A 139,722-nucleotide genomic window follows, 5' to 3' on the forward strand; every position below is an offset into this window, starting at 1 on the left:
GCCTAATCAAGCAGTTCCATGCCTCTCATCCCAGCAAGCTGAGACCCTCAAGAGAGGGGCCTAGAGGAGGGGGTACTGCTGTTCAGCTTGGAGAAGAGACGGCTGAGGGGGGATATGATAGAGGTCTTTAAGATCATGAGAGGTCTTGAACGAGTAGATGTGACTCGATTATTTTCACTTTCGAATAATAGCAGGACTAGGGGGCATTCCATGAAGTTAGCAAGTAGCACATTTAAGACTAATCGGAGAAAATTCTTTTTCACTCAACGCACAATAAAGCTCTGGAATTTGTTGCCAGAGGATGTGGTTAGTGCAGTTAGTGTAGCTGGGTTCAAAAAAGGTTTGGATAAGATCTTGGAGGAGAAGTCCATTAATGGTTATTAATCAAGTTTACTTAGGGAATAGCCACTGCTATTAATTGCATCAGTAGCATGGGATCTTCTTAGTGTTTGGGTAATTGCCAGGTTCTTGTGGCCTGGTTTTGGCCTCTGTTGGAAACAGGATGCTGGGCTGGAGGGACCCTTGGTCTGACCCAGCATGGCAATTTCTTATGTTCTTATGTTCTTATGCTTGCTGACACCCTGGGCCTCCTGGTGACAGCAGGAAGCCACCGCCACCTTCCGTTACATCCCTGAGCTGCCGTTCACAGTCCCATGCCACCGGCTCCTCTTCCTCTTTGTGGTCGAATGCTGCTGCTGCCACCACACTGCCTCACAGCCAGGATGCCACTGAGCCTCCCACACCCCAGCTTCCTATAGGCACGCACGCGCCCTTCTCTGCTCTATTCAAAGGGCTCACGGCGGGAAAAAGACCCGCGGTCCTTCTGGATGACATCACTGCCCAGGGGCTATTTAGAGCAAGCCCCTGCATGCAGGCAGCGCCTTGGCAATAGTTCTCCTCACTCCAGCGAAGTGCATTGCCTTTGAGATCCTGAGTTCATCCTGCCTCTTCATTTCTCCTGTCTTCAGCTTTGACCTTGGATTGCTTACCGACCTCGAGACATGCCGTCTGCCAAGACCCCTGCTTGGATACCGACTACACCACCTGCCACGCCCTCTGCCTGGATACTGACTATGAGATATGCCGTCTGCCACGACCCTTGCCTGGATACTGACCTGATCTCCTTATTGTTAACCAACCTGATCTCCAGTGAGGAAGGCCGGTATACAAAAATGATTAAATAAATAAATAAATAAATAAATAACTAAATAAAGACTATGAGATACGCCGCCTGCCATGGCCCTTGCCTGGACATTGTCAGTGAGTCCGCTGCCATTTCGATCCTTGCGTGGATCACTGCAGGCTTCCTTCCCAACTTCAGACTTGGCTTGTGCTGCTGCTTCGTGTCCTCTTCTGGATGCCCATCTTCTCAGAGGCACCCAAGGGCTCAACCTAAGGGGAATACGGGCTGGTAGTGGTGAAGCCCCAGAGGGGTCTCTGCTCCTCGTCCTCCTTGCTTACCGACGGTTGGGACCTATGGGGCACCTCCCCACAGGCAGTGCCAACTCCCCCCTCAGTCCAAGGGTCCACCTCCATAACACCCAAAGGCAGACCATCTTGATGAAACATGAGAATGTTCTTTCTTCTCTGCGGACCCCTTCTGAAAAAGCTCAGATTACTCCGTGAAAAAGTTCTTCAAAAAAGCCTTAAAAACATACCTCTTTCAGACAGCGTATTCGATATAGTCCAACAATAAAACATAGCCCCAGTATACCTCTGTTATTTGTCTGCCATTGATTGATTGATTGATGTTATATTCATTTGCTTTTATGGTATGTAATATTGTTCTGTTATGCTTTTATTACTATGTATGGTCTTTATACCCTGCCGTGAACTTAGGAAGGGCGAGTAACAAATATTTTAAAATAAATAAACTGTATGTTTGGCCTAACCTTTCTTGCAGTAGGTCTACCTCTTACTAGTTGCAACTTCTGAGTGATTGATTATTTTAATCAATCTTGGTGGAACTCCAAACATACAAGCCTCCCCCTCTTGCCCCAAAATCTACTTTTTATTTGCACCTGTACACCATCTTAGGACCTATTATTTAATAAGGACCTGCTTACAGTAGTGCACACAACAATCACCTCAATAATTGATTATTGCAATGCCTTAGGGGCGGATTTTCAGAGCCCTGCTCGCGTAAATCCGCCCAAAACCGGGCGGATTTACGCGAGCAGGGCCTTGCGCGCCGGGAAGCCTATTTTACATAGGCCTCCCGGCGCGCGCAGAGCCCCGGGACTCGCGTACGTCCCGGGGTTCTCGGAGGGGGGCATGTCGGGGGGCGGGGCCGGAGCGCGCGGCGTTGCGGGGGCGTGTCGGCAGCGTTTTGGGGGCGGGTACGGGGCGTGGCTACGGCCCGGGGGCGTGGCCGCGCCCTCCGTACCCGCCCCCAGGTCGCGGCCCGGCGCGCAGCAGGCCCGCTGGCGCGCGGGGATTTACGTCTCCCTCCGGGAGGCGTAAATCCCCCGACAAAGGTAAGGGGGGGGTGTAGACAGGGCCGGGTGGGTGGGTTAGGTAGGGGAAGGGAGGGTAAGGTGAGGGGAGGGCAAAGGAAAGTTCCCTCCGAGGCCGCTCCGATTTCGGAGCGGCCTTGGAGGGAACGGGGGGAGGCAGCGCGGCTCGGCGCGCGCAGGCTATACAAAATCGATAGCCTTGCGCGCGCCGATCCAGGATTTTAGTGGATACGCGCGGCTCCGCGCGTATCTACTAAAATCCAGCGTACTTTTGCTTGAGTCTGATGCGCAAGCAAAAGTAGGCTGATCGCGCTTCTTTTAAAATCTACCCCTTAATGTTTTTAGGACTACAAAGAACAGCTGTAAAGAAACTCCAAATGATTCAAAATAATGCTGTTTGATTAATTGCTGAGCTTTCAGTGAGAGATTATATCTCATTGACATTGAACACCTTACATTGGTTACCAGTTACTGGCCATATCAAGTATAAAGCCTTATCCTTGATTCATAAATATCTTCATGACCTGGGTTCAGAATATGTAAAAGACACAGGGACGGCATGCACCACATATGCGTGCATATCATAAAATAGCCTGAGCGTTTTAAGTGGGTGTATGCCTAGGCGCATAAATCCTGTTTCTACCATGTTAAGTCAGGGTATTTTAAAACTGGCATGCATCCACGCCATGACCAGTTTCATCCACATGTTTGCCCAGTATTGAGCTAGGTCCTCCAAATCTACTGGTTTACTAGCCTGCACTCCCCCCAGTTATCCTAGACCCTTTAAACCCCTCCAAAACAGTTGTTTTTTTTTCTTTACAACTTAAACCTCCTCCTCCATAGCAGAAGTAAACTTATGCGGCAGTGGACCTGGATGTCTGCCAGGGTGCATAAGTATTTACGCACACATCTCTTGGCCATACCCCGAAACACCCATGCCCCTTTTTTGAGTGAGATGTACGTACAGTGGGTGATACACATGCATCTGAATGGCTTTTAAAATTCGGTGGGTGCACGTGAGCCAGACTTGTGCGCACATCTCCTGAGTTTGGCGCACGCTGGGCTTTTACAATTCACCTTTTATTCTTTATTAGATGCAACAGATCATTGAGATCTGCCCGTGAAGTTTGTCCCCACCTTTCTTCTTTTAAAGAGATTACTCTTCAAATTATTTGAAATAAGTTTTTGTCATATGCATGCCCAGTTCTCTGGAATTTTCTGCCAAAAGCCATTCGATTGTGCACTCTAGGAAATCTGTGAAGACCTGGATTTTCAACTTCTCTTGGGTTTGTTTGTGAGTGGTTTTGTCATGTATTCGTGCCCCTTGTTGCTGTGTTATTGTGATGTGCTCTTGCTTGTGGATTGTTTTAAATATTTTCTTGTATATTTAGTTAGTGGCTTGTTATGTCTTTGCAATATTGTGTAATATTTTCTTTTAATTTGTATTTTGTGTTTAGGAGTGATATGTGCTGTGTTAAATAAAAAGGAGGGGAGGAAAAGATGGAAAGAAATGAGAATGTTCTTTTTTCTCTTCCTTTGATGTCTTTTAGGATTGTTAGTTAATGTTTACTTTTGAACATCTGCTCAGGGCGCTTCCATTAGGCAAACTAGGTAGTTGTCTAGAGTGCCAAAATTATGGGCGTGGTAAAAACCCACCAGGGTGCTGTGCCAGAGCCAATACCTCCAACGAAGGGAACTCTGTGTTAGAGCCACTGCTGCCAGTAGGAGGAAGGGCTGTGCTGGAGCTACAGGCAGGCAGAGGGATGCTTGACCAAAAGTTCGTGTTGTGGTCCTGGCCGCGAGCACCGCAGTCAGGCCCTTACCTCTTGATTCCCGGACCTGCTCCCGCCTCCGGAGTCCTGGCTTGCGACCTGTTTGGCGGCGTCCCTGCTGGGGCAGCGCCACCGTGAAGGTTCCGGTGGATGCCCTGTTCCTAGGCGCTCGCGCGCGCAACTTGGGCGCCTTTGTAGCCCGTTTCCCGCCAGTACTGACTCCGCCCAATTCCTGATGTTAGACGCCGCGGCCTTGATAAGCCAGCCGCGGCCATCCAGCCTTTGCCTTGCAACGGGTTAGCATTCTGGTTTCCTGTTGCGTTGCGCCCCAGAGTGACCCGCTTGGCTACGTCGCTCCGTTCCTGCTACAGTACCTGCTCGGTTCCTGCCTGGTTCCAGTACCCGAGTCTTGCTACAGTTCCTGCCTGGTTCCAGAACCCGAACCCAGTTACAGTATCACTACTGTCCTAGTCTGGTTCCAGTTACCTGTCCTGATCCACAACCCGCCTAAGTCCCAGCGGCCGGGCCCCAACAGGCTCCTCCCGGGGGGGCTTCGGCCTCCAAGGGTGAAGCCACCTAAGTCCCAGCAGTTGGGCTCCTGCGGGCTCCTCCCGGGGTGAAGAGCATCTACGTCCCGCCTGAACATCTGCCTCCCGGCCCGCTGTTCATCAGAGACATTGTCCATCTCTTCCTAGTCTCCAGCAGGTCGGCCCAAGGGTCCACTAAACTGAGACTCTCACAACAGATTGCAAGGCCATGGACTCGGCGGATCCACCCACTCCCTCGGATCTGTCCGGGATGGCCGGGCAGATGCTACAGCACCAGAGCTGCATTGATAATTTGGCAGCCACGGTGGAACGGCTATCCTCGCGCCTGGAGTCCTTGCCTTCCGCTGGCAGGGGCCCCAACGGTCAAGGCTCTTCTGTGACTCAGTTACCAGCACCCTCCCGTACGGAAAAATGATTCGCGGCCGTACGGCAACATGATTCAACTGCAGGAGGTCGTTCCGGACCCCCGCTGGACTTTTGGCAAGTCTTGTGGGGGTCAGGAGGCCCCCCCAAGCTGGCCAAAAGTCCCTGGGGGTCCAGCGGGGGTCCAGGAGCGATCTCCTACGCTCCTGCCATGAATCGTTTTTCCATATGGAAAAACGATTCGCGTGCAGGAAGTCGTTCCCGGACCCCCGCTGGACTTTTGGCAAGTCTTGTGGGGGTCAGGAGGCCCCCCCAAGCTGGCCAAAAGTCCCTGGGGGTTCAGCGGGGGTCCGGGAGCGATCTCCTACGCTCCTGCCGTCGGGGGACAAAAAAACAAAATGGCGCCGGCGCTACCTTTGCCTGTCATATGACAGGTCAAACGTAGCGCCGGCGCCATTTCTACAATGCACCGGAGGTCCGAGAGTAAAAGATCACACCGGGACCCTTCCTCTGGACCCCAGGTAATTTAAGGCATTTTGGGGGGGTTCGGGAGGGTGGGGGATTTATTTCAAAGGGTCGGGGTGGGTTTTAGGGATGTTTTAGTGTGCCGGTTTTCCATTTACACGATTTACACGATATTTAAAAAACCCAAACTGCGACGATCCGATTCCCTCCCCCTCCCAGCCGAAATCGATCGTTAAGACGATCGATCACACGATTCACATCTCTAGAATACATCACGATGGTTATACTCAGAGAACACAAAAAAACCCTTACCAAACACAGAATAAGTAACCATAAATTATAAATAGAAAAATGTAGACAAAACTGAACTCTTTTCCATTCCAGCCTCCCCCTCCTTGTATTCTCTGCAGGACAGGAGGGAAGGGGGAAACAATAAGAGTGGAAGGACTGTGAGGGAGCAGAATGGCACTTCTTTGCTTTGCTCTATCAATTCTAACCTCACCCCCTCCATCTTCCTGATCCTTGAAAGGAAGGGACTAAATTAGGGAGCAGAATAGCTGTTCTTTGTTCTGCTATGTGTTCTGCCTGCTCCAGGCTCATCCCTCTCCTCCTGTTCCCTGTACTCTGGCTGGGAGGGGAGAGGCTGGAGCAGGAAGTAGAGAGCTTTTCTAGACTGACTGAGATTGGAGCATTGTCCAGTAGAGTCACTACAACAGATCCTTGTATGTTTATGCACAACAAAGCCCCTGGTGCTGCTCCCCAAATTACTGCGCTCTAGGTGATCACCTAAGTCTGCCTAATGGAAGGGCCAGCCCTACAGATATGACTTTGCTATGCTGTCTACTCTTAAGTCATGACATTTATAGAATTAGGATGACTCATAAGTGAACATGGACTCACACCTTACATTGCAGACCAAAGATGGCCAACTCCAGTCTTCCGGTAATGGCAAAAAATCTGGTTTTCAGGATACACACAACAAATATTTTTATGAAACATTTAGATATACATTTAACCCCTGCTAAAGGCACATAAAATAAAAACCATCCTTGCACTAATCTATAGGGTTTAAAAGTTTGGCTGGGTAAATTGTTGGATTAATCTGGGCTCAGAGGTTTAAAAGTGGGGATATCTGGATGGATGGAGAAAAAGAGAAAAAATAATTTCCCCCTCTTTGACCATCTAACTGTCTCTCTAGTGGAAGTTATGCCCTACTCCTTCAGTTGCCTCTGCTTCATCAAACTCAAAATTGGGGATTCAAGAAAGGGAGTAAATGGCTTTCTGGTTCCAAGTTAACAAACTATATTTACTCTTCTGGGGTACCAGTAGTAATCCACATACAAGTGAGTCACAGGATCCTAACAGTGGGGATACTAAGAGATAGTACTTGGATACACAGATGCCAATTGTTTATAACAGCATAGCAATTAGAACTGCCTTAGCTCTAGGAAAAACAGAAAAACCCTCCAGTTTGACTCACTAATTAGATAAGTAATACTTACTTGTGAGTTCTGAGTCCAACAGCATAGGATTATTCCTGGCAAGAAACTGTTTCTGCAGCAAGCTGTGAAGCCACTTGTTGCGACCGTTGCTGCCTGACGTCTCCACTAAGCTCATCTTACCTCTTTGGCGACTCCCTCTTTGCCTGTTGGAAGTTTGGCTGCCGCGGCGTCATCTTGCCGTTCCCCTCCGGCGTCCCCGGACCGCTAGACGCTGCACTCCGCCATGTTTCCCAGCAGCCTAAGGGCATGCGCATGGCACGGCCCCGACTCAAGTACCAGCAGTGGCGTGAACCTCAGGGGCGTCCCCCTGAGGTGACGTCATCTTCACCGGATATTTAAGGTCTCTGAATTCGCTAACGAATCCAGTTAGCAAGGGCTTTCCTCCAGGTATCGGCGGATGGGATTCGCTCTCCGCATACCTTGCTACTCTGCCTCCTCGGACTTACCAGGGGTACCCGTTCCTCGGGGGCCTCGCTTTCTCTTTTGCTTTTCAGATCACAGTCTGGAACTGGTACTCGCTCCTCAAGGGCACGTTCCCTTACTTGCTACTGAATATTACTTCTGCCAGGAAGTCATCGCTGCCTACAACACCAGTGAGTCAAACTGGAGGGTTTTTCTGTTTTTCCTAGAGCTAAGGCAGTTCTAATTGCTATGCTGTTATAAACAATTGGCATCTGTGTATCCAAGTACTATCTCTTAGTATCCCCACTGTTAGGATCCTGTGACTCACTTGTATGTGGATTACTACTGGTACCCCAGAAGAGTAAATATAGTTTGTTAACTTGAAACCAGAAAGCCATTTACTCCCTTTCTTGAATCCCCAATTTTTACCATCTCTCTCTCTCAGAGCGTTCCCTGGAACCAGATACTCACTCCTCGAGGGCCTACTTCATTCCAGCTCCTGGGCTGCTCCTAAGAGACTATTGTGTGAGTGTTACCATCAAGGTTCTATTCCTGAACTCTGCATACCCTGCCTACTCACTATATTTAGTTTCTCTACAGCTCATTTATCCAGGTTCGCTGTTCCAGTATCTGAGGGACTACAGCCCAGCGGGCACTTCCAGCTCACTACTGCCACCTCTGGTGGTTTGATATACTGTTTAATAAAAGAACTAGTGTGTATCGGTCTCCATACTCTGAGCCTGACCGGTGGTCCCTCTCGGGATCTTCCCCCTGGGGCGTGGTCATCTGCCACCGGCCCAAGGATCCACCCACAACTACCATGAACACTAACAGATTGCTAACTCCATGGATCCGGCACAACTCAATGCCTTGCAGGCCATACCGGACCTGGCCCAGCGCATTGTGGATCAGCAAGATGTCTTGGAGAAACTTACTGAAGAAACAGCAAGGAAGGCTGCCTAACAAAGCAGTGAAGGCGACAGTACAGAATAAGCAGCCAAATGTCCGAACTGGATTTCTTTATTGAATAGAGACATTCTTGTCTCTATTCATTAAAGAAATCCAGATCGGACATTTGGCTGCTTATTCTGTACTGGAGAAACTTACTTCAGCATTTCATCAGCTACACACACAGAAGGTTCAAGGCACAGCTTCCAACCATGAAGGTCAGTTACAGGAGGTAACTTTAAAAACTGTTGTACCACTGGCAGCTCCAATCCGTTTTTCCAGTGAAATCCAGAAACCCGGGGCTTCTTAAACCAGTGTTGCATGCACTTTGCCTTACAGCCATCTTTATTTCCTACGGCTCTTTCCAAGACTACCTACAGCCTTTCATACCTGGATGGTAGGGCCTTGTCTTGGGCATCTACCTTGTGGGAGCACAAGGACCCCATTTTGCAGGACATAGAAGGATTTATGGACTTGTTTAAATCCGTTTTCAATGACCCTGCTCGAACTGCTGTAGCCGGTTCTGCTTTGGTGGAATTGAAGCAAGGCAGCAGATCATTGGCTGAATTTGCCATCGAGTTCAAAACTCTTGTGGCAGAACTCTGCTGGGACCCTAAATGTCTCAAGACACTCTTTTGCAGAGGCCTGGATACCCGTTTAAAGGACGAGCTGGCTGCTCACGTAACACCTGACTCACTGGACGAATTAGTAGCCTTGGCCACTCGGATTGATCACCGGCTCCGGGACAAGGTGAAGGAGCCTAAGGTGTTAACTGGGTTGAAACAGGCTAGTTCTATATCCACACCTCGGATGGTTCCAGTAATTCTTGCTGCTGATAAAGATGAACCGATGCAACTTGGTCATGGATGTTTAACTTTCAAAGAAAGAAGACTTCGGAAAAAGCACGGCCTTTGCATGTATTGTGGTCAGCCTGGCCATAATGTTGCTACATGCTCCATTCATCCGGAAAACGAACGGGCCTAAGTCCTGCAGGAGGACTGTTCTTAGGCCATACCGCGCCCTCTCCTCTGCTTTCTCTTCCAGTCTCTTTGACTTACGGACCAGTCAAGTTTCAGACTCTTGCCCTGGTGGATTCAGGGGCAGGAGGCAACTTCATTCTTAGACGTCTAGTGGAATACTTGAGGATTCCCCTCATCAAGTTGAAAGATCCACTACTGTTATCCTCCATTCATGGAGAGCCCTTACCGGGCGACGTGACTTGCCAAACCGTACCAGTTACTCTCTGCACCGGAGCTCTCCATACGGAATTGCTCTCCTTCTTTGTACTGGAAAAGGCCATGCACCCCCTTCCTGGGGTTACCCTGATTACAAGTGCACCAACCCCAATTTGACTGGGCATCCTTGGATCTCTCCTGCTAGGGCCCAGAATGTCATGGGAGGTGTCTTCAGGAGATCTCGCCTTTCATGTGCATGCCTACGACTCAGTGATGCCAGGGCTGCTGCCCCAATACACATCCTTCGGGGATGTATTCTCCAAAGAAGCGGCTGATATTCTTCCTCCACATAAGCCCTATGACTGTGCCATAAGACTGAAGCCCAACACTGAGCCACCCAAGGGAAGAGTGTACCCTCTCTCAGCTCTCGAGAATAAAGCAATGTCGAAATACATTGAAGGAAATCTTTATCCAACCATCAAAGTCACCAGCCGGCGCAGGCTTTTTCTTTGTGGGGAAGAAGGACAGTACCCTACGTCCATGTATCGATTACCGAGGTCTAAATGAAATCACAATCAAAGACCGTTACCCCTTGCTGTTAATCTCAGAGCTGTTTGACCGGCTGCAAGGGGCCAAGATATTTTCAAAGCTTGACCTGAAGGGGGCCTACAACCTCATTCGCATTCGGAGCGGCGATGAATGGAAAACAGCCTTCAATACGCGAGACGGCCACTTCGAGTACCTTGTAATGCCGTTTGGGTTGTGCAATGCATCTGCCATTTTCCAAAATATGATGAATGACATCTTGCGGGATCTGCTGTACAAGAACATTGTGGTCTACCTGGACGATATACTCATCTTCTCCCAGGATTTGGACACCCACATTGCAGACTTCAACCAAGTACTCTACCGTCTTCGTGAGCACCGGCTGTACGCCAAACTCTCTAAGTGTGAATTTCACAAAGACTCAGTGCCTTTTCTAGGCTACATCGTGTCAAAAGAAGTATTCCAAATGGACTTTCACAAACTTGAAAGTATCAAGAATTGGTCTCAACCTACCAGCTTGAAGACTTTAAGGAGATTCCTGGGGTTCACCAACTATTACTGAAGCTTCATAAAGAACTACTCTTCTTTAACTGTGCCCTTAACTGCAATGACCTGCAAGAGTGCCAACGCTTCAAAATGGTCAGCAGAGGCCATTTCCGCATTCGAGAAATTGAAGACTTCCTTCTCCACAGAACCATGCTTGCAGCATCCAGACCCCAACAAGCCCTTTATCGTCGAAGTTGATGCTTCAGATGTGGGTGTAGGGGCTGTATTAAGCCAAACAGGAGACTCAAAAGCCTTACATCCCTGTTCGTTCTTCTCACAAAGATTTTCTCCTGCTGAGAAAAACTATGGGATCGGTGATAAAGAGCTCTTGGCTATAAAGCTTGCATTCAAGGAATGGCGGCCTTGGCTTGAAGGCGCTCAACATCAAATAACCGTATTCACGGATCATAAAAATCTAGAGTATCTCCGCCATGCACAACGCCTGAATTACAGACAGGCCAGATGGTCCCTATTTTTTAATAGGTTCGACTTCGTGCTCAAGTTTCGCCCTGGAGATAGAAACACCCGCGCAGACGCTCTGTCACGCTCTTTTCACTCGGAGGATGTGCCTGATGAGCCACAACACATTATTGACCCGAAGAAAATCCTCTTGGCATCTACCCAGTCTGTGCCTGCTGGTAAAACCATCATTCCAAAAAGACTCAGGAAGAAAGTGCTCTTTTGGGTGCACAATTCCAAGCTGGCTGGCCATCCTGGCCAACGCTGTACCCTGCTCAAGATTCAGGAGCTATATTGGTGGCCTACTATCAAAAAGGATACCTATTCCTATGTGGCATCCTGCACCAATTGTGCTAAGAACAAACCTGCTTCTGGACAACCGTGGGGTCAGATGCAACCACTTCCAGTTCCAGATCGGCCCTGGTCGCACATCGCTACTGACTTTGTAGTTGATTTACCTACTTCCAGAGGAATGAATACCATCTGGGTGATAGTGGATCGATTTAGCAAGATGGCACACTTCATGGTGCTCCCTGGCATACCTTCAGCCTTGGAACTCGCAAAGCTCTTCATAAAGCACATATTCCACCTCCACGGACTACCTTCTCACATCATATCTGACTGTGGGTCCCAATTCATGGCACGATTCTGGAAGGCCTTGTGCAAGTTGTTCAACATCAGTCTAGACTATACTTCAGCCTACCATCCGCAGTCGAATGGCCAAATGGAACGGATGAATTGTACCATGAAGTAGTTCATTCGAGCCTATGTCACGTCATGACTGAACAACTGGGCCGAATTGCTTCCATGGGCTGAATTCACCATCAACTCTCATCCAGCAACATCTACTGGATTGTCACCATTTGAAGTGGTTTATGGACGTTCTCCAACACTGCCACTTCCACTGAAACTCTCAGTGATGTCCCCAGCAGCTCAATCCACTGATGATGATATCCATAATCTGTGGATTCAGACAAAGGACATGCTGATCAAAGTGAGTGACCGTGCTAAAAAATACTACAATGCGCACCGTTCGCAAGCCCCAGTCTTCAAACCAGGAGACAAGGTCTGGTTGCCAACCAAGCACCTCAGACTTAAACTAATCTCGGTTTGCTCCTCGCTACGTGGGACCAATCCCAGTCCTTCAACGTATTGGCAATGTCACCTACCGTCTGAAGCTACCACCTGGGTTCAACATTCATAACGCTTTCCAAGTTTCACTTCGGAAACCACTCATACTCAGCAAATTTTATTCCAAACCTCAAGAACCACCTATCATCAATGCAGAAGACGACTTAAAATTCAAAGTCGAAGAGGTCCTGGATGTTCGTAAAAGAGGCAATACTTTTGAATACCTTCTAAAGTGGGAAGGTTTCAGCCCGGAAGAAAACTCTTGGGAGCCTCAGACCAATATTCTGGACAAAGAGATGCTTCGTCAGTGCCACCTCACGCATCCTTCAAAACCCAAGCCTGGTACCCGAAGAGGAAATCACCCTTTGAAAGGGGGTACTGTTGCGACTGTCGCTGCCTGACGTCTTCACTATGCCCACCTTACCTCTTTGGCGACTCCCTCTTTGCCTGTTGGAAGTTTGGCTGCCGTGGCGTCATCTTGCTGTTCCCCCCGGCATCCCTGGACCGGCTAGACGCTGCACTCTGCCATGTTTCCCAGCAGCCTAAGGGCGTGCGTGTGGTGTGGCCCGACTCAAGTACCAGCAGTGACGCGAACCTCAGGGGCGTCCCTCTGAGGTGACATCATCTTCACCGATATTTGAGGTCTCTGAATTCGCTGACGAATCGAGTTAGCAAGGGCTTTCCTCCAGGTATCGGCGGATGGGATTCGCTCTCCACATACCTTGTTACTCTGCCTCCTCGGACTTACCAGGGGTACCTGCTCCTCGGGGGCCTCGCTTTCTCTTTTGCTTTTCAGATCACAGTCTGGAACCGGTTCTCGCTCCTCAAGGGCCCACGTTCCCTGACTTGCTACTGAATACCACTTCTGCCAGGAAGTCATCGCTGCCTACAACACCAGTGAGTTACCATCTCTCTCTCAGAGCGATCCCTGGAACCAGGTACTCGCTCCTCAAGGGCCTACTTCATTCCAGCTCCTGGGCTGCTTCTAAGAGACTATTGTGTGAGTGTTACCATCAAGGTTCTATTCCTGAATTTTGCATACCCTACCTACTCACTATATTTAGTTTCTCTACAGCTCAGTTATCCAGGGTCGCTGTTCCAGTATCTGAGGGACTACAGCCCAGCCGGGCACTTCCAGCTCACTACTGCTACCTCTGATGGTTTGATATACTGTTTAATAAAAGAACTAGTGTGTGTCTGTCTCCATACTCTAGCCTGACTGGTGGTCCCTCTCGGGATCTTCCCCCGGGGTCGTGGTCATCTGCCACTGGCCCAAGGATCCACCCACAACTACCACGAACACTAACACCACTTCTGGAATGGAAGAAACAGAAGGCCTTAAAATATATACCCTCAACCAAAGGCCAGGCCCCGCTCCCTTGGACTCAAACTCTAGACTTTCAAATCCTCTCCATAGACTTTTTTGACACACCTCACCCTCAAACTCACATTTATACAGTACATTCAATTCTATACCCCTTCTAGAGGTTCTCTTGTGGGATGATGAGGAGATTATTTCTTTGATTTCCTTATTTGAATTAATATTGTATTGGATACAGTGGATTTAACTAGTAAGCCAGCTAACACTTACTAGTGACAGGCTGAAGCTTTGCTGACTTCGCATTTTTCTCAGAGATGCTGGACATTGGAAGAGTGACAACAACATCTGGAGTGTGTTAAATTAGTCTACATTTGGGTCTGTCTATCAACCAGAGCTGAAGTCCTGGATACAGTCATTGCTATAGTCATTGATTGGTTGGGGTCAGAAATAACTCCCAAAAGAACAACTGTTTCTATAGGGAAGAGCCATGCTAATAAGTGATTCTTAGTTGGCTGGAGCTATTCTGGCACAAAACCATATATGACAAGAGAACTTGGTTATTCTGGTACAAAACCATATTTGAGGAAAAGAGCTTCAATTTGTGACCAATCAGAAAAGAACATTTGTCTTGGATTTCACTTGGGACATTATAAAACAGAGTAAAACTTTATCATCGCTTTGGAGGCAGAGAGAGAGAGAAACACATGCCCAGAAGATATCCTGTATCACAGTGCTACATTCCCTCCCCACTGTGAGTATCAATAGCCTGGCCAGCTACAACTTACATCGTAAGTATTTGATACAATATTGATCAAGTATAGATATCAATGGGAAAGTCTCTGCGTTTATTTCATTATCTCTGAAAAGATCCCTAGAGATAACTGGATAAGGAATTATATACTTTACTGTATATTCTGTAGGGATGTGAATCGTTTTAGGACGATTAAAATTATCGTCCGATAATTTTAATATCGTCTTAAACCGTTATGGAACACAATACAATACAGATTCTAACGATTTATCGTTATAAATCATTAGAATCGTGAGCCGGCACACTAAAACCCCCTAAAACCCACCCCCGACCCTTTAAATTAAATCCCCCACCCTCCCGAACCCCCCCCCAATAACTTAAATAACCTGCGGGTCCAGCGGCGGTCCGGAACGGCAGCGGTCCGGAACGGGCTCCTGCTCCTGAATCTTGTCGTCTTCAGCCGGCGCCATTTTCCAAAATGGCGCCGAAAAATGGCGGCGGCCATAGACGAAAAAGATTGGACGGCAGGAGGTCCTTCCGGACCCCCGCTGGACTTTTGGCAAGTCTCGTGGGGGTCAGGAGGCCCTCCACAAGCTGGCCAAAAGTTCCTGGAGGTCCAGCGGGGGTCAGGGAGCGATTTCCCGCCGCGAATCGTTTTCGTACAGAAAATGGCGCCGGCAGGAGATCGACTGCAGGAGGTCGTTCAGCGAGGGTTCCGGCGCCTCGCTGAACGACCTCCTGCAGTCGATCTCCTGCCGGCGCCATTTTCCGTACGAAAACGATTCGCGGCGGGAAATCGCTCCCTGGCCCCCGCTGGACCTCCAGGAACTTTTGGCCAGCTTGTGGGGGGCCTCCTGACCCCCACGAGACTTGCCAAAAGTCCAGCGGGGGTCCGGAAGGACCTCCTGCCGTCCAATCTTTTTTGTCTATGGCCGCCGCCATTTTTCGGCGCCATTTTGGAAAATGGCGCCGGCTGAAGACGACAAGATTCAGGAGCAGGAGCCCGTTCCGGACCGCCGCTGGACCCGCAGGTTATTTAAGTTATTTGGGTGGGGGATTTAATTTAAAGGGTCGGGGGTGGGTTTTAGGGGGTTTTAATGTGCCGGTTTTTCGATTTTTCGATTTTTCGATTTTTCGATTTTTAACGATTTTTAACGATTTTTCACGATATTTTACCCCCCCAAATGGCAACAATACGATTCCCTCCCCCTCCCAGCCGAAATCGATCGTTAAGACGATCGAGGACACGATTCACATCCCTAATATTCTGTGGGGTAGATTTTCAGACGAGCGCGAACAGCCTACTTTTGTTTGCGCTCCAGGCGCAAACAAAAGTACGCTGGATTTTAGTAGATACGCGCGTAGTCGCGCGTATCGGCTAAAATCCTGGATCGGCGTGCGCAAGGCTATCGATTTCGTATAGCCTGTGCGCGCCGAGCCGCGCAGCCTACCCCCGTTCCCTCCTAGGCCGCTCCGAAATCGGAGCGGCCTAGAAGGGAACTTTCCTTTGCCCTCCCCTCACCTTCCCCTCCCTTCCCCTACCTAACCCACCCGCCCGGCCCTGTCTAAACCCCCATCCTACCTTTGTTGGGGGATTTACCCGCGACCTGGGGGCGGGTACGGAGGGCGCGGCCACGCAGAACCCCGGGACTTACGCGAGTCCCGGGGTTCTGCGCGCGCCTGTGAGCCTATGTAAAATAGGCTCACCGGCGCGCAGGGCCCTGCTCGCGTAAATCCGCCCGGTTTTGGGCGGATTTACGCGAGCAGGGCTCTGAAAATCCGCCCCTAAGTGTATACTAAAGAAACATTAAAAAGGATATAGCAAATCAACTTTTACCAATTTGCTTATTAAAAATTATTATTAAATTGGTGTCTGTGAATTATTCCTTATCAAACTAAAACAGTTACACTCTCTCCCAACAAACTCACTTAAAGGCACAGACAACCAAGTGCTATCCTGTGCTGCGGAACTACCTACCCATAAAGAATAATAGAAGTTAAGCCAGGGCTTAATTTGTGGGGGAATGGCCCGGAATTTAGTTCTGGCTCTTTTTTTCAGGCTTAAGAGGCAGAACAGCAGGAGTGTTCTATTCCATCTCTTCCTCTACCCTTCAGGCAGCCTGCCAGGAATAGAAGAAGAGGAGCCCAGAGCATACAGAGAAGAAAACAGCCATGCTGTTCCCTAATCCAGTTCCTCTCCTCTTGTTCTCCCTCCCTCCCCCACTTCTCCTGCATTGCAGGCAACAGAAGGGGAAGGGGTGATACTGAAGCAGACACTATAGAGCAAACAATAGACACAAAAAGTAGTTGAATTAGCACAAGTTTGAAACTTGTGAGCAGGAGTGCCACTTGTCAAGGCTTCTACCCTGGTCTTGATGAATGGCACTACTGCCCACAAGTTTCAAACTTGTGCTAATTTAACCTCTTTCTAGGTCCATTATTAATTTCTGGCAGAGCAACCCAGAATGGTGTTCTGCCACCTTTCTTCTGGGACCCATGAAAGTGAAGCAGACTCGGAAGTGTATTTATTTTTGGCTCCCCTGAAGAAACAGAACAAAGTCAGTAAGTAGTTGCATGTATTATTTATGCCCCCGCCCCCCCCCCCCCCCCCCAGCCCTTGGAGGAAGCAGAAATCAGAGACTTTTGGATCTGCTTACCCTGAAACAAGGGCAGCTACATGACTTTCATTCAGTTTAAGCGTGCGAGAGAGAAAGCTCACATCTGATGCTGGCCCTGCCCATCTCACCCCTCTCCACAGTTCCACTTCCTTTTTTGTCTATAAATAAAGCTCTGTGTTAAGCAGTAAAGTTTAAATGAAATACATATATTTATAGATACATACATAAATAAACTGGCCTCTGCTATTACTGGCATCAGTAACATGGGATCTTCTTAGTGTTTGGGTACTTGCCAGGTTCTTGTAGCCTGGTTTGGCCTCTGTCGGAAACAGGATGCTGGGCTTGATGGACCATTGGTCTGACCCAGCATGGCAATTTCTTACGTTCTTATTACAATAAACATTAATAATAATGTGACCCAACTAAAACAATCCAAGTCATTTTCTTCTCTTTATTCCCCCACCATACATCACCCAAAAGACCAACACACATCCATCATTCACTCCACATTCATCTGGCAGGCATTCACCTTATCTATCTACACAAGCTGTGAGCTCTGAACAGTAAGTACATTTTACAATAGAGGCAACATTTCACTCCATATTTTTCATTCTTTTCTTATTGTTCTATATATATATATATATAGGCTATCTGCTCTGCTCTTAATCTCATTTTGTCCATTACAGCACAATGTTTCATTTGCATTTTCCAGGTCAAAAAGGTAGGTAATTCATCCCCTGTCCAGGATAATAAGAAAGCTCTGGTTTATATTGAAAATCCAAAAATACATCAATTTATTGAACCATGTTATAGAACTATTCAGTATTCTCTTCACACAATTACATATCCTCCTCCAAAATGAACTCAGTTTATGAAAACCTGTAAGCATATGACAGTGTCCCTTTTTGTTAGTTATATTTTATATATAGGATTTTCAGAAGGCGTTTGACAAAGTTCCTCATGAGAGGCTTCTAGGAAAAGTAAAAAGTCATGGGATAGGTGGCGATGTCCTTTCGTGGATTACAAACTGGCTAAAAGACAGGAAACAGTGAGTAGGATTAAATGGACAATTTTCTCAGTGGAAGGGAGTGGGCAGTGGACTGGAGTGTCTCAGGGATCCGTATTGGGACCCTTACGTTTCAATATATTTATAAATGATCTGGAAAGAAATACGACGAGTGAGGTAATCAAATTTGCAGATGATACAAAATTGTTCAGAGTAGTTAAATCACAAGCAGATTGTGATAAATTGCAGGAAGACCTTGTGAGACTGGAAAATTGGGCATCAAAATGGCAGATGAAATTTAATGCGGGTAAGTGCAAAGTGATGCATATAGGGAAAAATAACCCATGCCATAGTTACACAATGTTAGGTTCCATATTGCTACTACCCAAGAAAGAGATCTAGGCGTCATAGTGGATAAAACATTGAAATCATCGGTTCAGTGTGCTGTGGCAGTCAAAAAAGCAAACAGAATGTTGGGAATTATTAGAAAGGGAATGGTGAATAAAACGGAAAATGTCATAATGCCTCTCTATCGCTCCATGGTGAGACCGCACCTTGAATTCTTTGTACAATTCTGGTCGCCGCATCTCAAAAAAGATATAATTGCAATGGAGAAGGTACAGAGAAGGGCTACCAAAATGATAAGGGGAATGGAACAGTTCACCTATGAGGAAAGACTAAAGAGGTTAGGACTTTTCAGCTTGGAGAAGAGACGGCTGAGGGGGGATATGATAGAGGTGTTTAAAATCATGAGAGGTCTAGAACGGGTAGATGTGAATCGGTTATTTATGCTTTCAGATAATAGAAAGACTAGGGGGCACTCCATGAAGTTAGCATGTGGCACATTTAAAACTAATCGGAGAAAGTTCTTTTTCACTCAACGCTCAATTAAACTCTGGAATTTGTTGCCAGAGGATGTGGTTAGTGCAGTTAGTGTAGCTGGGTTTAAAAAAGGATTGGATAAGTTCTTGGAGAAGTCCATTACCTGCTATTAATTAAGTTGACTTAGAAATTAGCCAGTGCAATTCCTAGCAACAGTAACATGGAATAGACTTAGTTTTTGGGTATTTGCCAGGTTCTTATGGCCTGGATTGGCCACTGTTGGAAACAGGATGCTGGGCTTGATGGACCCTTGGTCTGACCAGTATGGCATGTTCTTATGTTCTTAAATTCCAAAGATTTATTTTAATGCCTAAAACTCTGGTGTTTTAAATTCTATGTATACGTTTAAATTGCATTTCTCTCATACTGATATTAATGTTTTAGAGCTCAACATAAATACTTGCTGAATTTTATATCATCTCTCCTTAGAGATGTGGCAGGGGCAGTGAATTTGCAGCCCCAGGTGTTTAAGGCAAGGCATCCACAAGGCAAAGAAGCCACAAGGACTCTAGCTAGGCAGAAATCCTGTAAAAACCATGAAGCTAAAACAGCATTAGGGAGACCTGCCCCAGAAGCTCCATATTGGACCAGCATTGAGTGAGTCCCAAATAGAGGGCTGTATCTAATAGGGATGTGAATCATGTGCCCGATCGTTTTAACGATCTGGATCGGCTGGGGGGAGTAAAAAATCTGATCGGCATGATTTTTTTGCAAAAAAATCGTTTTTCTGAATAGTGCGCACTATCAAAAAATTGTTACTTAATGGTTTAAAAGTAACATTTGAGGAATTGTTCCTTAGCTAGACGTGCACACTAAGCCGCGCATGCTTGTTGCTGTCCCCTGTGGCCATTTTGCTACCAGATATAGCACTCACTAGCCAGAAAGAGAAAAAAAGTGCCAGCAGGCTGCAGCAGTCACAGTGCCAGCAGTAGCCACTAGTCAGTAGCCAGTCTAGCCTCAGCCTGCTCTTTAAATTTAACCACTGTAAATAAAATAAATTAATAATAAAGTTTTTGTTTAGTTTTTCTATAGTATGTTAATGTTTTGAAGCTCAGGTTGCAAGTTTCTTTATTAAATGTTTTGTTTCACTTAAGTAGCATATTAAATGAAGAGAAGTACTTAATTTCATTTTATGTAAAGTTTCTTTAGTTTAATACACAAAGTACTTCATTATATTTTATGCTACTCTAGTGAAAAAAAAGAAGTTTAACACAGAAACTGCAAACTTGAGCACAGTTTTCTCACCAATTTTATCTGCATGGCCCATCTGAACTTCTGAACAGACAGCTGTCCTTCAGAGACTGCCTGGCCCTTCACCTCCCCGCCCCCTCCTCTCTCCCACATACCAGCCCTTCACCTCCCCCTCCACTTCTCTCTCCCATATACCAGCAGTGAATGGGGGGGGGGAGGGATGTGAAGGGGGAGACAGCCCCTGCATTCAGCAGCTCTGATTTTCTGAAGAGAGCTGTCCTTCAGAGGCCAGGGAGTCCTGTTTGGCCCTTCACCTCCCCCTCCCTTTCTCTCTCCCATATACCAGCAGTGAATGGGGGGGGGGGGGGGGTAGGGAGAGGGATGTGAAGGGGGAGACAGCCCCTGCATTCAGGTCTGATTTTCTGAAGAGAGCTGTCCTTCAGAGACCAGGGAGTCCTGCTTGGCCCTTCACCTCCCCCTCCCCTTCTCGATCCCATATACCAGCAGTGAATGGGGGGGGGGGGGGGATGTGAAGGGGGAGACAGCAGCTCTGATTTTCTAAAGAGAGCTATCCTTCAGAGACCAGGGAGTCCTGCTTGGCCCTTCACCTCCCCCTCCCCTTCTCTCTCCCATATACCAGCAGTGAATGGGGGGGGGGGGGGAAGAGGGATGTGAAGGGGGAGACAGCCCCTGCATTCAGCAGCTCTGATTTTCTGTCCTTCAGAGACCAGGGAGTCCTGCTTGGCCCTTCACCTCCCCCTCCCCTTCTCTCTCCCATATACCAGCAGTGAATGGGGGGGGGGGGGGGGAAGAGGGATGTGAAGGGGGAGACAGCCCCTGCATTCAGCAGCTCTGAATTTCTGAAGAGAGCTGTCCTTCAGAGACCAGGGAGTCCTGCTTGGCCCTTCACCTCCCCCTCCCCTTCTCTCTCCCATATACCAGCAGTGAATGGGGTGGGGGGGGGGAGAGGAATGTGAAGGGGGAGACAGCCCCTGCATTCAGCAGCTCTGATTTTCTGTCCTTCAGAGACCAGGGAGTCCTGCTTGGCCCTTCACCTCCCCCTTCCCTTCCCTTTGTCAAGCTACCAACCGTTTCCATTTCCCATACCCCATATATTAAACCATCACCTCAGTGGGAACCTTGGTAACATCAATAGATAAGAGGGCAGCCAATAGGAATACATATTCCTTCCTAACTGACCTTAACTGACCTGAAAATTGTCAAAATGTTTCATTTTCTGTTAGTGCGCACTAACAATGGGTAGTGCGCACTAACTCCCGTTAATGCGCACTAAGCCAATTAACGATTTTTTTTTTTATGATAAATCGGGGGAATTTCTATTGTATCGTACTCTTTAACGATTAATGACGATATTAAAAATATTGGACGATAATTTAAATCGTTAAAAAACGATTCACATCCCTAGTATCTAAGCAGTTCTAGCCTGCCACACATTTGCTAGTCCAGCAGTCCTCATAGAGTTTACTTTGTGATAGCCTGTTGCCTTGCCCTTTTCCCCTGCATGTTCCTGGTGCTTGGCTTTGATTCTGGTCTTTACCTCCGCTCCTGGGTTCTGCTCTGTCTCTGGTTTCCACCCCGCCTAATTAGTCCTGGCAGCTTCCTGCACCCAAGGATCCAATCTGCAGGGAACGATGGTTACTTCAGGCAGAAGACATTGGCATTGGACTAAGATATGCCCCTGCCCAGGCACAGTACCAAGTTCTTCCTGTCCTTAGTGGAATGGGCCATGACAATCTGCCAGTATCTGAAGGTATTATCTATATTCTCTTCAATCATACCTACCAAAAAGCGATGTTATATTTTTAAGAGTATTTTCCTCTGTTTCATTCTATCTAATATACCCCAAGTTATCACCACATGTTGGACTAGCAAAAAAAAAAATAAATTACTAATTAGTATGCCCCACTGGTCTTTGAATTCCTGAAAGGACAAAAGGCAATCAACTGCTTTGTGAACCAGCTGTCCTATAATACTAAGATCCTTCCCAGCTCTGAAAAGGAATCTTATTCAAACCCATTGGAAGGTCTAAATTGCCTTGAAAAGACAAAAAAAGGAGAGACTTGCTGATTCTTTCCCCATCTTAATTCTCTTCCACCTTCATGTTTTCCTAATAGAGATTAACAAAAAATGATTCCAACTGACCAGTGATGTTTTATATTGCTTCATATGAATCATTTCTAAAGGCAAAAAAGGTTGGACCAACTCTTTCAAAAAAGTATTCCCCTCATATTTACTAGTTCCTTTTGCCCAACCACAAACAAATCTCAATGAGCCACATTGTACAGTCTCATGTTAGGTAATGCCAAACCCCCAATCTCTCTATTCCTTCTCAAAGTATTAAAGCTAATGCTTACTCCTTTATTCTGCCATATGCAGATTATTATATCCAATCTAAGATGCTCTATATCCATTCTATTTACCCACAAAGGTAGGATTTGAAGAGGGTATACAATTTTGGGTAAAATCACCATTTTCACTAGGGCACACCTACCTATAAGTGAAAGGAGCAAAGCTTTCTATTTCTCCAATAACATCTTAATACTCTCTAGTGATTGTTGAATATTTAAATGTAACCCCATCCCTGGTACAGGTTGCTACCTGATGAGACCATAAAACTATTTGCTGTTACTTTTCAGGGCTGGTACCTTCCCAAGCTAGCTTTGCAGAGTCTCTTTTTTTCAGGGCCTGGATTCTTTATTGAGTGGTGGTGGTGGTGGTGGTGGTGAGATTACTCCCAAAGCCCCGAGTGCGAAAGGTGGCTCCCTTGTCCTTATCCATGGGGAAAGGTGTACTTGTATGTCCCAGTGTGTGCTAGAGGTGCCAAATAAAGTCACTGAAATCACTGTGTTAGTGTCCAAATAAATATTTACTGTTGCAAATAAGTGAAAATGGCATAACACCGACCCACAGCATGACAGAATTGTTGCGCGTCCCATCTGTGCTCGGCCCGCGCCCGGGCCTGCTCACCTCACTAACTCCTCCACGGGTCCCGGGTCATCCTCCCCAGCTACAGCGGCAAGCACAGCCAGGCCTTGGCGTCCCGCGGCGGCGGTTGCCGGGCCTTCCACCTCCAGCCAGGCCTCACGGCGGGGCTCAGCGTCCTCCATGGCGTCTTCCCCGCCCCTAGGCGCATGTGCGCGGACCGCCCCGGCCCTTAAAGGGCCAGGGGACAGATCCCAGCTCCGCGGCGCATCCTGATTGATCACCGTATAAGAGGAAGTGCTTGCCTTCATTTCCTCGCCTTGGCAATTGGGTCGATCACGTTGTGATATCAAGTTTGCCTCTGCATTTCCGGTCTTTGTTCCAGTCCTGTTCCAGTCTCATTCTAGTCCTGTTCCAGCGTCCTTCTGTTTTCAGCTTCCTCCTGTTCCAGCGTCCTTTTGTTCCTGCTTGTATATACTTGTATATAGAGCAGTAACATCTATGGTGACCAAGAATGTGGAATCTGGATTTGGGTGATGGTCTTGTATATACAAGTATCCCACAGCATGAAGCCATAGAAGTCATTACAAACATTTTAACAACAGTACAGACACGTCAGAGGACTCCGAATGCCTTCATTCAAGAATTGGCTAGTATAGCCTTACAAGAGAATTATTTTATGTTTTTGGGGGATTATTACAAACAGAACAAGGAACAGCGATGGGGGCCACCATGGCCCCCTATCTGGCAAATTTATACATGTCGGCCTTTGAAGAAAAGTGGGTATATCAAAGTCCATATTACACTCATATCCAGTTATGGAAGAGGTTTATTTGTCATATGGCAAGGTGGGGAAGAGGAACTTGAGCAGTTTATTCAATGGCTTAATAGATGCAATCCACATTTACAGTTCACTAGTCAACATCATAGTCAAAGTATAGCATTTCTAGACATCCAGATCATATTAACACTTGAAGGGTTTAATTTCGTAAACCTACAGATAGGAACACATTATTGCATTACTCTTCAGTTCATCCTAATTATCTAAGAGACAATTTACCAGTGGGCCAGTTCCTCCGACTAAGAAGATTGTGCTCCTCAATATCAGAGTTCAAGATCCAAGCGGAAGATATGACAAACAGGTTCTTACAGCGGGGCTATCCAGCCCCTATAGTGAAAAAAGCATATAAAAGGGCTAGATGGGCCAACAGAGACTTGCTATTAAAACCTAAAGTTGGCCAAAAAAATGAGAGGTTGGTATGTGTGTTACCATATACACCGCAAACACAGATGTTGAAAAAGAGTATTTTAAAACATTGGTCCATTTTACAAATACATCCTAGTTTCCAAGAGAAACCAATGTTTGCTCTCACAAAAGCCAAAAATTTAAAAGACCTGGTAGTCCATTCAAATTTGTTACCTCTCAACACGAGAGTGAACAAACAACAAGGAAGTCAAAGAACATGTGGGAAGTGTAGCGCATGTCATTACTTGTATGAAGGCACAGAATTAGATATACCGGGACGAAGGACATTTCGTTTCAGGGACCAATATACATGTGAATCAACAAGGGTGGTATACGCCTTATGGTGTCCCTGTCTCAAAGTATACATAGGCGAAACCATGCGGAAGATCAAAAACAGGATACAGGAACATGTGTGTCGCCTGAGGCATCAGGTGGAGGGAGCACCATTGACCGACCATTGGCAAGAGATGGGACATCTACCAGAAGAATTTAAAGTGGCAGTGATTTTTCAATTGGAAGACCATCCACGAGGAGGGGATGTGAATTTGAAATTGATACAAATGGAGCAGAGATTCATCTATACCTGGGACACCATAGCACCAAATGGATTAAATCGAGAAATTGACTGGACAGTGTATCTATAGGAGGGATGGCCCTGGGGACAAGTGGAAGCTAGAAATATGATTTTGAGAAGCTAAGTCATATATCTGTAGAAACACTGATAAAGCATAATTAGTGGGGCATTGGGGGTCCAGTGAAGTAAAATCAGCGGGATATAATAAGATGTACATGTACAATATATAGAAAGTTCATAGTACCATACAATATTAGTGATCACTGAGACAGGTAACCGAGCAAGGGCAGAAACATATAATGGTGGATGAGTGTCATTTAGATCTGGATTAAAGAAGAAGAGAAATAAAAGAAAAAAGAAAAAAAGAAAAAAATGCACCTAGCAGGCGTGGTTTATCGAGGAGAAGGGAGGAGTCTCGAAAAACAGGACCGGGCAGATTTGTGATTAGAAGTTCATCAGTGATCACATAGTCCAAGGGAAGAAGAATGCATAAAAAACCCACATCTAGAGAACGCCAACATACGCACAGAACGCATTAGAATCTTGAAATATATATTCATCTAATTTAAGGAGGGGCCGCATCAATTAGAATTAATGTCATAAGCTGTGGGCGGATGTGGAGACATTCAGTTCTCCACCAGGTCCGCAGTGAAATGAAATAGAAACAGGTGATTGCAAGCACGGGTCTCCCTCAGGTCCATACCCATAAGAAATTACTGCGGCCTCCCCCTAGTCCGATTACAGTGATGGCGGGTCCTCATTGAACGCCAAAAATCAAATTGTAAATTAATACAGCAATAAAACAACTGGGTACAAATAATAGGAACTTAAATAGGGGGTAGGACAATCGGACGAAAACATGGAAACAAGATGACGGGAAGTAGAGGAGGCAGCGGGTCCTTTATTGAACGCCAAAAAACCGCGCTTAGCAGGCGTGGTCTATCGAGGAGAAGGGAGGAGTATCGAAAAACAGGATTGGGTAGATTTGTGATTAGAAATCCACCAGTGATCACACAGTCTAAGGGAAGATGAATGCATCAAAAACTACACTTAGGGGCGGATTTTCAGAGCCCTGCTCGCGTAAATCCGCCCAAAACCGGGCGGATTTACGCGAGCAGGGCCCTGCGCGCCGGTGAGCCTATTTTACATAGGCTCACCGGCGCGCGCAGAACCCCGGGACTCGCGTAAGTCCCGGGGTTTTCGGAGTGGGCGTGTCGGGAGGCGTGTAGGGGGGCGGGGCCGGAGCGCGCGGCGTTGCAGGGGCGTGTCGGCAGCGTTTTGGGGGCGGGTACGGGGCGTGGCTACGGCCCGGGGGCGTGGCCGCGCCCTCCGTACCCGCCTCCAGGTCGCGGCCCGGTGCGCAGGAGGCCCGCTGGCGCGCGGGGATTTACGCCTCCCTCCGGGAGGCGTAAATCCCCCAACAAAGGTAGGATGGGGGTTTAGACAGGGCCGGGCGGGTGGGTTAGGTAGGGGAAGGGAGGGGAAGGTGAGGGGAGGGCAAAGGAAAGTTCCCTTCTAGGCCGCTCCGATTTCGGAGCGGCCTAGGAGGGAACGGGGGTAGGCAGCGCGGCTCGGCGCGCGCAGGCTATACGAAATCGATAGCCTTGCGCGCGCTGATCCAGGATTTTAGCCGATACGCGCGACTACGCGCGTATCTACTAAAATCCAGCGTACTTTTGTTTGCGCCTGGAGCGCAAACAAAAGTAGGCTGTTCGCGCTCGTCTGAAAATCTACCCCTAAGTAAACTTGACCAATAGCACCTAATGGACTTCTCCTCCAAGAACTTATCCAAACCTTTTTTGAACACAGCTACACAAACTGCACTAACCACTATTATGGTTTTGAGGTGTTGGAGTGGATTCTTGAGTACTGCGGTGATGACCACTCCCATGGGAAGGAGCCCCGTGAGGAACCGCAGTACTAGGCTAGACTCGAAACACGCAAACACAGAAGATTTGTCTTTATTATACAGCTGAATGATACCACCAGAGGTGGCAGTAGTGAGGTGATCCAGTAGTAGCAGTCCAGGGGCCCTCGGCAGAGGAGACCCGTCCCACAAAGGTAGATGTTAGCAGCCACGGTAGTATAGGGAGCTCCAGATGCAGGTTCCCAGTGCTGAGCTGTAGATGAGACAGACTGACAGAGGTTAGATTACTGTATAGATGGAGATCCCAACAGGCAGAAGTAGTTGGATTGCAGGCACCAAGGCAGGGAGAGCAGGCCCTTGAGGAGCGAGTACCTGGTATCCTAGATAGGATCCTGAAAGAAAGCAAAGGGCCCCCGAAGAGCGGGTACCCAGGTTAGATGAATAACCCCGAAGGGCAGAGAGAGCTTCCAGCGGCAGCACGGAAGCAGCAGAGTAGCTTACTGGAGGCATTCCAATCCTTGCTAACTCGAATTGTTAGCAAATGAAGGGCAGGCTAAATACCCGGATGGTGTGACGTCACTCGAGGGGGACGCCCCCGAGGTTCCCGCCATGACGTGGATAAAGACAGGGGTGGCGTGCGCTCGCGCACCCTAGGAGGCCCTCAGGCCATTGCCGTTCCAGGGACGCCAGAGAGAGCGGCAAGAAGATGCAGCGGTAGCCATCTTCCCAAGGCTAGAGGAGAGAGCAGGAAGAAAGGTGAGGCACAGAGGTCAAAGCCGTCTTAGACCGATGGATGCAACAACCACATCCTCTGGCAACAAATTCCAGAGCTTTATTGTGTGTTGTGAAAAATAATTTTCTCCGATTAGTCTTAAATATGCTACTTGCTAACTTCATGGAATGCCCCCTAGTCCTTCTGTTATTTGAAAGTGTAAATAACCGATTCACATCTACTCGTTCAAGACCTCTCATAATCTGAAAGACCTCTATCATATCCCCCTCAGCCGTCTCTTCTCCAAGCTGAATAGCCCTAACCTCTCCAGCCTTTCCTCATAGGGGAGCTGTTCCATCCCCTTTATCATTTTGGTTGCCCTTCTCTGTACCTTCTCCATCACAACTATATCTTTTCTGAGATGCAGCGACCAGAACTGTACACAGAATTCAAAGTGTGGTCTCACCATGGAGCGATATAGAGGCATTATGACATTTTCCGTTTTATTAACCATTCTCTTCCTAATAATTCCTAACATTCTGTTTGCTTTTTCGACTGCTGCAGCACACTGAGCCGATGATTTTAAAGTATTATCACTATGATGCCTAGATCTTTTTCCTGGGTGGTAGCTCCTAATATGGAACCTAACATCATGTAACTATAGCAAGGGTTATTTTCCCTATAAGCAACACCTTGCACTTGTCCACATTAAATTTCATCTGCCATTTGGATGCCCAATCTTCCAGTCTTGCAAGGTCCTCCTGTAATGTATCACAATCCGCTTGTGCTTTAACTACTCTGAATAATTTTGTATCATCCGCAAATTTGATAACCTCACTCGTAGTATTCCTTTCCAGATCATTTATAGATATACTGAAAAGTACCGGTCCAAGTACAGATCCCTGAGGCACTCCACTGTTTACCCTTTTCCACTGAGAAAATTGACCATTTAATCCTACTCTCTGTTTCCTGTCTTTTAACCAGTTTGTAATCCACGAAAGGACATCGCCTCATATCCCATGACTTTTTAGTTTTCTTAAAAACCTCTCATCAGGGACTTTGTCAAACGCCTTCTGAAAATCCAAATACACTACATCTACTGGTTCACCTTTATCCACATGTTTATTAACCATTTCAAAAAAATGAAGCAGATTTGTTAGGCAAAACTTCCCTTGGGTAAATCCATGTTGACTGTGTTCCATTAAACCATGTCTTTCTATATGCTCTACGATTTTGATCTTGAGAATAGTTTCCACTATTTTTCCTGGCACTGAAGTCAGGCTCACTGGTCTATAGTTACCTGGATCGCCCCTGGATCATAAGAATCTGGAACACTTGAGTCAAGCACAACATCTCAATGCCCGTCAAGCTCAATGGGCCTTGTTTTTCTCCAGATTCGATTTTGAACTCCGCTACCGCCCAGCCGACAAAAATCTCCGGGCAGATGCCCTATCATGATCCTTCGAGGCGAAGACACTCCGGAAGAACCTACTCATATAACAGACCCAGCCTGTATTTGCTTATCTGCCACTCATCCAGTTCCTGCTGGAAAGACAGTAATGCCCCGATGACTCCGAGAAAGAGTTCTCCACTGGGCACACGATTCCAAATTCGCTGGTTACCCAGGATGAGCAGGAACCTTGGCCCTGCTCCCCAGCGGTTCTTCTGGTGGCCCACCATGGTCTCCGACGTGAAAGCATGTGTCGAATCCTGTAACATCTGTGCACAGCAAAAAACCCCAGTCGGTCGACCTTGGGGTCTTTTACAACCACTTCCAGCACCCGAAGAACCGTGTGTTCACTTGTCTATGGATTTCATTGTGGATTTGCCGCCTTCAAAGGGTCACACCATAATATGGGTCACCATAAACCGTTTTTCAAAAATGGTCCGTTTTGTCCCTCTGCCGGCCTACCATCTGCTCCAGAGCTAGCACGTTTATTCTTCCATCATATTTTTAGACTGCATGGCTTACCCAAGGATATTGTTTCAGACCGTGGTCCTCAATTTGTTGCCATGTACTGGCGCTCCCTCTGCCAAACATTCGGTATTAACATCAGCTTAATGACCGCCTATCATCCCCAAGCCAATGGACGATTTGAACGAATGAATCGCTCCTTAAAGGCCTTCCTGCGCGCTTACATCATTGGCCGACAAGATATTAAGTTCACTTAGAGAATAGCCACTGCCATTAGCAATGGTTACATGGAATAGACTTAGTTTTTGGGTACTTGCCAGGTTCTTATGGCCTGGATTGGCCACTGTTGGAAACAGGATGCTGGGCTTGATGGACCCTTGGTCTGACCCAATATGGCATTTTCTTATGTTCTTATAATTGGTCAGTCCTCCTATCCTGGGCAGAGTTTTCTCACAACTCTCACATTGACACCACTACTGGAACATCAAAATTCTTAGTTGCCTATGGGAAACAACCACGACCACCATTACCCATACCTCTATCAGTGCCATACCCTGCGGCACAGGCTACTGCAGATGCCCTTGAGACGTTATTGTTACATACCAACTATGGCTGCCTCCTTCGCAGGGGATACATAACACATTCCATGTATTGCTCCTAAAACCCGTGATTCTGTCTTGGCCTGCCTGGAAAGTTCCTGACCCACCTCCATTGGTGGCAGAAACCGACACGACGTACAAGGTCCATGAAGTCCTAGACGTCCACCATAGGGGCCGCCAGTGGGAATACCTCCTTTCCTGGGAGGGTTACAGACCAGAAGAGAATTTGTGAGAATCAGCTCAGAACATCCTGGACAAAACTCTCCTCCTGAATTACCATCGTGCCCATCTGGGCAAACCCCGACCTCCAAAAGGGGAGCGTAAAGGGGGGGTACTGTTACGCGTGCCGTCTGCGGCAGACCCGCGACATGGCCCCCCTCACCTTCTTACATGGGCTCCAGCTCCTAGTTCCTCCTCGCTGGTGGCGGTGGGCCACCAGCTCCATCCTCGGGCTGCCCCTGGTGCCTCCGGCTCTGCCATGGTTCCCAGTGTTGCCAGTCAAGATGCCATTGCTTGTTGGGCCTCTCCGCATGGTCCGTGGAGAGACGCCGCCACTCGTGCCGTGCCCCTCCCTAGGCGCGCGCACACGCATCGCTAATTCTTTTAAAGGGCCCGTGGCGGGAACCTGACTGCAGCCCCGGATGTTGACGTCAGACTCTCCAGTGTATATAAGCTCAGGCCTCGCTCCATAGCGTTGCCTTTGCAACAGATCTCTTCGTACTCAGAGTACTCGTTGTAGATAGAGAATCCTCTCTATTCCTTGTTCCTGACCTTCGTTGTTCCCAGTTCCTGTCTTCATTGTTCCTGCCCCGTCTATGTTTTGGACTGACTCTACGGATATCGACTTTGCTTTGTTGTATTACGCTATTGCCTATCTCCAGACCCGGACCTCCGCTACGCCTGACTACTCTACTGCCTATCTCCAGACCCGGACCTCTGCGACGCCTGACCACGCCAGACTTCTCCGTGATCAGACCATCGCCTTGATTCATTATGCTACAGATTTTTCCGTGTTCAGAATTCTACATTACTTGTTACGACCTCCGCTTGCCACCGGTCCAGATCCAAGCTTGTCCTTGACGCCTCTCCTAACCTATTCCCTGGACATGGACTTACCAGGCGCCAGCCTATTTTTGCTCGAGCGCCCCCAGTTACTCTTCATTCCATTGGCGCCCGAGTTCCAGTACCGTACCCAGTCCAGGGTAGGACTACCCCACCTATTGACTGCTGTCTCTGGGCTGAACCAACTACTCTCACAAACCAACCTCGAGGCCCACCTAAGTCCTGCCGGCCCCAGCACCCAAAGGCTCAACCCACGGGGAACGAGGGCTGGTATAGGTGAAGTTCCACCTGCCGATGGTGAGGACCTCACCTACGGGTTGCGTCAACCCCACCTCGGCCCAAGGGTCCACCTCTGACGCAACGATATGTGTGTGTGAATGAGCATATATGTGAACCTGAAGAAGAATTGTGAGTCAGTGAGCATGTATGTGAGCCTGAGAGAGTACCCAGGAATGGAGAGCAGAGGAATTTTCTAATCCTTATTAGTTTTAATTATTGGATGTTATTTGGTGTGTGCTGTTTTGAAATATATTGGTGCTTAGGAAAATTTTAACAATTCATGAGTTTTAAATTATTGGATGTTCTATTTGTCAGTGGTTTTGAAAATTTTATTTTTTTTATTAGTATTAGAATTTAAAGAAAGAAGTAATGATATCCTGTTGGGAGTTGAAGAGATATATGCTAAATTATAAATCTTTTGTTATAACTACAAGTAAAGTTGCTGAATATTTTAAAACAGCGATTCTCAACCGATGTGTCGTGACACACCAGTGTATAGCCATGCACTGGCAGGTGTGTCGCGTGCTACTGGCAGCTGGCGGGGCTTAATACTGGAGCTGCTGGCTGGTGCCAGAGACCAGGCCGGCAAGGCCGAAGAAACAAAGACCGGCGCTGCTGGCCGCCACCGGAGACCAGACCGGTGGGGCCGAAGAAACAAAGACTGGTGCTGCTGGCTGCTGCGGAGACCAGGCTAGTGGGGTCAAAGATGAGCTGTTCAGCTGGGAGCCGGTGTGTGTGTATTTGAGATCAGAAGGGTGCTTCTGTGTGCGTAGGATTTGAATGTGAGACAGGGAGGGTGCTTGTGTGTGTCAATGTGAGTGAGGGAGAGTTCTGTGTGTGTGGGGTGTGTATGTGTGAGAAAGGAAGAGTGCTTCTGTGTGTGTGTGGGTTGTGTATGTGAGACAGGAAGGGTGCTTCTGTATGTGTGGGGGGGTGTGAAACAGGGAGGGTGCTTCTGTGTGTGTGGGGGTTATGTGAGACAGGGAGGGTGCTTCTCTGTTCGTGGGGTATGTGAGACAGGGAGGGTGCTTCTGTGTATGTGGGGGTGTGTGTATGTGAGTCAGGGAGAGTGCCTCTGTGTGTGTGTGGGTGCGTGTGTGTATGTGAGACAGGGAGGGTGCCTGTGTGTGGGTGTGTATGAGACAGGGAGGGTGCTTCTGTGTGTGTAGTGTATATGTGAGACAGGAAGGGTGCTTCTGTGTGTGTGGAGTGTGTATGTGAGACAGGGAGAGTGCTTCTGTGTGTGTGGGGTGTTAACATGAGACGGAGGGTGCTTCTGTGTGTGTGTGGGTTGTGTATGTGAGACAGGGAGGGTGCTTCTGTATGTATGTGTGGAGTGTATATGTGAGACAGGGAGGGTGCTTCTGTGTGCATGGGGTATGCATGTGAGACAGGAAGGGTGCTTTTGTATGGGTAGAGGGTGTGTTTATGAGACAGGGAGGGTGCTTCTGTGTGTGTGGGGGGGTTGTGTATGTGAGACAGGGAGGGTGCTTCTCTGTCCGTGGGGTGAGACAGGGGGAGTGCTTCTGTGTGTGTGTGTGGAGTGTATATGTGAGACAGGGAGGGTGCTTCTGTGTGCCTGGGGTGTGCATGTGATACAGGGAGGGTGCTTGTGTGTGTGGGGGTTGTGTATGACAGACAGGGAGGGTGCTTGTGTGTGTGCGTGCGCGAGAGAGAGAGAGAGATGGAGCATGTTTCTGGCAGGCTATGGCTGTGGGGGGACATGTGTGTGATTAAGTTTGTTTGTGAGATAGACAGAACGTGTGTGTGATTGAGAGCTTGTGTGTAAGTGAAATACAGAGAGCATGTATGTGATTGAAAGCCTGTGTGTAAGTAAGAGAGAGAGAGCATTGTGTGATTGAGAGAGACTGGACAGAGAGGTGACATGTGTATGTGTGAGAAAGTCTGATCAGGGAAATTTATTTATTTATTTATTTTTTATTTATTTCGGGGCTTTTTTATACCGAAGTTTAGCGTGCTGCCTTCACTCCGGTTTACAAGATAACAACTTATACAAATTGGTAACGAATTAGTAACTTATACAAATTATAGAACTTATACAACTTATTGTAATTATTGAAATGATTGGTATGTGTTTGTGTGTGTGTGTGTGTGAGAGAGACTGGTCGGGGAGATGACTGGTGTGTGAGACAGAACCTGGTGCTGAGGGTGTGACTTGTGTGTGTGTATGTGTGTGTGTGTTTGAGAGAGAGGAGACTGGTTGTGGTCCCTAAGGAAGAAGAAATTGGACAGCTTCAGCAACTACTGCTGCTTCTGGTGTGGCCTCCAAGGGAAAGGAATAGGAGAACTGTTGGAGAGGGTAAGTAAAGGTGGCTTTTTAAGTTCATTTTTCTGGATTTACTGCCATTTTAATTATTGGGTATTATGTGATCTGTCTGCTGTTTTGAAATATTTTATTGGTGTTTGAATAATTTTTAAGAGTTTTTAATTGTTAGATGTTGTTCTATTCATCAGCTGTCTTGAAACATTTATTCATATAGTTTTACAATTATTTCTGTGTGGGAATCTATAACAGCTCGGCTTTTTCTATTTTCCTAATTGAAGGTTTATTGGTGTTTAGGGCCTGGTTTAACCTTTTAGATCCTGCTCATTGAAGGAACTATTTCCTGATGCCCCTTTTTACATATCCAACAGGCCGATACAGTAAGGAGCAGAAGGGAGAGCTGCGTTAGTGCCGGGCACACCCGCGGTTGCCGCACTCACAGTCCAGCTCACCTACCGCTCGATACTGTATTTAAATAGCTTGCAAATGCAAGCTGCGTCTAAGACGCGTCCGTGAAGCATTAGGCCCGCGCAACCCATTTTACTGTATAGAGCGCTATACAGTATCCTGGGTGTGCTGGCCTAATGCTTCATGGACACGCTGGTATCTGTCATTTCAAATGACATTTGAAATGACAGGTACCAGGAAGTGGACGGTTCTCCTACGCTCGGGATTGCCAGTCCTCTCTTCCCTCCTCCCGAAGCAAGGCGCGTAAAGCAGCCTTGCTTCGGGAGGAGGGGAGAGAGGACTGGCAGTGTAAAGCAACGAAGCGACTTACTCTTCTTGCAGCCCCCCTCCAGAGACGGACATCGGCGGACTGCGGCTCCCCTGCCTCCCGGAGCTGCTGGCGAAGATGGATGCCTGCACGGGCGAAAGCGGCCCCTGTGCGTGCAATTGGGCCGCTCAAGACGTGACGTCACATGCCGTGACGCCAAACGTCGTGACATCACGCCTTGAGCGGCCCAATTGCACGCACAGGGGCCGCTTTTGCCCGTGCAGGCATCCATCTTCGCCGGCAGCTCCAGGAGGCGGGGGGTCGCGGTCCGTCTCCGCCGATGTCCATCTCCGGAGGGGGGCTGCAAGAAGAGTAAGTCGCTTCGTTGCTTTACACTGCCAGTCCTCTCTCCCCTCCTCCCGAAGCAAGCCTTGCTTCGGGAGGAGGGGAGAGAGGTATTTAACTAGCACTAGTAAAATACCTCATCTTATTTGGTTTTTTTCTCAATAGGACATGCATTGGTGGTGAACTGCTGTCTTTTTAGAAGTAGGGCTACTGCGCCTGGTAATAGAGCGAGTTTGTGTTGCTATTATTAATATCTTTTTTGTACGGTGAGTTGTACGGTGAATGTTCTAGTTCTGCTTTATACCCATTAGTGAGGGTCAGGGGTGGGGTTAGCCTTGTGACTATCATGTGTTCAGTGTGTCACACATATGAGATCTAACAGATGTGTCCCAACAGAAAAATGGTTGAGAACCACTGCTTTAAAAGATATCATGATGTGTGTTGAGAGATTGTCTTTTTCATATACTTGTGTCTGGTCAACTTTAAATTAAGTTGTGGCATATTGTTTCCTGAGACACCTTTAAATATAACTGAATTGTTTCCATAATTGTGTATACGGCTTAGTATTGGTAAGTACTTGAAATAATTGAATTAAAATATTTTAAAGCATCACTCATGATGTATGACATATTGCAGGCTATTTTGACATCCAATATCAGGTACACTCTAAGGCATTATTTATTGATGAGTTCAACTAGTAGGTTCAGACTTATATGGTTAATGCCTATCCATGTTAACCTTGGGCCCCTCCGAATCACATTCCCCATCCCGCTCCTGATCCCGTGAGTGGTACCTGTACTCAGAACATCACTTTTCCTATATGAAGAGTTGAGAACATATTACCAAATTACCAAGCTTCTTGTGTACATCAATATCCAATAATTCAAATGTTTTTTTCCCAGGCAGCTATATAAATGACATGCATTTTACGCTTAGTAAATATCTTATCCTTCTTTCCAGCTGCATGAGTTCATTTTCTGTTTCCACAGAACAGAAGGAGGACCATCTCCTAGCCATATCAACAGCGTAACATTTGCACAGTCTACAAAACTAAGACTACAAACGTATCCACCCCAACTATTTAATTATTCTTCCAAAATTAATATGGCCGCCACACATGTCACATCCGGTCATAAGGCTTTTGTTGTTGGTTTTTTTTTTTTTAACGACATGGAACCTTTTTCCGGACTTCCGGTGGCACGAGGCTTCCTGTTTAGGTTCACGGCGATAGCGCTATAGGCGTGGGTGGAAGTAAAGCGAGCTGGAGCTGTTGGAAGCGAAATAAGCCATTCTGTGCAGCTAGTTGTCGTGTGGGTGTGGAGTGGCAGTAGTCTCGGTGTAAGGCTCGGGGCCGGCGCGCCATGGACAAGCTTCGGAGGGTGCTGAGTGGTCACGAGGACGAGGAGCAGGGGCTGACATCTCAGGTACCGCCGCCGCGAGCCGCTGCTTGTGTGTGTGCGCGCGCAATGATTTGCTCCCCGTGAGCCGGCAGCGGGTGCATCTCGCCTCTGCGCTTAACTGTAGCAGCAGCAGCTGCGAGATCCCAGCCCAGCGAATTCCCCCCTCCCCCTACCGCCAGCGCTGCTGCTGGTGACAGATAAGGGCAAGGCTTTCTCTCTCATTTGGAAACATTGTTTTTCAATTTCTTGACGTGCACGTGTGTATCAATATATTTTGTTAACTGTTTTATTTAAACCATTTTATAATTTACCTTGGCATGCTAATAAAATGTCTTGAATCAGCTCCTGGAAACCAGTACAAGATAACTGTGCGAGATGTCCAAGCATTCCTGTGACGCGTACAGTGGTTAACCAGATTGTCAGAAGAATCCTTCCAAATGGTTTCTGATAGAGATACTGAGGAATTGGAAAATGACTTTGGAAAACCCCCTGAAAAAAAAAAGTGTGCATTTTAACATAACAGTGGGCAGGTGTCCGATAGTGTACGGGATGTAAAGGTACTACAACAGGGTTCTGAGTTACCGTTGCAAGATCATTTATGATTGAATTCCAGGTAACATGGTGAAAGGCTAAAGTTTTGCTGTATACATGGAAGTATTATGCTGATCTTCAGCACAAGGAAAGGGTTGAATTGATTTTATTTGTAAAGTTGCCTTTCAATAAAAAATTGCTGAAGGTTGTGTACAATCACCAGGATGGTTCCAAAAGTGAGGTTCTGCTTAAAGGCAACTTCAGTCTCCCAGATGTGGACTAGAGCCTACCTGTTGCAACATCAGATAGGAGTGGGGAAGTTCTTGATATCTTACAAGGGCCATTCCTTAGGCAACCAGTGGAGGATTCCACTGGAGAGGAAACCTAGGCTGAATCTGGTACTGACAAATGGAGGCAGTGTCTCTGGCCTCCTAGGGAAAATTACATATTTATAGACAGATCTTTAAGTGCTGGACATGTTCATACTAAGTGGTTCTACTTTCCTAGTGGAGAAAATCAAGTAAAATTCAAATGCCTGTCTCTAGTAGAGGAGGCAATATTTTGTCCTAGTATCAGAACCTTAACGATTCAATACATGTCTTGCAAGGCTTAAAATTGGGAAAACTAAGTGATGCTATCTGTCAAAATTCCAATAACTCCTTTGGTCCCAAAATAACACCCCAAGGGATAAGTTTGGTTAAAAATAAAAGCATATATCTGTTACTAGTACAGGTCTGTTTTGTTCTTGACAAGCACAGTAGGTGTTTTGGGTTGATATATAGAGCTGGTGTGGTTAAGAGCAGGCAATTGGGTGCCCACCAAATCATATTGACTCTTCTCCATTAAACCAGGTTTGTCTATATGGCCAGTAATTTTGTTTTTAAGAAGAGTTTCTACCATGTTGACCAACACTGACATCAGGCTCACTGGTCTTCTCCATGGCCCAGACTTTCTTGAATTCGCTCACTGGTTTTGCCTTCATTACTTCCTCTAGGAGGTTGTTCCATGCAGTTATTACAGGAGCTCTTGAAGAAGAGCTATGAAAAAATATGTGAGCATTTATTTGTATTAAAACATGGTTCCCTGCGATTTGCTCCTATAGCAAGGATGCTTAAACTGGTCTTTGGGAGGCATGGGGGTGAGCCATCCAGCCAGTTCGATTTTCAGGATATCGCTAATGAATATGCATGATATTTATTTGCATGTACTGCCTCCAATGTATGCGCATGTTTCTTATGCACATTCATTAGGGAATATCCAGAAAACCCAGATGGATGACTGGTATGAGCACTCCTGCCCTTATTGGAATGGTGTATTTATGCCCATCATGCTAAAAGACATTCATTCTAATCATAACAAAGTAGCTTAGGCTTAGGCAGAATGATGAATCCTGTGAAAATGGGGGGCAGGCCTGCGAAGCCAGCAGCCTTCGCACCACGGCGGTGCGCCGGCTGCTGGCTTTCGCACCGAATAGTGCCACTGCCGGCGATAATGTTAGTAATATTATCGCCGGCAGCAAAGACACCGCCAACTCCTCCCCTCCCCCTAATTTGTATTCTATCGCGTGCGAAAAGGCCCTTTTCGCACGCGATAAGCCTTTGATAAATGACTCCCCTTAGTTTGATAGTTTTACTCATGGTAATATTTATTTTAGTTTTTAGTGTCAGTTTCAATTACTTTGTATAATATGGTACACACTGTTTTGAAAAAAGGAGAAATATCAAATATTTATAAACAAATAAATAAATACTCAGGGTGATATCTGCTTCCCAAACAAGCACTGGCTTGGTTGTTTATAAAAGTGTTATTTTGGCTTTATAGCCAGTTGCATACCTTGATCCGTAGAATTGCATGTTCCTCAGCTAGTGAATCATGCTGAGAATTTGTAAAAGGCTTCTTAGTGGTCATGCTTTCAGAGCATCTAATGATCCAACAGTGAATATTTGTGTTACTTTCATGTATGGCTGGGGAAGGGGTAGTTCTTGATAAACTTGGCTGGGATCCTTGGATTCTTGGAATACTTTGTCTCTCTTTGCTTCTCTTTCTGAACTGAGAGTGTGGGGTTGTACAGAGGGAGGTCCTCGGGCCTCTGAAAATTACAGATGGGACCAATGACCACAGTCTGTGGCAAACTTATCCTGGTCTGGTAAAAGATTTGCTTCCTTATGAGAGAATTGTCTCCCCTCTCTCTCAACTGTTTCTCCATACAAATGATAGTTCTTTATTTCTACAAGCAGCAGCTGCAGTGACAAATGAAGACAGAAATGGGCTTTATGGTGACATGTCACATGAGTGCTGTACCAACCAAATTGTAGAATCACTGGATGACATAATAACTGAAACAACAGCCTGCTTGTATATAAATGTGTTTGCTGGCTCATGGTAGTGATTGAAGTTCTCCTTCTGGTATAAGTCTTTTGTATACACTGCAAGTATTCTTGTCGGCTTATGCCTAACTTTTATCTGAGTAAATACATAATATAAATACCACAGAACACCTCAATAATCCTTTAAAAGGTTACTAAAGCAACTGTACTATAATAAAAAGGGATTTTGTTTTCTTTTAATTAACATTTAAAAAATATTATTAACCCAAGAGAGGGAGGCTCAAAAGGAATATGAGAGGATGTGGACCCCTGGAACAGACCTCCAGTGTGGGTTACAGGAGCCAAAGCAATGGCAGAATTCAAGCATGCATGGGACAGACACAAAGGGAAGTAGGCAGAAGGCCACAGATGGATTAAGATCTGTAATAATAAGCAGGCAGACTGGGTGGACCGAGTGGTCCTTTTTCCTCTTTCATCTCTGAGGAGAGATTAGATTTTTGAAAATGACTCCTGCTTAATTATGCCCTCCATTTTGGTAACCAGCAAATCTCTGTGCCACTGTGCTGATGCCTATGGATATCCCCTTCAAGTATCACAGTGATACATGTTCCTTGTGAATACAGCGAAGAGAGTTGAAGAGATAGAGGTTTTAGAAACAGGGCATACCATAAACAAAAGGTGTATAATTTCTTTTTTTCTTACTTGAAAATAAGTGAAAACTAGGAATGGAGGAGTACCCTAGTGGTTAGAGCAGGGGGCTACGAACCAGGAGACCAGGGTTCAAGTCCCACTGTCGCTCCTTGTGACCTTGGGCAAGTCACTTTACCTTCCATTCCCTCAGGTACAAACTTAGATCATAAGCCCTCTGGGGATAGGGTAATACCTACAGTACCTGAATGTAATCCGCTTTGAAGTGCTGAAAAAAAGTGTGAAAAGTGGAACCTAAATATAGGTACATTAAAAATAGGTATATGAATAAGATCCTTTATGAAGTCAGTAGTATTGCAAAATTGCCCATGTCAAACAGTAATACTTTGTATTCACAGGCCAACTTCCAAAATTTAGATGGTAGGATGGAATCCCTGCTCTCCTTCCCCTTCCTTGCATGATTCACTGTGTCTGCTATACCAGTAGTTTCCCTCAATTAGTCAGATTTTCAGGATATCCACAAGGAATCGGCAAGACATGAATTTGTATGCCTCCACTGTATGCAAATTCATCTTCTAATTATTCATTGTGGATCTCCTAAAAACTCAAGTGAGTGGGTTCAGTTTGGGAACTATACTATATAACTCAAAGGCAGAGAAAGGGGACAGAATGATGGATTAGTGTAATTGAATTCTGGACAAGAATGCTGCTAATGGAGTGATGGTGTTGTCTAAACTTAATTCAAGTATTATGTAATAACATTTGTGTCATAGGCCTTGCCGGTTACATTTATACAGGGTTTCCCAAATCTGACCTGGTGATTCCATAGCATATCCACAGTAAATATGTATGATATCAATTTGCATACATTGAAGACTCAGTTTGTATAAATTTGCCTCATGCATATTTATTGTGGATATCCCAAAAACCCGACTTGCTGTGGTCTAATTGGGACAGGTTTGAGAAGCTTCCATGTATGGTGGCTTACCTCAACTAATATCCCTGTATCGCAGTGCTTTTCAACCCAGTTCTTGGGGCACACCTAACCAGTAAAGTTTTCAGGATATCCACAATTAATATTAATGTTCTCTGTAAGGGCTTCGCCCATAAAGTTCATGTTTTACTGTGAACCGATGCGATGTGCAAACGGACATCGGTATATAAGAGACATTAAATAAATAAATAAATAAATATATATTTCTTAAGATTACTCCCTTTTCAAATCCAAGCTCAAAGTGAGTCAGGTACTGTAGTTATTTCCCTACCCTAGAATATTTACAAACTAACCCCTAGATTCATCAAAATGCAGTAATATCGTATGCATGCAATTGTGAAAAAGGGGCATGTTTAGGGTAATTTTAGAGTTACTGCGCCACACGGTAACATAGCGCTTCACGTAGGTAATATTGCATGGTGCGGTAAACTTTTTGCGCCCCTCGATACTTCCTGTTTGATAAAGAGAGAGCGCCTATCTATAAAGCCTTCATAGAGGTCAAGTATTTATATCTCTATAAGAGGGATAGCTAATAGCTTGAGGTGAGGTGTTGGTTGTGGTTTATGGTTAAGGGGACAGTTTTTCATGTAGAGTGAGAAGTACGAACAGCACAGTACACCTCGGTAAAGATTTGATGTCATTTGGAGTGAGGAAAGTCTCACAAAGATGACATGTCTACTATGTTCTCTCGCTCTAGCTTGATGGGCTCTATAACAGGGTACCATTAAGCTAGGACGAGATAACATTGTACACAATTTCATCTTTGTGAGACTTTCCTCACTCCAGTTGACGTCAAATCTTCACCAAGGTGTACTGTGCTGTTTGTATGTCTCACTATGCATGAAAACCTGGTCCCTAAACCAACACGTCACGTCGAGCTATTAGCTGCCCCTCCTAAAGGCATATAAATAGGTGCAAACTCTGAAGGCCTCTCCAGAGTGTCTCTCGCTCTCTCTCGCTTGCTCTCTCCCTCTCCTCCAGCCCAGCAATGGCCGAAATGCAGTTTGAAAATTTTATCACGAATTGTGTTACCGCCAGATCGCACAACTTAACAGCAGGAAAAAAGGTGTAATTATTTCCGACATTAAAATCGTACGATATTGACCCTCATTTTCATAACTCCTACCCAAACTCCTTCCTAATCCTGCCTCTTCCCAAAATTTGCATTCGCGCTGTGCGCTAGTGCTATTATCACCTGCGTTATGGCGTTAACGCCATAACACATTTTGATGAATGGCCCTGTGAATATATACCTGAGGCAGTAGAAAGTGAAGTGACTTGTCTAAGGTCACAAAGAGTGGCAATGGGAGAAGTAGGTCTTGCACCCTGGCTTCCATGGTTCTCAGCCCTCTGCGCTACTAGCTATTCTTCCACTTGTGGGGAAATTTTCCTGGAGTACATATCTTAATTTTCAGGGTTAATCTGATAGCTTCTGGAGCTGTCACTAAGGTATATATTTTAAAAGCCCTGCGTGCATAAATCCTGCCGGATTTACGTGCGGAGGGCACTTGTGCCCCTATTTTGCATAGGCCGCTGGCGCGCGCAAAGCCCCAGGACGTGTGTAAGTCCCGGGGCTTTGCTTGGGGGGGCATGTTGGGGGTGGTGCGGCGTTCGGGGGCGGGGCCGAGTGCTCCGGCACAGCGGCCTGTGCCGGGGCAAGGAGCCGGCAACGCGCAAGTTAAGTCTGCCAGAGGCAGGTGTAACTCAACGAAATAAGGTAGGGGAGGGGGATTTAGTTAGGGCTGGGGGGTGGGTTAGATAGGGGAAGGGAGGGAAAGGTGGGGGGGGGGGACAGAAAAAAAAGTCCCTCCGAGGCCGCTTTGATTTCAGAGCGGCTTCGGAGGGAACGGAGGCAGGCTGTGCGGCTCGGCGCGCGCAGGCTGCCGATTTTGCGCAGCCTTGCGTGCGCCGACCCTGGATTTTTGTTTGTGCCGGTTGCGCGAACAAAAGTACGTGCGTGTATACTTTTTAAAAATCTGCCCCTAAGAGTTTTGCTGATTCCACTGAAAATTTCGAAATGTATATGTTTGCTCATCCATCAGAACAGAGCTAATTTTGCATTCGGAGGGTCCAATTGAATCTTGCTGATCTTGATTCCTTAGGATCCTTGGAGATGACAAAATTAAGATGGCATTGTTTTCAGATGTTAGGAGCACAGCAGTCCTGGAGCTCTATGGCAGGCTGCACCGTTATAAGTAAGCATATGGGAGAGAAGATAGTGGGAGTACAGTAGTGAGCTGGGATGGAGTACTCCACCTGATTTGCACTGTGGCTTCAGGTGTGTGGGTTGCTTTGCCTTGCTGCGCTTGTGTATGTATTCCCAAATTGGTTTATTCCTGTCCCCCTTCCCTTCCCTTCCCTTTTTTTTTTAAATCATTGTAACATTAATATGACTATCAAACAGCTGTCATGAGTTGGCTGCATATGCGGTTCTGTGAAAGCGCCACAATGGTAATGCAGATACTCTGGTTCACTGGGTCTACTCTGATTATCATTATATCGCTTCAACCCAAGTAAACATTACAGCATTCACCTTTTTCAAGAGGCAGTCTGCTCCTACCTGTTTCATAATCCCTTCCTTGTCTTGGCTATCCTGCTGGACCTAGTGTTGCTTCTGTTTTGCTAACTGTTGCCTTGAGGGGCTCTTCATAAGCATAAGAGAGATTTTTCAAGGTAGGGGCCTGTCTGTGTTGTCAAAGCCACTGAATGGGTTATAAAGTTTTTACTGATCTAACAATGCACAATACAGTAATAGCTTTCTGCGTTCCTTGACTTCATGAGAAATTCTTGCATGTTCAGTGGAATGTGTTGGGTCAGATTTACATTCTGTTCTCTCTCTTCATGCTGCATAAGGATACCAGTTGGAACAGATGAGGTAAGGAGTCCTGTTGCTGAATTGAGTGCCCAAGTGAACTGTGCTGCTCTTCCTGTGTCATTTTTCAATTTTAAATTCAATGTAACTAGCTTTCATGTGCTGTTGTCCAGCGTGGGGAGGGGAGGATATCAGTTTGCTTTTCTGAGTTTAAATGTCTTGTTGTGTTAAGTGTTTGTAAATGATTTAAGGTTACAAAATGACTGGATTTTATATTTATTTTTCAAAGCGCTTTGCATCACCTCTGAACCGCAGCAGAAGTGCTTTTCAATCTGTTTGTTCATCTGTTTGGAGGCATGATAACTGATTTTATATCTAGATGCACTGTGCAATGCAACCAAGCATTAAGAGCAAACATGGGGGACAGCTCTTGGGACCATTTCTACTGGGGACAGTTCATGTACATCACGGGAACTATTTGAAGCTGCAGGCGGGATTTCAGAATATCTTTGTCAAATCCCAAAATCAAAAAAGGCAAAAGCAATTAAAAAAAAACCCCCAAATTCTGCCTGATGCACTCAAAAAGGCCACAGTACGAATGGCAGGAAAACGTCAAACAAAATTAAGTTGGGAATGAAGAGGAGTGCCTATCTGCTCTAAAAAAACATTAATGAAAGTTCAAAGGGGTTCTCTGCCAAGCAGGGCTGAAATTAGCCATGACATGTGAGTGATGTCATTTGACTGTGCCAACGGACCTTTCTCTATTATCTCCTAGAGCTTTTGCTCTATTGAGCATGCGTGGAAGTTTCCATGCAGATGCTGCCTTGTGAACCTCAGTCTTTTTTTTTTTTTTTTTCATCCAAACTCCTGTACTGATGTGTTCTTTCTCTCTAACTAAAAGTAGTACTGTCTGTTTTTTGATCTAAAAACTCAACCTGAGTTGCCTTGTTGCTTCTGAAGCCCATCAACAGCGCTTTTCAGTGCTACCAAATTCTCATTCCCTGAAGGAGATGTGAAAACACTTTTAATGTATGCTTGTGCGTAACTCAAGAAGATTATCTGTTTCAGATCATTCTGCTGGCGACAAAATCCTTTTGGTTCGGAACAGGATTTGTACATGTGCCGGCTCCAACACATGGTGCTTTTTCTTACAGTGCTTCCATATGTTTGCTTTGCTGCGTGTTGTTGAAATTCTCATTTCCTCACTTGATCTTTTCGGTGGTTTATTTTTTTGATATAACTGTGTTTTCACATCTCCTTCAGGGAACGAGAATTCTAATCCAAACTGACAATCTAGCAGCAGTGTTCTGCATAAACAAGCAACGGGGAAGAGAGTTGTGGGCCCTCTGCCATGAATCCCTGATGCTTTGGGAGTGAGCTTGCAGCCACAAGTTGCTTGAAGAAAAGCTCTATCTATCTGGGATATCCAAAGCTGGCGAATTGCCTCAGCGGAGTGTTCGTTTTGTCCTCTCAGATGTTCTCTGGATCAAGCAGTGGCAGACGGATTATTCAGTTTCTGGGGGTTGCCTATCTATCAATTCTGTTCACATCAGAAGACAAGAAAGTAGAAAAATTCTGCCCCCTTCTTTAAAGCAAGTTTAGGTCCGTTTCAGATGGTTTTCTGTTCAAATGGGATGCAGATGTACTGCATGCTTTTCTTCTTTTTTCCACTGATGGCCAGAAAAGTGCAGAAAGCACTCAAGGATCAGGTGTGCTTGATCCTCATTGCTCCCATGTGGCCCAAACAAGTGTGGTTCTTGTACTCGTCCAGTTGTCAGTCAGTCCTCTGGTCCCTCTAAGATCCAGTCTGTCTCTTGTTAACTCATCTGTGACATCTGAACCTTTCCTCTTTCAGGAGAGAGTAAAGATTAAATCTATTGGGTCTCCTACCACATTGGTCTTGGACCCCAGTTGGGGGTCACTCATTGCCTCAGAAACTGCTTCAAAAGGAGCTCTCCTTCCTTTTACTGGCTAATGCAGTCGAGCCTGTTCCACCAAGGAAAAGAGGGTGAGATTTTAATCCAAGTATTTCCTGATTGCAAAAAAAACCCAAAAAAACCCCCATCTAGGATGGGATGCAGTCCCCCTAAGGGCCTTGAACAAATTTATCAAAAGAGTGTAATGCTTGGCCAGCTGCAGACAGCTCCTCGACCATCTGCACTTTCCCCAGATGCCAGGCCTTCCTCTTTGCAGCTTGAACTCCACCGCTACCATATGCGCCCATAAGTACAAGCGCGTGAGCATTCGCCTCAGTTATAGGCCCCTCAGCAGGAAACCTTAGTTAGTGCTGCTGGATGATACCATGGAGGCTGCCTATTAAAACCAGCTGTCCTATTTATTAGCGCCTCAGCCACAGGTCCTCCTGCTTTTGTAGTGTGTGTTGCTATTGTTGTTTCTGTGCTTGCCTTGCTGTTTCCTTGCCTAGCCCTGCCTGGCCCTGTTTGTTGGTTGTCTTGGTTCCCTGGGCCTTGTCCTTGTCTCGTCTGTCCATCCATCCGTCTCTGCCTTACTTCCAGTTCTGATCCTGGCCTTGGATTCTGACTACTCTTCTGGTCTGCTGCCTACCCTGACTTCAGCTTGATCCTCAACACTGCCTGCCCCATTCTTGATTTGAACCATGACACTGCATGCTCACTACCTGCCCTGACATCGCCTTACCACTCGACTTCGTGTGACCGCTCCTTACAGGACCCTTGCCTAAGCCCTGCTGGTCCCTGGCATCCAAGGGCTCAACCTGCAGGTAATGGGGCTGGGTGAAGACCTAGTCCTAGTTCTTATAAGAGCGTGTCCTCCAGCTGTTGGTGTGGGCCTTGTGGGTTTGTCTGTTTGGCTGCATCAAACCACGCCTCAGCCCAAGGGCTCACACCTGTGACAAAGAGAAAAGTTCAGGATGGTTTCCCTAGGTACCTTAATCCCCTTCCTTTTAAAAGGGTACTGGCTATGTTCTCACAATCTAAAGGATGCTTACATTCGCAAAGAGATTTTCCTCGGTCACAGGAAATATCTCTCGTTCATGGTGGGAGTCTGTTACTTCCAGTATCATGTTCTGCCTTTTGTGTTGGCATCTGCCCCATGTGTTTACAGAATGCCTAGCCATGGCAGTGGCACACTTATGCAGGCTGGGGTGCATGTTTATTGCTATCAAATGGGCCGATACAGAACAGTGCGCTCCGACGGAGTGCACTGTTAACCCGCCATTGGACGTGCGTTTTCCCTTACCCCTTATTCAGTAAGGGGCCGAAAACGCGTGTCCAACCCGCCGAACCTGATAGTGCTCTCAACATGCAAATACATGTTGATGGCCCTATTAGGTATTCCCACATGATTCAGAAAACAAAATGTGCAGCCAAGCCGCACATTTTGATTTCAGAAATTAGCGCCTACCCAAAGGTAGGCGCTAATTTCTTCCGGCACCGGGAAAGTGCACAGAAAAGCAGTAAAAACTGTTTTTCTGTGCACCCTCCAACTTAATATCATGGCGATATTAAGTCGGAGGTCCCGAAGGGTAAAAAAAGGTTAAAAAAAAAAAAAAATTGAAGTCTGCCTGCGGCTGTCGGGTCGAAAACCGGACGCTCAATTTTGCCGGTTTCCGAGTCCGTGGCTATCAGCGGGCTCAAGAACCGACGCCAGCAAAATTGAGCGTCTGCTGTCAAACCCGCTGACAGCCGCCGCTCCTTTTGCCCGTTTCTACTGCCGGGCCTCATTTAAATACTGAATCGTGCACACAGGCGAGTGGCCTGTGCGCACGCCGGAGAGGGGGGCGTTCGCTCGCTCTCCCGCGGACTTTACTGAATCGGCCCATAAAAGATTGACTGGTCAAGAGCGTTTCTCGGGCAGGAGCCAAGGAATTGATGCATAAGACCATCCTGATGTTGGGTTCATTGACAACTGAATCCATTACCTCAATTGGAGCTTTGCTAGACATGACTGGCAAAAGTCTTCTTTTCGCCTCAAAGGGCTACTGCCTTGATGTCTTCAGTGGAAGAGATACAAGTAAATCAGCAGAAGGCAGCATGGGAGATGCTGAGACTGTTGGGTCTCATGACATCAACGGTATATGTCACACCCATGACACTTCTCCACATGAAGAGAGCCCAATGAACCTTAAAGTCTCAGTGGCTGCAAGTCACTCAAGACTTATGAGAGAGGATCCATATGACATGATGACTCAGGTGTTCCCTGTCCAGGTGGCAAGACAATTCCAATTTTGTCAGAGAAGTTCCTTGGTGCTCCAGGTGATTCAGCATGCTCTAAAGATTTTCAGAGATCAGTTGTCGAGCAAACTTATTGTTTAAATGGGCAACCAAGTTGTGATGTTTTACATCAATAAGCATGAAGGTATAGGCTCATATGTTCTGTATCAGGAGGCTGCCCAGCTATGGGAATGAACCATATTTCAGAGTATGGTACTTGGGGCTGCATAGCTGGTAGGCATGGCAATGGCTGCAGATATAGAGTTGGGCCTTGGTACCCCATAAGTGACCCTTTGACTAGGGAGAAGCAAATTGGATTTTGTGCCACTGGGACACATCAGTGGTGGATCTATTCACGTCTTCATGGAACAGGAAGGTCCACTCTTCTGTTCTAGAAGGAGGGTACATGGCAAACTTATCTCAAATGCCTTAGCCCTGAATTGGGGCAGGTGACCGCTGTATGATTATCCTCCAATTCCACTAATAGTGAGAACTCTGAAACTGAAAGAAGACCAGGATACCATGAATCTCCTAGTCCCCTTTTGACTGAGATAGATCTAGTTCTCACTCCTTTGGGAGATATCCATCAGGGAACTGATCAGACTGAGGATTTCCCCAGATCTCATAAATCAAGAGGGGGGCAGGTTTGCTATTCCAATGTTGGATCCCTGTTACTTATTGCTTGGCTGTTGAGAGATTGTCTTTGCAACCCCTTGAGTTATCTAATGATGTGTCTTGAGTGAATTTAACTTGAAAAAAGGATTCCACTAGAGAATCCTAAGGATTTAAGTGGAAAGGGTTTCCTGTGTGAGCAAAAGACCCTATATCTTTTCTCCACACAAAAACTGCTTGATTACCTTCTACATTTGTCAGTCTGGTCTCAAGACCAACTCAGTAAGAGTTCATCTTGGTACCTGTCATAACCATGTAGAAGGTGAACTCATCTCTGTGCAGTCTTCAGTTATCCGGTTCATGTGGGAAGCTTCAAATGAAGCAGGCCTCGTTAGGCCTCCTGCTGTGTCTTGGGGCCTTAATGTGGTTCTGTCCCAATTGATGAAAGCTCTGTTTGAGCCACTGTACTCTTGTGACCTGAAGTACCTGACCTGCAAGGCTGTATTTTTGGAGATGGTCACTTCAGCATGCAGGATAAGTGAGCTCCAGGCTCTAGTAACTTATCCATCTTAGACCAGATTTTATCATGATAGAGTGGTCTTGCACATCCATCCTAAGTTTCTGCGTAGGTGAGGTTGGAAAACCATCTTAACTAGTCAATTGTTCTTCCAACATTCTTTCCCAGGCCAATTGTCCACAAGGTGAACAAGTGTTGCATAGTATGGACTGCAAAAGAGCCTGGAGTGGACTGAAGCCCATAGAAAACACCTAACTCTGTTTCCTTTGACTCAATCAGAATAGGAATTGCCATTTCCAAACAGACTACAGTGGCCCTCGAGTTACAACCGGCTTGACTTACAAACAACTTGGGTTACAACCAAAATTTTAGTTTTGAGTTACAACATGAATGCCGGCCAAGGCCATGTGTATCCGCTTGTGCGTGCGGTTGCTTCTAATTGGGCGTTTTTTCCTGTCAGTCGTGGTTTTTTGGGCTTGGTGGGTGAGACTTCTGTTCTGCTGTTGCAGTGATTGGCTGCTGCTGCCGATGAGGTCTGTCCATCTCAGGCGCACCCAGAGCTGCAAATGTTCACAGGAGCACATAGGCAGACCCTGCACGGCATTGCAGCAAGCAACAGCATCACTAGTGACCAAGGAAGCTTCTGTGCAGCAGCAGCAGGGGAGTGTAGCACTCAGCTGGCTATAGCAAGGTATCAGGAGGGGAGGAATGAGTATGCTGGGAGGGGGAAATGAGTGTTTGGGGCCCAGAGATGTGCTCTGAGGGGGTGGGGAGGGGGGAATCCTCCCCTTCCTGCAAGCCAAAGATGTAAACTTGAATGGTGAGTACAGTATGAAATTGCTGTTTCTGGTAGGCTAGGCACATTTTATAACTTTTTGGTGAGTACACGAGGAAAATTATAGATGTTTCTGGTAATTAGGCACATTATACCATCCTTTTTTATTATGAAAATGTTAGATAAGGGGTGCTTTGGGAGGTTCGGAGCGCATTATGGGTATTTCCATTATTTCTTATGGAAAAAGTAGTCTTCACTTACAACCAGCCCTCTGGAACGAATTGAGTTCGTAAGTCAAGGGTCCACTGTATATCTAATTGGCTAGCAGATTTCATCTCCATCTGTTATGCCCAAGCAGGACTTAATCTGGTGGACCACATCAAGGCTCACTCTTATCAGAGCCATGGCAGTGTTGGTGACCCACCCTTGATCAGTCCCCATGGAGGAGATCTGCAAGGCTGTGACATGAAGTTCTTTCCACGCATTCACATTTCACTACTGTTTGGACAGAGGTAACTGAAACAACAGTAGGTTTGGCCATGTTCTCCTCCAGAATTTGAGGGGTAGAACCCAACTCTTTTTCCCTCTTAAGACCTGTTGTTTTTGTTCCGGGCTGCTTCTCATAGGTTAAGTATAAACTGGAATAAAGGCTTGTTGCCAACAAAAATATTGTTATGCCTGGTGGCACTTGATATTGTTGTTCCCTCTTTTCCCATTGGAGACAATTTGTAGCTAGGGATTCCTCATGTGTGAAGATTGCCATCCCGTATATCCTCGGAGAAAGCAGAGTTGGTGCCTGTAACAGGTGTTCTCTGAGGACAGCAGGATGTCAGTCCTCATGAAACCTGTCCCCCTCCCCTTGGAGTTGGTTTCTCTGATTTTTAACTGCTAAAATACATCTGAAGGGACACTGCATGAATTTGTGGTGTAATGGCATGCATGAGCATGCCCAGTGAGGCACAGTCAATGTTCCAGAAATTTTGACATGAGTTTTCCATGGTGGGGTCCATTGAATGATGTCACCCATGTGTGAGTACTGAAATCCTGCGGTCTTCAGAGAGCACTTGTTACAGGTAAGCATATCAGCTTTATCTAAGGAAGTTGAGGAGATCATGAGTTCCTCCTGGAAGCCTTCTACCAGAGAAGAACTTAGTTTTAAATGGACAAGTTTTTCATCTTGGTGCTGAGCAAACTCCATGGACCTGTTTACCTGTGAAACTAAAGAGTTGCTCCAGTACTTGGTTTCCCTCTGGCATCAGTGAAAGTGCATTTTGGTTCTTTTTCAGTTTACCATATTTAAGTATATGGCAAAACATCATTTAGTGTCTAAGTTCATGAAAGGCTTATGGCATATCAGACCTCCGGTTACCAAACCACCTTTGCTGCGGGATCTCAACATATTGGCATAATTCATAAAACTGCCTTACAACCTGTTAGAATCGATGTCTTTGAAGCTCCTTACCTGGAAAATAAGTGTTTCTAATTGTGAACACATCGACTGAGTCAGTGAGCTGCAGGCATTTGTCCATTACTCACCATACATTCAGTTTTTCCACAACAGAGTGGTGCTTTGCACTCGCCCCCAAATTTCTGCCAAAAGTAGTTTTGGGTTTCCTTCTAAAACAAGTCAGTGTTTTGCCTATATTTGCAAGACATTCAGTGGACTGCAAAAGGATCTTGGCTTCTTATCTAAAGAGGACCCTGGAATTTGTTGCCAGAGGATGTGGTTAGTGCAGTTAGTGTAGTTGTGTTTAAAAAAGGATTGGATAAGTTCTTGGAGAAGTCCATTACCTGCTATTAAGTTGATTAAGAAAATAGCCACTGCTATTACTAGCAACAGTAACATGGAATAGACTTAGTTTTTGGGTACTTGCCGGGTTCTTGTGGCCTGGATTGGCCGCTGTTGGAAACAGGATGCTGGGCTTGAAGGACCCTTGGTCTGACCCAGTATGGCATGTTCTTATGTCTCAACCGCATTGCCAGGCTTCTCAATGTTTTATTTCTTATGATCATAACACTAAGAATAGCAGTTGCAAAGTAGATGTTGTCCAGCTGGCTAGTATATTGTCAAGGCTCATCAACTGAGCTGTGGCTCATCTATGAGCTGTGCCTGTCAAAGACATTTTAAAGTTGCAATTTGGTTATCAGTTCATACCTTCACATCCCTTTAATGTTTGGACAATCTACCAAGAAGTGACAATAACTTTGGGTAAGCAGTTTTGTGCACCCTGTTCACCCATTCTCCATGGAGGGGGAGGGGGTGCACGTGTGTGAGGAGATCCATTTTGCTTTCTTTCAGTAAGTGCTCCACTGCACCCTTCAGTTTGGGACTCCCTAAATCATGACTAATTCATCCTTGCCTGTTGACGGGAAAAGCAAATTTTCTTACCATAAATGGGATTCTCTATAGATAGGATGAATTAACCATGCGTAATACCTCCTGCCTCCCTGGAAAATTGACTATCAAGCTAAAGCTAAACTCCACAATCAACTGAGGGGCTCATGAGGCAGTGTCTGTGCAGGAGCTCCTGCACATGCTCAGAAAAAAAGATCTATGAGTTAAGAGAAAAGGATCTGTTTGCTGCTAGATGATGTTACCTATGTGTCATGGCTAATTCAGTCTGCTGTTTATGGAAAGCCTCATTTATAGTAATAAAACTTGCTTTTTCAGCAACTTTTAGATGCTGAAAGGAAAAATTCTGCCTTGAGGCTAATCATGGAAAAGGCAGAATACCAAATATCTGTAAATAAATGAAGGGCTTCATCAGTCAGGTGACCAATGAAATTATTCTTGTCTAGGCTGACAGCCACTACTAAAGCTGGAAGGAACAAAATCCAACTGCTTGTATCAGGAGGTCTTCAAGGTGTGGTATTGAACTTTGACTCATGGGATTACTCTAGTGGACACACCTGATGGGGAAAGAAAAATGCTCTGGCAGATACGGGAGTTAAGTTGAGAGTAGCTGAAGTCCATGGTTAAGAAACTTCCTTGTTGGGGAAAATTTAAACTGTAATGTTATAGTGCATTTGGTACTTTCACATTAGGGTAAAATGAAAATTATTTTATAGCTAAGGTTGAAAACTGCAAACTATACACAAATAGATGTATTTCACTCTGGTGACAGGAAGGATATGTTTATTGAGGCATATCCTTTTTAATGCCCTTTTGTTCTAATCTTTTTTTTTTTTCTGCTTCCTTTTTAAAGGTCTTGGATTCCTCAACACTTAGTTTTGGTACTCGAGTAAAATGGTTTGCCATATGTTTCATTGCCGGGGTTTCATGTTCTATTCTAGTAAGTGATATATATATATTTTTTTTCTGTTTACCCTAATAGTGATATGAGTTTGATTTTTGCATAAATATTTTTGGGCAACAAAATTTGGGTGATTACAGATTGGTAGGGGATAAATGTACTAGGGACAACATAACTGGTTGGTTAAAAGTGCTTTAGAATGAAAAATAGAAACAGATGGCAGATAAATACAGTTAAAGTCCATGTTTTTTCTTACCTGCTGTAATATAGAACTTATTGATTATTAGCTTTACCCTTCTTTTGCTACCACTAAGATCCTTTCTTTTTCACTCACAGCTCACTTTGTCTCTTTCTCTAGGCGTGATTTCCAGTAGTAGAGCATACTACACCTAGATGATGCCTTCCCAGTGATTTGTACAGAGATGTTTAGCATTTTTTTCTTGCTGCTTCTCTTTCCTCCTCGGCAGTATTGCGATCTGTTCTTTCCTCGCTGCCTTGTCACACCAACATCACAAAGCAAGGTTCTTAATGTGTTTTCAGGACTGTGTGAAACTGGGCACTTCTAATTCTCTTTGCTAAACGTTTCCTGGGTTGCATGCACTGAAACCCCTCAGCAATATTTATTACACTTTAGTATTTCTTTCTCTGACAAGCACTCATGGGGTGGAATAGGGTTTTAATTATATAAGGTGCAGATACAGGTACTATAGTAGAGCACCATTTTGTCCAAAGATCTGTTAATCGGAAACTCATCTGTAAAAAGTCGTACCCCCTGGGCTGTGATCTGTTATCCTAAAATTGGTTGGAATTATATGATCAGTTATCTGAAATTCTTTTGTTGGAAAACATTTCTATTTTCTGGAATATCCATTATTTGGGGGAAAAAAATCCATTAACTAGAATGGCCTGTACTTTGTAGTCTGTACAGAAGTTAATGGATTAAGGTGAGAATCTGTGGGACAGTTCGATAGAAGTCCACCCGCAGGCAGAGAATAAACTGGCATTAGTTTTCAATGAGCAGATATGACCCATTAGAGTCATAAGATTTCTAATGCCCGCCCTTTCCTCTTCAAGTCTCCCTATAATAGTGCTGGGAGGAGGGGAGTCTTGTAATATAAGCTTTACTGGAAGTGATTCTCAGAAGCTGGTGCCCACTTCAGCTACTATTTTCCTGGAGCTTTGATAGCTTTCTCAGCTGGCGTATCAGAGGAAAATTGTCATTTCCTTTGCAGTGATATTTGATCTCTCTTAATTGCATTAGAATAATAATTTGAATACTTATTGAAATGTTCTCAGCTGAATGCCCATTTATCATATTTTACTTCCCAGCAGAGGCCGGTGCCAGGATGTTGAAATTGACTTTTGCTAGTAACTTCTTTGTATAGAGATCTGTTAGCAACAGTGTGCTGCCTTACTTCTTAAAAATGTAAAATATGTACATTATCAGAAGGTTTATAGTTAGCATTATCAGAAGAGTCCATTTTTATTTTCTTTAACTATGCAAATATTTTATCTTGTCTAGGGAACAGGATTACTCTTTCTTCCAAAGGTTGGCACAAAAGTGTTTGCACTGTTTTACACGCTAGGAAATATTGCTGCATTGGCCAGGTATGTATACCATTCCCATAATTATGAAGGGTAAGAGCTGGCAATTAACAAATGGGGAGGGGACCTAAGCGTAATTCTCAGATGACCTGAAGGTCTTGCCAGTCAGTGTGATTATAGCAGGAGTAACTAAAGCAGTCTTGAATGTGTAAGGAAAGATATCCCCAATAAGGAAAAGGGAGTAATATTGCCTTTGTACAGGTCACTAGTGGTTCCCTACCTGGGGCATTGTTTAGTTTTGGGTATCGCCTCCTTTGAAAGGATGGAAGCAGTTTTCATTTCATTTCTCATACTTGGGAGTAAACCTGCCCATAGAAGTGTACAAAGTATCAGCTATATGTACACAAAACCATGCATAAAACCCTCAAAACTTAAACTAAAATTGTAATTAAAATCTCTCAGCCCACTCTGTTACCTTCCCAACTGTCATAGCCCAGTACACAAATGCTTCTACCCCACTCTTACAATCCTTCACTGTACCACCACAGGGTACCAGTTTCCCTCTACTCACTTTCCCAGCATTAAACAAGCTGCCTGGAGACAGTCGGGGTTTTCCTTTTTTTTTTTTCCTGAAAGCTAGGTAGTTTGGTTCCAACCTTATGTCTCTAATGGAGCTGATTTTCCACAACTGACATCCTGCTCCCAAAAAGGTTTTTCTGCGATAGATTACCTTTTTGTAACCCCCATATAGAAGGAACCTGCAGTAACGTAGGTTGATGTGAGCTTAGATTATGCTTTGGGATGCAACAGCTTAACGGCCTCTGTAAATACCCAGGCCCTACCCCCTTGATAGCCAGAAAAATCAAAATCATCTTGGATTTCCCTTGTCTCTCTTAGGCATCCAGTGAAATCAGCACAACATTAAGTTTACAAGGACATCTATAATTGCTCTTTGCCCCATACTCTGTAGCACTTGCAAACACCAAACACTTTTGCTTGGAATACCAACAAACAGGCAGTTGCAGTAGTCCACCAAAGACATGATAGAAGCCTGAAATGCAGAATTCCCTGTACGTACCAGGATCAGTCCAGACGGTGGGTTATGTCCCCCGTCCAGCAGATGGAGTCAGAACAGAGCTCGAGGGCACCGCCTCCTATACCAGCGCACCCTCTGCTGGAGCTCAGTATCTTTCTGACTCCAGCAGATGTGAGTTGGGGAATCAGTGCTTCCCCAGAGTGACAGATTTTGAGTTTTATTTTTTACTCCTTTGAGTCTATCCTGTCATTTCTTTTGTTGCTAACAATTTGGATCAAGTTATTGGAAAAAAAAAAAAAAAAAGTAAAAAGAGAAATTCTTTTCTTGTCAGTAATTTTGAGGAGGCGTGCTCTTGCTCTGTTCTGTCTCCTCCTGCAGCTTGCCTTTACTTACGCTTGGGGTAAGTGTTGATTTATTTCTTTTTCAGCTGTTTTGCTCTGCATTTGCCGGGACAGCCGGTTTCTGCAGTCCTCCGGCGGTCCCGCGGCCCGGCGACTTTACCTCGGGCCTGGGCGCGCCGGCAGCGGTTTTTCCCGCCGGCACCTTCGGACCAGTCGGGCGGGTTGTGTCGGCCCGCAGGCCCCCCCGCGCTACTTCTTTATTTTCGGCCCCCCCCGAGGCTCCATTGCGGCGGCATTTCTTTATTTATGCCGCGCTGGTCTCGTTGCGAGACCTGCGGCGAGGCGGGGTCTCGTCTCTCCAACGAGGGAGTCTGTCAGCACTGCCTCCCCGACGGGGAAGGCATTGCGCACGGCTCGGGTTCGCGTCCAGCGCCCCCCTCTCCGCAGCCAGGGAAGCGAGGGCCGGCCACGTTCTCGGCAATGGCGGGAACGGCGGCCATTTTAGAAGAGGAGTTCAGCGCGGACCACTCTCTGGACGAGAAGGACGCAGTTCGGGGAGCCCCCCGCCTGCACAGGGGCCCCGAGGAGGGCCTGCCTGCCCGGACTCCACAGGGGGATCCTGCCGCTGCGGCTTCCCCCGGTCTGCCGGTTTTTTTGCCGGACTTCATTCTGAAGATGCACACGGCCTATTTGCAGGGCCTGGCGGATCCGGGAGGTGCTCCCGCAGGACCTCCTGCGCCCAAGATTTCCAAGCTCGCGGTTCCCGCCCCCGGGTCCCTGGTTTCACCTGGGACGACCGCAGGAACATCAGCTTTGCCATCCCAGTCGCTTGCGGTGGGAGCGGCTTTCCCCTCGGGTTCTGATCCCTCAGACCCTCCGGATCCTGCGCATTCTGAGGGGCAGGCCGAAGGCGACGATCCGCGAGCTCTGCGCATCTTCCACAAGGAGGAATTGGAGGATTTACTGCAGCGGACCCTGAAAGAGCTCGACCTCGATCCGCCGCCGGATCCTCCGGCACCTGTGGCCCCAGCGGTTGCGACGTGCTCCAAAAAGGGGGACCCGGTTCTGGCTGCCCTCAGGCCTAGGGCTAAGGCTTTCCCGGTCCATGAGTCGTTTCTTCAGCTCCTCACCGGGGAATGGGACTTCCCGGAGGCATCTTTGAAGGTCGCCAGGGCCATGGAGAAATTGTATCCGTTGCCGGAGGATTTCCTGGATCTCGTCAGGTTTCCAAAGGTGGACTCGGCGGTCTCGGCAGTGACCAAGCGAACTACGATTCCAGTTACTGGCGGAACGGCCCTACGGGACACGCAAGACCGCAAGTTGGAGACGTTCCTCAAAAAGGTATTTGAGGTTTCGGCCTTGGGGATGCGGGCTGTCATGTGCGCTTCTTTGACCCAGAGGGCCAGTCTTCTCTGGGTACAGCAGCTCCTAACGTCGCAGCAGTTGCCGCCGGAAGAGGCTGCTCAGGCCGACAGCCTGGAATCTGCCATCGCTTATGGGGCGGATGCCCTGTATGACCTCTTTCGCGTCCTGGCCCGGTCCATGGTGTCGGTGGTGGCGGCTCGTAGACTCCTGTGGCTCCGGAATTGGTCTGCGGACCCCTCCTCCAAGTCGAGCCTAGGATCCCTTCCATTTCAGGGGAAATTCCTCTTCGGAAATGACCTGGATCAGATCATCAAGTCCCTGGGGGAAAACTCGGTGCATCGTCTACCCGAGGATCGGCAGAGACCTTACCGGTCTTTTGCCTCCACCAGAACCAGGGCTCGGGCACAGCGGCGCTACAGATCTTACCGACAGCCCAGTTCTCGTACAACTTCAAGTAGACCGCAGCAGTGGTCACGCTCCTTTCGAGGGCGGAGGCCCTCGAGGGAGGGCTCGGGGCAGGGGAATCCCCCCGCCAAATCTGCTCAATGATGCCAGACCGGCCCACTCCTCCTGCCCGCCCATCGGAGGCCGACTCACAATTCGTCGAGGAGTGGGCAAAGATTACTTCAGACCAGTGGGTCCTGGACACCATCCAATACGGTTACGCCTTGGAGTTTGTCCGCCCCCCTCGGGACAGGTTTCTCTTCTCTCCCTGCGGCTCCGACCTCAAGAGGGTGGCGGTTCAACAGACACTAGACCGGCTGCAAGCCATAGAGGCCATCGTACCCGTTCCCTTCGCAGAGGTGGGCTCGGGCCATTATTCCATCTACTTCGTAGTGCCCAAGAAGGACGGTTCATTCCGGCCCATACTGGATTTGAAGGAGGTGAACCGCTCGCTGCGGGTCAATCGGTTCCGCATGGAAACGCTACGATCCGTGATTGCCGCAGTACATCAGGGCGAGTTCCTGGCTTCCCTGGATCTGACGGAGGCGTACCTGCACATCCCGATACGTCCGGACCACAGGCGTTACCTACGCTTCAAGATTCTCGGTCAACACTTTCAGTTTCGGGCCCTACCTTTCGGACTCGCAACGGCTCCGCGGACGTTCACCAAGATCATGGTGGTAGTGGCGGCGGCACTTCGGAAGGAGGGCATACTAGTGCACCCTTACCTGGACGACTGGCTGGTGCGGGCAAAGTCTTTCTCGCATGGTCAGGCTTCGGTGACCAGGGTTTTGCAGGTGCTTCGCTCCCTGGGCTGGGTGGTGAACCTCCCCAAGAGTTTCCTCGTTCCATCTCAACGCTTGGACTTCCTGGGAGCAACCTTCGACACGCAACTGGGCATGGTGTTCCTGCGTCCGGACAAGGCTCTATCCCTGAGGGAACACATCCATCGCTTTGCGGCCTTGTCGGATCCTACAGCGTGGAATTATCTTCAGCTTCTGGGAGTAATGGCTTCCACCATCGACATGGTGCCCTGGGCGTTTGCACACCTGCGTCCACTGCAGGCGTCCCTTCTATCTCGCTGGAAACCTGTGTCTCAGGAGTATCAGGTGATTCTGCCCCTCCCTCAGCCGGCTCGGGACAGTCTGAACTGGTGGCTGGTTCCGGCTCACCTGGCCCACGGCGTCTCGCTCGAGGTTCCCTCTTGGGTAGTAGTCACAACCGACGCCAGCCTCGGGGGTTGGGGCGCCGTCTGCGGCCGCAGCGCCACACAGGGGATGTGGTCCCCGGAGGAGGCAAAGTGGCCGATCAATCGTCTGGAGACCAGAGCGGTACGTCTGGCGCTTCAGTGTTTCCTCCCCCTGGTTCGCGACAGGGAGGTACGAGTTCTCTCGGACAACGCAACGACAGTGGCTTACATCAATCGCCAAGGCGGAACGCGGAGCGCCCAGGTCTCCGCGGAAACCACGCTCTTGATGGCATGGGCGGAACTCCACCTTGTACGTCTCGCAGCCTCCCACATCGCCGGGGTGGACAACATCCAGGCGGATTACCTGAGTCGTCAGCGGTTGGACCCCGCCGAATGGTCTCTCTCCACCGAGGCGATGGACCTCCTGGTTCAGCGCTGGGGACCACCATGGGTGGACTTGATGGCTACCGCCCTCAACGCCAAGGCCCCGCGCTTCTTCAGTCGCAGAAGGGAGCGGGGCGCGGAGGGGGTAGACGCTCTAGCGTTACCGTGGCCGACAGGTCAGCTCCTCTATGTATTTCCCCCCTGGCCAATGGTGGGCAAGATCCTCCGAAGAATCAAAAACCACTGCGGTCCAGTAATCCTGGTGGCCCCGGAATGGCCGCGGAGGCCTTGGTTCGCGGATCTACTACACATGGCGGTGGACGGTCCGGTCCGTCTGAGTCACCTTCCACGGCTCCTGCACCAGGGTCCAGTATTTTTCGAGCAGGCGGCACTCTTTTGTCTTGCGGCCTGGCTTTTGAACGGCGCCGACTCCGCCGTCGGGGCTACCCGGAGGCGGTGATTTCAACGATGCTTCGGGCTCGTAAGCCCTCGACCTCGGTTGCCTACGGGCGCGTGTGGAGGGTCTTCGAGTCCTGGTGTGTCGGTCATGGGACCTGTCCGACGGAAGCCACGGTTCCCCTAATCCTTCAGTTTTTGCAGGACGGATTGGATAAGGGCCTAGCATACAATTCTCTCAGAGTACAAGTGGCGGCCCTGAATGCCCTGTTACAGACAGCGGTTTCGCTACCTCTCCAAGCGGATATCGCTCGTTTCCTAAAGGGGGTCAAGCATCTTCGGCCTCCAGTTCAAGATCCCTGCCCGTCATGGAGCCTCAACCTCGTTCTCCGGGCCCTGGCGGGCGCTCCTTTCGAGCCACTACAGGAGGCTTCCCTCAAGGACCTCACTATGAAGACGGTTTTCCTTGTGGCAATTTCTTCGGCTCGTCGCATCTCGGAACTACAGGCTCTTTCCTGAGGCGGGGGTCTCTCTACGTACTGTACCTTCCTTCCTTCCGAAGGTGGTTTCTCCCTTCCATTTGAATCAGACGGTAGATCTCCCGGCTTTTCCCCCAGGGGAAGAAAGGTCCCTTCGTCGTTTGGACGTCAAACGGGCTCTGCTCCGTTACCTGGAAGCTACCAATGATTTCCGAGTTTCCGATCACCTGTTCGTGCTCTGGTCGGGACCTAAGAAGGGCTCCTCCGCATCGAAGACAACGATTGCCCGCTGGATCAAGGGTGCCATCGCGGCATCTTATATCGGAGCTGGTCGTACGCCGCCTACCGGCGTCAGAGCTCATTCTACACGCTCACACGCCGCGTCTTGGGCGGAGTCTCGGTCCGTCTCGCCACAGGAAATCTGCCGGGCGGCGACGTGGAAGTCGTTGCATACCTTTGCTCGGCATTATCGGTTACACCTGCCGCCTTCCGCCCCTGGGCTTTTTGGCGATCAGGTTCTCCGAGCGGGGCTCTCAGGGGCCCACCCGGTTTAGGGAAGCTTGGGTACATCCCACCGTCTGGACTGATCCTGGTACGTACAGGGAAAAGAAAATTATTCCTTACCTGCTAATTTTCGTTCCTGTAGTACCATGGATCAGTCCAGACGCCCACCACTCTGGGATACTGCGCCCCTGCTCGGATTTATGTGCGTGTTTCTGTCTTCTTTCTACTTTTCCTCTGGTTCTCTATCAGAGTTGTACAGCTCCTCACAAGTTGACTAGGGCGACCTCGTTCTGGGTCTAGCCTCCTAATGGTTCTTGATGTTGATTTACGTCAGGGTTGTTTGATCCAAATTGTTTGTTTTGTGCTCTTTTGGGCTTGGTTATTCATGATACTGAGCTCCAGCAGAGGGTGCGCTGGTATAGGAGGCGGTGCCCTCGAGCTCTGTTCTGACTCCATCTGCTGGACGGGGGACATAACCCACCGTCTGGACTGATCCATGGTACTACAGGAACGAAAATTAGCAGGTAAGGAATAATTTTCTTTTACTTACCAAAGGTAGAAGCTTGTGCACGTGAACAGAGTTATAAAAAACAAAACAAACAAACCTCTCTGCACTATCAATGAAATATAAGATTCCAGATGGAATAAAGCTTCCAGCTGAATTCCTAAATCCTTCAACTTTCCCACATACTATGGAGTAGATTTTAAAAGGTGCGCACGCATGTCCACGTGCACACGCTTCCCGGCACGCACACATAAACATGCCGAATTTATAAAATTGGTGGGCTACACACGCAGGGGGGCCCTAATTTTTAAAAAGTACACACGGCAACGAGATTGGGCCTCTCCCAGTTCCCTCCCAGTCTGCTCCAATTAAGGAGCGGATTGGGAGGGAACTTTCCAACCTACCTACCTAACCTCCCGTCCCCTCTTCTCCCTGCCCCCTGTCTCTATCCTATAGAACCCTCGATTTGTTATTCTACCTTTTGCTTCTCTTCCGGAGCAGTAGTAGGCGCGCGCTTCCCCAGCACAGCGGCAAATGGCCGCTGTACAGGCTGCGTCCAGCCCCGCCCCTTTCTCTGGGCCTGGCACTTCGGCGCATAATGGGGGTTACGTGCGTGGCCAGGCCCCTTTGAAAATGCATGCGACACGCGCAAGGCCTGGCCACACACAAAACCCCTATTTTTTACGGGCATGGCCCATTGGAGTGGAGGAGTAGTTTAGTGGTTAGAGCAGCGGGTTACGAACCACGAGTTCAGGGTTAGAGTCCCACTGTTGCTCCTTGTGACCTTGGGCAAGTCACTTTACCCTCCATTGCCTCAAGTACAAACTTATGGGCCGATACAGTACAGTTAACCCTCTATTGGATGCGCGTTTTCGACGTGCTAGCGTTGCCCTTATTCAGTAAGGGGCTGAAAATGCGTGTCCAACCCCCCGAACCTAATATGCCCGCAACATGCAAATTCATGTTGATGGCCCTATTAGGTATTCCCATGCGATTCAGAAAACTAAATGTGCACAGAAAAGCAGTAAAAACTACTTTTCTGTGCACCCTCCAACTTAATATCATGGTGATATTAAGTCGGAGGTCCCGAAAGTTTCCAAAAGTAAAAATAAAAAAAAAAAATTTGAAGTTGGCCCGCGGCTGTCTGATCGAAAACCGGACGTTCAATTTTGCCGTCGTCCGGTTTCTGAACCCGTGGCTGTCAGCAGACTCGAGAACAGACGCCGGCAAAATTGAGCGTCAGCTGTCAAACCCGCTGACAGCCGCCGCTCAGGTCCAAAAGGAGGCGCTAGGGACGCGCTAGTGTCCCTAGCGCCTTCTTTTGCCTGTTTTTACCGTCGGGCCTAATTTGAATAGTGAATCGCGCGCACAGGAGAATGGCCTATGCGCGCGCCGGGAGAGTGGGCGTTTGCCCGCTCTCCCGCGGACTTTATGTATCGGGGGATACAGTAAAGTCCGCGGGAGTATTTCCCTATCTGGGGATAGGGAAATACCTTCAGTACCTGAATGTAATCCGCTTTGAAGTGCTGAAAAAGTGCAAAAAGTGGAATATAAAAATCTAAATACATTTTAAAATTCACCCGTATATGTCCAACTCATTTATCTTAAGTACCAAAGGGGATGCTACTACTTCTCCTTCATTAATGAACAGCATTTCTGTTTTTCCAGCATTCAGAGTCAAGCAACTATAACGGCCACTCTGTAAATGCCCTCAAACCACTACTTGAATCTTCATTGTATGACCAAGCTCTTGTCGGCGTACAAATAGCCTTTAATGCCTAAAGAATGTATAAGGCTTCCCAAAAGGAGCCTAAAGATATGAAACAAAAGTGGTGATAGTAGGGAAGCCTGAGGGATCCCACAATCAACCTGAATCAGTTTGGACAGCTCACACCTCACCACTACCACTGAGGACCTATTAGACGGGAGGTTTTCAAATCAACCACACCCCTACACCCCCACATGCCTACAATGCTGTAATAACATCTTGTGGTTGATGAGGTTGAAAGCGCTTGATAAATCGAACAAAATCAGAGTCTGCACCTTATCCACCATTGCCACCAGCATCATCTCTGTGCTGTGACCTTTCCTGAACACAGACCAAGCCATTCACTACTTCCAAATAGGGAGGAAAGCTGTACAGGAACCTTAGCCAGGAAATCTGTTAGCCACAGAACGATAGTTGGCACAGGATGTCGCATCCAAAGAGGGCTCTTGAAGAAAGGAGTCATCACTGTGTGTCTAAGCCCAGCTCTTAAGATAGCTCTATTGTAGAGATTAATTTACTGTTTGGCTCATCTAAGGTAATAAATCCCCAGGGTAAGATTTTATCAGGAAAGAGGCTATTAAAATGGTGCGGAATTTGACATACACACCCTATACAGGATCTCATTGTACTGTCTAGAAGAAAAAAGGGAGAGGGGATGTGATAGAAACATTCAAATATCTAGCAGGCATCAAAGTAAAAGAAGGTTGTATTTTCCAGTTAAGAAAAAAAAAAAAGCTTAAGGACAAGGGGTCATGATATAAAGCTTGAATGTGGGAGATTCAGAAATGAGGTAAAATGTCTTAACTGAGATTAACCTATCGGGGGGGAATAGCAAGTCAAAACTTTAGAATGTAAGTATTCTTGGGAAAGACAGACAGGTAGGTAAGGGCAAGAGAGAGAGAGAGAGAGATGGCAAATCCAGCAGGATCTCAGTGAGCCAGGGACAACTGGGCAGAGTGGGTGTGCCAAGAATTCCTTATTTACAAATAAAGGCTCTATTGAATATTTAGCAGGAGGGCCTGATAAAGGAACTAAAAGCATGTAAAAGGCTGCAACGGCAACAGGCCTGTCGTTGGTAATAACACTGTGACTCTCCAAGACCTGAAGAATGAAAAATATTAATTTGGTTACATGATTGTTTACTGCACACAGAATTACACCCTTGATAATATCCCTTGGTTTCTGCTTTCACTAAGGTGATATACTGGCTCCACGGTACAGCTTGAGTCATGGCCTTCACATTTACACAAAGTTGTAAATGAGAAGCAGGCACTATAGTCTATTATTTATTAGCATAAATATTAGCACTGCAAGTAGTTTTGAAAAGGTTGAAGAAAGATGATTTGGTACATAAAGTAGTGTAACTTAACTTTAGAGTCAAGTTCTTCCTTGTGGCAGGCAACTTTTAAAGGGAAATGGACTCATATCTTCCCTCAGACCTACTGGGCAGTGAAATATGACTTTCTTCAGTTTTCATAATTTGATGTGCGCTCTTAAGGGTTATGTGTGTTCTGTTTCTGTTTTGATTTTTTTCCCTTTTAAATTTTTCTCAGAGCTGTGTGAAACACTTTTTTTTTTTTTCAAACCTCCCTGCACACTGGTCTCTCCTATGTCATTTCATTTGGTTGGGATTCTCTGCTTCACTGGGCATTCCCTAAAATTACAGCTGTACAACCTAACGCAAGGTAGAGTGTGTAAATCCAGTCCTCGGGGATTTCAAACTGCTTAGATTTTTAGAATAACAAAAGTATGCAAATCAATTCAATTCTTGGACTAAGTGTATACAGATATATCTGATGAATATTAATTGTGCGTATCTTGCGAGCCATACCTGTTTGCAATCCTTCATAATGATGTTCTGAATGGATGCAGCAATTTGTTTTTGTTTGGGGTGTTTTGTTTTTTTTTAAACTGGTGCCACATGTGTGATGAAAATTAATACTAGATATATTTTTTTTCGAACCTTCTCAGTTAGGGTTTTTTCTGGATTACTATCAGCCTCCTGGAGCAATTAGCCAAGTCTCAGATGTTGGTAATTGATTAATAATCTGCATCCTCTCCTCTTTCTTTTTTTTTACCTGTATATGGAAATATTGTATTTGCTCTGTTGTAGTGAAACTCCCCTCCACTATATTGTAACTTCAGGAAATGGAGTTTAATTGCTTTTTGTTTATTATATTGTATAGAGATAATATTTCTAAATCTCCATTCTGATCCTGATTTTGCTGGGACATGCTATTGCTGTCTGTAAAATGTGAAAATTAATAAATATTAAAAAAAACAAAAACCCAAAAAACAAAACTGGTGCCACACAAGTCTGTAAGTGTATTGATTTTTAAAGGGGAAAAACTGGAAATTATAGGAGGGGCTTCCCCCAGTAGGGCTGCAAGGGTGAAGGAGTTTTTTTTGGCTCAGTCTTTGTTCAAATGTGCGTTGGTGGGTTTGCACATCTTGTGAGACAGGTTATTTCTTTTGATGCTCCTTGCTTATCATGATCTTTTTGTTTTAACCTTGGAAGAAAGCATCATTGTCCCTTTGCATTTCCTGAGAGTGCAGAAGAGTCTTCCAAATTCTTTTGACTGTAGAAATGTTTTATAAAATCCCAGGCCCCTAACCTCTGGTGGTTTGTTTTTTGTTGTTTATATAAACACAGAAACATCCAGGGAGCAATAATGGAAAATAGGAAAGCAGTGCACATGTGACACTTTAAGCATAAATGTCATTAAATAGAAAAATAGCCAATTATACATACCGTAGTCACGTTCTGTAATATTAGGTCCGTTTACTTTCCTGTTTTTAGGCTTCCATTTGTATGTTTAATAATATTGCTGCTGCAATTGTTCCACCTTCCTTGCACCTCTGTTGAAACTCTCCTTCATTGTGAAACTGTCAACACATTGCCTTTCACACAGATGTGGCTGGTGATATGATACACAGGTACCTCCAAAGGTGCTGGCATTATAACATCTCTGGAGGTCCCTGATTTTTTTTTTTTTTTTTAAATCAGTGGCACTGTATAAAACCCAGATTATTACAAAAGAGGCTTGGGTGCCCAATGACTGAAACAAGAAACAATGTCACTGTCCTTGGCGCACCAGTTTGAATTTTTTTCTGAACTCTGCTTTTATGGCTGAGAGGAGAACAGAAGTGTAAATTGTATGTGGGAGAGGTCTCATATGGGCTACTCCTAGAAATCTTTCTGATATGCTCCTAGAGTTAAGAATTTGTTCTTTATTACTGCCATTGGGTTGTCTTACTACCTTTCCCGGTTTTCTCTTTCTATTAGCACTTGTTTTCTGATGGGACCTTTGAAGCAACTGAAAAAAATGTTTGAGCCAACAAGACTGATCGCTACAGCGGTTATGCTGGTAATTCATAGCTGATTTGAGCACAGTGTCTTCATGCTTTTTTTCCTTTAGCACACCAACTCATTTTATGTATGATATAGAGTTACAGCTAATGGGCTTAGACATGAGTTCTTTGCTTAGGCTGTAGCGTACAAGTGGGTTTTATCAGTTTGTAAAAAGCAGAGGTAAAAAAAAAAATAGGGAGAGACAAATTTTTCTCCAGATTGCAAAAATGTGATATTGAGCGAGGGAAAACTCCTTACGATATCACCTTGAAGTTAGCATGAAGATTCTCATTGCTAATTTGTAGGATCTAGAAACAAGGAGCAGGCATATATGTAAAAGGAAAGGAAACAGCAGCAAAACTAAGAACACCAGTGTCCCAGCTGTTCCAGAGGAAGCAGCCTGCTGTAGGATTTTTTTTTTTCTTCGTTTCCCTTCTGGTTACTTCTTGTGTCAAAATTGCTATACATCCCTAAGGTCTCATAACTGGTGTTCGTAGAAAACTGATTCATAGTTAAAAGTTCATTAGCTATATAGTGTTACTATCTTTAAACCCTGGGCACTCGACATTGCATTCACTAAAAGTTGCATTGGAAATTGAAATTCCTATATATTTAAAGTCAGAGTCTGACACAATGTTAAAGAAGCACAAAAATTATAGTAGATTTAAAAAAAAAAAAAAATTACATTCCACCAGGCAGTGGTGTGGAGGGGCAGCCCACCAGTACCGGGCGCCTTTAGGGGCAATCGCTGAGAGAAAAAGCAACCAAAAAGACCAAAAAAATTGAAAAAACACTTCGCGTTGAAACTGAGAATGCTGTGAACTCAGGGATGAAGAGACCCGCCCCCCCTGATGTCATCACGCTCAGCGGCGAGCCGGTAAACGGCCACATTCCACCAGGCAGTGGTGTGGAGGGGCAGCCCACCAGTACCGGGCACCTTTAGGGGCAATCGCTGAGAGAAAAAGCAACCAAAAAGACCAAAAAAATTGAAAAAAACACTTCGCGCTGAAACTGAGAATGCTGTGAACTCACGGATGAAGAGACCCGCCCCCCCTGATGTCATCACGCTCAGCGGCGAGCCGGTAAACGGCCACATTCCACCAGGCAGTGGTGTGGAGGGGCAGCCCACCAGTACCGGGCACCTTTAGGGGCAATCGCTGAGAGAAAAAGCAACCAAAAAGACCAAAAAAATTGAAAAAACACTTCGCGCTGAAACTGAGAATGCTGTGAACTCACGGATGAAGAGACCCGCCCCCCCTGATGTCATCACGCTCAGCGGCGAGCCGGTAAACGGCCACATTCCACCAGGCGTCGCGTGCCGAAGGGGTGCACCAAAGGGGCACTCCCGTTTGTGCACCTCTTCGTGCAATCCTTTGTGCTATGCTTATTTTAATTCCCTTAAGTTTTCCTTTGTTAATTAACCTTTTTCATAGTGTTTAGTAATCCTTTGTTTATTAAATATGTTCAATGTATTTGACTTAGGAAACCTATTTTTCTGCATACTCTGTTTTTAATGTAAACCGGTATGATTTGTATCTGATACAAGAATGTCGGTATATAAAAATGCAAAATAAAATAAATAAAAAGATCATCAAAGGAAAATGCTGAAGGCAAATGTTACTGCTAGGTTAATTCAGCATCACTGTACAATGCAGAATTGGCATAGAAACACCTTATCCTTCGTGCAGGGAATTTGCCATTTTCATCACAAAATTTGAGCTATACCACTCCCAGACAGCAGGAGGAAGAGCTATTTTGAATGGAGCCAGTGAGATTGGGGGGAAGTCACTACGCTGAGGAAAAACCAGCGAGAACATGCGTGTGCAAGTAGCATCAATTTGAGGGAGCAGAGGAGTTGATGTGCTGCTAGAACAACTACCTACCCAAACCAAGATCCTCTGCTTCATCGTCCAAGTCCACTGTCTCTGCCGCCGCCTCCTACCCCCTAACTGCTTCCTGTTACTCCTTCCCCAAATTCTGCAGCTGTTGTCTTTTACTTTCCTCCACTCTGAGTCTTTGGAACTCTCCTCCTCACTTCAACCTTCCACCCCAATCCTGTGAACTCTACTTTTGTTAAGTGAAGAAACATAAAGGCTCTCTTTTTTTTTTTTTTTTTTTTTTTTTTTTAATCTACTATAATTTAAATGAAAACATGGAATTGCACAAAAATACAGGATGATTCTTCAAAAAAAGTATTGCTTTATTTTGACAAATATGCAGACTTTACAAATTGTGTGCAGAATTTTTTTAATTTTTTGGCATAGAATTCCTCCAGGTGTAAAATAAGCAGAGTAATTAAATATCAGTAAACAATAATACAAAAAAAAAAAAAAAAAAATTAACCAAGCACACACATACAATGATTTAGTGACAGCATTTTTATTTACATGTTGGATTTATGGGTTAAAAATCACACTTCTCACTAAATCATTTTTGTGTGCGTGATTAATTTTTATTCATTAGATTTATTTATTTATCATTCTTAAATTCTGTATATCCCAGAACAAGTCTGTTCATTGTGGATCACAGTATGTACATACATAATTATGACAATTACATCACAAAATAAAACACATTAAATATTTAGGCCTTGGGTTGTTAAGTAGCTTATCTCAGCAGAAATATCCTTATCTGAGCTAACTGCTGTGAGTATGATTTTTGGTATCCTTTGCTACCCATGCATGATATATCTGGGACACTTCAGCAAGAGATTGCAGTTTCCAAGTCTATTTGCATGGAATCCATCAACGATGCAGCGCATATGGCACACTATGGTGTTTGTAACATTTCTTTTCATTGTTTATCTGTATATAAGATGGTAGATGCACCTATCATCAGCTACATCATAGCACTTAAGTTCCTAATGTGCTGATGTTTGTAAATTGACTGTTCCTAGTTTTAATACCCTTAAAAAAAAAAAAGATTTTGAGGTAGGCTTATCATAAACACATAATCACAAATTCCTTAAAATTCAACCCAGATTTTGAAAACTTGGTAAAGACAAGCTGACCTGGTTGGCTCAGTGGCAGTCTCTGCTGTATGGAAGACCTAGTTTTGATTCCCAGGCATGACTTCTGTTCTCTGGCCTGGCCATTGCCAGGATTGCTGTGGAGGCAGCATTCACAGTCCCCCCAGAAAGGAGACAGGCTTAATCATTGCGCAGTAGTGGCCAGGCATATGGCCCATGATTCCAGAAGGAGCCCTGGCATGTGCCCCCCAGCCGAGGATTGTTGCTGCAGTGACTGTACCAAATGAGCTGAGAGCGAGAAATACCCACTACTAAAATTGCAAGATTTGACCTTGCCAGAAGGCGTGCCTTTTCAATTTCCAGTCCTATTCTCTGGAATGCTCTGCCTGATTCACTCCGTTTAACACCTGACGTCAAAGAGATTAAGAAAAACCTAAAAAGTCATCTCTTCAAAAAAAGCTTTTGACAATTCAGGCTAATATATTTTATTGTTACCCATTATAGCAACATTTTTTTTTATACTGAGGCGCCACTATAGAAACTGTTTATGAATTCAGTATTATGTTAACTTTCTTTCTTGTAAATGCAATGACTGTTTTAAAGTGTTTTTATGCTGTAAACTGCCTCGATCAATATTTTTTTAGGGTGCAGTATATAAAACCTTTTAAATAAATAAATAGAAATCTCCCAGGGAGAAGGAGGAAACCACCAGACAAACTTTGCATCCACCATCAAAAAATACATCCGTTATCTTATTAGCACATCTGTTTATAATTTTTATATATCTTTGATTTTTTTGTTTCTTACCTAAAAAAAAAATCTCAAAATGTCTTCTATGATCATATCATAGTTTGTTTAGCAGCCAGCAAAGTAAAAATGACTGCTGAACACCTTTAAGTAAACATTAGGGTGAAGCAAAATCTTACTTGCCAAACTGACTGATCCCTTAGTGTGTTGACAATTTTTGCCATTCTCGAGGGACATTTACAAATAAATGAAGACTAGCACAGAATTTATTTATTTTTATTTAAGAATGCTTCTTTTTCCGAGGACAAGCAGGATGGCAGTCCTCACACATAGGTGACATCAGATGGAGCCCAGCATGGAAAATTTTATGTCAGAATTTCTAGATTTTGACTGAACCTCTCTGAGCATGCCCAGTATGCATTATACCTTGCATCCATGTGGGGTCCCCTTAGTCTTTTTTTTTTTCCACGGAGCCTAGTGGGTCATTGCAATTTGAGTCTCTAATTGTTTCTCACATGATTGATGTATCTTCTGCCTTCGGGGCATTGCATAACATCCAGGGTTACAGCAAGTACGGCCAGATGACCCCTACATAACGTAAGATACGGCTAGATAAGATGGAGCATTTCTTTGGGATGGAGAAGGCCGTCACATCAGCATCGGAGGCATCAGCATCGAGAAGCCATGGAGCTGCACCTATGAACACAGCCATCTACATCATCAGGGTCGTCATTCCGTCAGCATTGGTGACTGGCAGGGACACTGGAGACAGGCCATCATCTGCCTCCTCCAGATCGAAGATATCTGGTTTGTCATCTTCGACCTCTGCACTGGGGAAGGACAGATCAGAGCACTGAGGGAAGCTGAAGAAGCTTTGGTTGTGAGGCCCCTAAAGCATCCCCATGATGAGGAGAGCCAAGCATTCATAGATACCCAGGTTATGCAACAGTCTCCACTAGCTCTGATGCCCACCATGATCCTCTTCTTGGTTTTAAAGAGGATGTAGCTATATCTCCTGCATCCCAATTGGTCTTGGCATTGGCGCACTTTGCGTAGGAGTTGGAGAGGTGCATGCAGTCGGCCTTAGAGAGGGCGGTGCGGAGCCTTGGCATTGGGGCACGGGGACAAATACCATCCATCCTTGAGCCACTGTTGGAAACCCTGCATGTGCTCATTGGAGTGCTGCCAATGCAGCATCAATGCCTGGCGGGGTAATGGGGGGTGCCACCAACCGATTCAGTGCTCAACCACAGTTCCTCAGAGGAAAAAGCTCCTCGGGGGACTGGTATGACATTGGGGCCAATTGAGGCAGTACCCATACCGCTGGCCAGCGACCAAGCACCCAAGGCCCCCTTCTTCAGGCAGTGAGGACAAGGGCACATATGACCCCTGGGGGGATGATGACTTCGATGTTTCTGATGGCATGTCAGATGGTATCCCCTCAGACTCGTCTCCTCCGGATGTCCTCTTCTTCGTAAGATTCATCAAGGTGATGGCGGAGGCCATACCTTTTTTAGTTACAGACCGAGGGGATACCTGGCACAAGATGCTGAATATCCTCTAGTATGTGGAGCCTCCCAAGGAGATCGTGGCAGTCCTCATGCAAGAGATCCTTGTGGAGTTGTTGAGGACGTGGGAACACCCCCCTCTTAGTTCCTCCTGTGAATAGGAAGGCAGATGCATTATATCTCAACCAAAAGGCTCTCATATTCAACAAGCGTCAGCTGCTCCACCAATCTGTCATAGTCTAACCTGCTCTCAAAAAGGCCAAGTGCACTTGGACACATTCCTCGGCGCCCCAGGGAAGGATCAGAGGACCATGGATACTTTTGGGAGGAAACCTTTTCAGGGTGCCATGCTTATTGCAGTATAACAGTCTGCCAGCTTCATATGAGCCAATATTTGCGGGACATCTGGAAGCAAGTGCAGGAGGTGTCCAAGTAGTTGCCTCAACAGCAGCAGGATGCTCTCCAGTCCCTGGTGCATAAAGGCCTGGAGTGTGGAAAACATGATGTTTTTGAAATTTATTTATTTATTTTTAGATTTTTATATACCGGTGTTCCTGTATTAAAATACAGATCACATCGGTTTACATTGAAACATAAAAATTATGCCAAGAAATGGCATTGAGGTCTCTGCAGCTGGGATTGGTGCCTGCAGACTTGCCTGGCTGAGGGCATCCGATCTCCATCAGGAAGTGCAGGAGTGACTCACTGACATGCCGTGCATTGGAGAGAATGTCTTTGGAAATAAGGCGAAGGATGTGGTGGCTCCTCTGCTAGAAGGTCGTCTACATCTGGCCAGAGGAAGTCTTTCTTTGGGTTCAAGGGAGATACTAACCTCCACCTCCTGAACCCCATTAGCAGTAGCAGTCGCCCCAAAACCCCAACCGGCATCCCAGTGAACTCCCAGAATGGGGTTTTGACTGGATCATAGGGAACATAACCTAGTTCACCTTACTGGAGGCGATGGAGACCCTCGATTGGAAGGAGGCTGCGGTTCTAAGTGAAATGGTGGCCCAGTGTAATCTCTGACCAGTGGGTTCTGTCCATCTTCTGCAGAGGATACAAATTAAATCTTTTGAGTACTTCGCTAAATTACCCCTTGAGCCCCTATTGGGGATCAGTAGTGCATCAGAAAGTACTCCTCACTGAACTGTCCTCCATCTTATTGGCCAGAGCGGTCAAGCTTGTCCCACCAGGGCAGAGGACAGGGATTTTACTCCTGGTACTTCCTGATTCCAAAGAAAACATGAGAACTCTGTCTCATCCTAGACCTAAAGGCCCTGAACAAGTTTCTCAAAAGAGAAAAGTTCCGGGTGGTTTCTCTGTGGCACCTTGGTCCTCTTGTTGCAAAAAGAGGACTGGTTATGCTTCCTTGATTGAAAGGATGCGTATACCCACATCTAGATTTTCCAAGGCCACAGGAAGTATCTCAGATTCGTAGTGGGAAAGCAGCACTTCCTGTACCATGCTCTGCCATTTGGACTAGCGTAAGCTCCATGTTTCTTTACAAAGTGCCTGGCCATGGTGGTGGCGCACCTTCGCAGACTGGGAGTCCATGTTTTCTCTTACCTGGATGATTGGCTGGTCAACTGCTCCTCTCAGTAGGCGCCAAAGAGCCAATGCGGTTGACCCTCCAGGTGTTGGAGACGCTAGGATTTGTCATCAACTTTGCCAAGTCCCATCTCTGTCTGTCACTGCAGTTTGACTTCTTAGGAGCCCTGCTAGAATGGCTCAAGCCAAAGATTCCTGCTTCAACAGAGGGCCATTACATTGATAACCATCGCAGCGGAGATTCAAGAGAGCCTGCAGGTTTCAGCTTATCACATGTTGGGGCCCTATGACTGCAACAGTATGGCACTTCTTGGGCAAGGTTACACATGAGAGCTTATTGGATGCTAAAGACTCTGTGGCGCCAAGCCACTCAGGGACTATGGGACTGCATCCGAATCACCCCATCTCCCTGGGACTTCTTGATTTGGTGGCAGGTACATTCCAGTCTAAAACGAGGGGTACTATTCCAAAGTCCTGTGGTACAAATTGTCCTCACCAAGGATGTTTCAATGTAGATGGGCTCAGCACACAAGGTCTTTGGTCTGCCCAGGAACAGTTATTCCAAATCAACTTCATGGAACTCCAGGTGATCCGGTGCACTTTGTGGACTTTCATATATCGGCTGTCCAACAAAATTGTGTTGATACAAACTGAAACCAGTACATCAGGAAACTGATCAGATTGGGGACATCACCAAATCTCATTACCCAGGTTCGAGGCAGGTCGTGGAAACCCAACATCCAGGCCTTGTCACTCACAGCCTGGATGTTGAAGCTGATCCTACAAATGTTCGATCTCTTGGAAGATGTGTCTTGGATTCTAGTGGCTTCTAGAAAGCCTTCCACTAGAAAGTCCTGTGCACTGAAGGTGGAGGAGGTTTTCACTGTGGTGTGAGCAGAAGGCCTTAGATCCTTTCTCCTACTCCACACAAAAACTTCTTAACAATCTTCTACACCTATCGGAGACCAGTCTGAAGACTTAACTCAGTTAGAGTTCACCTGAGTGCTATTGGCGCACATCACTATAGTGTAAAACAGCGATTCTCAACCGGTGTGTTGCGGGCTACTGGTCTCCCACTGCCCTTCCCTCCTCTTCCTTCACCGAGCGAGAGAGGGACAATCTTTCACTGCTGCCGTTGCCGCCCAGGCTATCAGCATGTTCAAACCTGGATGGGAATGGCAGCAGTGTTAGTGGAGGCTGGCAACTGCGGCTGGCCTTTCTTCTTCCCGCACCTGCCCCAGGCCCGGAACAGTAAGTGATGTGCAGTGGGATGTGAGGGAAGAAGAAAGAGCCATGCTGCACGAAAAAGTAGCGGCGGCAGCATTGGCCCCGAGCAGTAGCGTGGGCCCGGAGCAAAATCAGAAGCAGCCAGAAATCGGCACAGGAGATAACAGAATTAGCCTCCCGTGGCCGATGGGATTCTCCTTTCTTGGCCTGCAGGGCTGGAGGAGGAGGCTGCTGCAGTAACCATTTGTGCTCGGGGGGGGGTGCAGGAAAGAGAAACAGCCAGCTAGCCTGTCTGTAAGTGAGAGAATGTATGTGATTGAGAGTGTGTATGTATAACTGTGATTGAGAGTCTGTGAGTAAGTGAGAGCATTTGACTGTGATCATCTATGTAAGTGTGTGAGAGAACATGTGTGTGATTGAGAGAAACTGGTCAGAGAGGTGATGTGTGTGTATATAAGAGAGACAATGGAAGTGACTGGTCAGGGAGATGACTGGAGTGTGAGAGAAAAAGTGATTATGGGAATGAAAAGCCTGTGCATGTGGAGAGAGCTAGCATAGAGTGAGAAACCTGGGTGTGTGTGAGACAGCATGGGAGTGAGAAGCCTGTATATGTAAGATAGAACATGGGAGTGGGAAGCCTGTGCTGGTGTGTGTGTATGAGAGAGAGAGAGACTCTTCGGGAAGGTGACTAGTGTGTGTGTAAGAGAAAGAAAGACTGGACGACATGATTGGTGTGTGAAAGACAGAAACTGGTCATGCGGGTGTGACGTGTGTGTGTGTGTGTGTGTGTGTGTGTGTGTGTGTGCGCGCAAAGTGAGACAGAGAAGGCTGGTAATGGGCCCTAAGGAAGAGGACCATGAGTACAGAGCTTCAGCCACTACTGCTTCTGGTGTGTGCTACTGGTCTGCATGGAAGAGGAGTAGGAGAGCTGCTGGAGGGGGTTAGTAAAGGTGGCATTTTAAGTTTATTTTAATTACTGAATATTATTGAAATATTTTATTGGTGTTTGGAGAATTTTCAATAATTTTTATGAGTTTTTAATTGTTGGATATTATTCTGTTCATAGTTGTGAAACATTTATTCTGCTTATTAGTATAGTTATAAAATTATTTCTGTGTTAGGATCTATAGCTGCTTGTCTATTTCTGTTTTCCTAACAGGAGGTGTATTGGCGTTTATGGCCTGATTTAATATTTGTAGTGTGGCTTTTCATAGGTAGGGTTGTTACTGTTTGAGTGCATTCCATAATGCAGATGTAACTGTGTGCGGATTAGTTGATGTGCATTACTGCAGATCCTGGGAGTATGTTAGGTCGGTTCTGTGTATTGTGACCAAGGTGAGGTATTTTACTAGCATGCAAGCATTTGTATCAATCTTATTTGTTGTATTTTCTCAAGAGGGCTTTTGAGTCTGGTAATAGGAGTTTGTGTTGCTGTTTCTGAGATGACACTAGAACCAGATTATCATTTTTGTATGGTGAGTTGTACAGGGAATGTCATAATTCTGCTTTACATCCATAATTGTGGGTCAGGGGGGTTCCTGTGGATGCAAACTGTACTCTTATATTTAGCCCTATGATGGTCATGTGTTCAGTGTGTCATGCATGTGAGAACCATCTGTCAGGTGTGTCCCGACAAAAAAAGGTTGAGAACCACTGGTGTAGAAGGGAAGCCCATCTCTGTACAACCTATTGTATGATTCATGAGGGGACTGCTTCAGTTAAAGCCTCCCCTAAGGCCTCCCACTGTATCCTGGAACCTCAGTGTGGTTTTAGCTTAGCTGATGAAAGCTCCCTTTGATCCTCTGGGCTTCTGAGACCTAAAGCACCTGACCTGGAAGATTATATTTTTATGGCGGTCACTACAGCTCACTGAGTCAGTGAGCTACAGGCCTTAGTGACTTACCCACTTTACATAAAATATTTTCATGATAGGGTGGTCTTGTGCACGCATTCTAAGTTCCTACCTAAGTTGGTGTCGGACTTCCATCTTAACCAGTCTATCATCCTGCCAACATTATTTCCAGGCCCCGTTTGCATCAAGGTGAACGAGCCCTACAAAGTTTGGACTTCAAAAGAGCCTTGGCTTTCTATCTGGAGCGGACAGAACCCCCTAGATAGTCCATCCAATTTTTTGTGTCTTTTGATCAAAACAGGTTGGGGGATCACCATTGCCAAGCAGTTGCTTTTCCAGTTGCCTAACAGACTGCATTGTCTCCTGTTATTCCCAGGAAGGATTGCATCTTGGCTCACTCTGTCAGAGCCATGGCAGCGCCTGTAGCCCATGTGCAAGCAGTTCCCATGGAGGAGATCTGCAGTGCTGTGACTTGGAGTTCCATCTACACATCTCATTATTGTTTGGATAGGGATGGCCGACGCAGTAGTCGGTTCGGCCAATCTGTCTTTCGAAACTTGTTTGAGGTTTAGAACCCACCTAGGGCCTAGTCTTTCTGTTGAAGCAGAACCCCTACCCCCCCTTGTTACCAATAAAACTAGTTGTTGTGTCCATTGGCAATTTAGTGTTTTGTTGGTCCCCTTTTATGTTTGGGGGCAACCTGTAGCCAGGGATTCACAAAAGTAGGAGGACTGCCATCCTGCTTGTCCTCGGAGAAAGCAGAGTTGCTTACCTGTAACAAGTATTCTCTGAGAACAGCAGGATGTTAGTCCTCACGAAACCCACTCACCACCCTACAGAGTTAGGTTTCCACTTCGTAAGTTCTTATTTTCATTCTTCATGCCACAATTTATTTTTTTTATAAGACTGAGGGGACCCTGCGTGGATGAGTGGTAGTATAATGCATGCTGGGCATGCTCAGATAGGCTCAGTCAAAGTTCTAGAAACTTTGACATAAGTTTTCCTTGCTGATGCCACCCATGTGTGAGGAATGATGTTCAGCTGTCCTTGGGAAAACAACTGTTATAGGTAAGCAACTCTGCTTTATATGAACTCTTGAAATTTTGATTTTGGGAAAAAACTCTCAAAAACCTAATCCTTTGGGTTTTGTGTTTTGTTTTGTTTTTTTTTTCTTTTTTTGAGCGCTTCAGTTGTAGATACTTGCTGCATTACTGCTGCAGTATCCAAATAGCTCCAGATAGGAAGTAATTGAAGCTGCTTTCCTGGTATTCCCTTTCATTCCTGCAACCAACCTTTTAAGGGTGATGTACCAATGGAGAAAAATAACACAGGTCTTTTTTTGTGCTAAAAGGGTTAATAATGTGCTCTATTTCTCTCTCATTAGTTCATCAACACCATAGTGAGGAAAAGGTCACAAAATATATCACATAGCCTCATTTATTTATGATCACATTTTTGACGATATAACCTGTGTGAATCAATAGATTCCGGCATGGAGAAAGAAAATCTGACACTTTTGTTAAAATGGATGCTCCTAGGAAAAAAGGGGCGAGAGTTACAATCTTAATAGATACAGGGTTTATTTGTACCTGTTTGTCAGACGTAATTTGAAAATGCTGCAAAGTACTCAGTTTCCATGTGCATACATTTCTACTCTCTGTAGTTACAGAAAATTTATTGCTTTTTTTTCTTCTATTTTTCTTTAAGATCTGTATGGTGTGTACTCTGTGTGCTGCACTATGGGTAAGAAATACTGACTCTTGTATTTTCTTAACTTTTAAATGGTGCATTTCCATCTGTAGAACTATATCTTTATCCAAATAATTTTAAGCTAACTGCTTTTTTTAAAATTACATTTTTATTTTTTGAACTTTTTTTTTTCCAAAAATACCAGAGGTATACAAAAAATACCCCCACCGTATCCTCCAAACCAGAGTGCAAAAAAAATCATGCAAACACAAAACATACTTGTACAATATCGGCGCTGAAGGTGGTTCTATTGACCCCAGACTGTCATGTGACAATTTCCCATTTAATGCAAATGGAGCCTCTTTCTGGTAGTAACCTCCAGAATCTTTCACTTCCCTTTAGCTTTTTGAAAGTTATTTCATAATCCATACTCTCCTTGGACTTAGCTTTGCTGAACAGTGCTTCTGACAACCTGGAGGCATTATTATTATTATTTTTTTTTTTACAATACCATCTGTTTTCCCAAACTTTCTAGCCAGTGCAGGGGATTTACTGTTGTATTTGTGTCTCAAACTTCTACTTCTTGTTTCTGGTTTAGATATTTTTCCACAGCCTTCTGTCAAGAGCAGTGGTAGGTGATGGCACTGCAGTAAAAAAAAAAGTACATGGAGGAGGTAGAAAAAGCACACGATGGGGGGGGAGTCAACCCCCTGACCTTGCACAGTTGTGCACAACAGTAGTGAAAGCCCTTGCCACTACCCACAAATGCTCATAGTCTAGGCAATCACATTCCAGATCTGCAGGACCTAATGGCAGAGAGAGATCTAGATATTGCTGCTATCATGGAGACATGGTTCAGCTATACTATGCTCAGGAAGGATAGGGGTGGCAACAAAGGGGGAGAAGTAGCTCTTTTATGTGTGTAAAAAAAAAAAAAAGGGCAACTGACATGCAGGGAGAGAGGAGGTAGCACCATGGGCACCCTTGGCGATTATGCTTGCATCCACATTGGCAGACTTTCAAGTCGGGCACAGGAACTGGACAGAGATCTGGTAGAACACGACAGGAGTGAAAAGGGAGGTGGAAGATTTTAACCTTCTAGATGTGGCTTAGACTACCCTTCAAGGCTTTGATAATGGCACAACATTTCTGTTAAGATTTATGTCTAATCAGATTTATTATCATATTAGGCTTTTGACACTCTTGACCACTCTATTCTACTGGTTCTCTTGGTTTGCTTTTTTTTTTCCCATCTAATCGTTCCTTTAGAATCACCATAGGTGACTCTTCTTCGGCTCTGCACTCACTGGATATCAATGTGCCCCAAGTTTCAGTGCACTCAGCAACTCTCTTTAATATCTGTTTGCCTCCCCTGGTTTCAGTTCTGTCTCAAATGGATAATTCTTTATACTGTGCAGGGTTAATATACAGATTTTTTTCCCCCAATTGATCTTGCATATCAGAAACTACCTGTCTTTCTCAGATCAAGTACTGGTTGTCCATCAATAAATTGGCACTGAACGTTGGTTAGATGGAAATAGTGTTGCTTTCTCAGAACCCTTGTGTGCAAAGTGTATCTCATTTCATTTCTGAAGATTGTTCTATCCGTATTAGGACCCATGCTTCTGACCTGGGAGGAGGAGTTGTCAATTCCTCTTTCTCCTTGCATCCTCATCAATTCATTAGTTCAACCTCGTACTCTAAGCTGTGTCTCCTGCATTCACGCAAACCATTTCTCTCCTATATGGATTTTCAAACTGTTAATCTTTTATTCTGTCTTCTCTTGACTAATGTAGTGTGCTTTATTTAGGTCTTCCTGATGCTCATCTAAAGGTTTTACTTGTTAATTCAAAACTCTGCTGTGTGACTAATCGTCAGCTCCCCACTACTGGAGCATATAACGCCTGTTTTGTCTAGCTTGCATTGGCTCCCTGCTTTGTGGAGGGTAAGATTTTAAATTCTTGCTTTTGTGTTCAAGGCTCTTCATAGTCGTGCTCTGCCAAGTATCCAAGCAGCAGTACACCATTATTCAATTAGTCATCCTCTCTGTCCTTGTAACAAACATGTTACTAGAAATTCCTTCTCTCAAGATTGCTCATCATGGATGTTTAGTATAGCTGAAGAACAGAGTAGAATCTGATTTTCTTCGATTTTAGAAAGCTGCTCAAGGCCCACTTCTTTTCTTCAACTTTTTGAGTTAGTGTTATCAAATTTGAGACAACTGCAGTTTGAATATTTAGATTTATATTCCACTTTTCACACTTTTTTCAGCGCTTCAAAGTGGATTACATTCAGGTACTGTAGGTATTTCCCTATCCCCAGAGGGTTTGCAATCTAAGTTTGTACCTGAGGCAATGGAGGGTAAAGTGACTTGCCCAAGGTCACAACGAGCGAACCCTGATCTCCTGGTTCATAGCCCACTGCTCTAACCACTAGGCTACTCCTCCACTCCATGTCTCTGCTTTTGTTTTTATTAATCTTTGTTTAATTTTTTTACTGGTGTTGCATTTTGTATGTTTACTACTATTACTGTATCAGTGGCTTATAAATTAAATAAAATAAATTGCATTGTAACCTAGCCCTACCTATTGAGGTATTCTGTAACAGGGAGTTTCTCCTTGTCATGGTTCTATATTCAGTTTATACCAGACACGGCTCTCTCAAAAGTAAGGGATTACAAAAAAGAATAACACAATCCTTCTAGTTGAATTTAATAATACAAGTGTTACCACCATAAGGGTGATGGACTAGTGCAGCAAAGAGTCTAAATTTTTAAAATACAAATAAGAAAAATTAACATTTACATATCAAATGAAAAGAAATAATTTTTAATATATAATTCAGAAAAAAAATTCTTCCATATAAACACAAGTACTCCCGAATAGTTCCTATTCCCAGAATATCAATATTTATTCGTAATTGCTCTTTCAGCTCAGGAAAATAATCCAATTTTTTTTTCTTTTTAAGAAAATTTCAGGTATGCATATACTACAACTATTTCTGGCTAGAAATACTATCACTCACAGGTTGATCCAGTAAAGTGTGCTCCGTCGGAGCGCACTGTCACCCTGCTCTGGACGCGTGTTTTCCCTTACCCCTTATTCAGTAAGGGGAGGAAAACACGCGGCCCACCCGCGGCACCTAATAGCGCCCTCAACATGCAAATGCATGTTGATGGCCCTATTAGGTATTCCCGAGCGATCCAGTAAGTAAAATGTGCAGCCAAGCCGCACATTTTACTCTAAGAAATTAGCGCCGCCCAAAGGTCGGCGCTAATTTCTTCCGGCGCCAGGGAAGTGCACAGAAAAGCAGTAAAAACTGCTTTTCTGTGCACCCTCCGACTTAATATCATAGCGATATTAAGTCGGAGGTCCCCAAAAGTAAAGAAAAGTAAAAAAAAAAAAAAAAAAATTTTGAATTCGGCCCGCGGCTGTCGGGCCGAAAACCGGACGCTCAATTTTGCCGGCGTCCGGTTTCCGAGCCCGTGGCTGTCAGCGGGCTCGAGAACCAGCGTCGGCTGTCAAACCCGCTGACAGCCGCCGCTCCAGGCCAAAAGGAGGCGCTAGGGACGCGCTAGTGTCCCTAGCGCCTCCTTTTCCTCGTTTGCACCGCGTCGCCTCATTTAAATACTGGATCGCGTGCACCGGCGAGGGGCCGGTGCGCGCGCCGGGAGAGCGGGCGTTCGTCCGCTCTCCCACGGACTTTACTGGATCGGGCTGACAGTAATGTGGCAGTACAGTCTCGCTTGTCTGTTGTAACAGATACTCGTTTGCCCAGGTCTACAGTTCTTGGTTCACCATTACTGGATTGACTGCTTCCCAGCTTAGGAGCTCAAATCTCTCTCTTGGAAAACCTGCTCCCTATCTTTAATGAAATCAAAGAGAGAGGCTCCTTACTTTGATTCCCTGTGATTCTTTGCCCTAATACAGTCATAAGCCCACTCCTTGTCCTAACATTCTTCCTGATCAAGGAGATTTCAGTAACAATTTACTCAACATCAGGAGTGGTGGTGTTCATATAATCATGTGCTCCAACAAATGACAGAACACCAAACGCAGGTGCAGCTCCGCTGTCTGTGGAGGCTTTGGATCTCCTTGCTGTTGCTGCAGGTACACTTTCTTCAGCTTTTTCTGAATTCTTCATACATGCCGTCCATCTAGGTCTTAGTCATGACTTGGCAGCTACTTCTCCCTGTGATTGCTGTCGCAGTCACAAAAGTAACCTGTTCTCAAGCTGGAAGGAGCTGTGCTATCACTCAGTCTATCACAAGAGGCTTCAATGGGACAATATCCCAAGTCCATTGCCCATTATCAGGGCCTGCAGGTCTAGAATTTTGTTGTTCAGACTACAAGCATTTGTTCTTAAAGCTTTTCACTCAACTTGCTTTTCTTTCCTGTCATCGTTTTGTGAAAAAAGTGGACTCTTAGGCTGATTATTTTTGTTAGTTTCTCCACTCATGCCCTGTATTTGTCAGGGGTGACATTCCAATTTCCTTTGGCCACCCGCATCCTCTAACTGAAATGCCTAATGATATATGTGATCTTTATTTCATATAGGAACCGATGTGATCTTTATTTCATATAGGAACACCGGTATATAAAAATCTAAAAATAAATAAATAAATAAATATGATCTGAATTTCTCGCTTAATATTTTTTCCTGCCACGAATAGACCATCTTTAACATATATAATTTTACTGTTCCATAAATGGCCTCAGCCCCAATATATCTAAAACCTTCTTCCTTACACTAAGTTTGGAGCCACATATTAAAGTTGTCTGGATGGGTTAGTCTTCCTTTCCCTTTCTGTGAATAGGTAACACATCCTGAAAAAGCAATCATCTTTGCTATATGCCCAGTCTGCTTCCACAGAGTCTGGAAATCTCTCTGTACTGCTTGGATGCTGTTTCTAACGGTGTCATTGGTCCCCGGATGGATAACATCAGTTTCATAGACCTTCCTTTCTTCTTTAATTGCTTTGACTGTCTAGTTTGCATTTCTAGTAGCTGAGGATCCTGGAAGGCATTTATCTATTGTGTCCCCCCTCAAATTGAGTTCCTACATTAATGCATCTAATGACAGTCTCCCAGCATAAGGAGCCTTCTATTACAACATGTGATAGTGTTATGGTGTTTGTGTGCATTGCATGTCTTCTTTCCTCTCATGCCACTTCATAATCCATTGCTGGAACATATTCATTTTTCAGTGCAGAAAAAGCATTTTGTAAGGGTATTGTTGGGGAGAGTGGTTGTCTTTGTAGCAGGTCTTACTCTTCCAGAGTCCACTGGTAATCCTTTTATTCCTAGGTTTCCGACTTCTCTATGGGAGTGGGGGCAGATATCCTGAATGCTGCACAGTTGGGGAGAGTGGGTGTTTTTGGTCCACAGTTCTAATCATACCAGAACCCACAGTAATCCATTTATTCCCGGGCTTCCTAATCTTTTGGAATTGGGGCAGATGTTCCGGATGCAGTACGATAGGGGAGGGTTTTTTAAACCTAGACAAGTTCTTTTTCAGATGAGTCTGCTCCTATTTTTTATTGCAAACAGCTGAAGGCAAATTGGACAGCCTTAAACCTCCAGATGGTATGCCTTAGGATGTGTCTCTGAGGATCAAGTTTATTATTATGATTAATCCAGCTATACAATACATTTGTATTTTAACTTTGAGTGTACAATATTAGTTCTATGATCTTGTAAGATTTATTTAGGAAGAGTAGCCCCCAGTGTTGGATGAGTGGGGTGTAGGGAGAGAGAATAAATAATTCTCTTAGATTCAAGGTCCTTTTAAATCTCAGCAAACTAATAAAAATCTAGGAAGAGATTCTAAATAGATATAAGCAAGAAAAGAAATAATTTAATAAGTCAGTGCAGACTAAAAGAATTTGAAAGCAATATTCTTATTGTTAATAAAAACATTAGCAACAGATTCTAAACAGATATTAGCAAGAAATCATATTTCATCATGTTAATTCACTGATTTTTGTTATTGTTTGAGAGTCTTTTGTTTATTCCAACAGCCTCCTGTGCTTTTACCTGCTTATTTTGTTTTGATCTGATGAAAGGAATGAAATTCCTGAAAGCTAGTCAAGAAATATATTAAGGGGCCTGTGTACTAAGCATTTTTTTCCCATAACCACAAAGTGGGTAACACATTTTAGTATATCTAGCCCTAGATTAGTTCAGTAATAAGTTATTTTTTGTTTGACCTTTATTTCCATATCTTCAATATTAAAACACATTAACTTGGCCAAAATATATTTTTGTTAAACATCTTTAACTGGGGACGTCAGTTACTCTCTTGTAGCACTACAGACCTTTTCTGAGAAATAAAAATAGAATTTAAAACTAAATTTTGAAAATATAGCACCTTTCAGTGACCTTTTTTTATCTTTAATTTTTCCACCAATTTTTATTTCCCCTGAAGGATGTACAGCAACAGTCAGCAGAGGCAGCATCTGCAACTGTTTAACCTAGCCCATAAAAGGTGGGCTACTTTTTAAGTCTTCCTTTCTTTTCCCCTTTTCTGTCATTTGAGGTGCATACCCGGGTGGCACCAGGGCCCCTTTCCAGCTCTGAAAGATGGAAGGAGACCATTATTCAGTACCATTCTTTATGGCCTAGACACACACACACACATGCTAAATGGACTTCTGCAGAATAACCATTATGATTTTTGAGCACTTTTTAAATATTTCCCTATTTTCTTTTCTTTACACTGCATTATTAATGTAAACAATGTGTTGCTATGAAAATGTTAAGAAACCACAAGAGAACATATTCTGTTTGAAAATTCTGTATCTGTTGAGTAGGAAAGACTCCTGGTGCTTGTAAGCTATCTTTTCCTAGCACCCAGACAGATGAATTCGGGACCAGTGGGTTATGCATCTCTACCAGCAGATGGAGATGGAGAAAACTGATGTCATAGTATATATAGTTCGGCAATGACATCAGCCTGCCAGTATTCTCTTGTCTCCAGCAGATGGTGGAGGTGCATCTCCCTATGTGGATTGCTTCAAATTTTAGAAGGAGAAATAAAAGGAGATTTATTTTTGCCCTGCTCTCCTGCGGTGATACCAAATGGTCCCTCCCCCAATTGAGAATTCCTGAGGTGATTTCCATGATCACTCAGATGAGTGCCTTAGTCCGGTAGCTGGTTTTCTCAGCTGGTGTGGACTTAGTTGTTTAAAACATCTGAAAAGCAGCGGGTGCAGGAAGCCGAGCATGGTGGTAATGGTATATGCTCTCTCTCCCCTCATCCAGGAAAGGCTGAGCTCAGGTAAGGTTTAAAAAAAAAAATAGGAGAAAGACAGAGTAGAAGGGTTGTTTGTAAGGCCTTCACCTTCCTCTGGTCTTTGTGTTCGGCGCTCTGTTCTGACATTTGTTCCTGCTCCCAAGGGAAGTTAAGGGACTTGGGCATCCTGGTGACTTTTTTCTGTGGGCTGTGGCAGCGTTTTCGCACGCTTTTTTCTGCACATTAGGCTGCCCTCTTCAGGACTGTTGTTGCATCTGTGTGTGTGTGGTTGTGTGTCCCAAGTTGTGCGCACAGTCTGGGACACATTGGTTGTGTGCTTATGTTTGGAGCGGTGGAAGTGTGCCTAGTTTTGCGGTGCCCAAATTTTGTGTGCCTAAATATTTACAGTGTGAATTCAGCTGGGCACACACCGTCAATTATCTGCTAAGCATACTGACAGACTAAGAAACCTAAGTGCCTTTCTCTCTGTGCTGCCTGTCATATTCGTGCATCTCAGCTTGGAGTACCCTCTATCTTGTGCCAGTGCTGCTTAGAGGCTCAGGGAGAATTATCTTCCTCTGAATTTACTAAGCCTGGTTCTTTCCAACCTGATGATGGCCTGGGTAAGGGCATATCAGGAGGGGCGCCTGACCTTGGAACTCCCTTAACTGGTTCGTCGGTGGGGAAGGTAGCTCAGTGGGTACTACACAGGTGCCTTCTGGTTTTGGCATGGATCCTTCTGCCTTTTCTTGGGTAGAATTTTTTTCAAGGATTGCAGTCTTCTTCAGCTGCAGTCCTCTGCCCCGTCCAATCCTGTCAGTGTCAGGTGGTGAACTCTCACTTGCCTGGTACTACTGTTAAGTGCCGAAGTACACCTAGATTAGCAGCAGGTCCTCCCCAATAGGAATCTGGATGGAACTGATGATGAGGCCGATCTTGACTCTCTGGAGTATGGTGAAATTCCTCTGGGACTGGAACCATATAGGACTGACTATGTTGCAGTTCTTTCATAGAGATGAGCTACCGGCTCTGATTTCCCAGACGTTGAAGATGCTGGGAGTATCTGGGGCAGATTCCATGTCTGAGTCAAAGAAAAATCCCATTTTAGTTTCTTTGCTTAAAGCCTCTTGATTTTTCCCTGTTAGGGAGACCATTCAAAATTGAAGCAGTGGCAATGACCTTGCAGATGGCTTCTTGTTGTTCCATGGTGACTTGTTCTTGTTTACTTCTCTCTCAGGAGGTTGATGACTCTGGAGTGAAATCCAGGGCAGTTATGAGCCAGCAGCTGCAGGCTGCGATTTAGTCCGCATCTCAGCCAGAGGGGTGGCTTTGGTAATAGCAGCCAGGTGTCAGCTATGGCTGAGAAATTTTTCAGCCGATGTGACTTCCAAGGCTAGTCTTACGAAATTGCCGTTTAAAGGCTCACTCTTGTTTGGGAGCGAGTTGAGAAACTGGCCAGTAAGCGGGGTGAATTCCCAGTTCCTCGGTTACCAGAAAATAAGCAGATGCCGTGCTCCTTTGGCATGAGGGGTTGTACCAGGTATTCCAAGCATTTTCGATCCTACAGAGGAGTGAACTTTCAGGGGACTCAACCTTTCGTTAGGTCTCAGTCCTTTTGTCCAAGACATCCTATGCAGGGTGTGGGTTCAGGTAGTGGAACCTCCTGAGCCTCCCAATGAAGGTTTGCTGACCCACCCCTGGGAATAGGAGATAAGGGGGCGCCTGTCTCTCTTTTATCAGAGGTAGATCGAAATCACATTGGATCAATTGGTCCTGGAGGTGATACGAGAAGGATATGTGCTGGAGTTTCTTAGTGTTCCTCAGGACGTATTCCTGGTGTCTCCCTGCCACTCTCCACAGAAGAAGCAGACAGTGGAATGTACATTGTCAAGGCTCCTCAGTCTGAGGGCTGTGATCCCAGTGCCCACGTCTCAATAAAATATGGGTCGACATTCCATTTCTAGACCTTCTGGTGACTTCTCGCAATGCGAAAGTTCCTCAATTCTTCAGTCACAGGAGAGATGCGAAGTCCTTGGGTATCCATGCTCTTATGGAGGACAAGCTGCTGTATGCGTTTCCTCTATGGCCCATGTTGGGCAAAATAGTTCATAGGGTTGAGGGTCACAGAGGGATGATGCTTTAGGTGGCACTAGATTGGCCCAGGAGACCATGATATGTGGATCTGCAACGGCTCCTGGTAGACTCCCCCCTCTGATTTCCGGCGCACAGGAATCTGTTGTGGCAGGGATCTGTTCTTCACAAAAATCCAACTTGGTTTTGTCTTACGGTATGGCCCTTGAGAGGGCTCGCTTGCTGAAGCATGGATATTGTACTGCAGTGATTGCCACCCTGCTACAAGCAAGAAAGTTCTCCAATTTCTTAGGATATGTTTGGGTTTGGTGAGTGTTTGAGACTTGGTTTGGAGATCGAGGGGTGCTTCCTCATTCAGTTAAGATCCCATTTACAGGTTTTACAGGGATTGAATAAAGGGTTGGCCCTTAATTCCTTGAAGGTACAGAGTAGCGGCTCTTGCTTGTTTCAGGGGTCAGGTGAATAGTGAATCCTTATCAACTCATCCAGATGTGGCCCGTTTCTTGAAAGGAGTGAAACATCTTCATCCCCCCAAGTGATTAACAGTATCCTTGTAGAGTCTTAATCTGGTCTTGGATTTCTTGGCGGGCCCTGTGTTTTGACTATTGCTAACCTTTCCTTGCGGTTACTGACCTTGAAAACAGTGTTCCTTATGGCGATTTGTTCTGCACTTCGAATATCTGAGCTGCAGGCCTGGTCTTGCCGGGAACCATTCCTTTAAGTGACTACAGGGGTGATACAGCTGCGTAGTGTTCCTTCCTTTTTGCAAAAAATGATCATCAAGGTCTTAACACCCTAAACATAATTCCTCAAAATCCTCCAAGAAACCTACGCTCTAATAACTCAGGTTACCTAAACATTCCCCCTATCAAAGATGCGCATCTGGCAACCACAAGAGAAAGAGCCTTTTCAGTTGCCTCACCTAAACTTTGGAACACCCTACCTAAATTCCTGAGAACCCAACACGACCTAAAAACATTCAAAAAAGACCTAAAAACACTAATGTTCCGCAAATTCTACATTGACCTTCAGACGTCTGATCATCCCAACTCTCAACTGAACTCTCAGTTGTAAACCTCTTAATGCATTCTCTTCACCCTGAACCTGCATACCCTCCTCATCCAACCTAATAATGCTCTCTGGACTTGATATGCTTATTTCTGATATTGTTCAAATTGTTTTTACTGTTGCACAACTGCTAAGAAAATGTATAAAGTTCACATTGCTTTTCTGTTACACAACTGCTAAGAAAAATGTATGCTTTTGTAAACCGTTGTGATGGCTCTACCGAATGACGGTATATAAAACTCAACAAATAAATAAATAAAAAGTGGTCTCAGATTTTCACTTGAATTAGTCCATTTCCCTGCCATCTCTGGATAGGGAAAGAGATGCAGAGGAATATTGCCTGTTGTGATCCTTGGATGTCAAGAGACATGTCATGAGGTATCTGGATGTTTCTAAACCTTTCCGTAATATGGATCACCTGTTTGCCTTTCACAGTGGAAGTAAATAGGTCAAGCCGGCTTCGCAGGCTACATTAGCTCACTGGATTAAGGAGGTAGTCACGGCCATGTATGTAGATGCTGAAAATCAGTTACTTAGGTTAGGGCTCAGTCCACTAGGGCTCAGGCAGTGTCATGGGTGGAAGCTAGATTGTCTCCCATCGACATTTGCCGAGCTGCGATCTGGTTCTCCTTACACACTTTTTCCAGGTATTATCATCTGGATGTGCAGGCCCGGGATGCAGCCTTTGTACATGTGGTTTTGACAGGACAGCAGATAGCCTCCTGCCCTACTTGGGAGTAGCTTGGGTACATCCCAGTGGTCCTGAATTCATCTGTCTGGGCACTAGGAAATGAGAAATTACTATATACCTAATAATTTCCTTTTCTTTATACCAGACAGATGAATTTAGCTTCCCACCCTTGGCTGCCAAATGATTGTGTTATAGTCTTCTTGCTTGGCTGCATGTTCCAGGAGTTTACTGGTAAGTATTATTCCAGTCCCTAAGATAGTGTTAATGCATTCCTTGTCTGAGCTCAGTGTTTCCTGTTGGCTGAGTACTGAAATGGTTTTCTGTTATTAATGAAGTTTTTGGCTAGTCTGTCCATAGTTTCCATCTACTGGTAGGGGTGCATAACTCACTGGTCCTGAATTCATCTCTCTGATCTAAGGAAATTATCAGGTAAGTAGTAATTTCTCAGTTTGCCTGTTCCTCCTTTCCATTCCTCCATTTTTTTAAATCATGTTTGAGGTGTCTATCCTATTTTCTAGTGATTCATTTTCTTAGAGTAAAAGCATTCAGCTTTTATTTGACTATGCCCTCTGTGTTTTTTCACTTTGTCTCCATCCCTGGGGTCTAGAATTGTTCTTGTGTTTATACTTAAGCTATAAATACATCAGAATCACACGACATGAAATCAACTAGCATTATAATTGTTGAAGTGGCTTTCTAGAAGGTGTTTCTCCTAAAACCTCAAATGCCTGCTTCTCTTCTGGGTGGAAGAAAAAGCCAGATAGAAAATGAATGTTTTTGTTGATTTTATGAAAATTTGTAACTGCATTTTAAAAGGTGCTATTTTAAGCAGAACTAATATGTTAAAAATTGGAGTAATTGATTGCCTTTGGGATAATTTCAGTGGGGCAAGAAAGGATTGGCCATTCTTTTCTGCATACTACAGTTTGTGGCAATGACCTGGTAAGTCCTGAATATGTGTTTTTGTTTTTGATCTGAAATTCTGTCTTGGGATATTGGCCTTGGTGCTGTAATTACATAAATTCACCTTGTTCTACCGACTTCCCTCTTATAGAAGAAACATTTTAAATAGAAGGGTATCTGTTTTGTTCAAAGTATTGGTAGAATTCCATAAGGTATTTTGGAGGCAATGTTGACATTGCATGGAGTGGAGGGAGGTGAAAAGTAATTAAACCTTCATTCAGGGTACAAGCCTACGGGGTTGCAGAGGGAACTGTGGTGTGTGATCTGGCTGGGGACTGTTTCTGTAATGACAAACAGGCCGATACAGTACAGTGCGCTCCGGCAGAGCACACTATTAACCCGCGTTTGGACGCGCGTTTTCAACGCGCTAGCTTTACCCCTTATTCAGTAAGGGATAATAGCGTGTCGAAAACGCGCATCCAACTCCCCCGAAACTAATAGCGCCTGCAACATGCAAATGCATGTTGATGGCCCTATTAGTTATTCCCGCGTGATACAGAAAGTAAAATGTGCAGCCAAGCCGTACATTTTACTTTCAGAAATTAGCGCCTACCCAAAGGTAGGCGTTAATTTCTCTCGGCACCGGGAAAGTGTACAGAAAAGCAGTAAAAACTGCTTTTCTGTGCACCCTCCGACTTAATATCATGGTGATATTGTTGGAGTCCCAAAAGTAAAAAATAATTAAAAAAAAATAAAAATTTAAAATCAGCACACGGGTTAAAAACCGGATGCTCAATTTTGCCGGCATCCGGTTTCCGAACGCGTGGCTGTCAGCGGGTTTGAGAACCGACGCCGGCAAAATTGAGCGTCCGCTGACAGCCGCTGCTCCTGTTCAAAAAGAGGCGCTAGGGACATGCTAGTGTCCCTAGCGCCTCTTTTTACTGCGGACCCTAATTTGAATAATTTTATTTACTGAATCACGCACACAGGAGAATGGCCTGTGCGCGCTCCGAGAGAGCGGGCACTCTCCGGCGATTTTTACTGTATCGGCCTGTGTGTGAGAAGGGAGGAAATTGGATTAAAAATGGAGAGAGGAAGATCTCAGATAGTTGTGAATGAATGCTTGTGGCCTCTTATCACCAAAGGCTAATTGTGAGGTAAGCTGGAAGCCCAAAGGAGCAGCAGTGAATTGTTGGACCAAATTCAGGTATATTGTAAACATATAACAAAAAGGTGCCTTTCTTTATCCTTCAGAGCAAATTCTCATTCCCTCAGTCAGAATTCTGCTGATGTCTACAGTTAAGAGTCTGCCTTATAAGAATAACAGGAAAATGAAGGAGTCATTCAGTATCCTCCATATGCACATAATTGTATAAACAGCCTGGGTTTATTTTCCTCATGGTGTTATTCCATCTTGACTGAAACACTAAAGGGATTTGACAACTTGAAATCCAGTGAGGGAGAAGTAGATCTAGAAATGTGAAAGGGAGTGTAAGGAGATATTAGCCTTTTGCTCCCAAGAGTTCACAATGAAGAGCTTATAAAATTAGAATGGATTGGATCCCCTACCACATTGCATAGAGCTCTGGTGAACATGACTTCTCACATGCTGTGAGGATATCCTGACTCACACGGATTTTGGGAAGATCTATATATTTTGACAACTCACCCATCATTTAACACGGCCCATGCACTGCTGACAGCAGTTCTTTTTCTGATGTGGAATAAGAAAACAGTTTGGATTTTCTTTTTCAATGGCTTGAAAAATAGACTTGAAGAGGATAGCTTTCAAAGCTGCACACACATGCACATGTACTCATGTAGATGGATGTGTGCAAACTTTATAATCTGCGCGCAAACGATATGCTCAGGTTATAAAATTTGAGTACATATTCGTGCAAATTTAAATTTATCTGGTTAAGTAGGGGCTTTGCCACTACTTAGCTGGATAAGTCTGAAAAGCAATACTTGTCTAAGTATCATTATTCAGACTTATCCAGCTAAGTAAAATAGCTGGATAAATCTTAAGAAGCTTCTTATCCAGCTACGTTAAGATAGCCAGATACATCACATAGAAATATGATAGCAGAAAAAGACCGTATGGCCCAGCCAGTCTGCTCACCCGTCCAATTAATTTAGAATTATAATTCTCATCACTTCCTTAGAGATTCCCAGTATTTATCTCATGTTTTTTAAAATTCAGATACTGTTTTTGTCTTCACCACTTACACTGGGAGGCTGTTCCACACATTCACCATCCTCTCTGTAAAGAAATATTTCCTAAGATTAATTCTGAGTCTACCCCCTTTCGACCTCATCTCATGACCCCTCATTTTCCATTGAAAAAGGCTCACTACCTGTGCATGGAAACCTTTGAGATATTTGAACGTCTTTATTATATCTCCCCTATCTTGCCTTTCCTCTAGGGTATACATGTTTAGATCTTTCTGTCTCCATATGGTTTAGAACGAAGACCAATGACCATTTCATTAGCCAACCTCAGGACCAACTCCATTCTTTTTTTTTTATCCTTTTGAAGGTGCGGTCTCCAGAATTGTACACAGTATTCCAAGTGATATATTATCCCTGTATAGATCCCCTGGTGAGCCAAACATTTTTCTGGCTTTTACCATCACTTTATCCACCTGTTTGGTCACCTTAAAATCATCAGATACAATTACCCGCAAATCCTGCTTTTCTAGAGCTTAGAAGAATTTCACCTCCACTACTGTTCATTTTCTTTTGGTTTATGCATCCTAATTGCATTACTCTGCATATTTTAGCATTAAATCTTAGCTGCCAGACCTTAGGCCATTCCTCGAGCTTCGCCAGATCCCTCCTCATATTTTGCACTCTTTCCTGGCTGTCTACCCTGTTACAGATTTTGGTATCATCAGCAAAAAGATAAACCTTTCCCAACAACCCTTCCATTGTGTTGCTCACAAAAATGTTGAAAAGAACCAGTCCAAGGACCCCGATCCCTGTGGCACATTTTAAGACTTATCTGGCTAAGTAGCATTTTTTTAATAGACTTATCTGGCTGACACTGGGAAGAGGGGTGGAGGTTGGTATATGGTAGGGGGGGTGCACTATCAGGTGTATGTGTGTGTGTGGGGTGGGGGGGGGGGGGGGCTGCTTTCGCCCAGGGTGTCATTTGCCCTAGATCCAGTTCAGGGCATATTGGAAGTTTGAAAGGACTGAGATAAAACTGAAATGGCAGAGAACAATGAAAGAAGAAATGTAAGGAATGCTCACCCAAAGACACTTAGAAACTATTGTTAGTTTTGCTTAGAATTTTGTTATATGTATATTTATCTTATATAGCTAATTCAGTTCAGCTGATTGACTTTGTCTTTGAGAGAAGTGTGGGCTAATGACATTGTTAATACATCCAATCAGAGGATCTGGAGAGTGACCTTAGTGGGAGATAGTCTGCTAACACAGATCTATAAAGTGCCCACAATAGAAAGCAAAGTTTTAATTTGGAGTTTAAGTGCTTACTTTCTAATCAGCTTATTTTCATCATTGTTTGTTTATTAAAGGCTTTTCTAACTGAAAAGTTCAAAACAAGTTCCAGTGTTGGATTTACAGATTTGGTAAAACATTGTAGATTACAGTGGTTAATACTATAAAAGTAACACCAAGATAGGAGTCATGGGAGAGTTTGATTACTCAGGCATAGGGTATAAAGAAAAACTTTGGTTACATAGGGAACATTTATAGTTACAGGTTACTCATTCAAGATACCAGGCACTATTTCTAATTAGTTTAGCCATATCATACCTAATAATAGAGTATTTTAAAACTGCTTTAAATTTTTTTTTGTTTGTTTCAGAAAATCAATCTATGTGGATTAGAGATAAGGGAAACAAAAATGTCTTCATATGCTTAAAATGCAACTCAAACTCAGTAGATCAGCATGATTCTACTATGTAGAGATTTCTGCTAGGAAAAAAATGGAGATTCTGATTTTATTTCCAGTGTATAAATGCAGTTTTCATCATCAATTGATAGAATATTAATGAGGGTTATTCTGTCAGAGGTTCTCATGAAATTATAAATGATTTAACAGAAACTAGATACAACAAAACCATTTGCATAGCATAAGCTTTCTCTTTTAAATTGGTTCAGGACTTTTTAATATTGATATCTAGAGATAAACAGTAAACCTTTTTAGATTGATAACATGACTGCTGTCATTAAATCAGAGAAACACATCATCAGTATAATAGTAATTAGCTAGCAAGTTCAGGGCCAGGACTCTGCTTCCTGGTCTGGCAGAGGATGCTGCAGAGGATGCAACAGAGACGAATGAAGGCTCTGAGTGCTGTAGCTCAGTGAAGGCCAGTTCTGGTTGATCTGTGATTGAGATATGCAATGTCAGCTGGATGAAAAGACTGCAGAGCAGAGCATTAACTGCCAACTAGGGCACGTGAAATATCTTATTTCTTAAAGAAACATAAATGCACTTGTTATGAAGAGGGTGGTTCTTAAAGGAGGAATACAATGCTGGTTTTTTTTTTAAATTCAGTCTAACAGATTACAGATTGGTTTGACTGTTCCCATACTCAAGACTTCACTTGATAACATATTGTATGCCACATCGCTAGAAAGATTTGTTTTGATATTTGCAATTTTAGTGGTGTTGGATGGGCCTATTGCTGTTGTATCCAGTTAAACTGAGGATACCTTTCAAACTATGCGCAGTGGCTTATACCCACATATATGGTTGTGCATAGATCTATGATAGTATTGTATAACCCACGTACCATAAAATATATTTATCTTTTTGACGATGATACCAAAATTTATAATAGGGTAGACAGCCAGGAAGGAGTGGAAAACATGAGGCAGGATCTAGTGAAGCTTGAGAAATGGTCTAAGGTCTGGCAGCTAAGATTTAATGCTAAAAATTGCAAAGTATTGTATTTAGGGTGCAGAAACCCAGCTAGTCCACTTTGTTGGAGGGGATGTGGGCTTTTGGCTTCCTATGTTACATATGTGATGGGAATGTATACAGGCTATTACCAGCTTCACTTTGGAATTAACAGCTTCTTTACATTTGGGAGATAGGGGTCTCATGATTGGAACAGGAAATTAAATTACTTATTATAAACTTCATGCATCATCATTGCATATTTCTGGAAATCCATTCCATGTCTTAATCATTGAAGATATTTTGTAGCTGAAATTGTGCTTATGGAAAGGATATCTTTTGTTCTTAAGGATAAGTTGGAGGGATATGTATGAGACTATACAAGGGGTTTATTGGTCATGGAGATGCTCTCTCATATAATTCAGATCTGAGTTTCATTTATATGTAGTATTAACCTTCATATTTTTTTAAATTATATTTTAGTTTATTTTAAATTTAAAATTATATATTTTATGAGCTATTCATCATATGCTTTTGATTTTTTATAATATAAAATACCCTGCTGTTGAGAATCATATATTGCCTTAAAATAAAAAGATATTTATAAAAAAAAAATTAGTCAGGCAAAGATTAATGGGAATTCACAGTTAAAATCTCCTAGTTTGAATGTGATGAGTAGGGAGTTGAATGAATGCGTATTAAGTGCCAGACGAAAGATGTGTGGAAACAGTAAAAGTGTAGGGTGCTAAGGTATAGTAAAGGGATTTCTGATGAGGACAATGAAATAACACAAAGGAAGCTTTTGCTTTACAATCCTATATTATAGCTAATGTTGATATTCATCATTATATCCCACTCCTCTAGAACCTCAATAAAATTTAGCACACATCAACCAACTAAAACATGTTTGAAAAAAGAAAAAAAAAAAGGGACTTGTGAAATGCAAGTTTCTCCAGTGAGAGATGAATATCTATGAGCCCAATAATCAGCAGTATGGGGAGTGGACAAGTTATCCAGATATGTGGCTGAAGTTAGCCAGATAATTTGTCTGGGATATTCAGTGGAGCACTGCCAATTAGGTGCTCTGCTGGATAAAGGCCTAGTTAGCCAGATAAACTTATCCAGCCAACTTTAGGACTGTTTTTTGCCGTGGCCAGACTTAGCCAAATAACTTATCCTCCCCTCCACCCCCAGAATGCCTTCAACTTATCTGGCTAAGTTTTATCCAGCTGACTACTTATCCAAATAGCTGAGAGGTGGTGAGAGCATGGGAATAACCTGTGGTTTGTCTGGTTAAGTTCCGAACTTAGCTGTCAAAACCATTTGAGTATTAACCCTCTATGTATGTAGCATATTTTAGTGTTATTTAAATGCATTAGTAGCTATTTGCTATGTAGCAAACTAAAATGAGGAAGAAATAAAGCAGAGGAGACTCTTTTGGCAGTGCAGGTAGAACACTCACACTCTCACTCAGTCTCCATTGAGCTGCTTCATGTGGATATGATATGAAGAAATTAAAAGTACGCGTTCACAGTGTAAAGGTTTACTGTATGTTTCTTGATTCTGGCCAGCCATAGATGTACTGTAATTTTAAAACATGAAAAATAAGATTTTGTTTTGTTTTTTTTATTTCTTTTTCAGGTATAGTCTGTCATACATTCCCTATGCAAGGTGAGTGCTGCTATCTCTTCTTTAAAGCAGTACTGTCTCCCACAGAACTGTCCAGACAATGTGGCAAAATGTCTTTCCTCATCTTTGTCAAAACTTATTGTGATACCTTTGTTGTTCTGGGGAAGGGAGGATTTAATGGTAGAATGTTTCACTGAGTTCTGAGACTGCCAAGCTTTCTTGCTTATTTTTTTCCTACCTCCTAGGTCTCCCCACCTTTATTGCTCAAGCAATATGTTCTTTTTTTTTTTTTTTTTTTATTTCAAACATTTTTATGCTGCCTATTAGCATTTCTAAGCGGTTAACGGTTTAACATCCATAGAAAGCTAAAATGTAAAATTGTAATCAACTGATAAAAAACATGCCAGGGACTCACTTAAAACATGAAACACAAATATCATAAGCTCATTAGAAAATTGTCTAAAAATTGGCTCTGCAAAGACTTTAATACAGTACCATCATTTAACCTGATAACATAAGATAATACATCATTAAAAACGCAGTCTTGTTAGTGAAGGAGAGTATCATGGCTATAAATTGGGAAAAGATTAGGGGAAATAAATATGTATAAATTGGATCCCCAAAACCTAAGTGGTTTTGTATTGGATTTGAAAAACATGTCTATGAAAGAATTGGATGGATAATGTAACTAGGAGGAATAAAAACATAATCACCACTACTTTTACGACAACAGATTTCTATAGCACTACATGATATAGGCAGCACTGGTCAGAGATACATAAAAGACAGTCCCTGCTCTGTGAGGCTTGCAATCTAGTCAAGACAGAGAAGACAAATAACAGCTTGCGGCAAATCGGGGAAAAGATTTAAAGGCTCAGGGGTGTATTTAATAGGTGTGTTTTAATTGAAGACAGGGACCAATTTATCTAATTTGAGTAAAGCTGTAAGAATTGTCTGTGTTTTGTGGCGCAGTCTATAAAAATAGATTGGATGGGAGAGGGGTAGAACTTTCCACTAAGACAATCGTACTTTACTTACAAACAGGCCGATGCAATACCGCGTACAGCGGCCAGCGTACGGCTCAACACACGATTGGACGCAAGTTTTGGATGCACTTCCATAACCCTCAATGCAGAATAGGGATTAGCGAGTCCAAAACATGGGTCCAATCGAGCTTGTAGCTAATAGCGCTCATCACGTGTAAAGTAGATGAGGCTATTAGCTAATCCCCATGATGCAAAAAATTTCCTGCGCGGCCAATGCACCTTGCAAAGCGGCAAACTTTACGCCAGCCCCGGGCTGGCATAAAGGTCTGCAACGCTCAAAGGATCTTTGTAAAAACCCCAAATTCCTGCTTTCTGTGATCCCTCCTACTAGTATTGTAGTATAGAAAGTGGAATCTGTTTAAAAAAAAAAAAAATACATATATATATATATATATATATATATATATATATATATATATATATATATATATTTAAGAAAAATATTTCTGGGTGCCCTATATACACCCACAATATACACGGTCCAGGCCATGTATATTGTGGGTGTGTATATTGTGCTTGTAGCGGGAGAAAACGGATGCTTGTAATGGCCGTCTGTTTCCTAACCCGTACTGACAGCCACCTTTCCTGGGCACCTGATGCTGAGGAGGTGCTAGGGATGCACAATTTCCCCTATCTCCTCCTTTTCAGCATGGCAGCTAATTAAATATTAAATTGTTTGATTGGAGCATGTTAGGAGAGCGGGCGCTTAATCAAGATCTCCCGTTTTACATGTGCCGATATTGCATAGGCCTGAAAGTGGCAGTGCTAGACAAATTTTAACAGACTTTTGACAACTTATAAGTAAGACACCCAGGTTTTGGTCTGAGGCTGTAATTTTTTGTTTTAGCTATCTACCTTTTCTCCATCCTTTTTCCCCTTTATTTTGCTGCAATAGTTTATACACAAGAGCCAGTGCACCTATGCTCTTATAATTTCAAAATAAGTTGTATCTTTTCTTTTACGTGCTTCCCATGCTAGACTTCTGGTTCTCTGTTTCCACATGAACTTTCCTGCCACTAACCAATTCTTGCTCACACCACTCGTATAGACACTGGTAGATCTGCAGAAATTTCCATGCTTGTATCCAGTTTGTGGAGTGGGTTGGGGATGGCGTGAAAATGCTAACCTTCCTTTCTTTTTCTGTACAGGCGTCTTGCCTGGACGTGCTTCGATACTGCCTTAATTGCTGTCGATTGTGCTTATTTATTTCTGGGCATTTTGTTTGTTTTGGAGAGGGAGTTGAGTTCTAGAAATGAAACACAGATAAAACTTCCTTCAGTTTATCCACAGAAACATATAACCAAGAACTCTGTCTGTAATCCATAGATCTAGTAGTTTTTGTTTTACGAAGATTTATTGTACTAGGAAGTGATGTCCTTTACATAATAGCAATGTTTATGCAACTAACAGAAAAATTATCTCCAATCTCCCCTGTCATTAGGCTTGAAACAGGATTTTCTTTCTTTCTATTCAGTTCTTTGGGGGATGTGATGCAACAGTACATTGTACTGGATAAAGAAATCAGTTGTGACGCTCTTTAAAGGAGTATTTGCCTGGTATAGTTATTCTTGCTAAGGCAATTAAGGCTGTAAAAAAAAAACTGTGATGAGCAGATATGAAAATTTGCATTTGTTTGTCTTCCCTTGCAAATAATTTTCCTTTCAACCAAGGGGGGAGGTGCCTGGAAACAGGTTTGGAAAGTACCTATGTATTAATGTGCCCTGTAGCAATAGTGTCTGTAATCAGAAATGTAGAAGTTTCATTGTAATGTAAGTCACTTTCCAGCAAGTAGTGTTTTTTTTAAATGTAAATAACAGGATAAAAGGCACTTTTGCTAAGATTCTAATCTTTTCAACTCTTATATTTGCCAGTAATAGTACTGAGTAGTATAAAAAATCACACCTCGGTAAAAGTTCTAGCTTGTGCAATCTAAGGGGACTACTTGCATCATCACTGTTTTTGCCTCCTCTGAGCTACTGCTCTTCTTCATCCTGGTGTTTGGTTAAATCCATGTCTTTCACTTGAAGTTGCAATCAGGGATCAGCAGGCATAGAATAAGAATATTTTAAAGAGTATCGAATAATACCAGGCGTGCCAGTCAATTGGTAAAAAAAAAAAAAAAAAAAAAAAAAAAGCTGCCACAAAAATCTGCTGCCAGAGCTGATTGGAATACTAAGCTAATGCATACTGAGCCATCCTGCTGACATTCTGGCGCCTGTGACTGCAATAGCAGCACGGCAGTGTACTGTGCAAGTTAATAAATGTTATTAGTTTAGGGGATTCTGCTTTCTTTTTTTTTTTCTTTCCTCTCCCCTTTTCCCCTCGCTTCAGCCCTGTGTGTTTGACTTGAATATAGAAAAAAAAAATAATGGAGTTATGCTGGGAGTGGAGAATCATAAAAGACCAGTGAGGAGAGGACAGCTCTTATAAAGACTCCAAGGCACTCATTTAGTCATATAGGTAAACAGAATTTAAAGAAAACATGGATTTCAGTCCCAGGTCTTTCTTATTAAAAACAGCACAGGTGCTTCCACAGTAGCTGGTTTTTTGTTTTAATTATTGATAGAAAAATGTTATTTTAAAGTCCCCTGACTTTAATTTTTCTTTCCCCCCACTCTTCCTACCCCCAAAAGGGATGCTGTGATAAAATGCTGCACTTCCTGCCTCAGTTAAGAAGCATCAGTTAAGAAGCATCAGCTGGAGAACACTGGAGGAGGAAAGATACACTTTTATTTTTCCATCACATTTGCTCAGAAAGGTCTATTGTAGATTTCTTAGCAAAGAGCAACACCAGGTGACTGCTTTTTATGATTTTTTTTTTTTCAGGGTGAAACATGGACAGGTTTTTATACAGTGATTGTTTTTTTGTTTGTTTCTTTTTTTAAGATCTCTAAATTCCAGCACTGTGGTGCAACATGTGCTTTATAAGCAGTTTTTCCAAAGACCAAGGCCAATTTTTTTATGATTATACTTGGTAGACATGAAATTCAAACTGTTTCTTAAATATCACTACCGGGGCTGCTCTGGAATGTTTGCACTTGTGAGATGTGGGGAAAGGATGCAGTGAATGGGTTTGGGTTTGAAAGGACTGTGCTTTAAAAAAGCTTACAAAATATTGCTAAAGATAACCTTTTGGTGAAAAAAAAAAAAGGTTGGCTTCTTTGCTACTCTACATATGAGGACATTTTGCAGGACTTCTGTAACCTTGGACTAAGGCAAAATTTATTATACTTAAAATAAATCATTGTTCTGAAATAAATTAAATATTCTAAAGATATCCAGTTGATGTGGACTCTTCTTGTTCCAGGCTGAAAAACATGATACATGTGAAAATGACAGATTTTGGGATGCATTAAGTCTTTTTTAATAATCCTGCTGAAAACAGATGGCCATACTTCAGTTTGTTCCTGTTGTTTTTTCTTTAGTCAGAGGATGAGGTGTACACCCTCATTTCCTGGGGCCAGTAGTTTTTCCAGTACTGAGGGTAACAGAACTAGACTCAGTTCAGACGCTGTCTTCTAGGGTGACAGGGCTTGGGCTAGTGGCATAATTCTGTTTCAGAGTGGTCCGGATTAGTTTATAGTTCTAATAAGCTGGCTGTTAACTTACCACTTCCAAATATGAGACCACAGGGCAGCACCATTACTGAACCCAGTAACTTTAGTATTTATAAAACCACTGCAGTTATATTCTTGAAGCATCACCAGCCTAAGATCTAGATCTTGAATACACCTACAAAGTATGGTAGCAAAGTCTAGAAAGTATATAGAATTAATAGGACAGACTGGTCCCTCTGCTGACTTTTGAGAGCTCTGAGGTGGACAAAAGGATTTGGTAATATTTATATTGTTTTTGCCCATGTACACCTCTGACTGCTGGTAGTCTCACCGAGATTCTGGCCAAGTACTGTGGTCTTCCTCTGATCTTGCACATCATTCACTCTCCCTTGTCACTTGTCAGATTTATGGTGCACTGCTTTTCCAGGCCTGAGCCTAGATGTGTTATTTCAGCATACCACACTCACCAGCTGTAATACTGGCACATAACTGCCTAGCTGTAGCTCCACTCTGGTTTTCAGTTTGGGTCTGGTCTATACCAGCCAACTGAATTAGATACAAGTTACACCCTCAGGTTCTCCACCAGACTGCAGAGAATATTCTTTCCAGTAGATGTATCAGAGGCCGGGACAAAACTCCGCATGGATCCAGTTGTTCTGGAGCTTGAGAGGAGAAGAGGCAGAGATTTCAGGATAGACTAATTACAGAAGATAGTGAAGAAATACTTTTGAAACAACAAATACAGTACATTTCTTTTTATAGTACTATATTGTGTGTATTTTTTCTTTAGCTTTGAGAAGTGTAGTAGTATGGAAATTAACCACATGCAAGTTTGAGGGACATCCTTTGTTAGACCAGATAAATTAATGTAAGCAAATCACTTGTTATGTAACAAATCCAGACAGTTTGTAAGTTACACATAGGCACATTATTATTCCTTTGCCGTATTTATATCATTCCTACAAAAAAAAAAAGTGATCAACTTTCTTTTTTTTGTATTGGAAAATAAAACATTACAAGGGACAGGGATGGACTTGCGAAGTTACTGCCCCTGATGGCACATGTTTAGGGAAAAAAAAAGTTACTGACTGTAAGCACTGAAGCGGAAGGAGCACTGGATGACATGTAGGAACATCTTACAGCCCTGCAATTTCTTCTTTCCAGTTAATCATTTCTTTTGCAATGATTTTCCTAATATCAGTCATATGAAATGTAACAACTTTGCCACATAAATACAGGCTAGAATGTACTAAAACAGAATATGTCACTTTGAGGTTTTTCATCCAAGCATCTTGTTTGGCTGGTGAGATGCAAATAATAATCCTTTCAGCCACTCAGTCAGTAAAGAACTTAGTTAATGAAAGAAAAACCTTGTTCATGTAATCTGCTTAGAGCATTGCTGGTCTGCTGCAAATCCTAACTTTTTTTTCCATATTGACAGTTTTTGGTTTTTTTAAACCTGTTAAAACTGTACATTCCTGTTTTGTTAAATTGGCTTATTAAAAGCTGCATCATGGACTATTGGAAGTTCACCTAGCTGCAATGATTCATTCCTGCTATATGGCAGGTGCCAATATATAAAAATCTTGCTACAGTGATAAACGAGGTCAGTATTGCGGCACCTTAAAGCAACCGGTAGCTCTCAGCACCTTAACTTTTCATCGCTGAAGGAACTCTGACTTCAGCGACTGGCACGCAGGATTATACTGACTAAACAAAGTTGAGAACGGTCCAAACAAGTGATTCTATTCCCTGAAGAAGGAGATTAACCACTCCGAAACATTGCAATGTAGGACCATGATCTACCACTAAGAGGCTCGCCAATACAGTGAACTTACTGCAGATAAGTGTGGAGATAGCTTGCAGCAACAAGCATCTGTATGAACATATATAGCTCTAATTATAAGCATTCATAAACCACGCACAGAGTGACTGATGATTACAAAGTCCCAGTGCAAGTTAGGGCAGATCTGATTTGGAAAGCCTTAAGCACTATATGATGGTCACTCTATAAAAACCATCCCTTGTTTATCACTGTAGCAAGATTTTTATATATTGGATTTGCATGAGATCCATGCTACTGGGATTTTTTGTGATTTAATATGGCAGGTGCCAGCATTGTGTAGTGAAACAGAAAATGAATGCCTTAAAGACATAAGAAAAATATTTTTGAAATAATTTGTGGGAAGGGAAATTTTCAGAGTCTGTTTACTCAGGTAAGTACTGATTTATCCAGGTAAGTGGCTATCTAAAATTGCCCTGCTCTTATCTGTGTAAATGTACATGTGGGAATTAACAATATGTGCACTTTTACCAGAGTGAAAAGTAGGCGGGCTCAGGGGCCGTGGGTATGTCAGAAAAGAGAAACATGCGTAGATTACATTTAAAATCTATGTGCTTTTATTTTTTCATTTCATTTTTGGCTTGTTTTATTTATTTGAAATGAAATAATATGAGAAAAAAGCCAAAATGAAATTAACCTCTGCCAAAAAAAAAAGGCACCTCAAAAATTTATTTCAGCCCCACTTTACTGGGTGTGTCTTACCCCACTGCTGGTCTTAAAGTCCAAATAAGGAAGGGAGGGATCTCCGGTTGCTCCTGCTCTGTCACATTCGTATTTCAAAATGGTGTAGCTGGCCCTGAGGCTGGAACCATTTTGTTGTACAACAAAACGGTGCTGGCACTCCTTGCCCCATTTGGACTTTGAAGACCAACAGTAAGGTTAGACATATTGTGGGGGGGGAGGATTGGCACCTTGAAAGGAAAAAATATCCCCAGAGAAATCAGGTGCAGATTTCTGCCAGTACTTTTTCCCAAGACAGTTTTCAAAGGGAAGGTTAACACGCAAATTTCCTTTTGAGAACTGGTGGAAAGTCAGTGGGTAAAAAAAGTATGTGTGGATTGTACAAACCCCCCCCCCCCCTCCCCCAACCCCAATTTTTTTTAACTTTTATTTGAAAAAGAAAAATAGGCAATAATATACAATAATCCAAAAAGGAAAAAAACAATGAGGAAATTATATATTAGTACAAGTTGCCAAAATTAGACCCCAATAGATAAGAGAGGCAACAGGAAAAAGCCTTAGGGAAAGGCTAATCATATGCAAATTTCTTAAGGATGGAAAAATCATAGCAAACAATACTCCCATCAAGAAATATTCACATTTGCAGAAATGGGAGGTACTAAAATTTCATGCCTGGCTTCCAGAAAGCTCTTTAACTGAATAGGATCAAAAAAGACATATATCTAGAAGACTCAAGGGTTATCACACATTTACAAGGATAACTTACGAGAAGCTCCTAAAGCTAAAGCCGCAGCTTTCATGGCTACAAATTTCTACGTTCTTGCATTACTCTAGATATGTCAGGAGAAATCCAAACCTTTTGACCTTTTAAACAAAACATCCCTTTTACAGAAATGCAAACAAAAAACATTATTTCAATCTTGCATAAAGACAAATGAAATCAAGAGTAGTATGATCCACAACATACCTATCATTGGATTTTTCCAAGAAATCAGTCAAATTAGAGGGAACTTCTGTCGAAACATTGTCCCAAGATTTGGAAGCTGGAAGAAAATAAATCTCAATAGAAGGAAGAACATTCTCTGGAATTAGCAAGACTCCTTTCAAATAAGAAGCAAAAAGATCAAATGGTGTATTCAAGGTAACTTGTGGAAAATTGAATATTCTCAAATTCCAAGATCGGAGAGAGTTCTCAATATTCTTAATTCTATGAGAGTAGAAGATAAGTCTTTAATGATGTTATGCTGGACATCTTGAACTTTTGCAAGAGATGTTGCTCCATCGGACACGCTCTTCTCCAGAGAACTAAGACAAAGTTCTTGAGCTTGAAACTTGTTCTGCAAATCAGTAGTCAAAGAAACTAAAGATGAAACTGATTGATTTATTAACTGACATCATGACAGTCAAAGACCGTCCAGAGTAATAATTGCAGGTTTTAACAAAAAATAGGAGATTCATATAGTATGAATCAGAAACCTTGATAGATGAATTAAGATTCTTCATCTTTGATCCAGCCAGCAAACCGAGGAAAGAGCCAACCCCTCTGCAATGGCCTGCACCTCCTGGGGCTCCACCAGTTCTCCGGTTAAGTTCCGATGCTGACTCAACGTCTGTAATGCAGGGGAAACGATAGAACAGAGCTGTCAAAGGCTCCAGCAGCCTTTAGAGGAGCATCGGAGGAAAGTGGCAGCTCTGGAAGGAGGACACGATGTGGAACGACAGTTGGGGCTAAGTGAAACTTCCATTGCTGGCGGGCTGGCGTCCCCAGGTATGGCCAAGCCAGCATCGACCGCCGCAACTGGAGTAAAGGCGTGCTCGAGAATGGTGGCTTGACGAAAATCAAGGCCACGTGGCTGCTTCCATCTCCTACGTCTCTGCTCTGCTTCCTCTGGAGACCGGGGGACCAGAAATGATCCATGCCCCTACCGGCTCTGCGCCTTTCTCACAGAGAGCCAGAAGTGATTTACACCCCCGGCTCTGCCCCACTTCCTCAGACCCTAGACCTGTTGAATGGCTCCTCTGCACTTTCCACTTGCTGAAGAAGAAAATTGAAGTAAGGACTTCAGAAAAAAGGGAAGCCCTCTGCAGCAGCTTAGGAATGCTGATGCTATGTGGCAGCCATCTTGGTTTCCCATGTTAATATACTTTTAACAGTAGTAAAATGCTGGTTATTTTCACTTCCCTTACTGATCATTAAAAATAAAAGTAAGCTCTCATACCTTGTAATTTATGTTCATATAAATATTAGTTCTCTTGTTTCTTCTTGCTACCCTTACCTCAAGGTTATGCACTTGGTTTGGTTGAAAGAAGAAATCCTTCCCCTCTTTTTGTCCCTTTGGTATAGTCTCTGAACCAGGGCAAATTACAGACTTTAAGTGCTAAAAACCAATCTTGCTGTAAACCAATTTTTGCATTGAGTATTCATGAGATTTGCATACATTTGGACTAAGATTAATTTACATAATGTAGTTTATCTTGAAAACCAGACCTGTTTGCACCATTTGAGGATCTGAGTTTGCCATCTCTAGTCTAAACCATTTTGGAAAAGGGGAATATTTTCTCTTCAACCGATTTATCTTCCAGACTATGGTTTTGATTGATTTTGTATTCTCTGTACTGTAAAGGTTTCAAATGATGTGTTCAGACCACTTGCCAACATTTGCCTGAAGAATGTTAATGTAAAATGTTTATGCATTTTTTTTTTACACAGCAATTACAATCCCTGTTTATAGCAGTGATCCCTGAAAATATAGTCTTAACAGCTATCTCTGTTTATAAAATAACTATATTTGGCTGTTTTTTGATGATTGAAACATTTATATTATATATACAGATTTATAAAGAACTCTTGCTAGGTTTACTACAAAACTCCACATGGATCAGGAAGTCAGCTTGAAGGAAGGCTGGAATTGGTTCCTTCAAGGCCCCATACACAGGATGAGAGAGGGAGGCACAAGCCTTGAGTTCCAGTAGCATGAGAGAGTGTGATCCTCTTGCATCAAGCTCAGTCTTCATGAGAAATGGACGGAAAAGGAAGCACGAACCACTGGGCAAAAAACAGCTGCAGGAGGAGTCTCAGATCCAGCCCCTGAAGAGAATTTGGGGACCAGCCAGCTACTTCAGGAAAGGGAAGTTCTGTCAGCCAGCAGAAGGGGAGTTGTAAGGGAGCTATAAGAACCAGACTGTCAAATTGAGTAGGTCCTAGATTTGGAAGGAATTAGGCCCGGCATTACCGCGTGTGCATACCGTGCATGGAAGCAGAAGAGGCAGCAGGCTGCCAGCAGAGCTCAACCCACTGGCAGATGAAGAAGGAGACTGCTGATGGAACTTAACCCGCTGGTGCCAAGGAAGGAGAGAGGCCGCAGGCTGCCGGTGACTGAAGAAAGAGACCGCCGGTGGAGCTTATCCTACTGCCGGCTGAAGAAGGAGAGGCTTGTGTTTCTATTTGTGTGCACATGCCTGCTCACAACTTCCACTCCTTCCCCAAAGCAGGAAGGCTATTGGGCCATGGAGAAGCGCATCTCTCTCACTCACACAGGCTCTCCACTCTCCACAAGTCCACCTGGCTAATGTGAAAGTCGCCACTTATCCCTAGGACTGATCCTCAAGGCATTGGATCTACTCTTTAAGGTTGGCCAATTTCTAATGACCCTGATTGGTCACTTGGAGACAGGATGTTGAGTTCAATGAACATTTGGTCTAACCCAGCATGGCAAAACTTATGTACAACCAAATAGTGTGGAAGACTAATGGATGATTTCTGTATGCAGGCTTAAGTCTTCTGATATCAACATAAATAAATAAAAACATATCCACGATAGGAATGTGCAGTCCCAAAACTTCCAGTTTGGTTCATTTTTTCATTTTGGGGGTGGGGGGGTGGTGGTTATTTTCCCATTTTTATTTGATTTCTTTGCCAAACCAAAGGAAAAAAAAAACATTAAACAAGAAAAACCCACAAAACAAAAACCTATACCGCTAAAAAATAAAAGGGGGGGGGGGGGCCCTCTGGCAGTCCCGTCTAGCCTTTGTGGATCAAAAATCTGGCCAGGTTAGGCTCCATGCCTTGCCCGGAATGGACTGAGTCTGGGTCTTTTACAAGCGCTGGGGTCAGAGAGCTCCCACCCCAGCTCTCTCTTACTCCCTCCCTGGATTCAGAATTTAAATAGGCATTTTTCCCAGGTCCTGATGGTTTAAAAATGGCACCATCCACCTTGGGACAGTGCAAAAGTGATGTTACTGGTACCTTCCTGTGCTGCGGCCAGCCCCATTTTGCTGTACAGCTGTAGAAATGTATGCAATTTGTGGAGAGTGCTTTACACATATCTTACAGCTAAGTTTTATGATTGCTCTTTTCTAGATGTTCACATAAAGTCAGGCTGTGGTCCAAGATGACTCCTAATTAGGTGGGGAACTTTTCATTCCTTCCTTGACAACTGCAGAAAGTAACTACATGTTCTTTGTTTTCTATTTTGTTAATAAGATGAAAAGCAGTGATAGTGGTCTTAATTGGGTTAGGATGAAAACACCATTGCTGAGGTACTCTTCCTATTCCTTAGTTCTGATTTGATTGAAGTTGTCATCTTGCACTGCAAGAGTGATGTCATCTGCATATTCAGACTTGCTTGGTATAGTCAGAGGCATACCACAAGTATATAGATTAAACAACACGGGAGCCATGACAGATTCCTGCGGGAGACTATTATTTATGGTCTTTTTTTGTTGTTTACTAAACTGATCTCCAAGTTGCATGTATTCATACTGTTTACATCATCTTGTAACTTTTGTTACCTTCAGTAGCAGTCTATGCCATAAGCAGACAACAGATCAATCAGTGAAATCTTTTGGCACCTATGGACACCCATCTTGACTTATGTTGGAAGCACAAGTCCTTGATCAGCACACCTTCTGCCTGCTCTGAAGTCACTTAAGAACATAAGGAAATGCCATACTGGGTCAGACCAAGGGTCCATCAATCCCAGCATCCTGTTTCCAACAGTGGCCAATCCAGGCCATAAGAACCTGGCAAGTACCCAAAAACTAAGTCTATTCCATGTTACCATTGTTAATGGCAGTGGCTATTCTCTAAGGGGTAGATTTTCAAACCGCGCGAATTGGCGTACTTTTGCTGGCGCATCAGACGCAAGCAAAAGTATGCGGGATTTTAGTAGATACGCGCGTAACCGGGCAAATCCTGAATCGGTGCGCGCAAGGCTATCGATTCTGTATAGCCGGCGCGCGCGCCGAGCCGCGCAGCCTACCCCCGTTCCCTCCGAGGCTGCTCCGAAATCGGAGCGGCCTCGGAGGGAACTTTCTTTTGCCCTCCCCTCACCTTCCCCTCCCTTCCCCTACCTAACCCACCCGCCCGGCCCTGTCTAAACCCCCCCCTTACCTTTGTCGGGGGATTTACGCCTCCCGGAGGGAGACGTAAATCCCCGCGTGGCGAGCCGCTAGCGCGCCGGGATGCGACCTGGGGGCGGGTACGGAGGGCGCGGCCACGCCCCCGGACCGCCCCGGGCTGTAACCACGCCCCCGGACCCGCCCCAAAACTCTGCGGACACGCCCCCAAAACACCGTGCCGACCGGGCCCGCCCCCGACACGCCCCCCTCGCCAAATCCCAGGACTTACGCGAGTCCCAGGGTCTGCGCGCGCCGGTAGGCCTATTGAACATAGGTGCACCGGCGCGCAGGGCCCTGCTCGCCTAAATCCGCCCGGATTTAGGCGGATTTAGGCGAGCAGGGCTCTGAAAATCCGCCCCTAAGTGAACTTCATAGCAGGTAATAGACTTCTCCAAGAACTTATCCAATCCTTTTTTAAACACAGCTATACTACCTGCACTAACCACTCCTCTGGCAACAAATTCCAGAGTTTAATTGTGCGTTGAGTAAAAAAGAACTTTCTCCGATTAGTTTTAAATGTGCCCCATGCTAACTTCATGGAGTGCCCCCTAGGCTTTCTATTATCTGAAAGAGTAAATAACCGATTCACATCTACCCGTTCTAGACCTCTCATAATTTTAAACATCTCTATCATTTTCCCACCTCAGCTGTCTCTTCTCCAAGCTGAAAAGTCCTAACCTCTTTAGTCTTTCCTCATAAGGGAGCTGTTCCACTCCCTTATTTTGGTAGCCCTTCTCTGTACCTTCTCCATCGCAATTATATCTTTTTTGAGATGCGGCGACCAGAATTGTACACAGTATTCAAGGTGCGGGGAAAGAGAAACTGTACACAGTATTCAAGGTTCTGGGAAAGAGAAAAAAATATGAGCTAGCATAAGTCTGTCCATCAATTTAAGAACTGTGAAGAGCAATGATAGTGGTCTTTAACTTTTTGGCTTTAGGAAGATGATCAATTACTTTTGCCTCATTCCAGACAGTCTCTGGTAAAATGGACGTGAAAAACACACTGATAAGCAACTGCAACCTTTTTCACCCCGATTCTAAGATGCTCTAGACAAAGGCCCATCCATTCCTGCCACCCTCTGTGGCTTCATCGCAGGTAATGCAGCATCACCCTCATCTCCAGTTTAGTAACACATAAGGCTAGAAAATTCTGGAGAGGTCTCCACCCATGGTCATGTGTGTACTCTTCAACAGTTTAACTGCCACTGTGTTGGCACTTACAACAGGAATATGATGGAGCGAAGACATAGCAGTTCAAACAGGCTTGATGCAATATGTGTATGTAGAAAATGGGCACTCAAAGTCTTGAGCCTGCTGTCCTAACGTGCACCCAGTCACCACCTCGGGGCATGCGATGCAATATTGAAATGAGGGGGGTCGCGCTAAAAAAGGAGGTGCTAGGGAAAATTGTGTGTCCCTAGGGCCTTCTCGGCATCGGGCGCACAGGAAAGGTGACAGTCAGTGCAGGTTGGGAAAATGGATGCTCAATACAAGCATCTGTTTCCTCCTGCTACCTTTTTCCCAAGACACATTTTTTTTTTTTTACCTGAATCCGCTTTCTGTGGTTCCTCCTACTTAGTATCGTCACCATACTAATAGGAAGAATCACAGACAGAAAGCAGTATATTTTGTTTTTATCAATGAGCCCTTGAGTGTGGCATACCTTTAAGATTTGCCACATTGCAATGGGCATAATGGCTGCGGGGAGAATTTTTTGAATCACGGGTATTAGCTAATAGCCTCATCTAAGGGCAGTTTACATGTGCTGAGCGCTATTAGCTACGTGGTGATTTAGATGTGTTAATCCCCGTATTGCATGGGGGTTTATGGATGCCTGTCCAAAATATGTCCAATTGTATGTTAAGCCGTGTGCTAACCTCTGCTCAATGTATTGCATCGGCCTGTTTGTGTCTGAAGCACCTCCCAACTTGAATGCGTAAAGTTAAGATCTTTGACAGTTTCATGTCATCTTTGTTCTCTGTTTGGAGGTCAGTGATGCCAACAGTGCTGCTGACAGGTAGGGATTCAGATTTTACACATATTCCTTTAGGAGTGGTGCTGTTTCAGGTGCCCAGCAAGGGATATAAACTTTATGTCCATGAGATAGGATAAAATGTGCCACATTACATCATATATCGCACAGTGCCCCATAATTTGGAGGTTTAAGTTCACTAATTTTAAAGTTTTGTTCAATTTCTGCAGTAAATAGCTTCCAATTTGTTTTCCAACATTTCCATTGCGACTTTGGTTTACAGAAGGCAAGTGCCACTTTAATTCCAATATGAAGCAGTGCTGGATAGTAGGGGTGTGAATTGTGTGATCGATTGTCTTAACGATCGATTTTGGCGGGGGGGGGGAGGGAAATCTGATCGTCGTGTTTTGTTTTTTAAATCGTTAAAAATCATAAATCGGGGGAGGGCGGGAAAACCGGCACACTAAAAAAAAACCCTAAAACCCACCCCGAACCTTTAAAACAAATCCCCCACCCTCCCGAACCCCCCAAAATGTTTTAAATTACCTGGGGTCCAGTGGGGGGCTCCCGGCGCGATCTCCCTCTCTGGCCACGACTGCGTTAAGAGAAATGGTGCCGGTGGCCCTTTGCCCTTATCATGTGACAGGGCAAAGGTAGCGCCGGCGCCATTTTGGTTCCTGGCTCCCGACATCACGCGTGCAGGAGATCGCCCCCGGACCCCCACTGGACCCCAAGGGACTTTTGGCCAGCTTGGGGGGGGGCCTGTATAACATAGTGAGGGCAAAGGTAGCGCTGTATTGCCAATCTTCAAAATGGTGCCCGCGCTACCTTTGCCCTCATTATGTCATACGGGCGACCGTCGCCCGTATGACATAGTGAGGGCAAAGGTAGCGCTGGCGCCATTTTGAAGATTGGCAATACGGCCCGCGTGGAGGAGGTCGCTCCCGGACCCCCGCTGGACTTTTGGCAAGTCTTGTGGGGGTCAGGAGGCCCCCCCCCCCCAAGCTGGCCAAAAGTCCCTGGGGGTCCAGCGGGGGTCCGGGGGCGATCTCCTGCACGCGTGACATCAGGAGCCAGGAACCAAAATGGCGCCGGTGCTACCTTTGCCCTGTCACATGATAAGGGCAAAGGGCCACCGGTGCCATTTCTCAACGCAGTCGTGGCCAGAGAGAGGGAGATCATGCCGGGAGCCCCCCACTGGACCCCAGGCAATTTAAAACATTTTGGGGGGGTTCGGGAGGGTGGGGGATTTGTTTTAAAGGTTTGGGGTGGGTTTTAGGATTTTTTTGGTGTGCCGGTTTTCCCGTGCCCTATTTAACGATACAATACAAATGCCCCTGACGATAAATCGGGGGCATTTGTATTGTATTGTGCAACGATTTTGTATTGTATTGTGCAACGATTTTGAATGATTTTAAAATTATCTGACGATAATTTTAATCGTTCAAAAACGATTCACATCCCTACTGGATAGTGCTGCAATGGGTGAAATCAGTAAGCATTTCCTGCAAGTCAAAGATGAGGGTTTCTTTTTCCCCCCCCCCACCTGCCTGATCTAAAACCCTGTCTGTGTGGGTGAAAAGCTGGTATTTTTCTTTCGCTGCAATCCAATCTGTCAAATCCTCTCTAAGTTCATCATTCACGGAGTAACCCCTAGCTAGAGTGATGGCTAGTGAAGTCCCCAATCTCTACAACAGGCTAGTCTGTTGATGGCATGGTTGGTTGAGGCCAGTCTGTATTTGGCAGTTCCTCAGCCACCTCCTCTGAGCCCTTCCATCCCCTATGCTATCCCCAGGCTAAATAAGATGGGAGAGTGTGCACAGTGTGCCAGATGTGATTTACAGTCCGTGTTGGGGAGCAGCAGCAGTAGAGGAGCTCTGCAAGTCACAAGTAGCAGTTACTTATTTGATTTATATTCCAACTTTCAGGCACTTCACAGCAGCTTACATTCAGAGAGGGGTTTCAATGTAAGGCCTAGATTCATCGTTTTACAATAAATAGAGCAAGAATACAACCTGTGGGGGTGTGGTTAAGGAAATTTGACTGGTACTACAATACTTTTTTTTTTTTTTAATTGCATTTTGGGCTGCTGCTGCTGCAGAACTTCACAAATAACTATATCTACAACTGTAAGAGGGGGCACTAGTAACTCGGAATGAGGTTTGTGGGTTAGGTTCTGGGGGCAATTTTACATCAGAGTCATATGTTATAAACACCACAGTTGAGGCATCAAGCTACATAGAGAGAACATGGTACAAATCTACTCTTCACCTTTCATCTCTCCAGATCACATTAAATCTTCACTGATGGTAACTGCTGTTTGGATGTATGACTGCATGTAAAATTACCCCCCACTTAGATGCAGTTCCAACATTAATGGCAGGGGTGGAAGGGAAATAGAACCAAAAGGTTACTAAGGGCCAAGAGTAACAGATAAGTATGAGAAAAAAAAAGTGTGAAAGCTTGCTGGGCAGACTGGATGGTCTTCTTCTGCCGTCATTTCTACGTAAGAAGCCCCCTCACCCTCAGTTCCTAGTTCCTACTCTTCCAGTGGTATAAATAGTTGAAAAATCAGTGGGTCTCCTCATAGGCTGGCTCTCTCTTTTCCATTTAATCTGCCTAAACTCCTTCCACTTGAATAAAATTGTCAAATTTGTATAGGCATTTTGTAATGCAGTGTTTATTGCATGCTTTAAGGTCCTAATACATTTTGATGAATGACCCCCTTCAGATTGTATCGGAGGCAACAGAAAAATGGACTTCACCAAGGCCTCGAGAGGGCACAGAATGCGAAGTCTGGCTTCCAACCCACTGTCCTAAGGACTAGACTAGTCCGCCACTCCACATGATCGGTGTTGGCTGCCTGTCGCACATCAACTTCTCCTATACTTGTAGATAGAGGAAGCGGGTTCATCCTGATGAGTATCGGTGTGCTTCTGTCCCTTCTCTGCCTTTATTTTAAAATTTGGAAGAGACTGGTGCCGCTTTCAAGTGCTTCCCTAGCTCTTCTTTTAACCTTATGAGGCTTCCCCGTGGAGGATGATGTGCCTGTCTTCAAAAGGTTAGGAATCGCTGGCTTACAGTCATATGGGGGGGGGGGGGGGGGGGGGGGGGGGGGGGGGGATTTGCCTGGCGTCAACCGAGCTCCGCCCCCATCGCCGGGAGAGGAGCGGAGAGGAGGGAAGAAGCAGTTTAGTCGGCGGTGCCGCTCTGCCTCAGCGCATGGGGCGAAGGGAGGACAAGGCGCAGCCCTGGTTCCCTGCCGGGACGGGACGGGCAGCGGGCACCTCCCTGCTGCCGCCCGTCCCGCAGCCCAGAGGGAGCCGCCCGATGCAGCCGCTTTCCGGCCCCTGGCCCTCGCCGCAAGGGAGGCGGCGGCAGCAGCCGGTGCCGTCCCTGCCCCGAAGAGCCGCCCGCTGCCAGCGCCCTGCCCCGCCGCCGGCCCCGGAGCCGCCGCCGCCGCCGCTGCGCTTCTCGCTCAGGCTCACCCCGGAGGCGGCGCTGCTGATCCAGAAGAAGCGGAGCCCCCCGCAGCAGCAGCTCCAGCGCCTCCCGCCCGGCGCCTCCCCCCAGCGGTTCCCGCCGGCGGCTCCCGACCTCGGCTCCCTGCTGAAGGTCTCGCTGCTGAACGCGCAGCACCGCTACGACGGCGAAGAGTACGAGGAGGAGGCGCCCCCCGGGCGCGATCTGCTGCGGAAATGCACCGAGTGGCTGCGGGGGGTGGAGAGCGCGACCCGGGGCCCCGCCGGGGACAGACTGCGGGCGCTGCCCCACCTCAACACCCTCTGAGCGCCCCCCCCCCCCCCGGGAGTCGGAGAGCGGCGATCGCCGGGGGAAAGGAAAAGCCCTGCAGCCGCGCTGCCCCCTCCCACCCGGAGCTGCAGATCCGTGTTTAAGAACACTTTTTTTTTTTCATGGGATTTGGGGGGGTGGGATCTGGACCTGGACGCTTCTTATTCGTGTACCCCTCCCCCCACCCTAGAAATGTGATTGTGGACCGGAATCACCGTGTGGACAGATCACCCAAACTCAACCGAGGGAGCGAAAGAAGATTCAGCCCTGCTACCCTGAGTCGAATCATTTTCTTTGGATAGTTCTTTTTTTCCTTTTTACTTAAAAAATGAAGATGGGCCATTGTTAAAACCAAAAAATGAATTTGTTTATAGTGTTTCCGACTCTGTGCTGAGATTGAAAATTAGCAAATCTGGCTTGTACATTTTCAGCTTTTGCATGTTCTCTAGCTCTGGCTAGAAGCAAGAAGACAAACCTCATAAGGTGTCTAACTGTAGTTATTTGTGAGACGAGCTGTTCACATGCAGTAATTGCTTCTGTGAGTTCCCTATTGTTTTTCAGAGCTGGGCTACACAATAAATCTAGAGATCCTACTGCAGGAGTGCAATGGAAAGTATTTATGCAATGACGAAGAACAGGAACCTATTGTAGCCTATTCTTTCCTCGCTCTAATTCAACCACTTTGTTTTGTTCAGATGCAACAGCGTCGTGGAAGAAGGCGGTTTCGCAGTTGGCAAGCATGTTCGCAGACTGTCTTTTACTGTGGACAGACTTAACAACCACCAAAGGCCAAGGGGTTGATCTTCCTGGAATCTTTGCGAGGGGAGACGCCAGTAGTAAAAGAGAAAATCAAAACCTGAGACCAGTGTGGACCCTTGCACTCACCCTATTTTAATTGTTCTTTTTCCCAAAGAATTTGACAGTTTCTAGGAGAAGATTTTTTTTTTGTGCTTCTTTTGAAATTCATGCAGAATAGCCCTTATCGGTATTAATTACAGAAGAGCAAGGAGTTACTGCTACAAAAAGAAAAATACAGCTTGCTGGACAAGGACTGAAGGAGAAATGTAATGAAAGGGGGAGCCTGAGTGCTTAATATCCATTTGGTTAATTGTTTAACATGGGTACAAGAACTTTATTAAAGATCAGTTTCTGTATTTTGTGTAAAATAAAAGAATGTATTTTTCTGAAATTAAACTATTTATTAATCTCTGCAGAATTGTGGCTTGTAGACAGTAGCTAGACTTCCAAGTTGTCAGAGATGCCTTTGTAGGGGAACAAGGCTAGATGAGGCAAACCTCAGGACCCCTGCTCTTTTACAGGCCGACAGCGAAACTAATAGCGCTTATCACGTGCGAATGCATGTTGATGAGCCTATTAGTTATCCCCACGGGATACTGAAAGTAAAATGTGCGGCCAAGCCGCACATTTTACTCTCAGAAATTAACGCCTGCCCAAAGGCAGGCATTAATCACAGACAACACCGGGAAAGTGTACAGAAAAGCAGAAAAAACTGCTTTTCTGTACACCCTCTGACTTAACCTTTTAGATCCTGCTCATTGAAGGAATTATTTCCTGATGCCCCTTTTTACATATGTTAGTTAACTAGACCCAAATATGGTATAAAAAAATTTGCAAGTAATTAAAAGTATATGAAAAAATGTTCCACTTGTGGAATGTTGGTACCTAAAAGGTTTTAATATCATAGCAATATTAAATCGAAGGTCCCAAAAAAAAAAAAAAGCTGTCCGCCGGCCCACGGCTTGGAAAATGGACACTCAATTTTGCTGGCGTCCGTCTTCTGAACCCGTGGCTGTCAGAGGGTTTGACAACTGACGCCAGGAAAATTAAGCGTCAGTTGTTGGACCCGCTGACAGCCGCCGCTTCCGCTAATAAGGAGGTGCTAGGGATGTGCTAGTGTCCCTAGCGCCTCATTAGCGTGGGCCCTAATTTAAATAATCACGGGCCCAGGAGAGGTACTTGGGTGCCCGTCGGGAGAGTGGGCACTCAACACGGAGCGCCGGCTCTCCCGCTGAGATTTTTTGAATCGTCCTGTTAGTGAGAGCCTCTGCTTCTCTCCATCTGGTTCAGGGCTCTTGGTTTAAGGCAGCAATGCTTCCTACATTGCAGCCTCAAAATATCAGCTGGGATTGTGAAAAGGATCATGGCAGCAGCTCCGTTTGTAAGTTCTACTTCTGGAAGGAGCTTGCAACATTTTTAAACATTTAATACTTATTTAGAATTTAAATTAGAACAATACAGGAATTTTTTAATTTAATTTTTTTTTTTTTTTAATTATCTGCAGAATTATCCAAAGTTGAAGTAACCTGAATTCTTTACCATGCCAAGATATTTCAAGTTAAGCGGTACTTTCTCTCTCCATGCCAGAATTCTGCATGTGTGCTAATATTTTTTTCTCAAACTAAACCAGCTCGCTTCAGTAACAAATGTACAACAGGTGGTGTTAATATTCCAAGCTGTTGTAAAGCATAGTTCCACTGTTCTACTAAAAATTGGTAACTGTGGCTGAAAGAATAATTCAATTCATTGCCTATGATTGAGATACTGTGTTCTGAGATGAAAATATACATTAAGATAACCTTAACCATGACCTATTTGTTCTATTGTGGGTTGTTTTTTTTTTAAACCCAAACATTTCTGCTTCAAAACACTGTGTCAGCCTGGCCCTTGTGCTGAGGTACACAGACCTGATGAAATTAGCTGGGCATATTTGCATACATTTGGTCCAAGACCCAGGTTAGTTTGCAGAGCTTGGATACTCATAAAAGTAGAGCTAGTTGGAAGTCCTATGGCCTCTATTTAAGGCGTTAGTCGGAGTTCAACTTGAATGTCTTAATAGGCTTTTGATATGAGTATTGTGATCCGGTGACCAGGCATTACCCAGGACTCCATCACCCTTGAGATCAGGCTGGAAAGCACCAGGCGCACGTCACTTTCATATTGGGCCCCTTCATTGTGGAATTCCCTTCCCCCTCGAATTTTGATTGGAATCTTAATTGCAGCACATTTAGGAATAAGATTAAAACATGGTTGTTCAGGTAAGCTTTTGACAATGCTGAATGTTCTGTAGGGGTGTAACAAGTAATTGATCTAATCTTGTGTTCTGCAGGTTATTTTGTTTTTGTTACAGTCTTATGGCTTATATGTCATCTGTTAAATCTTTATTGGTTCTAGAGTTATGTTTTGTATTGTTAAGTTTTGCTGTCGTAGATGTGATTTTAGAGTGTTTTATTGGTGTGGTATTGTATTTTATTTATTTAAACTTTTTAAATGTATTTATTGGTGGGATATTAAGAGAACAACATAAACGAAAGTGTTTGTGGCCCTCGAAGACCAGTGTGATGATGCACCTTTGATTTAAATGTTTACTAGGAGAGGGATTCCATCTGTGATTAGCTGCGCCTAATGTTTCTTATTGGGTAAAACCAGCCTCACTCAGTTCAATAGAAAATTTCTAGTGTTTGTACAAACTGAAATTCTTTTGGGGGAGAGGGCGAAGGATTCTTCACTGCTAAATGCTCTGCCAGGATGATTGGCATAATCAGGTTTAGGAGCTGAGATCAAGGGCTTTTGCTAAGTGGCTCGCACGTTTATGGGCGATAGATGACGCACAGTGGTTTGCAACAGTATTTGACCCCCCTACAAAATCAGCAGATTTGTCTCGATTACAAATGACACTTACACAGACTGTTCCAGACAGTATGTTGATGGCAAAAAAATATGTTCTTAAATTAAATTTTCAAAGTCACATTCATTATTTCTCTGCATTTTTTGTTAAATAAAATTAAAAACTGCTGTGGAAGCTCAGTTTACACAGATGAAAGATATTGCCCTACCAATTTAGCACTACCTGTTCATCATTAAGAAAGTTAATCTTTTTCTGGATAAAAGACCCCCCCTCATTCCAGTACCATTGATCAGACTGAATCTGAACGAAAGCTGTGAAGATGAAAACCAAAGAGCATTCAAAGGAAAGTATTTATTTATTTGTTGAGTTTTATATACCGTTATTCGGTTGAGCCATCACAACGGTTTACAAAAGTATACATTTTGGGGCGGATTTTAAAAGGCGCGCGAATAGCCTACTTTTGTTTGCGCTCCAGGCGCAAACAAAAGTACGCTGGATTTTAGTAGATACGCGCGGAGCCGCGCGTATCTGCTAAAATCCTGGATCGGCGCGCGCAAGGCTATCAATTACGTATAGCCGGCGCGCGCCGAGCCGCGCAGCCTACCCCCCGTTCCCTCCAAGGCCGCTCCGAAATCGGAGCGGCCTCGGAGGGAACTTTCCTTTGCCCTCCCCTCCCCTCACCTTCCCCTCCCTTCCCCTACCTAACCCACCCGCCCGGCCCTGTCTAAACCCCCCCCTTACCTTTGTCGGGGGATTAAATCCCCGCGCGCCAGCGGGCCTCCTGCGTGCCGGGCCGCGACCTGGGGGCGGGTACGGAGGGTGCGGCCACGCCCCCGGACCGCCCCGGGCCGTAGCCACGCCCCCGTACCCGCCCCCAAAACGCTGCTGACACGCCCCCGAAACGCCGCGACGACCGGGCCCGCCCCCCGACACGCCCCCCCTCGGAGAACCCCGGGACTTACGCGAGTCCCGGGGCTCTGCGCGCGCCGGGAGGCCTATGTAAAATAGGCTTCCCGGCGCGCACGGCCCTGCTCGCGTAAATCCGCCCGGTTTTGGGCGGATTTACGCGAGCAGGGCTCTGAAAATCCGCCCCTTTCTTAACAGTTGTGTAACAGAAAAGCAATGTGAACTTATACAATTTTCTTAGCAGTTGTGTAACAGTGGAAACCATTTGAACAATATCAGAAATTATAGAGAAAGTTTACTCCTGGGGCAATTCTGTGATACTGCGGGACCCAGAATTTGTGCAGAATTCCCCTTTGGTGCAGAATTTTCTGTTTTTGCACAGAATTTTAAGCTGCCTAACAGGCCACAAGCGGAACCATCTTGTGGTTGCAGATGAAGGAAGGCCCAGTGGGTTGTGAGTGGAGCCCATCCTGCTCGTGGCTGAAGAGAGGTGCTGGCGGTTTGCGGCCGAGGAGCAGTAAACAGCTGATGACATTGACGTAGCCTGTGAATGTGTGTATGCACAGAATAACAGGCATAGAAGGATGTGTGTGTGAGAGTTGGAGCCTGTCTGCCTGAGTAAGAGTGTGTGTGTTTGCTTGTATGGGAAAGGGAGCTCATGTGAAGGGGTGTGTGTGAGTGTGAAGAGAGTGTATGTATGTGTGTTTGCCAGAGAGAATTGGAGCCTATGTGGGGGGGGGGGGGGGGTTTGCAATAGAGAGAGGGAGTCATGTGAGGATGTATGTGTATGTACAAGAGAGAGGGAGTCTGTGTGAAAATGTGTATGGGAGTGGACAGAGGGAGTCTGAGGGGGTATGCGTGTGTGCGAGAGAGAAGGGAGCCTATGTAAAGGTGTGTGAGAGGACAGAGGGAGCCTGTGTGTGTGTGTGTGTGCGCGCAAGAGAGAGCCAGTATGAAGGGGATACTGAGAAATCAACTTTGTGTAACCTCATCAAATGCTACTTCAAAAATGTATTTTGCAGACTTCTTTAAAGTAGTGATGCAAGTCAGAGACCTAATGAAATCAGGAGGTCATTCTAGAGCTGTACCCTGATGATGGAAAAAACATGGTTACGCGCCTCTAGCATATGGATCGTTGGAAAAGAGGGGACTTCCAGCCAGAGCTGATGCTAGTTATTTGGCTGCCCTGTGGGAAACATTATTGTGCTAACCGCTCCCCGTCAACCGATTCATTCACTGTCCTGGGCCCATGAAATAAAGCCCAGCTCTGTCCTGCAATCTATATTTTGAAAAACTGACACCCCACCCCAGAACCCATGGATAGGAAAGCGTATGAGATAGCCTAGGCAAACCTTACAGCCTTGCACATGCCACCCCACACACCTTACAGACACACACAAATTATGCATTTATAACAAATTTTACATGAAAAAGAACATTCAAGAGTACAGTCTGAGGCAAAAATAACACAACATGATATTATATTTACCTGCACTCTGTTATGTTTTTGTAAGGATGTGAACCCTTTGCCGAGATGAGATGTCTCCGCCCACAGGGAGGAGCTCTGTGAGCCTCACCGTCAGTAGGCACGGTCTCAGCAGCCTAGGACACAGCTGTATGATAGAGACTATATTATGAAGGAAGGAAAAGCAGAGCCCACAGAGCGGGAGATGCAAATAAGTACAGTTCTGAGCAGTGGGGTATACCCAAGGTGATACCACTGATGTGAAGATCCGGTAGTGGCCCGCAGAGCGGGGTACGCCAGGAAGTCCCTTCAGACGAGTAGAGATTACCTCAGAAGTGCAGATCCGGTAGTGGCCCGGCAGAGCGGGGGATGCCGAGGATGTCTGTAGTGTAGATGATGAAGAGGTGGTCTGAGGTACAGGAATCCGTAAGTGGATCCTGTAGCTGGTGTAACAATACCCTGCAAGGTAAACCAATGTGATATATTTTTGAACGTCGGTATATAAAAACAAATAAATAAAAAAAGGTTTCAAACCTTGGCTTTTCCAACAAGCCTTCACCTAGCTTACTTCAATTTTGTCTTTTCAATTAATTTAATTGCATAATTTTTATCTGACTTTTAGTATTTTATGAATTTTATGCACTTTCCTTTTAGCTTTTAATATTTCATTTGTATCTTAATTCTTGAGAGTTCTACAGTGCATGATGACAAATGAGCATTTTATGATGTAACAGATTTATATTTTATGATTTGATTGATTTTAAATGTTTTATTGTGACACCTTTTTTCCATTGAATGTTTTATCTTTTATTGTTATGTAAACCGATGTGATAATATTTTTGAACGTCGGTATATAAAAACAAACAAATAAATACACTGGAACAACTTCTACTGAAGAGGAACAGTAGTGGCCCGGGGCACACCGCAGAGAAGCTTCAGTAAAGTTGGTATTGTTGAATTCTGTAGTAAGGTATTCACAAGAGGTAGTTCCAGGAGAGTGTCCCAAGAAGCAAGTCAGGTTGTCCAAGGCAGGAAGGCCCTCCAAGGAGCAGATAGCCAGGAACTCTGAAGAGCCCCCGAGGAGTGGGTACCCAGAGCGTCCATACGCCAAGAGAGGAATCTGGAACTGGAAGTCCAAGAATGAAGTGGATTCAGCAATGAGGGAACTCCTTGCTAACTCGAAGCAAAGGGCCGGTCAGCTTAAGTACAGTAGCGAGTTGACGTCATTGGGAGGGGACGCCTCTGAGGTTCCTGCCATGACGTGTACAAAGGAAGCCCTTGCGAGCGCCTTAGATGATTCTGGAGACAAGATGGCAGTCGGCAGTGCCCACGCTGTCCCGGGAATGCTGGGGAGGTCGGAGGTGGTTGGCAGAGGCCACCATTCTTCCTAGGATTGACGGTGCAGGGAAAAAAAAGGTGAGCATGAGTGGTCGCAGCCGTCTGTGACTGATGGGTGTAACACACTCCTGTGGTGAGAAACTGAAAACTCTGCAAAAAAGACACTTGGAACTCCTATGGAATTAGACTTTTTGTAAATTGTATTGGAAGTGAGCTTGGCCCTCAGAAAGCCATGAATAAGCAGAATTACCATTACAATATAGGAAACGTTCCATACCAAAACAACCTTAACAATCTTATCTATGAAAAAGCTACATCTCACATATTACAAAATGCCCCAGAGCACTAAGAAAACTCTTATAAGGAAACCAGGCTGCTATCAATCCCTACACAGAAATTACATGCCAGCAAAATACCTCACCAAAATACCTCATCTTGGTCACAAATGCATAAAACAGACAGACCCTCACCAAATACAGAATAAAGAGATCAGAAAGTATAAATAGAAGTGTACTTTATACTTTCTGGAACACCATCAGCCCTAGAGGGATGCCATTGACTTCACAGCCCCAAATATATCCTGACAACGTGTGGTCACCATAAAGGCTCATGAATAAAATGAGAAGCCTGGGAGTGGGTCCCAAGGTGGCAGAATGGATTACAAATTGGCTGCCAGATGTCAGCAAAGAAGACTGATAAGTGGATTGGTTCTGAGACCAGTTCTGATCAATATCTGAGAGTTATATTGCAGAGGGATTAGAATGTAAAGTTTGTCTTTTTTGTGGATGACACTAAGATCTGCAACAGAGTGGACACTCCTGAAGGAGTGGAGAGAATTAGAAATGACCTAAGAAAGCTTGAGGGGTGGTCACAGGTTTGACAGCTGGGATGGAATGCTAAGAAGTGCAGAGTCATGCATTTGGGGCACAGTAATCCAAAGGAGTTGTACATGATGAGGAGTAAACAGCTGATGTGCACAGACTGGGTGACAGACCACGGGGTGAGAGCGTTTTGTGATCTGAAAGCAATGAAGCAACATGACAAGGAAGTGGCTAAGGCCAGAGGGATGCTGAACTGCCCCCGAAAAGCTAGCTGAAGTACCCCCTGCGTGCGCTGAGCCTATGTTGAGTAGACTCGGCGGCGCGCACAAGCCCTGGGATGCGCATAAGTCCCGGGGCTTTCCTGGGGGGGGGGGCGTGTCACGGCGGCGTGTCATTTGGGGCGGGGCCGCGGGCGTGGTTCCGGCCCGGGGGCATTTTGTGGCGTGGCTGAGGGGTTTAGATAGGGCCAGGGGGGTGGGTTAGGGAGGGGAAGGTGTGGGGGAGGTGGAAGGAAAGTTCCCTCCGAGGCCGCTCCGATTTCAGAGCAGCCTTGGAGGGAATGGAGGCAGGCTGCGCGGCTTGATGCGTGGCTGCCGATTTTGGGCAGCCTTGCGCGCGCCGACCCCGGATTTTAATGGATACACGCGGCTACGTACGTATCTATTAAAATCACGCAAACTCTTGTTTGCGCCTGGTGCGCAAACAAACGTGCGCGTGGGCGCAGATTTATAAAATCTACCCCACAATCAGCAGGAAAAAGGAGGTGATAATGCAGTTGTACAGATCATTGGTGAGGCCTCACCTGGAGTACTTCGGTTCTGGAGACCGTATCTCAAAAAGAATAAAGTCAGAATGGAAGTGGTTTAGAAAAAGGCAACCAAAATAGTGTGGGGTCTGCACAAAAGTCTTATGAGGTGAGACTAAAGGACTTAAATTTGTGTATCCTGGAGGAGAGGAGAGACAGGGGAAATATGATAGAGACCTTTAAATATCTGAAAGGAATAAATGATGCACAAAAATTAAATCTTTTTTTTATGGAAAGGAAGTTGTAAAAGTATATGTTTCATCTCTATCACCCAGTACACATCCATGGTATTATGGATCACCAGGATTGTGAGAAAAGAAAGACAAACACCATTGTCACATAACAATGCTACATTAAAAAGCAGAAATCACTTACAATATTTATAGTACTACACAGCACTACTCCTTACAATCAATTTTGTTTTATCATATGAGCTAATGTACACATAGATTAGTCACACTCTTTCTTCACACACACACACATACAACACCTGCACTTAAAGCATTTGAAAACTGGCAGTCATTAATTAACCAAAGACAGGCAATGATAAATAAACCCCAAACATCAAAGAGAGCAAAAGAATGAGGTCAACCAAAAATGTAACCAGTAATTAAATAATAAACTCTTTAACCAATGTTTACTGAGTACAGTATAAGACAAATCTTAAAACACTACACTAACTACCAAACTAAACGAACTATAAGTTGTAGTAACTACCAATAGAAGGCCCTTTACAATTTGAAAAGTCTTTGGGGTTCTATAGTTAATACAGAAATCATCATATGAAAAATTTCTCTAGTATTTCCTAGCTGAGCCTCAACATTCTCATCTGAAATCACCACTAACTCTTTGCCAAGTCCTGCATTTCGTTCAAACAGGAAACATTTATTAGCATGGCTGAGTGGCCACTGAAGTACATGGTACAGTGAGCAGAAGCGTCCCTGGGAGAAACACCTCTTTAAGGAAATATCAATTAAAAATATATTATGTGTCATCCTGTCAAAACTGGAATTAAAGAGCAGGTTAGACTCCAACCTGAAAATAGTAAAAATGGGCTTAACATATAGGGGTAGATTTTTAAAAAAAGCGCGATCGCGTACTTTTGTTGGCGCACCAGGCGCAAACAAAAATACGCTGGATTTTATAAGATACGCGCGTAGCCGCGCATATCTTATAAAATCCTGGATCGGCGCACGCAAGGCTGCCGATTTTGGGCAGCCAGCACGCGCCGAGCCGTGCAGCCTGCCTCCGTTCTCTCCGAGGCCGCTCCGAAATCGGAGCGGCCTCGGAGGGAACTTTCTTTCGCCCTCACCTTCCCCTCCCTTCCCCTACCTAACCCACCCCCCCGGCCCTATCTAAACCCCCCCCCCCTACCTTTATCCATGAATTTACGCCTCCCGGAGGGAGACGTAAATCCATGCGCGCCAGCGGGCTGCTGGCGCGCCGAGACCCAACCCAGGGGTGGTTCTGGAGGGCGCGGCCACGCCCCCGGAACGCCCCGGTCCGAAACCACGCCCTCGGCCCCCCCCCCGAAACGCCACATCCCGCCCCCAAAACGCCGCGTCGTTCCGACACGCCCCCCGACATGCCCCCTAAAAAAACCCCCAGGACTTACACGCGTCCCGGGGCTCTGCGCGCGCTGGCGGCCTATGCAAAATAGGTGTGCCGGCGCACGAGGGCCCTGCTCGCGTAAATCCGGGTGGATTTACGCGAGCAGGGCTTTAAAAATCTGCCCGATAATTTTTTGCAATAACCATATAGCTTTCTAATCAAATTTATAGCAATATTTTTATCTCTCTTTTTCAAATAATCCTCAAGTTGGCATACAGCAATTTTTTTTTCAAATTAAAGTGCAATAAGCCCCTGCCCTATAGAGCTTACAATCTAAATGGGTACCTATGGCAAGGGGAGATAAAGTGATTTGCCCAAGGTCACAAGCAGTATCAGGAGGCATCAGTGAGGGAAGTGGAATTTGAACCCTGATTCTAAGCTCATTGCTTTAACCACTGAGCCACTCCATCTGGAGTTAGATGTACATTTACTGAACTGAAACAACTTAGAACTTCTCTTAAACAAGTGGTAGTGAATGTTTTAGCCCATGCGGATGTAGGTTGAATCCTCTGACTTTGGGTGGGATGTAGTAATTGTTACAGCTTCAGCCTGGAATGTCCTTTTTTTCTTTTGATCTCCTCTTGGAAGTTCCTGACGTTCCTCTATTGTAGGCTACTGGAAAGTACTAGGGCAGATTCCTTTTAATTTCTTTTAGGGATGTGCATATTTTCCTATCTGTGAACCTCAATTTCGTTTTCATGTTGTACTTGAAAAGTTGTAAATTAAAAGGAAAATTGGATTTATATAAAATCATCATCCACATGCCCAGCTAACTTTCCATGGAGTAAAGAGAGAGGGTCAGAAAGGTTTAGGAAAAGATAAATAAAACAACCTGGCTTCCAGCAGAGCCCTGTCCAAGGTACCCACTGCTCTTATTTCTTGTGCTGCAGCAACAGTCACCCAAAGCATACAGACAGATTTTGATTAACTCAGTTAGTAGGACAAGTTAACTGTAAAGGCTGCTACTGAAAAAGGCTGCAGGTTTGTTTCGCAGTACAGTTTGGCTCATTGGCAAGATGACTAAGGCTTCACCAACTGTGTTACATTCCTTTGGCAGCATAGCATAAAAGCCAAAAGAATATTTATTTATTTATTTATTTGCAATTTTTATATACCGACATTCGTTCGGGGAACATCATATCGGTTTCCATATAACATAAAAGTAGCCAACTGGGCTTTACAATGAACTGATAGGAGAACTGGGTATCAGGGAAGGTGGGGGGAAGAGAACAAGGGTAAGCTGTACAAATTAACAAGAGATATAGTAGGAATGTATATATACAAGGAGGGCATTATGTACAGGAGACTTATTTATAGAAAGCATCTGGGGGGGGGGGGGGGCGTTTAGAGGGAGGGATAGGATGATTACTTATTCTGCTTTTGGAGATGGATGGGGGGAGGGTATATCCATGCTGGCTGTGTCCCATTAAACCATGTCTAGCTATATTTATGATCTGTGACTTTATTCTTTATAATAGTTTCCACGATTTTTTCTGGCCCTGATGTCAGGCTCACTGGTCTATAGTTTCCTGGATCACCTCTGGAGCCCTTTTCAAATATCAGAGTTACATTGGCCGCCCTCCAGACTTCAGGTTCAACGGTTGATTTTAATGATAGGTTACAAATTACTTGTAAGAGGTCTGAAATTTCATTTTTGAGTTCTTTCAGGACCCTTAGGTGTATACCATCTGGTCCAGAGGCATAGTTACGGGTGGGCTTGGGTGGCCCTCTACATCTTCCAGGTTCACCATGATGTGGTACAGTTCATCTGTCTCCAGAATGGGTATCTCCCCAACATCCTCATCAGTAAACACCAAAGAATTAATTTTGTCTTTCTGCAATGGCCTCATCTTCCCTAAGTGCCCCTTTAACCCTGCAATCATCTAATAGTCCAACCAACTCCCTCACAGGCTTCCCTCATCGGATATATTTTTTACATTTTTATTATGAGTTTTTTACCTCTAAGGCCAACTTCTTTTCAAATTCTTTCTTGGCCTGTCTTATCAATATTTTAAATTTAACTTGCCAATGCTTATGCTTTTTCCTATTTTCATCAGATGGAACCTTCCAATTTTTGAAGGAAGATTTTTTGGCTAAAATAGTCTCTTTCACCTCACATTTAACCATACCGGCAATTGTTTGGCCTTCCTTTCACCTTTCTTAATGCATGGGATACATCTGGCCTGCACTTCTAAGATGGTATTTTTTAACATGCCTGTTGTACAATGCCTGTTGTACATTGTTAAGCTTTGTAGCCGCACCTTTCAATTTCTTTCTATTTGTTTCATTTTATCAAAGTTTCCCTTTTGAAAGTTTAGTGCTAGAGTCATGGATTTACTTATTGTCTCCCTTCCAGTTATTAATTCAAATTTGGGTATGTTATGAATACTACTGCCAAGTGGCCCTACCACTGTTACCTCTATCACCAAATCTTGTGCTTCACTGAGAATTATTTTTAAAATAGCTCCCTCTCTCATCGATTCCTGAACCAATTGCTCCATAAAGCTGTCATTTATTCCATCTAAGAGCTTTATCTCTCTAGCATGTCCTGATGTTACATTTACCCAGCCAATACTGGGGTAATTGAAATCTCCCATTATTACTGCGTTACCAATTTGGTTAGATTCCCTAATTTCTCTTAGCATTTCAATATCTGTCATCATTTTGGCCAAATGGATGCTAGTATACTTCTATCGCTATACTCTTCTCCAATAGATATGGGATTTCTACCCATAAAGATTCTATTGTGCATTTAATCTTTTGCAGAATCTTTATCCTGTTGGATTCTATGCCATCTCAGACATAAAGCACCACCCTGCCACCAAGTTGCTCCTCCCTATCATTGTATATAATTTGTACCCTAGTATAGCACTATCCCATTGGTTATCCTCCTTCTACCATGTCTCTGAGATGCCAATTAGGTCTATCTCATCATTCACTGCTATATACTCTAACTCTTCCATCTTACTTCTTAGACTTCTGGCATTGGCATACAGATATTTCAAAGTATTTTTATTTGTATTAACAGCCTGCTTTTCAGTTGACACTTGACAGGGATAATTTGGAATCTTTTAACTCAGGTGATTCTTTACTTATAGGCACATGGACTACTTTTGGTTTTATTATAGCCTCTCTGTAGGAATGCCCTAACTCTCCTACATTTGTATCCTTCAAAAATACCTCCCTCCAAACCATGCACTGCTGAGTGACTGTCAGCTTTCCCCTTTGTTCTAGTTTAAAAACTGCTCTATCTACTTTTTAAAGGTTAGCACTAGCAGCCTGGTTCCACCCTGGTTAAGGTGGAGCCTGTCCCTTTGGAAAAGACTCCCCCTAGGTTCCCCAGTATCTTACAAAACTGAATCCCTCTTCTTTGCACCATCGTCTCATCCATGACTTAAGATTCTGGAACTCTGCCTGCCTCTGGGGATCTGCGCTTAGAAGAGGGAGCATTTCAGAGAATGCTACCCTGGAGTTTCTGGATCTCAGCTTTCTACCTAAAATCCTAAATTTGTCTTCCAGAATCTCCCTCCCACATTTTCCTATGTTGTTGGTGCCCACATGTGCCACGACAGCTGGCTCCTCCCCAGCACCATTTAAAATCCTATCTAAGTGACACATGAGGTCTGCCACCTTTGCGCCTGGCAGGCAAGTTACCAGGCGATCCTCACACCCACCAGCCACCCAGCTATCTACATTCCTAATAATCAAATCACGAACTATGATTGCTGACCTAACCCTTCCCTCCTGGGTGGTAACCTTGGGAAACACATCCTTGGTGCAAGAGGACAATGCAGGTCCTTGCTACAGGATCACTTCCTGCTGCACCAGGGTGATGCTCTCTGACTAGGAGACCTTCCTCCTCCAAGGCAGCACCAGGGCTGCCAGATTGGATTTGGACTTGGCTACTATGTCCCTGAAGGTCTCATCTATATACCTCTCTGTCAGCCTCAGCTCCTCCAGGTCTGCCACTCTAGCCTCTAGCTTATGGACTTGTTCTTTGAGATCTAAGAGCTCTTTGCACTGGATCTACACATATGTTTGGTGGTCTCAGCCCAAGGGTCCACAGATACAGCAGATTGCTAAGGTCTTGGACTCGTCAGACCTGACCACACTAAAAGCTATCCCTGGCCTAACTCACAATCTACAGGAACAACAGGCTGTGCTAGAGTTCTTAGCCGCAGTAATAGTCCATCTTGCCATGTGACTAGATGCCCAGTATGCACCTACTGCACCGTCTCTGCCTGTAGCGGTGCCACCAACTCTTCCAGCATCCAGACTCCCTGTCCCTTAATGTTGCTACCACCTCGGTATGCCGGGGACCCCAAAAGGTGATGAGGATTCCTGAACCAGGATTCCTGAACCAGTGCAAAATACAGTTACAGTTACAGACCTGCTATTCCCCAATGATTAGACTAAAACCACATATGTCCTTTCCTTGCTTGATGGAACAGAATTAGAGTGGGCATTCTCCCCTCTGGGAGCGAGGGAATCCCCTCCTACTTGACTTACAACAGTTTATGGAGTAGTTTTACATGGTCTTTGAGGAGCCAGGTCAGGCAACTTTGACGGCATCTGATCTACTCCAGTTTCACCAGGGTTCCCAAACCTTAGCAGAGTATGCCATGGTATTTATAACCTTAATCTCTGAATTAAATTGGCAAAGAAACAGCTTGATCACCATTTTCCTATCATTGTTCTCAAAAAGCTGTGCAGAATTAAGGGTCCACAAACAAGTTGTCCAATGGGAGTTAGAAGGCAAGCATAGTTCTTTGCTTATCGAGAAGCTGTGTATTTCAGTACTATTTTTGTGTGTTTTGTGCTGAAACTATGACTTTCTAGTGTAGTAATTGTTTATCTGACATGTGATGTGTTGACCTGTCTGGTATTAAAAAGAAAGTATAGCCCCCCCCTCCCCCAACAATTCTTAAGTTATTATATTTAGCACTAATTATAGTTTCAGGCTACCTACACCTCTGCCAATATAATGCTGAAGAAATCTGCAGTAACAGAATATGTTAATTACAGGTTTACAACATTTGTTTTTCCTGGGGTTGTCTAAATGAAATCTGCAGACTGTAAGATCTTGTCCCTTGCCTGTGTGTGCCGGCGTGCCTTAGCTTTACAGTTGTTATGGACAAAAGGAGTCTGGGAAGCTGCAAAACCAGAAAGGATAGGGAAAACTGCAATGAGAGCACTTCACAAAAACAGCAACCAAACTAGCAACAAAAGGAGCCATGGGCAAGATTAGAAGCCACCTGAGAAAAGTCAACAAAAGTGCTGTGTCCCTGCTGTGTTCAGCTTGCAATAGTAGGATTCAGGCATTGCCGCTGTTGCTGGGGGCTTTATAATCTGTACAGGACAGCGCTTTGGACTTGTGCGTTAGTTACACCTGGAACCAGAGGAGACTTCAATGCTTTGTACGTAACTGCAGGATTGCGGCTGCTTCTGGGAGCCCATCATCGTGGTCAGCTAACGAAGAGATGTGGTTGTTTCTGCTAGGGGGTCATAAGCTTATCAGATCTGTAAATCTGTCGCATCTCAAAGCTGACTCTATGGATGGCAGTTGCTCAGGAGAAAGCTGAGACCAAGATGTAAGGATAGCTAGAGACCTGCCTAATGTGTTTCCACAGGGATTCTTCAGCTGAGGAGACTGGAAGCATTGCCCTTTAATGTTCCAACCCTGGAGAAAACTGATGCACTCTTTATAGCTGCTTCATATATTCATATTATTCATTTTTGCATGTGTTTCATATTTTATTTTATTTTTTTAAATTTTTTAATTGCAATTTCACACATAATTCAAGAAGATACACTTGAAATGGAAACAAGTGACGGACATACATTCTTCATAATAGGAAAAATAATAACATAATGTAAACATTCAAAAATCTTCATCACTACTATAGTCCTCAGATACAGAGATTTCAATACCACAATTTTAAGTAAATACGAATCTAACAAAAGTAAATAACTGGCAAGTGTAGGACTCTATCTGAACAGACTACGTTCTGTCAATGACGATTAATTGGTCAATGGCGTCGAACCAGGTACAAGAATTATCGTATTAGACAAAAAGTCAGACACTTGAAATGGTTGAAAGAATACATATGAGGCATTCAAATATTTTATGACACATTTACAAGGAAATTTTAAGGTGAAATATGTTCCTAACTCCAAGACCTTGGGCTTAAGGATCAAAAATTGCTTTCTCCGTATTTTGGGATTGCTTAGAAATATCAGGAGAAACTTGTACTTTCATATTCAAGAAAAGATCCATCTTGTAACGAAAAACCATTTAAAAAATCTAATCTTTATCAGATTCCATCAGGAAAGAAACAACAAGAGTTGCTGGGGTAACCAAGTCCTTTTGGGACGTTTCCAGAAGGGCAGTAACATCTAGTGGTGATTTTTCAATAGGAGACATTGTTAACACATCACCCCTATCCTTAGAAACCTTCTTAAAAGGTGGAACATAGTAGATTCTGGAAATAATTGGAAAAGCTTTTTCAGGTATTTTCAAGATCTCAAGCAAGTACCATATTTTCACTCCATAAGACGCACTGTTTTTTCCCCCAAAAGTGGGGGGAAAATGTCTGTGCATCTTATGGAGCGAATATATAAAAAGAATATTTAATTAACTACAACCCCCCCACCCTCCTGACCCCCCCCTCCCCAAGACTTGTCAAAAGTCCCTGGTGGTCCAATGGGGGTCCTGGGAGCGATCTCCCCCTCTCGGGCATTCGGCTGCCAGTAATCAAAATGGCGCTGGTAGCTCTTTGCCCTTACCATGTGACAGAAGCTACCAATGCCATTTGTCGGCCCCTGTCACATGGTAGGAGAAATGGATGGTAGCCATATTACTTATCTCCTCTTCTACCATTTTCATATGTACATCCAGCTTCCCCATAGAAGTAGCCATTGATCTGGGCTGATGAAAAAGCCATACTGCAAATATTACATCAGGCCCTAAATACTAATATACCGGTACCTTCTATTAGGAAAACAGATTAAAGCCAAGTTGTTGTAAATCCCTACACAGAAACTACATGCTAGCAGAATATCTAACCTCAGTCACACAAGCAGAACACAGATAGACTCTCACTAAATACAGAATAAAGAGATCATAAAATATAAATTGATATGTGCAGACAAAAACTGAACTGGAAATCACAAGAAGCCAAACTCTGTAAGTAATGAAAACCCAATCAAGAAATATAAAACATTAAACATACCAATAAAAAGAATGTCAAATCCGCTGATAAATTCAGCCAATTAAAAACACATATAAAATTTTTTAAAATATTACCAAACACTAATAAAATATTTTAAAACAGCAGATACATCACATCCAATAATTAAAACTAACAAGGATTAAAAAAAAATCTTCTACTTTCTTTAGATTTCCATTCCTTCTGAGATTGTCGTAGATTGAAGGAGGGTGCACAAAATTTAACCTCTCTCACACACATATATATAGGTACTCTCACACATGCACACACAAGTGCGCAGGCACTCTCTCTCATAGACACACACATATACATATACACACACAAAAACCCTCTCATATATATACACAGACACACACCCTTTCATACACACCCACACACATATGTATATATATACACGCACACACCCTCTCATACATACACACACACAAATACTTTCTCATATACACACATATATACATACACATAAAAACACCATCTCATATATACACATACATACACACACACATGCACCAACCTCTCATACACACACATACCTCCACCACTCTTTCAGATATACACAAACACATACCCATACCCATACACCCTCTCATATATACACATACATACACACATCCTCTCAAACACACACACACCACCCCCCTCTCATACACACACACACCCTTTCATATACACACACACTTACACACCCTACTCTCTCATATGCATACATGCACCCTCTCCTACATACTCACAAAGTCTTTCTCACACACAGGCACTCACTCTCACACACACATTTTGGACTTTTTCTCTGGCTGCACTAGCAAGGCCTCTTCTGCTGCCAGCTGCGGGGAAAACGCTGGCAGCACCTTAGACCCTTTCCTGCCACTGGCTGTGGGGAAAACGCAGGGGGCAATGCAGTGACTCTTCTTCGGCTGCTGGATCGTGGAGTGGGAACCCTGCCAGCATATCACAGTTCCACACCACTGTGGGACCTTTCTTTTGCTGACGGGGAGTGGAAAGCCTGTTAGCATGTTACTGCTTCATGCCGCCAGCACTGCAGGTTTTCTTGCCGACAGAGTTATTTACCTGAAGGAAGGATGAGGCCGCTGTGGCAGGAAGGTTTCAGGAGGCCGCCTCACCCTGCCTCATTATAGATTATAGAACCGCCTCTGGCGGCTGGTTTAATACGAGTCCATGATAATGCCATGCACAGGAGGCAATTAACAACTTATGGAAAATGAAAAGAGCCACGCTGGCATTAGTGTGGATTTTTTTAAGCAGGTTTTTTAGTGTCTGGGTCAGGGCAGGAGTTAAGTGTAAGCGCCTATATGGAGGCCAAAAAATGAAATGGCAGAAGCCAGAAGAGAGGTCGGAGAGGGTACAGGCACGTGTCAGAAATACTGAATGCTTTTGTAGCCCCTTTCAGATCTCTGCTGCATTTCCCCTGCTCACCGGCATTCACCATTATAGCTCCCGTATGGTCAGTGACAGGTCATGAAGGGGTTAGAGATTGCTCTACCCACCTTCAGCCCCACTCCCGGACCACTGACTCACTACCGTCTTATGAAAGGGGAAGGTTTTCAACCAAGAATCAATCACGGGTCACCACATTAATGCGGGTTTATGCGCAATTTATAGCATAGGGCCTACAGCGCACTTTATAGCTCGCATATTTGCGCGGATATTTACTTTTTGTGGATTTTCTATGTCGATCTCATTTGCATGCTGTCCCCTTATAACATCCCGTGGAGGCTCCTGCTTTTGCCGTGTGAACTAAAAAAAAAATACCATGAAAAATGGTGCCGATTTTAACGTGAATCTTATCACATCGGCCCCCCACCCTAGTATGAAGATTGGCTGATGCCTTTTTTGATTGAGTGAGCGGCTGGCCTGGAGCCTAGAGGGCACTCTGGGCTCCACTAGATCACCAGGTCTGCCGGGCAGGGAGTGGGCTAGAGTGGATCAGGAGGTTTAAGGGGGTGGCAGGTTGCTATTGTGGGGGAATTGCTTGAAAGAGATGGTTTGGGTAGGGGGTGGGGCACTGGTTTGTGATTTCTACATTTATGTTTTTTACTTTTACCATGTGTGGGCCACCTCTAGAGGCCACGGAGGTCTTTTGGGGGCAACCATCATACAAATTTGGTAGATTCCACAGGGGAAAATATAATGCAGTTTCCAAAGCGGTGGTACCCAGTCCCGCAGCTTTGATCGCCTCTGCAGTATTTTTCCCTTCTGCGGATAAATACCACAGGTTATTAATGAACCCTTTAGAGTGTAAGCTCCTCTCGGGACAGGAAATGCCTGCAGTACCTGAATGTAATCCACGTTAAAGTGGCTGACCAGCCATGAAAGGTGGAATATAAATTTACAAAAATATGGTCAGTATATAGGGCAATTCTGTACAAAAAATATTTCTGTACAGTATTTTACAATTCTTTAGATTTAAGTCAATATTCAAAGCCTTTTCGATGGATAAGTTTGTGAGTTAGTTATCTAAATGGCTAGTTTTAAATATTCCTCTTTCTTATCCAACTAAACGTTATTTGGGTAAGTCTATATCTGGATATGATTTAGCTGAATAAGAAAGAGGCATGTTGGGAGCATTTTGGGGTGGGACATAGTTAAGAGAATAACTGAACTGGCTAACTCCAATATTAGGAAATAGTTGGATAAGTATTTTTGCCTAATTCTAGATGTGCCTGAGAGCAGGTCTAAAGTTACCCAGGAATGTGATCCTGGAAATAATATGGTTAGCTGGATAATTTTAGACTTAACCGGCTATTTTCAAGACTATAGCCGGTTAAGTGCTGAAGTGTTTAAAAAAAAAGAAAACATAAACAGATCACAGGCCTGCAGGCCCTATCCAGCCCACTTCCTCAATCCCTGCGGGCCAAGCTTGCCACTTCCTCCCCAAAACGCCATGAATTGGATTTTTACAAAAATCTAGTGGTCGGGGGTCAGTACTGGGCTCTTCCGCTCCCCCAACACCCAGTTTCCATCGTTTCACATTTCTTGATTGTGTTTGCATTGCTTACAGAGTTTGGCTTCTTGTGATTTCCAGTTCAGTTTTTGTCTGCATGCTTCAATTTATATTTTATGATCTCTTTATTCTGTATTTGGTGAGAGTCTATCTGTGTTCTGCTTGTGTGACTGAGGTTAGATATTCTGCTAGCATGTAGTTTCTGAGTAGGAATTTTCAACAACTTGGCTTTAATCTGTTTTCCTAATAGGAGATGTATTGATGTAATATTTGCAGAATGGCTTTGTCATAGGTTGAGTGCTGGCAGTTATGATATGGAAGGCTTACTATATTGAAATTGTAGTTCAGTTTATTCCTGGCTTTCTGTGGGCCAAGACCACACCCAGTGCACTTTACCATAGGCCTAATACCATATGGATCCAGTAAACCACCTTTATTGCTATGATGGTTTTTTTTTTTTTTTTAAGAGGGCTGTTTAATACTAGTTAAAACAACACCGCAGATGACATTCTGTACTTTTTACATACACCTGTTTGTATTTTGTTGTCTGTAAAGTTATGTTATTGTAAACATGAAAATGAATAAATGTTACAAAAAAAAAAAAAAGAGGGCTGTTTGGCATTGTTTTGTTTTTTTTGTAAAAATGCTTTTTATGCTTGCTAATAAAGGCTGGTCAGTGAAGAACATTTTCATCTTTCTTAAGGAATTAAAAAACAAGATTCAAATAATAACACATAATACATTTAGATGTTGACATTTATTAGTTTTTCTCCTTTTCATAATTAATAAGCTGGTGAGTGGACAATTTGTTTGGCTAAAGTTAGCCAGATAATTTGTCTCAGATATTCAGCAGGATAAATGTCCCACTTAATATGCTTGCCTAAAGTTCTCCCTTTAGGTGTTTGAATATAATCAGAGAGGATTTTTAGTTATCTGGCCTTGTGTGTCCAGATAACTTGCTATTTAACCAGATATCTTCAAATGATATCTGGTTAAGTAGCTGTGTTTAGACAAAAAAAAAAAATATATATATATATATAAACAGGCCTGTGGCCTGATGCCCTCCCTTCTCTTCTAAATTTCAAATTAGACCCTATCTGGCCAAGCACCCCCCCATCCTCCAAACCCTTCCTAAATTTGAAATCATGTCCCATTCTGCAGGTTAGTCCCCCATCCCTTTCCTGGTTCAGTAAATGTACATAAGGCTTCTCCCCGTGGGTCTCCCCACCCACTCTCAATGCCAGTCCTGGGCTGCTCCCCTCAGCCAGTATGCAGTATTCTGAAAATGCAAACAGCTTCTTTTTTTCATGATTTATATTGTGCTTTTGGATCCTTTCCCCCATCCCCCTCCATTAATTTTTTTCTTTAGACTATTATTGCATGGAAACGGAAACAGTACAGTTTTCTCAAGAGTATGCTGATTTCTTTCTAATTTTGTTCATTGTTGAGGTGTATAGGACCAAATCACAAAGCGTTGTTCCTATCCATCAGCCTTGCCAAGGATGCTTAGAAACAGCATTTATTTTTTTTTTTTTGTTCACCATGAAACTGTATTGTATACTAAACGCTGAGGAACTTGCAAAAAGAAAAACTAGCATTGAAATATTTCTAATGAGGAAAGAGAATATTGCAATGCCTCTTCCTAATTCAAAGCTGTGTTCAGATTTCAGCTTTTCGGTTTATCAACAGTTAATTGACACCAGAAGTTTACAAACAGACCCCTTGCCTGGCAGAATGATTAGGGTTGCTCAGAATTGGTCATCTTACAAAGTCAAATAGATTGCAGAAAGGATAAAAGAATTACTTGCTTGGTTCACTGTTTGCATAACATCACCACAGTAACTAGAAGAAATACAGCTTTTCACCACTGATTACAGAGATTTAACAGGCAGATTCCAAAAAAAGTGGAACTTGTGCAAACCCCAATTAAACTCAACTACAAATTCTACAGCTTGATTCTGCATTGAGGGAAAAATAATCCACTTCCATATTAGGAGTGGGTACCCAGAAAAAGGACCTTGGGATCAAGAACACAAGAACCTAAGAATAACCATGCTGGGTTAGACCAAGGTCTAGCCCTGCAACCTCTTTCTGACAGTGGTCAGGCCGTATCACAAGTACCCAGTGCAATCACAAAAGGTAGATCTATTTTTTGTGCCTTACTCCAGTGGATAAGTGATGGTTCTCCCAAGTCTGCTTGGGTAATAATTGTTTATGTACGTGTTCAAACCTCTTTTAAATCCTGCTGTGCTAGTCACCTTGATCATGTCTTCTGGCAAGAGATTCCGCAGCTTGATCGTATGCTGAGTGTCAACATACTACGATTTATTTTAAATCTGCCTCCTGTTAGTTGTATACAGTGTCCCCAAGTCCTAATACTTTTTGAAATGGTAAATAATTGTCCCCCATTATCTGTTGCACACAAGAAAGATATAGCAGAACTAGAAAAGGTACAGAGAAAGGCAATGAAAGTAATAAAGACTAAATAGGTTAGGGTTCCTCAGCTTGAAAGGAGATGGTGGAGAGAGGACATGACAGAAGTTTATAAAACCATGAGTGGCTCTCACTCATTGCTCCCTTTTCCAGATCATTTATGAATATGTTAGAATAGCACTGGTCCCAGTGCAGATTTCTGGGCCATGTCACTATTTACATTTTTTTCAAAGGGAAAATTGACCATTTAGTCCTAGTCTCCATTTTAGGGATGTGCATTTGCTTCAAACTAAGAGATAATCTAAACCAAAATAAATAAATAAATGTTTTCAGCTTGTTTTGTTCCAGACAAAATTAATGGATGGTGCCTGAGAAAATAACAAAAAATATCTTTTGCATTTCTTTTTGGATATCATTCAAATTTATGAGGCAAGCAAAACAACACCTTTTTTTAACTGTAAGGCAAGCCAGACAGATCAGAGCCAGGATAGAAAGGAACAATCAAGGTGAAGCCCTTTTTCAGTTGGCTAGTTCTAGCTGGCATGGATTAACAATGACTTTTTCCTTTTTTTTTTAATACCTGATACTGAAAGCAAAATGTAAATTTGATCAGTCATTATTTTCTTGCCTCATTTCCCTTTGGATTTCAGATATAGAGATTGTGATTCTAAAGCTCTTTCTCAGAAACAAAGAGAAAGTTTAAAAAAATATTTGGAAAAGAAAGGAAGGAGAAATATAAAGCAAAGCCTGTTGTACAAGACAATATCACTATAGCCAAGACTCTGTAATTTAATCTGCCCATTCACTGTTAGTTACTGTATCATGGAACTGGCAGGAGTAAGAAGAATGTGTCTGCAGCACGGAGAGAGATCTGTTTTTAACAGCAGCATTATATATACGTTTGTAGTGACTCTGACTAGGTAGAACAATAGCCTTGGTTTTCTTTATTCTCTATGGAGCCGATGCAATACAGTGCGCTCAGCCGAGTGCACTGTATAACCTGCAGACTGACGGGCGGATTGAATAGGCACTAATGAATCCCCTAATGCAATAAGGGGATTAGCGCCTATTCAACGTGAGTCCAACGCAGAGTGAGTCTAATAGCGCTAATCACATGCAAATGCAGGCGTTAATTGCTGAGCGCTCCTTAAACCAGTACAGAAAAACAGAAAAAACTGCTTTTCTATACTGCCTCCTAATTAATATCGTTGAGATATTGAGTAGGAGGAAAACCAAAATTAATAAATAGGAAAAAACCCGAAAACACTGGCAGTCGGGTGCAGGAAAAAGACGCTCGAATGACAAGCGTCCATTTCCTGAACCCCCTGGCTGTGCGGCTGTGCACTGTATAGGAAAACCGACGCAGATAAGCTCAGCGTCGTTTTTGCTAACTGGCGGACCGCTGACACCGATCGGGTTCTCGTTAGCAAGGAGGCGCTAGGGGCACGCAAGCAACCCTAGCGCTTCCTTACTAACGCGACCCCCCTAATTTAAATATTGCATTGCGCCCCCCTTGGGGGCGCCTGGGGCGCATTAAGAAAGCGGGCGCTGACTGTTCAGCGCCCGCTTTCTGCGCATATTTATTGCATCGGCCCCTATGACCAGACCTATGACAAGACACTTGCCCAACCTCCTTCAAAAAAAAACTCAAAACATGGTTATTCAGATTGGCTTATCCAGAACCACCGAACAAGCCAAACCAAACTAAATCACCATAACCTTTTATGTCATCCAGCAAGTATAGCTCTTAATGCATCCAGCAAGCAGTATATCCAGTTCTTATGTTTTTAAGCAAGGCTCTCATCAACCTTTTCTTGATCAAGTTCACACATCTCCATGTTACTGCACCTCACTTAACAAGTACCATGTATTTCGTTCTTTCTGCATCTGCTTATATTTGGCCCGATCTAGCCCCAACTGCTCAATGCTATCCATTGGCTAATACTATATTATATTTAATATAATTCTAATTTATTGTAACGTTACCTAATGTTCTATATTCCTAATGTTTTATTCAAAGTTTATTCAATGTTTCATGTTCCATGTAACGCTTTCTTGCGAGGTTACTGTTTCACTGTAAACCGGTTTGATTTGTATCCCATGCAAGATCGGTATATAAAAATAAAAAATAAATAAATAAATACATATGATTTTCTGTCTGGAAAAAGGAGGCTGTATATATTGATTACAGT

The 139,722-nt window shown here is 44.5% G+C and overlaps 2 protein-coding genes across 2 annotated transcripts; both read left to right on the top strand.

The window, feature by feature from the left end:
• The first annotated feature begins 35,801 nt into the window (after nt 1–35,801).
• SFT2D1 (SFT2 domain containing 1) lies at nt 35,802–100,347 on the top strand. Its single transcript, XM_029594113.1, has 8 exons — nt 35,802–36,047; nt 52,639–52,725; nt 54,209–54,294; nt 65,929–66,010; nt 77,552–77,587; nt 89,500–89,558; nt 96,037–96,066; nt 99,704–100,347. The coding sequence occupies exons 1-8, from the start codon at nt 35,985–35,987 to the stop codon at nt 99,741–99,743; spliced, it is 483 nt and encodes a 160-aa protein (XP_029449973.1). The 5' UTR covers nt 35,802–35,984; the 3' UTR covers nt 99,744–100,347.
• A 13,323-nt stretch (nt 100,348–113,670) lies between these two features.
• PRR18 (proline rich 18) lies at nt 113,671–114,438 on the top strand. The gene has a single exon (XM_029594114.1). The coding sequence runs from the start codon at nt 113,748–113,750 to the stop codon at nt 114,312–114,314; it is 567 nt and encodes a 188-aa protein (XP_029449974.1). The 5' UTR covers nt 113,671–113,747; the 3' UTR covers nt 114,315–114,438.
• Nucleotides 114,439–139,722: the final 25,284 nt, after the last annotated feature.

The sequence above is a fragment of the Rhinatrema bivittatum genome, chromosome 3 (genome assembly GCF_901001135.1).
Source record: "Rhinatrema bivittatum chromosome 3, aRhiBiv1.1, whole genome shotgun sequence".
Classification (NCBI taxonomy): domain Eukaryota; kingdom Metazoa; phylum Chordata; class Amphibia; order Gymnophiona; family Rhinatrematidae; genus Rhinatrema; species Rhinatrema bivittatum.

Coding starts and splice junctions, on each gene's coding strand:
- PRR18 (XM_029594114.1), top strand. CDS start 113,748: ATGGGGCGAAGGGAGGACAAGGCGCAGCCCTGGTTCCCTGCCGGGACG.
- SFT2D1 (XM_029594113.1), top strand. CDS start 35,985: ATGGACAAGCTTCGGAGGGTGCTGAGTGGTCACGAGGACGAGGAGCAG. Junction 66,011..77,551: donor TCGCTACAGCGGTTATGCTG/GTAATTCATAGC, acceptor TTTTTCTTTAAG/ATCTGTATGGTGTGTACTCT. Junction 89,559..96,036: donor CAGTTTGTGGCAATGACCTG/GTAAGTCCTGAA, acceptor TTTCTTTTTCAG/GTATAGTCTGTCATACATTC.